General features: G+C 47.8%; 1 protein-coding gene and 1 pseudogene across 7 annotated transcripts, besides 3 other annotated features; one reads left to right on the top strand and one right to left on the bottom strand.

Moving 5' to 3' along the window:
• STARD8 (StAR related lipid transfer domain containing 8) lies at positions 39,626-117,796 on the bottom strand. 7 transcript variants are annotated; one of them, XM_005262314.5, is made up of 15 exons: positions 117,535-117,796; positions 99,930-99,963; positions 52,477-52,548; positions 50,087-50,168; positions 49,031-49,094; positions 46,833-48,262; positions 46,064-46,237; positions 45,039-45,198; positions 44,340-44,538; positions 43,716-43,926; positions 43,301-43,415; positions 42,816-43,040; positions 41,619-41,836; positions 41,341-41,517; positions 39,626-41,157 (listed from the first exon to the last, which is right to left on the bottom strand). In XM_005262314.5, the coding sequence occupies exons 1-15, from the start codon at positions 117,577-117,579 to the stop codon at positions 41,040-41,042; spliced, it is 3,324 nt and encodes a 1,107-aa protein (XP_005262371.1). In that variant the 5' UTR covers positions 117,580-117,796; the 3' UTR covers positions 39,626-41,039. The 7 variants fall into 7 exon arrangements, with proteins under 7 accessions (XP_005262371.1, NP_001135975.1, NP_055540.2 ...); NM_001142503.3 differs by having other exon boundaries at positions 46,833-48,250; NM_014725.5 differs by lacking the exon at positions 50,087-50,168 and having other exon boundaries at positions 46,833-48,250.
• Positions 71,710-71,899: a silencer, noted in NCBI's record as "silent region_20886". NCBI's record gives its function as "represses an Ori minimal core promoter by ATAC-STARR-seq in GM12878 lymphoblastoid cells {active_cell/tissue: GM12878}" and the evidence as "EXISTENCE:reporter gene assay evidence [ECO:0000049][PMID:35858748]".
• Positions 84,629-85,129: an enhancer, noted in NCBI's record as "H3K4me1 hESC enhancer chrX:67900175-67900675 (GRCh37/hg19 assembly coordinates)". NCBI's record gives its function as "activates a minimal SCP1, AML or CMV promoter by ChIP-STARR-seq in naive H9 embryonic stem cells {active_cell/tissue: H9 hESC(naive)}" and the evidence as "EXISTENCE:reporter gene assay evidence [ECO:0000049][PMID:30033119]".
• Positions 85,372-85,548: a silencer, noted in NCBI's record as "fragment chrX:67899756-67899932 (GRCh37/hg19 assembly coordinates)". NCBI's record gives its function as "represses an EF-1alpha promoter that drives an FKBP-Casp9 reporter gene in an ReSE screen in HepG2 liver carcinoma cells {active_cell/tissue: HepG2}" and the evidence as "EXISTENCE:reporter gene assay evidence [ECO:0000049][PMID:32094911]".
• Positions 119,935-120,136, top strand: COX6CP12 (cytochrome c oxidase subunit 6C pseudogene 12; annotated as a pseudogene).

Here is a 143,078-nt window from a genome sequence, read left to right as displayed (position 1 = left end):
ACTCTTATAATTCAACAACAAAAAGTCAAACCAATTCAAAACTAGGCAAAGGACTTCAATAGACATTTCTCTAAAGAAGCTATACAAATTCCCAATAAGCACATGAAAAGATGTTCAACATAATAGATCATTAAGGAAATGCAATTCAAAGCCACAATGAGAGATACAACTCCACACCCACTAGGATGGCTATAATAATAAAAAAGGAAAATAACAAGTGTTGACAAGGATGTGGAGAAACAGGAACGCTTGTACGTGGCTTGTGGGAATGTAAAATGGTACAGCCACTGTGGAAAACACTTCGGTGGGTCCTCAAAAAGTTAAACAAGGCCAGGTGAGGTGGCTCAGACCTGTAAACTCACCACGTTGGGAGGCCAAGGCAGGCAGATCACCTGAGGTCAGGAGTTTGAGACCAGCCTGGCCAACATGGTGAAACTCCATCTCTATTAAAAATACAAAAATTATCCAGGCGTGGTGGCGGGTGCCTGTAATCCCAGCTACTTGGGAGGCTGAGGCAGGAGAATTGCTTGAACCTGGGAGGCAGAGGTTGCGGTGAGCCGAGATCGTGCCAATGCACTCCAGCTTGGGTGACAGAGCGAGACTCTGTCTCAAAAAAAAAAAAAAAAAGTTAAACATAGAATTACCATATGAGCCAGCAATTTTATTCCTAGGTATATGCACTAAAGAATTAAAACAGGTACTCAAACAAGTACTCGTTCACAAATCTTCATAGCAGCACCATTCACAATAACCAAAAGGTAGAAACAACTCAAATGTCTATCAATGGATGAATGAATAAACTAGTTGTGGTATAACCATACAATGAAATATTATTGAATCATAAAATGGGCATGAAGGACTGATACACACTAGAACCTGGATGAACCTCAGAAACATTAAGTGAAAGTAACCAAACACAAAGAGCCATATATTATATGATTCCGTTTATATAAAATATTCAGAAAAGGCAAATCCTAGGGACAGAAAACAGATTAGTGGTTTCCAGGGAACTGGGGGAGAAGGGAATGGGGAATGACTGCTTAATGGACATAGGGTGTTCTTCTGGGGTGATGGAAAAATTTTGAAACTGGAGAAAGATGGTAGTTGTACAACATTGTGAATGCACTAAATGCCACTCAATTATACATTTGAAAATGGTTAATTGTATGTTATGTGAATTTCACCTTTAAAAAAATCATGAGAGATCACAGCTGCCCATCTCTACACGAGACATGCCACCTGAGTAGCCAACTGCTAGATCTAGTATCATGTGACCTCTGCTGCATGAGAACACATTTTCTATACGTTCAGAGCTTAGCTTGATAACCAATAGCAGCACAAAGTGCAAATAGTGTCCTTTAGTTAATCAACTGGCTTATATTCAATTCACAGTAGGAAAACTAGGGAATCCCTCACTTCATGACTTTCACTTTCCTATTGGAGCCCCAATTTTGTTGAGGTACCCACCCTCCTCTGTGTGGTCATGTGTTTCAAAGGTAGGTTCTGATTGTTCTAAGCCTACTGCAGAGGAGTAGGCTTAGAACAACCCCTGGCCTGTGATTGGCTTCAGATTGGGCATGCGACACATTTTAGGCTAATGAGCCAACAAAATGCTGATCTTTCTGCAGTAACAGCAGCCAGTCTTGAGTGGTGACAATATTATTCTGCTTTGGGACTTGAACAGAAACCTCAGCTCTTCTCGAGTCTCGAGTCTACTGGCTTTTAGACTGGAGCTTACACCATGGGCTCTTCTATTTCTCAGGCCTTTGTACTTGGACTAGAACTACATATTAGCTCTCCTGGGCCTCCAGCTTGCCAACTGCAGATCTTGAGACTTCTCAGCCTCCATAATCATATGAACCAATTCCTTATAATAAATCTCTTTCTTTCCGTACGTACATCCTGTTGGTTCAGTTTTCTGAAGAATCCTGACTAATACACTTGGAGGACACTTATTTCCTCCAAGACATAGAGTTCCTTTCACCTTGGCAGTCTCAGAATTTAGAATCAGGAGACTTGGATTCAGATCCTGGCTCTGCCACCCTTGTGAGGTCTGGGCAAGTCATTTACCGTACATCACTAGCTTCAGTAGTTTGGTCCGTCCGTAAAGAAAGAAATAACAATACCTGCCCTGAAATCTTGCTGGGTTGTCAATGCAGCCAGTCATAAGATAACGGTAGAGTCATAATAAAGGAAAGTTTCCACCTCTCTATACCCACCTTTCAATCAAGGGAAAAATTGTTTTTTCCTAGTAGAACAAAAAAAGCCTTGAAGCCTTGAAGCCAGATGCTGGAATCTGGCTCTTCCTCTATTACTATCTCAGTGGGTGGCCTTGGGCTGGGACATTCCCCACTCAGGGGTTGTCTTGTGGATATAGTTAAGAAGGTGGTCAAGAAGAATTGGACCATTCTAGGAACCTAAGAGACACTGAATCACAGAAAGGGCAGAGCCATTTCCACAGTAGATTCCAAGATTCCTTTCATAGAACCATCTCCCAGGGACTTGGACCCAGAACTCTTTAAGCTTCAGCTGCCAGAAGATTGTTTAGCTTTGGGTTTGGCAAGCAAGCAGCTCTGATCCTATTTTCCAAATCTCTCTCTCTCTCTCTCTCTCTTCAGAGAGCACATTTGCTCAGCCCTGCTGTTCAGAATGAGCCAGGCAGTCCAGTCTTTTGACTTGCAAACCTGTGAATGCAGAATATTTCAGGCAGCCTATTTGTTAATAGTCCTTTGTGCAAGGTTGTTCTTAGCTTCTAATTGCCAAGATTTCTTATCTGGCTATTTCTTATTAAAGAGACAGGTTGTTTGACACCCAGCAAGATCTGGCTCCCATGAGCCTTGAAGGTATTTCTAACACTCTGTTCTTCTCCTTCTCTTCCCTTCTATCTCTCTCCCTTTTTCTCTTCTTTCCTGGATCCTCTCTTCTATCCCTTGTAAAAGATGTCCTTGGCATCCTTAAAACAAGAAAGTCAAGCTGCCCCAGAGTAGCAAGTGGAAGGAGACTCCCCACATGAAGAGAAGTGGCCACATCTTCTTTGCTGAGACTCACTTTCTCCTTGGGGACCTCTCACTAATTTCTGCTGCCTCTACTCTCCCCAGACTCCATATCACATTGGCACTACCCATTTAATGCTTTGGACTATCGGGGGGACCTAGGGCCTTTTGCTTAATTTCCTGCCCTTCATTTGGAATGTATAACTAAGATGTTCTTATGCGCACATGAATAAATAAAAGGGAAACAAACACAGAATAACATGAAATTACATCTTCTGGCTTACAAAAGAAAACATCCTCAAGGTCCATGTCAGTCCTATCCCAGCTTCTAGCCTACCTCCACTGTGCAGTTGCCACCCAGAAACCCATGTCTACATATCTGGCCTTTGCCAAGTCTAGACCCCAAGAGCCCAGGGCTCCAACAGAGATAAAGAGGTTATTTCCTACCAAAGGGCAACCTCTCTCAGTTTATGTTTCTGTGTGAGGTCCTGCCTCTTCCCTAGGGAAGGGCACACCCACACACAGAGTGCCTGAATGCAACTTAATAATCCCACCACTCATACGCACAGTGTATGTATTCAGTAGCAGAGAGAGATGTCCTTGTATTTCTTTCCTTTCTTTCTCTCCTCTGTCCCTCTCTTCCCTGCCACCTCTTTCCCCAATCTTCATCCTTCTTTCCTTTCACAACACAAGATCTTTTCTGCTTCTGGTTTCTGATGGCCTTCCCAATGCCAGGGTGCCAAAGTCTTCCCTAATGTTCTCTTCTGCCCTCAGTGGATGGCCCAGGTGGGATGGTTGCGTGCACCCCTTTTTCCAGGGCCACATTTCTGCCCTGCTTAGCTGATATTTCCAGTCATTCATTCAACAAGCATGGGCTGAACCCCTCTCAGGCCAGGCCCTGGCTAAATACTGGAGACTCTGGGAGAAAGAAGTTGTGGTTCCTACCTCCCAAAGATACATAGTTAGTTGAGAAGACAGCCACAAAAATCAGTGATGAAAATGCAGTGGTGTCAGTGCTACGTGAAGAAAGCACAGGGGCACCGACCACAGACTGAGATTGGGGAAGAAGACCAAGGAAAGTTTCCTGGAGGAATTGAGGTCTGACTTGAGATCTGAAGGAGGATAAGAGCTAACCAACCAAAAAGGAAAGGGAAAGACATTCCAGGCAGAGGGACCTGCACATTCAGAGTCTAGGAAGACAATGACATCATGGCACATTCCAGGAACTGCAAGAAGTCAAATCTGGCTGGAACAAATGATGTAAGGGAGTGTAGTGATAGACAATGCAGCACAGGGGCAGGGGCAGGTGAATGTGAGATTTTATTCCTAAGGCCTGAGGCAGACTTTGAAGGGCCAACTTTGACCTTGGTCCCAAGACAGAGAGAGGAAATGGCCTTTGAGAGTTGCACAGCCATCTCACATGGCAGCATGACCTAGAGATTAAATATTGGGGCTCTGAGGCCAGACTGCCTGCACCTGAAACCCTGTTCTGCCAGTTCGTACATGAGTGATCTTGGACAAATTCTTGAACCTCTCTAGGCCTCAGCTCCTTTGTCTATAAAATAGGGATAAGTATAGTACCAACCTCAGAGGGCAGTTATATTAAATGAAATAATATATGCAAAGCACCAGGTGCCTAGTAAATACTTGATATAAAATAGCTATTCTTTTTTATTTATTAAACACAGAAAGTGGGCCAGGTGCAGTGGCTCACGCCTATAATCCCAGCACTTTGGGACGCCAAGGCAAGGAGGATCACTTGAGGTCAGAGGTTCAAGACCAACCTGGGCCAGAGAGCAAGACCTTGTCTCTACAAAAAAGTTTTTTTAAAAACTTAGCCAAGCATAGTGGCCTACTTGTAGTCCTAGCTACTTGGGAGGCTGAGGTAGAAGGATGGCTTGAGCCCACAAGCTCAAGGCTACAGGGAACTATGATGGCACCACTGCACTCCAGCCTGGTCAATAGAGCTTAGACCCAGCCTGAAAAAAAAAAAGAACACAATAAAACCAACACACACATAACACACACACAGAGAGAGAGAGAGAGAGAGAGAGAGAGAGAGAGTGAAAGCTCTCACTATGTGCCAGGCAGTGTTCTAGTTGTTAACTAAATATTAACTCATTTAATCCTCACAATTTCCCTATGATATGGATATTATTATTGCCATCCCCATTTTACAGATGAGGAAATTGAGGCATGAGAGGTTAGGTAATTTGCCCCAAATCATGCACTAAGTGACAGAGACAGGATTCAAACCTAAAGAGCTGGCCTCTAGAGGCCGAACCCATATCTACTAGAGGATACAACCTGGTGTCATTATAATCATTATTATTTTTTTCCCTTGCTGCATCTTACTTTAAAGCCATTCTCAGTGCCATCGAGGGAGCTCCATAGAGATATTCACTTTTAGTTCTGTGTTTACCTAGCAGCCTGAAATACCATCTCCCTTCAGGAAGCAGAGCCTCCCAAGAAGAGCTAGACTTAGTTCGCACTGGAGTATGGGTGAAGGCAGATCCAGTGCTGAGCAATACTTCAAAATGTTCAATTGATAACATGAACAATCTGCGTAAGACATCACGAAGAACTTCTTGACAGAGTTGTGAAAGACAAATGACAGAAGCTCATCTGCCTGGAGACAGAAGGAGGTTTGGGGTTTTTTTGAGCCCAACCATTGGAGGAGACACTAAATGGACCCCAGAGGTAGCTTACTGGTCATTGGCAGTCGGGGGGCAGAATCTGGGAGCCTTCCTCTCTGACCTTAGAGTCTGTGCTCTCCTGCAACCTCTCAGGGCTGCGTCTCTCCCACCCCAGCAGCAGCACTGGGGAGATCCTCTTGACTGCTCTGCCCAGAGCCTCAGAAAGGTCCCTTGGGTCTCAGGCAGCGTGACAGTTCTGAGAGTACCTGGACCCTGCAGAAGGTCCTGGGAAGTGGCAGATGTCTGGGTAGAAAAAGCCACCAAAGCCTCTGAGAAAAGAAGACTGAGAAGCACAGTGGTTAGCCTCCCTCAGCAGAGTTCCCACAGGCATGGGAGGCCGGGGGTAGTGACACACTCCCTTGAGAATAGGAGAAGGTTCTGGTTGAATCAGTGGTGTGTGTGTGTGTGTGTGTGTGTGTGTGTGTGTGTTGGGGGAAATGGAGTGTAAATGAGAGACAGTGCCCTGTGCCAGGCCAATCCCCTCCAGCTGCAGAGCCAGCCTGGCTTGTGGGAGCCAATGACCCAGGAAAAACGAGAGGAGCTGTGGAAGGGTCTTGTGCGAAGACTTTTGAGCTCTGGCAAGAAGTCCCCTCTACACATAAACTGGCAGGGCCTGGTCTGAATGAGGGGGGAATGTGCACCCCTAGCCCCGTCCCCTTTCAAAGGGGTCAGTTAAGAAGGCCCAGCCTGGGGAGCTGTCTGGGCCAACACCTCATTTCAGCCTGGAAACCACTGCCCTCCCATCTCCTTCTCCTCTACAGCTGTCAGCAGATGGCATCTTCAGGGTAGGCTGACCACAGAACTGAGCTGGAAGACCAGGCTCCATCCCTTCCCCTCCCAGTCAGGCTGCCTTCTTCCCTTACATGGCAAGTTCCTGAGGACAAAGACACTCCCAGGGCCATGCAGAGGGCACAGAGAGCAGTGCCAGCCTACCATCTAACCCCACATATGCCCGGTTGCCCCTGCCTGTGGGGCTGACTGCCACATGTGACTCAGCCCTGGGTGGTCAGTGGCTGGGCGCAGGCCCAGGTCTTTCCTGCCCAACTCTAGGAACCTCCTGCATGATCAGCACTCCCAACTCCCAGACAAGCAGTTCATCCCATCTCTTGATTTTGTTTGTTTTTTGTTTTTGAGATAGGGTCTCACACTGTCACCCAGGCTGGAATGCAGTGGCATGATCATGGCTCACTGCAGCCTCGACCTCCTGGTCTCAAGTTGTCTTCTGGGCTTAAGTGATCCTCCCACCTTAGCCTCCCAAGTAGCTGGGATCACATGTGTGTGCCACTGTGCCCAGCTAATTTTTATTTATTTACCTTTTTGTAGAGACAAGGTCTTGCTATGCTGCCTAGGCTGGTCTTGAACTCCTGGACTCAAGCGATCCTCCCACTTCAGCCTCCCAAAGTGTTGGGATTGCAGGATTGAATCTACGCACCCAACCTCATCCTGAATTTTGCAGGGCTGTAAATGCCTGCAGGCCTTTGCCCTTGCTCTGTGACTGGTGGGCCTCCTACATCGCCAGATTCCAGCAGAGGCTGGGTCACCAGGATACCCCAACAGCCAAGGTTACACAGCCACTAAATGAGACAGGGAAGGGATGTATGCTAGAGACTCCTGCATGGCTGTACATGTGCACCTGTGTGTCTTTGTGCCATGGTCTGGATACATGCCTTTGTGCCCCGGGTCTCTATGCACAACAGTGAGAACATTTTCAGGACCATTCTGCTGGAGCCACTGCACAAACTATGCCCAGATGGCTGTGCTCCAATGTAAAATCATCGTGTTCTTATTATCAGATGATAGGCTCCTATGACAGCCCTGAACAGCCCCCCTCACTCCTAAACTCCTCCATCAATCTCCATCACATCCAGGGTCACCAATAGAGTGAGGTTAAGTGGGGGAAGTGAAGCTGTCCTTTTCAAATAGCTCTAGATAGTAATACTCATTTTTTTCAAAGCTGAAAGTTTAATGGTTTAATTTTAGGCCTATAAAAATCTCTTTGTGTCAAAACCACCCCATTAAAGCAATCAGAACAAAATGTTCCTGGTGTCCAAATGGATGCATCAAAGTTGCCAGGTCAAAATGTCATGTACTCGTGTGTGTTAGCACGCCTCTAATTGAATATACAAGGGCCACTAGCTACATGTTCCCTTTTATGAGCATTTTGGCCAGCCCAGGTCTCTGTAGGCCTGCGGCCTTTGTTCAGTCTACATTGTATGTGCCTATGTGAGAAAAGGTGCCCACCAGCATTGCCCACAGAAATGGCTTGGCAGGGGGGTTGCACCTGTGACCTTGACCCCACACTTTACCCGGGTGAGGAAATGAGGCTGATCCATGGGAGAAGAGCTGCTATTTGCACCTTCCTCTAGCCCAGACTTCTCCCTATTCCATTTCACTGCTTCCATCAGTCTAGCTAGCCTTTCCAATGAAGTCTCTCTAGTGAGAAATCATAAAATGCTTCATAAAAGAAGAGGAAGCCTGGGGGCAGGCCTGCCCAGGCTGCACATCCATTAGGGAGAAATGAATTGAGGACTGTGGGCTTCATGGAACCCTAGCCTTTCCAGATTTCAGGGTGGAGAGAGGGCAGGAACCCAGACTCCTCAAGTGCCAGTACTGGCATCACGGTCAGGTTGGAGAAGCGGGGACTGGGAGGCTGGAACAGATCTGGCCTGGGAGAGTGCAGGGACCAACCTAGGGTGAAACTGGCCTGATCAAGGGGCTCAGTTCTTGAATATGGGCAGGCTTCAGGGTGCATTGACTGAGCCCAATTCAAAGACGAGACAGGCTCCAATGCCATGGCCACCCATGCTGCACCCTTGCTATGTGCAGGACTCTCATTTCTCCTGCCTGGACAATGGCAGTAATCTATTTCCCCATCTCCCTGCTGCTTCTCTCTCCCTCTCCAGTCCACAACCCACACAGCATCCAGAGGGAGCCTTCCGAAACATAGGCCCAATTGCATCAGTCCCTGCCTAAATCCTTCTGCTGGGTCCCTAGCGTTTATAGCAACATTTCTCAAACTATGTGGCCTGGGATGATCACTGGGATCCGGTGATAAAGAGTTCCCAGGGCAAATAAGTTAGGTTAATGCTGGGCTCAACAAAGTAAAACAGGTGTCTTGATTGCAGGACATATTAGCATCTTTACTATGCTAATGTGCACTGGGGTTCGCCAAGAAGAAGGTCAATCATAAGCCTGTTGCCCCACTTATTTGACACCAGACCCTCCTGCATCCTGTCTTTCTCCTAGAACATTAGCCTTCATCAAGACCCTGTTTGGGAAACACTGGCTTGATATGCCATATGCGACTCTTTAGGACCTGTTACCTCCATATAGCTCCAGTTCTTCATCATCCCTCATGCTGTCCCTTCAACAGGAATGCCTGCCTTGCTTCTCCCCATTGCCTGGCTCATTACTACTGACCTTTCAATACTTTTTTTAAAACTTACTTTTCTTTTTTGAGACATAGTCTAACTCTGTTGCCCAGGCTGGAGTGCTGTGGTACGATCATAGCTCACTGCAGCCTTGAACTCCAGGCTCAATTGATCCTTCCACCTCAGTGTCCCTAGTAGCGGGGACCACAGGCATATGCCACCATGCCTGGCTGATTTTTGTATTTTTTGGTAGAGACAGGGTATTGCTCTGTTGCCCACGCTGGTCTCAAAGTCTTGGGCTCAAGCAATCCTCCTCCCTCAGTCTCCCAAACTGCTGGGATTACAGACATGAGCAACTACCCCCAGCCCCTTTCAGGACTTTTAGACTGTGCCTCCTCCAGGAAGCCTACCCTGGCTTCCCCCACTCACTATCAATCCCTTACTTTCCAGGGTGGACTCAGGTGTGTGTTGCTCTCACACTCTGTGCCTATCTCTGACTTGTTAGTTAACACCGTGTATTGAAACTATTTCAATATTTGTCTTCTACGTGAGATTTTGGGCTCCTTACAAGAAAAGTCTGGATTTTATTCAGCTCTGGGCCCAGAGCCCAGGACTGGGCCTGTCAGTTCTTAGTGAATGCTAGATGGAGAGATGGAAAAGAAAGGAGTAGGAAAGAAAGAAGGAGAAAAAGAGCTTAAGAAATAGAGGGATATAGAAAGAAGAAATGAAAGAGAAAAGCAAGTATATGGAGGCTTTTGTCAGGTATCTCTTAGAATGGCCTAGGTTCTAGGTGTCAAGCTATGGACTTGAAATTGAACAGCTGTATATTATGCAAGATACTCTATATAGCTTCAGTAGGAATGGCTGAGCTCTTGGATTATTGGCATACAGGCTGTAGCCCACACACAACAGCGAGGCAGGCACACTGGGCCAGGCCAGCCTCCAATTCAGAAGTGCTCCTTAATTTGATAGAAACAATGTGCTAAAAAGCTCAGATGGCCCAACCTCTAAGCCAGGTGGCCCTCCTGTAGCCCTCATGCAGCATGTGAAGTGTCAGGGTTCTATTATACTCCACTGGGTCCTGCCCCTGGGGTCAAACTGGGAGGTAAAGGCCTGGGGACTCACCCATGTTCACAAGAGGGTGCTGGGGTGTCCTAGCCCTGGTCGGCCTCCACCTGGATGATGCACCTCTTGTTTCCCTTAGTCTGTTTTCTTCTTCCCTCTGATGCTCAGAGTTGGGAAATCGAGAAAAGAAAGAAGCTAGAGAGAAAGGCCAGGGTTAAGGTTTGGATGGGCTTCCTTGAGGGCAAAATCCTGGCACTCAGCATTGAACCTGGCATATAATAAGTGCTCAATAAATATTTGTTGAATAAAGGAACTTGGGGTAGGGAGGGTGAGCTTGGGGGCTGGAGTGTGACTCAAGTGGTCCCTAAAGCCCTACTTGTTCCTAAAGAGTAGCTCTCGGAGCCTGCTGCACGCCCTGAATTTTTATCAACACAGTTTCATCCTTGGGGTTGAAGCACTGCATCTTCAGGGCACTCCTTTGAAATGTAAACATCAGACCACTAAGGAGAAACCAGTATTTGGTCACCTTATATGTGTCCACCACCTCGCCCTAGTGTCTGTTCATTGAACAAACACTGACACCTATGAATTGCCAGACCCTGCCTCAGTTGGGGACAGCCCTTGCCCTGTTGGACTCGTGGCCTATGTTGGAGATTCTCCCACCTCAGCACCAGCCGAACTGAAGAGGGGGTAGAGTTTCCCAGAATGATTGGAAGGATTTCCCCGCTGACTCATTCAACGTTTATTCACTGAGTGTATACTAGGTATCACCCACTGTGTTTTAGATGCTGGAGATACAGCAGAGACCAAACTTGTCATGAATCCCTACCCTCGTGGGGCTTCTACTCTAATGCAGGAGATGCAGATAATGATCATAAATACGTACATTACATAGTAGGTCAGAGGGTGATAAAGTAGGAAGATGACATAGGGAATGCAGGGCTAGGGATGGGGGTATATGCTGCCATTCTAAATAGGTGGTCAGGGAAAAAGCCTCACTGACTTTTGAGTAAGAACCTTAAAGAGGTTAGGGAGCAAGCTGTGCAACTACATGAGGAGACGAGCAGTGCAAAGACCCTGAGGCAGGAGTATGCCTGGCATATCCCAAAAACAGCTAGTGTGGCCAAAGCAGACAGTATGAGGGAGGAGAGTGGTAGGAGATGTAGTCAAAGAGGTGGCAAGGGGCGAAGTTGGGTAGGGCCTTGGAGACAGTCATAAGAACTTAAGTGAAATCAGAAGCTATTGGAAAGTTTTGAGCTGGGCATTTTTCTGCCTCCTATTTTCAGCGTGGATTGTGAGTGGCCAGAATTGGAAGCAGGGAGGTCAGTCAAGAGGCCGCTGCAATCATCCAGGTGAGAGATGATATTAGCAAGGACTAAGATAGGAGCAGTGGAAGTGGAAGGAGTGGTAAGGTTCTGGGTGTATTTTGAAGGGTGAACAGAACCTGGGCAGGATGCGTGGTATGAGGGAAAAATAGAAGTCAAGGATGGCTCCAAGGCTCTTGGCTTGTGCAACTGGAAGGATGGAGTTGCCACTTACTGTTAGACACCACAGATGATCAGACCCAAGCTTCACAGCAAGGAAAAAGCTGACCAAGTTCCTCCAAAGTTAATTAACTGCCCCCCTCCTCCTTGCAGGCCCCCAGTGCAGGTCCCACTTAACTTGGAGAAGCCCCATGTGTTTTGCTGGAAAGAAGGAAATGAGGTCTCTGGCTGACCCAGGTAGAAAGTCTGGAACTTGGGAGAGTCAGTGGGGCCTAGGACAGCTTTGGGAGACCTGGTTCTATCCTTGGGTCCTGGGCTTCTCTGGGGCCAGAGAGTATGGGACACTATGAGGTGCCTCAGCACCCTTCTGTGTTCATAGCTTCCTTTAGACAATTCAATCCACTCCATCACTTCCAAGGCTTTAGAGGGCTTGTGGGAACTGAGAAAGCCGTGAGGGCTAGGTTTTCTGGAAGGAGCCTGGGGCTGGTGGTTGGGGCGTAGGGATGAGGCTGAGGGTTTGGAGGATAGATAAACTTGGAACTGCTCAGCTTTTTGGCTGGGGAGTGGGACAGATGGGGGCCATTTACTAAACCAATAGCCATTGACAGAATGGGCACCCAGCCCAGAAGGAACTAGAGTTTGAGGTGACCTTGGTATTTTCTTTGGAACCCATGCCTGTTGGCCACTGGGTATAAGCTCTGGTTGGGGGTTGTTCAGCTCCCAGTTGTAAAGGACCCTATATCCAAGATTACCCTTGTGTCCAGTCCCTGAGATCACTGGTCAGGCCTGGAGTGACGTCTATCACCTCTCTCTACCCCAGATACTACCAAGTCCTCCCTTAACAAAGATGACGAAGGCATTAGTCCCCACTCTTGCTCTAAGGACCATGACTGTGAGTTGTGTCTCCAGCAAGAGAATATGCTGCCAGAACTATCTCCACCCTCTCACCTGCTGGCCTGGCAATCCTGGGCACCAGTGAGTTGGCTGGCCCCTTTGGGGGAGTTGTTCTTGTGAGAAGGCAATAGGACACTGTAGAGGCTATAGCAACTCCATCTAGGAGTCTCATCCACCATGTTGACTTCTCATTAACCCCAGTTCCAGGAATGCCTCCAACATTTCTATTTTATCTTCTGTTCCTGATGTAAGAGAATGTACTTACCAAATCTTCGCTTAAGTCAAAACAACCCTGATGTTATTGTACTTACCATAAATCCTGCCCTGAAGCAATTGTCCTACATATACATTTGAAGCACGCTTACCATTTTCCTATAGTATATGAGCCCTGAGGCTGAGGGGGTAACAGTAACAACACGGAATGTGTGTGGGCGGTGCATCTAGCATCTCAACTCACTGCTGTCTGAGACATGGCTTCTGTTCCTAAGTCCCTATTAAATATTTATTTCTGAAAAACTGAATTTGTCAGCCTCTTTCTTCTGCCTCTTAGCTTCCTTGGCCTTTGAGCTTAGGTTTGCATAGACCTGCTCACCAAGCAGCAGACACTTTAAGGCAAAGGGAACTTTTACAAAAACAAATGTTTCACAGAAGGACTCACCAGAGAATGAGGTCTGCGTGTTTCATGACTAACTGGGAATTTACCGTGTGTTTCTCTCTTAAGTTAAATTCACTCTTCAGAGGTTGCTTTTCCACTCAAGCCAGCCCTCCTGGAGTCTCCAGAACACCCACTGCCCGGGTAAACCCCAGGCCCAGCCCTGTCCATGCCCCTAACTCTGCTCTGTCCTTTTGGGCCTTTCTGCTCCCACAGCTTCCACAACTCCATCTGCTCACTGACTCCACAGCTTTTTCAAGACCTTTCCTGCATGGAGCGGCTGTGAGTGGCTTCTTTCCCTCTGGGGATGCAGTGGAGACGAAGGGGAGTCAAGAAAGGGACTCTGAGCATCTTAGTCCATTTGTGTTGCCATAACAAAATACTACAGCCTGGGAAATGTATAAATAATAAAAATTTATTTCTCACAGTTTTGGAGGCTGAGCAATACAAGATCAAGTGCCAGCAAGACTGGTGTCTGGTGAGGGCTGCTCTCTGCTTCCAAGATGGCGCCTCGTTGCTGCATCCTCCCAAGGGGAGGAACTAGCCCACGTCCTCATATGGTAGAAAGGGTGGAAGGGCAAGGGGGTGCTCTTTTCAACCTGAAGCCCTTGTATGAGGTGCTAATCCAGAGCCTGGATCTTGTGCACACTCTCTCTCTCTTGCTGTAAGTAAACACTGTGCCACTAGAGCCTGATGTACATGTTGTCTGTTCTCACGACCTTGACTCATGCACTGGTCTCTTCTGTGGGGGGTACTTATACAACTTTTAACCTTGGTCATACAGCCTGAGTACTCAATGAATGGTAAAACAATAAGACCAGTTCACACAGCAGTTGCTGGGAGTCAACCTTTGTGTTTGGATAAATGAGAATAATGCAAGCTTGAAGGTCTGGCAAGGCCCAGGTAAAGAGACTTTACCTTGGATGTTCACAAACTTTTTGGCCCCATTGTCAGGGCAACTCTGTGACACCTTCCTGAAGGCTGTTCAGGATGAGAGCAACAGTCTGGGGAAAAGCAGATTGGAGACCATACCTCTGGTCACTCCCCATCGCAGAGCTACGGCTCTTGCCTGGGTAGTTCCCACCTGCTGTTCCCTCTTTGCTGAGTAGTCTTCTCACAGGGTGCTGGACAACAATAATCTCATCCAGCTGCTGCTGAACCCCTTTCTGGGGCTGAATTCCTTGTACTTTCTGTGAGTTCTTGAACCTGTCCTCTCTTCTCTTCTCCTCACATTTGCTCCAGCCAGGGAGCAAAGGATCTGAGCTCTGTGTCTGTCTCTGTATGTGCTCCTCTGTCCACACATGAGCATGCATATATGGTGCACATGTCTGTGGGTATGTGTGTGTATGCATAGGCCTACTTGCACACAGGACAGGGACAGAGGTTTCTTCCAGACAACAGGGGCCAAGAACTCCCCAAGTCCACCCCCTGGGACTGATGTGGGATGTGGACAACTGGCCCTAGTTCCACTCCCTAGACCATGTCTCCACTTCCACTGGATGGACTTTGGGGAAGAGCAGGGTAGGGGATTTTGCTCTCAGTTCATAAGCAACAGAGTTGAGACAGGATCCCAAGGCTCCTGATTCTCAGATAAGTATTTTTCCTAGTGCCCTAAAGAATAGAGAAGAACCTTCATCCTGCCTCTCATGGAGCATTCGGGAAGCCCATGTAAGCCAATAAACGGAGCAATGCTTGGTTGGGTGTAAAGGGCCATGCGGCAATGAGGAATGATTCTTCAATATTTTGTCTCCTTGGCATGGCTGGCATGATGTTGAGCCCCTGGAAGGAGCTCAGTCCTATCTGCTTGCTTGCCACCCTCTGAGTACCTGCTGAACAATTCTCTCAGCCACATGCCTGCCTTGTCTGTCTGTATCCAGATGCCCAAGCTGAACTGGCCATGAAGGCCTCTCCTTCAGAGCTCTGGGAATATGGCTGTAGTGTACACAGTTCCTCATATTCCTTGTTTCTTCTTCCTTTGCCTTCTCACCCTTGATCCCTGGCTTGAGGAAACTTGGTCCTATTGGTCTTGGCCAGTTAACTTCAACTGCAGCTGGAAGGATATGAGTTAGACCAGGGTTTTTCAACCTGGACACCTGTACCCATGGACTGATCCCTAGAAGAGGAGCTCAGCACTGCTGTTTGCCAGGGAATTTGAGTCCTTGCATGTTCTCCCCAAATTCTGGTGCTACCTCCTGGCCTTATGGGAGTTATTTTAGATAGCCCTTTGCCTCCAAGCAAGATGCTGCCAGATAAGTTTGTGCTTTAGTGATCCATAGAATAAGGAAGTTCTTCCTAATGTTTACGTCAATTTCTCCAGCTGCTCCCTAAACCTACCTTTTCTCTTTCCTCCAAGGACATGGAAAACCACTTCTCAACAGCCTCTGGGTGAAGACTAAGTTCAGTCTTTTGTTGCTATGTCTCTGACTATGCTGAATTTTCAGTTCCTCTAACTCTGTTGAGTTTATCCCACTGGTTCGAATGCCCAGCATCCTGCCCAATCCCAATCTTTCTTTGGTGTTTGGAGTCTGCCAGACCAAGCTTCAAATGCAGCCTCCCTCATTTACTAGCTCTGTGAAGGTAGGTCCCCTCATCTCTATGGGTTTCAGTTTTTCTCATCCATAAAATGGAACTACAATCATGTATCACTTAACCACAGGGATACGTTCTGAGAAATGTGTCATTAGGCGATTTTGTCATCGTGTGAACAACAGAGAGTATACTTACACAAACCTAGATAGCTTACTATATACCTAGGCCCTATGGTATAGCCTATTGCTCCTAGGCTACAAACCTATGCAGCATGTATACTGAATACTACAGGCAACTGTAACACAGTGGTAAGTATTTGTGTATCTAAACATCTAAACATAGAAAAGGTACAGTATAAATATGGTATCATAATCTTATGGGGCCACCATCACATATGAGGTCCATCATTGACTGAAATGTTGTTATGTGGTACATGACTATGTTAATAATGGGGTCGTTGCAAAAGGAAACAAGCTGATGAATAAAAGGCACTCAATCTATGCCTGGCATAATAAGTGCACAATAAATGTTAGAGCACTGGTCCCCAACCTTTTTGGCACCAGGGACAAGTGTCGTGGAAGATCATTTTTCCACAGATGAGGCCTGGAGGTGGGAGAAAGAGGGGTGGTTTGGGGATGAAACTGATCCACTTCAGAAGATCATCAGGCATTAGATTCACATAATAAACGTGCAACCTAGATCCCTCGCATGCGTAGTTCACAACAGGGTTCGTGCTCCTATGGGAATCTAATGCCACCACTGATCTGACAAGAGGCAGAGCTTAGTCGGTAATGCTCACTCGCTGCTCACCTCCTGCTGTGTGGCCCGGTTCCTAACAGGCCATGGGCCCCTACCGATCTGTGGCCTGGGGGTTGGGGACCCCTGCATTAAAGGAGGAAAGGCATGTAAAGTTGGTAAGCAGTGATTGGTATATTGTAGGCACTAAATAAATGTTAGCTACTATGCTGATACGCACCCCAGGGTCATTTGGACACAAATCAAGTGCACTTTTTTGGAGGCAGTGCAGAGACTGACCTGGCTCCCAAGATGGGTGAAATCATGAGAAAAGGCACTCTCATCTCACTCGCCTCTGACCTCGCCACCATCACCTCACTGACTGGTCTTTTCCCACCCACCCAATACTTTCAAGTCACCCAGACCTAATTTGTTTAAATCTAGCTTCATCACTAACTAGCTGAGTATAACGTTAGGCAATTTCCTTCCTTCATCTCTTGGAGCCTGTTTCTGCACCTCTAAATGGGGAATTCACAATTCTACCCACCTGCAAGGTTTTGTGAGTATCTAATGAGAAAACAGGTGGGCGAACTGTATCAACCACTTTGGAGAGTTTTTATTTCTGTGATTCCTCCTCTTTTTCCTGGGCCCAGCGCCCCGCCTCCCTTCTTAGCACCTTGACCTCTTACCCCCTATCTCATTCCCCATCTCTACGTCCTCTGCTTCCCCTCGTCATAAAGTTGTCACAAGCCAGGACATGGTAATTTCCTGCGCCTACACAAGCAGTGGTTATTTATTCTGGTGTTTTTCCGTGACCTGGACAATGTGTTCCACTCTATGGACAAGCTGGAGCCACAGATTCAGCTGCCTATCTCTCCAACCCCACCCCAGGGGTGCTGATTGAAAGGAGGCCAGCCTCAGGCTGGGCCCAACTCTTCTTCTTCCCCTGAGAAGAAAGGAGGCTGGGAGCCCTGGGGATCTCTCTCCCTAGAGCCGCCTCAGGCCTTGCTCCATCCTTTCGCAGTCAGTAGCCCTTTGCCATAAATGGCTCTCATTTGACAGTGATAAGCTTGCCCAAGGTCATAAGAGCCAGTTAGAGGGCCTAGCAGGAACCTGCTTGCCTCTCTGGACTAGAATATGGCTGCGGTGGAGTTGAGAAATGAGGAGTCTCTACACTCACTCCATCAAGGGAGGCAGCAAGTGTTGCTGTGGTCACAAGTGTGAGCTGCACTGAGTGTACGGACAGACTTCCAGCTGCCCAGGCCTTAGTGCCTCTCTCCCCTGGGCAGGAATGTTTTCACTCTTTTGCAGTCTCTGTGCTGGCCTCTGCCAGGGCTGATTTATCATCATTAGGCATAGTAGGCCCAACACCTAGGGCTCACAGAAATGTTTTAATTTTAATTTATTTTAATATTGGAAGAAGAAATAATGAATATATTAATAATATATGATGATTGATACAGCCTGGACAATATTTGTCATTAAATCAATGCAGTCATATAATACAATTTTAATATTGTTTATGGAGGAAGGGGCCCACTAAAGCAAAAGCACTTAGGGCTTATGAAAATTCATATGCAGCCCTGATTTCTGCTCAATCCCAGGCTCATCACCATCGACCTGTTTTACAGGTGCTGCAGCAGCCCAGGGCTACCCTAGTGCAATTCCTGACCATGGCCAGAATCCCAGAGGCAGGGCAGAGAAGGCTGACTCCCAGCAGGCCATCAGAGTGGGCTGAAGTGGATGAAAGCAGCCTCTATGGACTGCTGTGAATCCTAGCAGCCCTGCCCCACTTCCTCCCTCCAGCTCTCACTTCTCTTCAGCCAGCTTTCCTCCAGCGCCCTTATTCAAAAGCATTTCCTCGTTTGTTCAACAGCTCTCACACCTACCACTCCTGCTTCCCTCTCGACTCTCTCCCCTACTCCTGAAACCACCAGCAGGAGGTAAAAGTCGCCTCTCCCTTTGCACTGGGCTGCCATGGAAAGAAGACAGGCTTGGGAGTCTGGGTTGAAGTCCCAGTCCTTTGCCTCTCGGGCTCTCAGATCTCCATCCAGGAAAAAGGGGTGCTAACACCTTATGGGGGATTTTTGAGGTTCAAATGACATCTTGTCTGGGAAAGTACATGGCATGGTGCCTGGTGTACAATGTACACTCAGTATCTATATGCACTCCCTTCATCCCCAGGGAAGGGAAGGGTTTTTGATGTCATCCTCACCCACTCTTCCCCAGTTTCCTTGGAGTTCCAGTGTCCCCTTCCATCTCCACAACCCCTGCCTCGTGTCCTCTCATGTCTCCCTGTTCCTACACACAAATATTTAACTGCATCCAGTGCACACTCCTTGACCTCCTTAAGCAGTGGCTCTTCTAGACCAGACCCTGTGATGTACACTGGGGCCAAAGAGATGACTCTCACCTGGCCCTGTCCTTAATGTCACAGCTTAGGCCAAGAGACTGGCTTATATATTTGAGGTTAGTTTGATGTGACAAAAATCCAGTTGAAAAAGTGCTTCACAAGGCCAGGCACAGTGGCTCAAACATGTAATTTCATTGCTTTGGGAGGCCAAGGTGGGAGGATAGCTTGAGCCCAAGAGTTCAAGACAAATCTGGGCAACATAGTAAGACCCTGTCTCTACACACAGTTGTTGTTTTTTTTAACTAGCCGAGCATGGGTGGTACACACCTATAGTCCTAGCCACTCAGGAGAAACTCTTGAGCTCAGGAGCTTGAGGCTGCAGTGAAATATGATCATGCCACTGCACTCCAGCCTGGGCGACAGAGGGAAACTCTGTCTCTTAAAAAATGCTTCAGGAGCTCGGGCAGGGGTGGGGGTGGGGGTTAGTTAGGGAAGGGCGGTTGAGGCTTGAAAGGTGTGAATTAACTCAAAGAAGGGAAAGAAGGGCTTGCCAAGTGGGGCCCTAGAGAAAATGAGCCAACATGATGAACAGTGATTAAACACTCACGTTATGCCTGTGACTTTACTGGGCACTGTGATAAGTGCATACCACATATTTTACAGGATCTTCTCAACACTCTAGCAAGGTAGGCACCTGTATTAGTCTGTTCTCATGCTGCTAACAAAGACATACCTGAGACTGGGTAATTTATAAAGGAAAAGGGTTTAATTGACTCACAGTTCAGCGTGGCTGGGGAGGCCTCAGGAAACTTACAATTATGGCAGAAGGGGAAGCAAACACGTCCTTCTTCACATGGCAGCAGGGAGAAGAAGAATGAGAACTGAACGAAGGGGGAAGCCCGTTATAAAACCGTCAGTTCTCATGAGAACTTATTGACTATCATGAGAATAGCATGGGGTAAACCACCCCCGTAATTTAATTACCTCCCACCAGGTTCCTCTCATGACACATGGGGATTATGGAAACTACAATTCAAGATGACATTTGTGTGGGGACACAGCCAAACCATGTCACCAACCCTGCACCCATTTCACAGATGAAAACACTGAGGCTCCAAGATTGAAGTGGCTTGCTCAAGATCATACTGCTAAGAAGTGGCAGAGCCAGGATTTGAACCCACCTCTGTGTGACTCCAGATGCTTTTCATTAGGCCTCCCTACCTCCCTGAGCTGGGCACTAAGAAGGGCTCAGAGATGAGCCCTGTGAGGATCGTGACCCTAGATGCTCACAGAGTAATGGAAATGCTGGTAATGTGATTGTTATCCAAAGGACTCTAAGATGAGGCATAAACAAAATGGAGGCCTTGAAAGAGATGCCAAACACAATGACAACTCAGAGAGACAAATGATATCTTGATGGAAGCTTTCAGGATGAGTGATTTCATGATGGAGGCTTATTAGACTTGAGTGTTGTCAGACCAGTGGGGGGTTAAAATATAGTAAGCCCTGGGTAAGGTGATAGCACTTTGCAATAAATAATCTACATTGCTAAGTAATCCATACATCTCTCTGAGCCTCATTTTATGTATGGGGAAACTGAGGCCCTGAAAGGTTAAATAATTTGCCCACAGCCCCATAGACAAGAACTGGCAGAGCTGGGACATGGAACCTGGGTTCTCGGAGCCCAAGAGCAGTCCTACCTCCACTCCTGGCAGAGGGACCTAAAAGAGCATATTCAGGACATGGCTGGAGAATGAATATGAAGGAGAAGAGAAACTTGCTGGATAGGCCAAGGCCACATAGTGAGGTCCTGAATACCACAACTTAGTAGTCAGTTGGGGGAGGTGGGGGCATTGATGGGCTTTAAGCAGAAAGACATACAATGATACTTATCGTTAGAGAGATTCACCTGGCACCAGTATAGCTGGAAATGAGCAGGAAAAGATAGAAAGGAGGTGAGGGCCTCTCCCTGACATCCAAGTGGAAAGGAATGAAATGGGAACTAGAGTGCTGGAGACACTGGGGCAGAGGCTGGGTACAGGAGATGCTGCAGAGATGGAGTAGACAGGACTTGAACAGTTCCTTATTGGGGCCTACATGATCTGGTCCTACCTACCTCTTCCACCCCATCTCCTAATGCTCTTCACTTGTTCCCTGCACTTCAAGCACACTGACTGCTCACCCTTGAAAATACTAATCATGTTCCCACCCCAGTGCCATTGCACGTGCTCACTATTTAGATCTTTGCATAGCCGATATCTTCTTCTCATTCAGGCCTTAGCTCAAATGTTACTTCCTCAGAGAAGGCCTCCCTGACCACCCGATTGAATAACCACTCAGTCACTATTACTTCATCTGGCTTTGTTGCCTTCATAGCACTGGGAATGGTGGAAGGTAGCTTGTATGTGTGTTTATTTATCATATACCTCCCTCAACTCATCCATCTACTAGAGGGGGCTTGAAAAGAAGGTAGGAGCCTTGTCTGTCTTGTTCACCTCTGTATTCTCAGCACCTCAACAGAGTCCGGCATATACTAAACATTCAATAATTACTTGTGGAATGGAAAAATGGATGGAAACATGCATGCATAGGTTGTAGGGGAAGGCAAGAGGGACTGAGGAGTTATGGTTGATTTGGGGATCTGAGCTGAGCAGCTGGGGAGATAAGGGCACCACCAACAGAGACAGAGCAGGGGAGCAAATTGTGTGTGGGATGAGCTTGGCTTGGGTCTGTTGAGCTTGATATGCATGTGGGGCCTCCAGATGGAACTGCCCACTCATGTAGTGGGAAATACTGGTCTGAGCTCAAAGAGATGGAGACTCTGGGTAATGATGTAGGAGGCATCAGCACAGAGGCGTAAAACTGAAACAATGACTATCAACAAAGTCCTTAATGAGCAAGGTGAAGCAGGGAGAACAATAAAGAAGAACTTTGAGGAATTCCTGAGGTTGGGGCAAGGCTGAAAGAGAAGTGACAGGTAGCAAGGAAAGAAGGCCAAGGAGCTGTGATCAAAGAATTGAGACAAGGTCTTGGAGCGTGGAGGAAGGAAGGGTTCAAGAAAGAAGATATGACCATGGGGCTAAATTCTCAAGGAGGAAGTAAAGTGAAAAACAATTCATTAGTTAGGGTGCAAAGAGGCCACTGGGATGTTTCAGGGCTGGGGAAGAGGTAGGTGTGTCCAGTATGGTGGAGGCTGAGGCTGTGGGGGTCTGGGGGACGAGAGGGTAGATAGAGCCTTGGATGCCAAGCATAAAATGATATACATAGTTACACACCCAAAGTGGGAGTGCACACCCTAAGCCCTGCTTTTCTTCGAACACCCACTCTTCTTTTTTTAAAAAATATTTTTTATTTCAATAGCTTTTGAAGTACACATTTTTTTTTTGTTACATGGATGAATTGTATAGTGGTGAAGTCCAAGATTTTAGTGCACTCATCACCCAAGTGGTGTACGTTGTACCCAATAGGTGGTTTTTCATTGCTCACCCATCCCTCTCTCCCTATCTCTGAGTCTCCAATGTCTATTTTACCAATCTGTATGCCTTTGCATACCCATAGCTTAGCTCCCACTTATAAGTGAGAACATGTGGCATTTGGTTTTCCATTCCTGAGTTACTTCACTTAGAATAATGACCTCCAGTTCTATCCAAGTTGCCACAAAAGAATTTATTTCATTCATTTTTATGGTTGCATAGTATTCCATTGTGTATATATATATAATGAATTCCATATATATATATGGATTCCATATATATATATATTCCATATGTATAATGAATTCCATTATATATATATATATACATATGTATACTTTTTCTTTTTCTTTTATCTATTCATTGGTTGGTAGGCATTTAGGTTGGTTCCATATCTTTGCAATTGTGAATTGTGCTGTGATATACATACATGTGCAGGTGTCTTTTTGATATAATGACTTCTTTTCCTTTGGGTGGATACCCAGTAGTGGAATTGCTGGATTGAATGGTAGACCTACTATTAGCTCTTTGAGAAATCTCCATACAGTTTTCCACAGAGGTTGTACTAATGTACCTTCCCACCAGCAGTGTATAAATGCTCCTTTTTCACCACATCCACTCCAACATCTATTTTTTTTGTCTTTTTAATAATGGCCATTCTTGCAGGAGTAAGGTGGTATCTCATTGTGGTTTGAACTTGCATTCCCCTGATTATTAGTAACATAGAACTTTTAAAATATGTTTGTTGGTCATTTGTATATCTTTTTTTGAGAAATCTTTATTTATGTCCTTTGCCCACATTTTATTTTATTTATTTATTTTTTATTATTATTATACTTTAAGTTTTAGGGTACATGTGCACAATGTGCAGGTTAGTTACATATGTATACATGTGCCATGCTGGTGCGCTGCACCCATTAACTCATCATTTAGCGTTAGGTATATCTCCTAAAGCTATCCCTCCCCCCCCACCCCACAACAGTCCCCAGAGTGTGATGTTCCCCTTCCTGCGTCCATGTGTTCTCATTGTTCAATTCCCACCTATGAGTGAGAATATGCGGTGTTTGGTTCTTTGTTCTTGCGATAGCTGACTGAGAATGATGATTTCCAATTTCATCCATGTCCCTACAAAGGACATGAACTCATCCTTTTTTATGGCTGCATAGTATTCCATGGTGTATATGTGCCACATTTTCTTAATCCAATCTATCATTGTTGGACATTTGGGTTGGTTCCAAGCCTTTGCTACTGTGAATAGTGCCACAATAAACATATGTGTGCATGTGTCTTTATAGCAGCATGATTCATAATCCTTTGGATATATACCCAGTAATGGGATGGCTGGGTCAAATGGTATTTCTAGTTCTAGATCCCTGAGGAATCGCCACACTGACTTCCACAAGGGTTGAACTAGTTTACAGTCCCACCAACAGTGTAAAAGTGTTCCTGTTTCTCCACATCCTCTCCAGCACCTGTTGTTTCCTGACTTTTTAATGATCGCCATTCTAACTGGTGTGAGATGGTATGTCATTGTGGTTTTGATTTGCATTTCTCTGATGGCCAGTGATGATGAGCATTTTTTCATGTGTTTTTTGGCTGCATAAATGTCTTCTTTTGAGAAGTGTCTGTTCATGTCCTTCGCCCACTTTTTGATGGAGTTGTTTGTTTTTTTCTTGTAAATTTGTTTGAGTTCATTGTAGATTCTGGATATTAGCCCTTTGTCAGATGAGTAGGTTGCAAACATTTTCTCCCATTTTGTAGGTTGCCTGTTCACGCTGATGGTAGTTTCTTTTGCTGTGCAGAAGCTCTTTAGTTTAATTAGATCCCATTTGTCAATTTTGGCTTTTGTTGCCATTGCTTTTGGTGTTTTAGACATGAAGTCCTTGCCCATACCTATGTCCTGAATGGTAATGCCTAGGTTTTCCTCTAGGGTTTTTATGCTTTCAGGTCTAACGTTTAAGTCTTTAATCCATCTTGAATTAATTTTTGTAAAAGGTGTAAGGAAGGGATCCAGTTTCAGCTTTCTACATATGGCTAGCCAGTTTTCCCAGCACCATTTATTAAATAGGGAATCCTTTCCCCATTGCTTGTTTTTGTCAGGTTTGTCAAAGATCAGATTGTTGTAGATATGCGGTGTTATTTCTGAGGGCTCTGTTCTGTTCCATTGATCTATATCTCTGTTTTGGTACCAGTACCATGCTGTTTTGGTTACTGTAGCCTTGTAGTATAGTTTGAAGTCAGGTAGCGTGATGCCTCCAGCTTTGTTCTTTTGGCTCAGGATTGACTTGGCGATGTGGGCTCTTTTTTGGTTCCATATGAACTTTAAAGTAGTTTTTTCCAAATCTGTGAAGAAAGTCATTGGTAGCTTGATGGGGATGGCATTGAATCTGTAAATTACCTTGTGCAGTATGGCCATTTTCACGATATTGATTCTTCCTACCCATGAGCATGGAATGTTCTTCCATTTGTTTGTGTCCTCTTTGATTTCCTTGAGCAGTGGTTTGTAGTTCTCCTTGAAGAGGTCCTTCACATCCCTTGTAAGTTGGATTCCTAGGTATTTTATTCTCTTTGAAGCAATTGTGAATGGGAGTTCACTCATGATTTGGCTCTCTGTTTGTCTGTTATTGGTGTATAAGAATGCTTGTGATTTTTGTACATGGATTTTGTATCCTGAGACTTTGCTGAAGTTGCTTATCAGCTTAAGGAGATTTTGGGCTGAGACCATGGGGTTTTCTAGATATACAATCATGTCATCTGCAAACAGGGACAATTTGACTTCCTCTTTTCCTAATTGAATGCCCTTTATTTCCTTCTCCTGCCTGATTGCTCTGGCCAGAACTTCCAACACTATGTTGAATAGGAGTGGTGAGAGAGGGCATCCCTGTCTTGTGCCAGTTTTCAAAGGGAATGCTTCCAGTTTTTGCCCATTCAGTATGATATTGGCTGTGGGTTTGTCATAGATAGCTCTTATTATTTTGAGATAGTTCCCATCAATACCTAATTTATTGAGAGTTTTTAGCATGAAGCATTGTTGAATTTTGTCAAAGGTCTTTTCTGCATCTATTGAGATAATCACGTGGTTTTTGTCGTTGATTCTGTTTATATGCTGGATTACCTTTATTGATTTGCGTATATTGAACCAGCCTTGCATCCCAGGGATGAAGCCCACTTGATCATGGTGGATAAGCTTTTTGATGTGCTGCTGGATTCGGTTTGCCAGTATTTTATTGAGGATTTTTGCATCAATGTTCATCAAGGATATTGGTCTAAAATTCTCTTTTTTGGTTGTGTCTCTGCCTGGCTTTGGTATCAGGATGATGCTGGCTTCATAAAATGAGTTAGGGAAGATTCCCTCTTTTTCTATTGATTGGAATAGTTTCAGAAGGAATGGCACCAGTTCCTCCTTGTACCTCTGGTAGAATTCGGCTGTGAATCCATCTGGTCCTGGACTCTTTTGGGTTGGTAAGCTATTGATTATTGCCACAATTTCAGCGCCTGTTATTGGTCTATTCAGAGATTCAACTTCTTCCTGGTTTAATCTTGGGAGCGTGTATGTGTCGAGGAATTTATCCATTTCTTCTAGATTTTCTAGTTTATTTGCGTAGAGGTGTTTGTAGTATTCTCTGATGGTAGTTTGTATTTCTGTGGGATCAGTGGTGATATCCCCTTTATCATTTTTTATTGCGTCTATTTGATTCTTCTCTCTTTTCTTCTTTATTAGTCTTGCTAGCAGTCTATCAATTTTGTTGATCCTTTCAAAAAACCGGCTCTTGGATTCATTAATTTTTTGAAGGGTTTTTTGTGTCTCTATTTCCTTCAGTTCTGCTCTGATTTTAGTTATTTCTTGCCTTCTGCTAGCTTTTGAATGTGTTTGCTCTTGCTTTTCTAGTTCTTTTAATTGTGATGTTAGGGTTTCAATTTTGGATCTTTCCTGCTTTCTCTTGTGGGCATTTAGTGCTATAAATTTCCCTCTACACACTGCTTTGAATGTGTCCCAGAGATTCTGGTATGTTGTGTCTTTTTTCTCCTTGGTTTCGAAGAACATCTTTATTTCTGCCTTCATTTCGTTATGTACCCAGTAGTCATTCAGGAGCAGGTTGTTCAGTTTCCACATAGTTGAGCAGTTTTGAGTGAGTTTCTTAATCCTGAGTTCTAATTTGATTGCACTGTGGTCTGAGAGACAGTTTGTTATAATTTCTGTTCTTTTACATTTGCTGAGGAGAGCTTTACTTCCAACTATGTGGTCAATTTTGGAATAGGTGTGGTGTGGTGCTGAAAAAAATGTATATTCTGTTGATTTGGGGTGGAGAGTTCTGTAGATGTCTATTAGGTCCACTTGGTGCAGACCTGAGTTGAATTCCTGGGTATCCTTGTTAACTTTCTGTCTCGTTGATCTGTCTAATGTCGACAGTGGGGTGTTAAAGTCTCCCATTATTATTGTGTGGGAGTCTAAGTCTCTTTGTAGGTCAGTAAGGACTTGCTTTATGAATCTGGGTGCTCCTGTATTGGGTGCATATATATTTAGGATAGTTATCTCTTCTTGTTGAATTGATCCCTTTATCATTATGTAATGGCCTTCTTTGTCTCTTTTGATCTTTGTTGGTTTAAAGTCTGTTTTATCAGAGTCTAGGATTGCAACCCCTGCCTTTTTTTGTTTTCCATTTGCTTGGTAGATCTTCCTCCATCCTTTTATTTTGAGCCTATGTGTGTCTCTGCATATGAGATGGGCTTCCTGAATACAGCACACTGATGGGTCTTGACTCTTTATCCAATTTGCCAGTCTGTGTCTTTTAATTGGAGCATTTAGTCCATTTACATTTAAAGTTAATACAGTTATGTGTGAATTTGATCCTGTCATTATGATGTTAGCTGGTTATTTTGCTCATTAGTTGATGCAGTTTCTTCCTAGCCTCGATGGTCTTTACAATTTGGCATGATTTTGCAGTGGCTGGTACCGGTTGTTCCTTTCCATGTTTAGTGCTTCCTTCAGGAGTTCTTTTAGGGGAGGCCTGGTGGTGACAAAATCTCTCAGCATTTGCTTGTCTGTAAAGTATTTTATTTTTCCTTCACTTATGAAGCTTAGTTTGGCTGGATATGAAATTCTGGGTTGAGAATTCTTTTCTTTAAGAATGTTGAATATTGGCCCCCACTCTCTTCTGGCTTGTAGAGTTTCTGCCGAGAGATCCGCTGTTAGTCTGATGGGCTTCCCTTTGTGGGTAACCCGACCTTTCTCTCTGGCTGCCCTTAACATTTTTTCCTTCATTTCAACTTTGGTGAATCTGACAATTATGTGTCTTGGAGTTGCTCTTCTCAAGGAGTGTCTTTGTGGCGTTCTCTGTATTTCCTGAATCTGAATGTTGGCCTGCCTTGCTAGATTGGGGAAGTTCTCCTGGATAATATCCTGCAGAGTGTTTTCTAACTTGGTTGCATTCTCCCCGTCACTTTCAGGTACACCAATCAGACATAGATTTTTTCTTTTCACATAGTCCCATATTTCTTGGAGGCTTTGTTCATTTCTTTTTAATCTTTTTTCTCTAAACTTCCCTTCTCGCTTCATTTCATTCATTTCATCTTCCATCACTGATACCCTTTCTTCCAGTTGATCGCATCGGCTCCTGAGGCTTCTGCATTCTTCACGTAGTTCTCAAGCCTTGGCTTTCAGCTCCATCAGCTCCTTTAAGCACTTCTCTGTGTTGGTTATTCTAGTTATATATTCGTCTAAATTTTTTTCAAAGTTTTCAACTTCTTTGCCTTTGGTTTGAATTTCCTCCTGTAGCTCAGAGTAGTTTGATCGTCTGAAGCCTTCTTCTCTCAACTCGTCAAAGTCGTTCTCTGTCCAGCTTTGTTCCGTTGCTGGTGAGGAGCTGCATTCCTTTGGAGGAGGAGAGGCACTCTGCTTGTTAGAGTTTCCAGTTTTTCTGTTCTGTTTTTTCCCCATCTTTGTGGTTTTATCTACATTTGGTCTTTGATGATGGTGATATACTGATGGGCTTTTGGTGTGGATGTCCTTTCTGTTTGTTAGTTTTCCTTCTACCAGTCAGGACCCTCAGCTGCAGGTCTGTTGGAGTTTGCTAGAGGTCCACTCCAGACCCTGTTTGCCTGGGTACCAGCAGCGGTGGCTGCAGAACAGCGGATTTTCGTGAACCGCGAATGCTTCTGCCTGATCGTTCCTCTGGAAGTTTTGTCTCAGAGGAGTACCTGGCCATGTGAGGTGTCAGTCTGCCCCTACTGGGGGGTGCCTCCCAGTTAGGCTGCTCAGGGGTCAGGGGTCAGGGACCCACTTGAGGAGGCAGTCTGCCCGTTCTCAGATCTCCAGCTGCGTGCTGGGAGAACTGCTACTCTCTTCAAAGCTGTCAGGCTGGGACATTTAAGTCTGCAGAGGTTACTGCTGTCTTTTTGTTTGTCTGTGCCCTGCCCCCAGAGGTGGAGCCTACAGAGGCAGGCAGGCCTCCTTGAGCTGTGGTGGGCTCCACCCAGTTCGAGCTTCCCGGCTGCTTTGTTTACCTAAGCAAGCCTGGGCAATGGCGGGCGCCCCTACCCCAGCCTTGCTGCCGCCTTGCAGTTTGATCTCAGACTGCTGTGCTAGCAATCAGCGAAACTCCGTGGGCATAGGACCCTCCGAGCCATGTGTGGAATATAATCTCCTGGTGCGCCGTTTTTTAAGTCCATCGGATAAGCGCAGTATTGGGGTGGGAGTGACCCGATTTTCCAGGTGCCGTCTGCCACCCCTTTCTTTGACTAGGAAAAGGAACTCCCTGGCCCCTTGCGCTTCCTGAGTGAGGCAATGCCTCGCCCTGCTTCAGTTCACGCATGGTGCACTGACCCCACTGTCCTGTGCCCACTGTCTGGCACTCCCTAGTGAGATGAACCCGGTACCTCAGATGGAAATGCAGAAATCACCCGTCTTCTGCATCGCTCACACTGGGAGCTGTAGACTGGAGCTGTTCCTATTGGGCCATCTTGGCTTACCCACCTTTGCCCACATTTTAACGGGATTTTTTTTCTTGCTGATTTGGTTGAGTTTCTTGTAGATTCGGGATACTAGTCCTTTGTCAGATACACAGTTTGCAAATATTTTCTCTCATTCTGTGGGTTGTCTGTTTACTCTGATGATTATTTCTTTTGCTGTGCAGAAACTTTGTAGTTCAATAGATCCCATTTATTTATTTTTGTTTTTGTTACATTCGCATTTGGGGTCTTCATCACAAATTCTTTGCCTAAGCCAATGTCAAGAAGAGTTTTTCCTAGGTTTTCTTCTAGAATATTTATGGTTTCAGGTCAGATTTAAATCCTTGATCCATCTCGAGTTGATTTTTGTATAAGATGGGAGATAAGGATCCAGCTTCATTCTTCTACGTGTGGCTTGCCAGGTTTCCCAGCAACATTTATTGAATATGGTGTCCTTTCCCCAATTTATGTTTTTGTATGATTTGTCAAAGATCAATTGGTTATAAGTACTTGGCTTTTTTTCTTCTTTCTCTGTTCTATTCCACCGATCTATGTAACTACTATTATGCCAGTACAATGCTGTTTTTGTTACTATGGCCTTGTAGCATAATTTGAAGTCTAGTAGTCTGATACCTCCAGATTTATTATGTTTGTTTAGCATTGCTTTGGCTATTTGGACTCTTTTCTGATCCCATATGAATTTTAGGATCGTTTTTTCTAATTCTGTGAAAAATTAATTATGTTGGTATTATATTTTGATAGGAATTACAATCTGTAGATTGCTTTGGGCAGTATAGTCATTTTCACTATATTGATTCTTCCAATCCATGAGCATAGGATGTATTTCCATTTGTTTTTGTCATCTATGATTTCTTTCAGCTGTGTTTTGTAGTTCTTATAGAGATCTTTCACTTCATTAGTTAATATATTTCTAAGTATTTTTTGTAGCTTTAGTTCTTAATTTGACTCTCAGCTTGGTCATTGTTGGTGTATAGCAGTGCTACTGGTTTGTATACATTGATTTTGTAACCTGAGAGTTTACTGAATTCATTTATCAAATCTAGGAGTCTTTTGGAAGAGTCTTTAGTGTTTTCTAGGTATAAGATCATATTATCAGCAAACAGAGATAGTTTGACTTCCTCTTTTCCAATTTGGATGCTCTTTATTTCTTTCTCTTGCCTGATTGCTCTGGCTATGACTTCTACATCCACTCTTCTGCCCCCTAACCTGCCTTCCCTATTTCCATCCCACCCATGGGACCTTATCACACTTCCCAGAAGACCAGGAGCTGGATTAAACATTATAGCAAACTTTGGAGTCAGATAAGCCATCCATCTGCAGCTCTATTCACATGCCTCACACTGAGTGTGTTGGAAGGACATGAAGGTTTCATCCATGTCGTGCACCTGTGTAAATTGCTTCAGTTTTTTTATTAAAAATAGAAACAGGCTGGCCAGGCACAGTGGCTCATGCCTGTAATCCTAGCACTTTGGGAGGCTAAGGAGGGGGAATCACCTAAGGTCAGGAGTTCTAGACTAGCCTGGCCAACATGGCAAAACCCCGTCTCTACTAAAAATACAAAAATTAGCCGGGCATGGTGGCTCATGCCTGTAATCCCAGCTACTCAGGAGGCTGAGGCAGGAGAATCGTTTGAAGCCGGGGAGCTGAGGTCGTAGCGAGCCAAGATTGTGCCACTGCACGCCTGGGTGACAGAGCGAGACTCTGTCTCAAAAAAAATAAAATAAATAAAATAAAATAAAATAGAAACAGACTGGGGTGTAGTGGGACAGTTATAGCTCACTGCATCGTCGAACTCCTGGATTCAAACAATCTTCTCACCTCAGCCTCCCAAGTAGCTAGGACTATGGGTGTGTGCACCACATGTAGCTAATTAAAAAAAAAATTTTTTTTTAAGAGACGGGGTCTCACTATGTTGCCCAGGCTGGTATCAAACTCCTGGACTCCGGTGATCTTCCTGCTCCATTCTCCCAAATCGTTGTGATTACAGGCATGAACCACCACCCTTGGCCTATGCTAGTTTTATTGAGGCTGACTTCTTCCTGGCAGTTGAGCACTGCCTCCCAGTTTCTGTTCACTAGGATGGTCTTCTTTATATCTGGCCCTCCAAGACCTGACACACTCTGTCTTCACACAGCTCATGTCTTCACCTACTTCACCTCTGTCAAATGTCACTTTCTCTATAATCTCCCTATTAAAATGACAGAGAGCACTCCCAATCCCCCTTCCCTGCTTAATTTTTTTCTAAAGCACTTGTCACCTTGAAACACATATGTCATTGAATTATGTTTGCTCCTCCCTCCAGAATGCTAGCTCAATGAGGGTAAGGATTCTTACTTATTTTGTTCACTGCTCTATCCCTGGTATCTATAACAGTGCCTAGCACATAATAAACACTCAGTAAATATTTGTTGAACCAATAACTGGCCCATTAGAAAGGATACCCTTGGATCCCAACAGACCTGGGTTCCATCCCAGAACTGCCTCTTCCCTCCTAGTGACCTTGGGCACGTCTCACTGATGGTCTATGTCTTTTTTCTTTTCTTTCTTTCTTTTTTGTCTTTTTTTTTTTTTTTTTTTTTTTTTTTTTTGAGACAGGGTCTCACTCTGTCACCCAGGCCGGAATACAGTGGTGCAATCATAGCTCACTGCAGCCTTAACCTCAGTAGCTAGGACTACGGGTGCCCACCACCATGCCTGTCTAATTTATTTTATGTTTTGTAGAGATGGGGTCTCGCTTTGTTGCCCAAGCTGGTCTCAAACTCCTAGGCTCAAGTGAGCCTCTTGCCTCCCAAAGAGTTGGGATTACAGGAGTGAGCCACTGTGCCTGGCCACACCCTGTCTTCATTTGTTCAATCAGGAGATGAACTAGATAGTGAATCTCAACTTGGAGAGAAATTCTCCCACCCCAAGGGACCAGTGGGAGGAGGAAAGGAGACAGAATTTTTAGGGCTCTGTAATGGAGAATGGCAAGATCTGAGGGGTGGGGAAGCTGAGGGAACAGGGAAAGGAACAAGATCTGGAAGACCCTGTGAAGGAAAAGGGGCAGAAACTGGGGAACACTGAGAAGACTTGGAGGCGGGGGCAGATGCTGGGGTTGAGTCCCAGTAGCTTCCTGTTGCCTGTGGCCCATCTTCCCACACAGAGCAACAGTGCCCCCTTGTGGGCCCTGCCAGGGCCTGGCTGTTTTGGGGTTGACGCTTCCCCTCCACGCTCTAGCGCCAATTCTCACAAGGGCTTTCTTTATCCCAACAATTTCTTCTAGTGCTTCCAAAAGTGTGCACAATGGCAAGCCCAACATAGACAGCATCTCTTCCTTTGAGAACCTGCTGCTTCACATCTGTGTCTGGGTTATCGCCTGTGCCACTGATATAGTTAGGCTTTGTGTCCCCACCCAAATTTCATCCTGAATTGCAATCTCCAGGTATTTAGGGAGAGACCTGGTGGGAGGTGATTGGATCATGGAGGCAGTTTCCCCCATGCTGTTCTTGTGATAGTGAGTGAATTCTCATGAGATACGATGGTTTTATAAGACAGTTTTCCCTGCTCTTGCTCGTTCTCTCTCACCTGCCATGTAAGACATGTGTCTTCCCCTTCTGCCGTGATTGTAGATGTGTTTTCCCCTTCTGCCATGATTGTAAGTTTCCTGCGGCCTCTCCAGCCATGAGGAACTGTTAGTCTTTATAAATTACCCAGTCTCAGGTATATTGTTACAGCAGTGTGAAAGCAGACTAATACAGCTACCTACCTGGGAACCTTACTCAGGTGTGCATGCACACCTGCTTAGTGTCCGAGCACAGCCCACATGCCATGGTCTTCAGTGCCTATTCTGTGATGACAGGGCAGCACTGGGGTGGGGAGGGGCTGGCATATGCAGGAACTGAGCCCAAAAGTGATGGGATCCCTGGCCATAACCCTGGAGGGAAAGTCACATTTTGTAAACATTGTTCTAGAGTAGAGGGTGCAAACCAGTGGGCTATTCATGTGTGCATGTTGAGCCTGTTGCATGTTATGTTAAAATCTTTTCACCAACATTTTTTTTAATCTTTATTTTTTTCAGAGACAGGATCTCTCTCTCTTGTCCAGGCTGGAGTGCAGTACTGTGATCCTACTCCCAGGCTCAAGCGATCCTCACCTCAGCTTCCTGAGTAGCTGGGACTACAGACACATGCCACCATACCCAGCTAATTTTTTTTTTATTTTTTGTGGAGATGGAGTCTCACTGTGTTGCCCAGTCTGGTCTTGAACTCCTGGTCTCAAGCAACCCTCCCATTTCAGCCTCCCAAAATGCTGATATTACAGGCGTAAGCCACCACACCTGGCCACCAATATTTTAAAAGGGTAGATTTCACATAAAAATCTGGATTTGGGCAAACATGGTCGTTCATGCCTATAGTCCCAGCACTTTGAGAGGCCAAGGTGAGAAGATTGCTTGAGCTTAGGAATTCGAGGCTAGCCTGGGAAACATGGTGAAATCCCATTTCTACAGAAAATACAAAAATTAGCTGGGTGTGGTGGTGTAAGCCTGTAGTCCTAGCTACAGGAGGCTGAGATGGTAGGATCACCTGAGCCTAGGAGGCAAAGGTTGCAGTGAATTGAGATCATACCACTGCACTCCAGCCTGGGTGACAGGGCCAGACCCTTTCTCAAAAACAAAAACAAAAAACAAACAAACAAATCTGGATTTCTGGATTCCCTGGAAAAATCAGAAGATGTAGCTATCCATATCTGGACCCACATTCCCGCCTGTCCATAATAGATGAGAAGGGAATAGCTGCTGCCCTCTTTAGATGGGGTACGAACTCTGCAATCATTATGATCTTTACCCAGTATGCTTTGCTTATCTGTGCTAACTGCCTGGTTCCTGTAGGAATTTCAGTTTGAGATTCCTGTAGTTTTCAGGAAGAGAATTGACAGCATTGTTAAAATGAAACACAAGCCATCAGGGTCTGAGCAGTGGAAGATCTTGAAAGGAGAGTCTCAGAGGGGAAGAGCCTTAAAGTCAGAGACCAAGTAGTGATATAGCTTGGAGCCAGAGGAGGGTATGGCAGAACAGGCAACCTTTCTGTCCTCTTCCACAGACCTCCTTCCCGAGCTCATCTCTGCCTAAACCTAGCAGTGGGCTCTGTACTGCGTAACAAAAGAAGATGTGCAGTATTACTAACAAGACGAATAGCAGGTGATTTGCCACTTTGAAACTACCCACCAAATGCTAGAAACAATCAAGTTGACTACTCATAACCTCCTTATAAGGTAGTATCATTCCCATTTTAAAGATAAGAAAACTGAAGTTCAGGGAGTATAAGTAAGCCATGCAGCTATAATAGAAAGTGGTAATGCCTTTGAGCCCTGAGTCCCTGGTCTGCAGGGACTGAGGGGGAGTTCAAACATCTTCTGCTTTGAATTCAGTTGAATGAAATTTATGTCATCATAATCAACCTCCTCACTCTATAGATCACTGGTTTTCAAAGTGTGATGCCTGAACCAGCAGCATCACCATCACCTGACATCTTGTCAGAAATGCAAATTCTCAGGCTTCTCCCCAGACCGGTTGAATCAGAAACTCTGGGTGTGGGGCCTAGCAGCCCATGTTTTGACAGTCCACTAGGGTGATGCTGATGCTCACTGAAGTTTGAGGCCCACTGGAGGAGTTAGGAGCACACACTCTGGTACGAGGCAGACTGAGTAACTAGCTATATGGCCACCGGGTTACTAGCTACATGACTCCTTGAGAAGATGACAGAGTTACAGAGATAGTAAGTGATGGTGCTGAATTTGAATCCAGGCAGTCTGGCTCCAGAGCCCATCCTATACTCTCCTGATGTGATGGATCCTAACTTGGGCTTCCTGATTCCTGAGATGTGGCAAATGTAGTGGTCTGCAAGCTATTTTTTTTTTTTAAACTTTCAAATGCCTAAGGGAAAGCAGGTTTTTATGTCCGGTGCCTTCAACTGCCCCAGATAACAAATTCTGGTTGTTTCATGTAATGAATCCCCAAGGGCCCCTTTGAATTTTGCTCTCTCCCCACCAAGCCCAGGTTTTAAGTGATCCCATCAATAAAACAAACAAAAACATTCTTTAAAATTTTTTTAAAACTTCTGTAGGTACATAGTAGGTATATATATTTACAAGGTAATTGAGATGTTTTGATACAGGCATGCAATGCATAGTAATTGCATGAGGATAAATGGGGTATCCATCACCTCAAACTTTGATCCTTTGTGTTACAAACAATCCAATTATACTCTTTTAGCTATTTTTAAATGTACAATTTAGTTGTTACTGACTATAGTCACCATGTTGTGTTACCAAATAGAGGTCTTATTCACTCTTTCTATTTTTTTTTTTTTTTGGTACCCATTAGCCATCTCTACCTCCCCCCACCCACCCCCTTACTACCCTTCCCAACCTCTGGTAACAGTAACCATCTTTCTACTCCCTCTATCCATGAGTTCAATTGTTTTGATTTTTAGATCCCACAAATAAGTGAGAACATGTGATGTTTGTCTTTCTGTGCCTTGCTTATTTCACTTAACATAATGATCTCCAGTCCCATCCACGTTGTTGCAGGTGACCGGATCTCATTCTTTTTTTATGGCTGAAAAGTACTCCATTGTGTATAGGTACTACATTTTCTTTATCTATTCATCTGTTGATGGACACTTAGGTTGCTTCCAAATCTTAGCTGTTGTAAACAGTGTTGCAGCAAATATGGGAGTCCATATATCTCTTCAATATACTGATTTCCTTTCTTTTGGGTATATACCTAGCAGGAGGATTGTGGGATCATATGGTAGCTCTATTTTTAGGTTTTTGAGGAAACTCTAAACTGCTCTCCATAGTGGTTGTACTTAATTAAATTTCCACCAACAGGGTACGAGGGTTCTCTTTTCTTCTCATCATCACCAGAATTTGTTATTGCCTTTTATATATAAGCCATTTTAATTGGGGTGAGATGATATCTCATTGTATTTTTGATTTGCATTTCTCTGATGATCAGTGATGTTGAGCACATTTTCATATGCCTGTTTGCCATTTGTATGTCTTCTTTTGAGAAATGCGTATTCAAATCTTTTGCCCATTTTGATTAGTTTTTTTTCCTATAGATTTGTTTGGGCTCCTTATATACTCTGTTTATTAATCCCTTGTCAGAATGGTAGTTTGCAAATATTTTCTCCCATTCTTTCGGTTGTGTTTTCACTTTGTTGATTGTTTCCTTTGCTGTGCAGAAGCTTTTTAACTTGATGTGATCCCATTTGTCCATTTTTGCTTTGGTTATTTGCTTTGGTTACCTGGGCTTCTGGGGTATTACTGAAGAAATCTTTGTCCAGACCAATGTCCTGGAGAATTTCCCCAATGTTTTCTTGTAGTAGTTTCACAGTTTGAGACCTTAGATTTCAGTCTTTAATCCATTTTGATTTGACTTTTGTATATGGAGAGAGATAGGGGTCTCATTTCATTATGCATATGGAGATCCAGTTTTCCCAGCAGCATTTATTGAAGAAACTGTCTCTTCCCCAGTGTATGTGCTTGGCACCTTTGTCAAAAATGAGTTCACTGTAGGTGTGTGGATTTGTTTCTGCATTCTCTATTCTGTTCCATTGGTGCTGTGGCCCCTTGGGCAACTGCCATGGCAACAATGGCATCTGCTTTCCTCTCCAGCTTGATGCACGTGCAAGTTCAGCTGCCCGGGGCTATTCCACTCTACCAGTTTCTTGAGTGAAGATGGGGACATAATGGGCAGGGGCCAAGCTGCCAGCTTCCTGACCAGTTTATCTGGCCCTTGATGAAGTGGAAAGTGTTGCTCTGATTCCCTCCTTGGCACCTGGTGGGTAGCTAATATTCAGACCCTGCTACCAACTGGCTCACGAGTGATTTTCTCCCCAGAAAGCATTGCATTGGTTGCCAGCCCCAAGCCACTTTCTCAGACATTTTTCCCTATTGACTGCAGCTTCATGCAATGGAGTCCCCGTGCCCGTCTCTGAGTTCTACTGTTTGCCTGCCCTGTTGATGGCCCTGATTGCTGACTCCTCTCCATCACTGGGTGAGGGCCATAAGCTATTGAAGTTCCCTGGATCTCCATAGCCCCAGCCCTATCCCCTGTGTTATCTCCATGCCAGACTGCCCTGGGCTTTTTTTCATCACTGCCCCCCACCCCCCCAGGCCTTGAGCAAGGAACTCGGAAGCTTTGTTACGAATAGATGTAAAGCTCCTGGCTGTCATTGCCATCATCTTTGCCTATACCAGTATGTTCTGCTCCATCCACACCACTGGGGCCCACTTGCATGGTGCCATCCCCCCATGAAGTCTCCATTGCAACATGCTTCTTCATTGTCTTCACTGACAATGGGCAGATGCTGGCTGCTCATCTTTGTCCTGATGGGAGAAGAACCCACCCACTCCTCACTATCTTGGAGCTGGAGATCCCAGATGAGAGGACCAAGTTCTCCCTATGGAGTCTCACTGGCAGGAAAGACATGGGGCAGGCGGGGGGCTGCCATATTTTGATGTCTGCTATGTGCAAGGCACTGTGCAACCTGCAACCACGTTCACAACTATTGGCTCATTTAACCTTGACAACAACCTTACAAGATATAAATGATTCTTACCCTTATTTTCTGAGAGGGAAATCAGAAATGTTAAATGTGCCACTTAAGGTCACACAGCCAGGAAATGATATAGCTAGATTTGAGCCTGGGTCTGACCACCATCTACCCTCAGCCACTCTGGCAACAGGGCACTGGAGACTAGGAAACAATAATCAAAGCTCACAGGCAGATTGTTAGATTTCTATGCAGGATTCCCCTGCAGCCTGGCTTCTTTGAGGCAGTGGGTGAGGGAAAGCACAAGAGTAGACTATGGGCAGCAGGGCTGGGAATTTGAAGGCATGTTCTCTGGCACCAGGGAAATGAAGCCTACTTGGGGTGAGCAGAGGTACAAGACTCAGGGCTAGAAATGGCCAGGGGTGGTGCTTGCTTTGTGGGTGGGAATGAGAGGCCTGGGCAACCTCATCATGAAACTCATTCCTACATCTAGAGGCACAGTAGAGTAGGCAGAGATGAGGGATGGGAGCTCTGCTTCACACAGGATGATGTTAAGGCCCAACAGAAGCTCTCCTACTTGGAGCTACCTCTTCCATAATGCCAGACACTGGGCTACTGGGTCAGGGTAGCAGAGTCCAGAGCTGCAAGGTTGGGGGAACTCTCTGGCCCTTCCAAGAGCCTCCCTCCTCTTTATCCATCTCCTAGCAACCATCATCTGAGTGCTGAGTCCCATCCTCTGTACCCTACCACCAACCTCCTTCCAAAAGAAGGTGGGCAGTGCTTGGGCCAGAAAGCCCCAATGCCTTCCTTAAGAACTACTGGCCAGAAAATCACACTGGTGTCCCTTAAGCCCAGCACCACCAGAGTGATCTCCCAGCCCATACTCACACACAAGGCACCTCCATTTAGTTTTCCCAAAGGCAAGGGGCTGACTGGGTCCTCTGCTCTACCTCACTCACTTCCAGGGCTAGCCAAGACCCCTAGGTGACAGCAGTGAAGAAAGGCCAAGGCATGTAGGGACAACTGAACCCAAGAGAGAATGGAAGGAGGTGATAGAGCAGCGGGACTGGACAGGCACCTCACTGTTCAGGCCGGGTCGGAGTGCAGACTTGGGTGGTGCAACCTGAACACTTACTGAGACAGGCTTGTGGAGAGGTATGACTGGCCTCGTTTGACCCATGAGGAGGTTGAGGTACCCAGAGAGCAGGGCTTCCCTGCCCAGGCTACTGACAGCACTTCAGGGATGCAAACGTCCAAAGCCTGGACTTTCTCTCTAGCTGCTCTTCGGAGCCTGGGAATTTTATGGCCATATAACATGATAGAGGAAAGCCCCTTCCTTCGGGGAAGTCAAGATGAGAGGGTCTCTCTAGCCCCCTGGGCTTTGCTGGTCACTGGAGCCAGACCAGAGGCTGCCTTAAGGCACTCCGACCTCTTAGGTTGGCTTACAGGTGGCACAGGGCCCCCTAAGCCTCCTGGGGCTGGGACTTCACTCTTCATTCAAGCTGTTTAGAAGGGGAAGGAATGGCCGCTTAGCCAGGCTCACCTCTCCCTAGGATGCCTGAGGTCATGCTTGTGGCCAGGTCATGAGATGGGGTTTGCAGCTTCTGCCCAAGTTCCGGCTAACTTTCCACCCCTTCTCTGCCCCACCCCCCCACCACCATGTCTGGCTGCAAATCCCTCTCCAAAGAGAAGAGCTGAGGCCCTCCCCATTCCTCTTGTGGACTCACCCAAGTCCTGCTGCCGGTAAGCTAGGACTCAGCAGAGGGTGGGGTGAATGCTTAATGCTCTGAGCCCTAACACTGAAGCCTCAGTCACAACCCCAGTCCCCAGTCCCTAGCCCATTGTCAGCAAAGACAGCCACACAGTTAAAGTGCATCTCTGGTAATGCTTTATTGATTTGAGGGATCCTGCTGCACCTGGCTCCCTACCTCTCCATTCTCATCTGAAGTGCCCCTCAGGCCTTCCAGACACTTGCCCCCACCAGAGATTATAATACACTCATGAGAATTGATATATGTGTGTGTCTGTGCAAATGCGTGTGTGTATATATATGTATGTGTATATATATACACACATATATATGTGTGTGTATCTCTATAAACACATATACACACACACACACACACACATATATATATATATATATATATATTAGCTGTACAGTATTTACAGGTACAAATAAAATAGGCTTGAAAATTACAGTGGTGGTTGGGACCCATCTCATTTCAGTTTACTCAGCAGATAGAAAAATAAAGCACCAGTGGCCTTTGAATGGCATTTGAATTTCCATGTGAGCAAAGATGGCTGGCCAGTGGGACAGAACAGGTTTGGCTTAAGCTCCAGCTGGCTAAGATAGGCCCTTCCATCTGGCTGGCCCAGGGGCCAGGTCTCTGCTTGAGAAAGGGGCTGTTATGTTAGCCCACTACCATAAGCAAAAGGGATGATGACATAGACCCTTGTCTCTTAACCACACTCTGCTTTTGCTTGGCCTGGGCAGTGTCAGTGCGTGGCCAAAGGCTACACAGGACCCCATGGGGTGGTCGATAAAGTGTGAAACCCAAGTCAGGGAATACTGGTTTCACTGGCATCTCGAGACTTGAGAAAGGAAGGTACTCCACTCTCACATCCCTATCTATGCCAAATCGTCATGTCACATATTAGGGGCCCGTCAGTGCCCACTCTTAACTCAGCCTCATAAAATTCAGCATCGTATTTACACAAATGAAACAGCTCGTGGTGACTGGGGCTGCCCTGCGCTCCACCCCTGTGCCCATTCACTCCAGTCCAATTCCTCTGAAAAAGACACTTCAGAGCCAGCGTTGGCCCCAAAGGCAGGACCAGAACCTCCTGTCCAACCTCAAAAGCATCCTTGCAGCAAACAAGACGGCTTGCCCTCTCAGTCTGGCAGAGAGCTGGGATCACACATTGCTGTCGACCTCTTTGCCCCTGCAGGCGGGGAGCTGTGGAGGCTTCATGCCAAGTGGCGGCCTCACAAGCAGGTGGCTGGTGGCAGCAGTCTTGCTACTCATGCGATTCTCTTCTCTTTTCGGGAGAGTAGAATACAGGGTTGGGGGTGAAGGGGGAGTGGAGTTGCCTAAATTCTCTTTTTCTCCCCTCTATGTGCAGAGGAGCTTTAGGAAAGGGGACAGGACAGGCAGCTGGAGCCACCTGGGCCTGGCTCTGCTCCTGACAGCGGCACCCAGGGGGCTGCCCTGCTCTTATTCCCCCTCGCTCCCTTGGTGCCCAGGGGGCCTGGGTGGTGCCACCCTGGGACCAGCCCAAGGCTCACAGCTTTGTCTCAGGGCCCGCTGCCTGCAGGGTGGGGAAGGAGTCCCGGATCTTTGCCACTTCCATGGCACACAGGTGTCCAAAGACTTTGTTGTACCAGTCAGGAGAACGGCCCCTAGGGAAGCAGAAGAAACCAGGCATGAGCAATGGATTTTTCCCCAGAGCCCTCACCAGGGAGAAGGAAGAAAGGACTTGTCCCCAGCCCCAGGGATCAATAGCATGGGGCAGAAAGTAGGGGCAGAGGCAGGGGAGGGGGTCAAGGCCAAGGGGGTCGAGCAGGCTGTCCCAGGCCTGATACCTGAGGTCAGCCCGGCAGATGTGTGTGAGCCGAGAGCGGCCCAAGCCGCAAGGCTCCATGAGGTACTGGGATGTGAGCATGAGGGCTCGCACACCCGACTCTGGCACAGGTTGTTCCGGATCCAGGGACTGGGAGACAAGCAGGCAACCCCCACGAGGCAGGTCAGAGCGCCACATCCTATTGGAGAAGGGACACGTAGGCTCAGATTCCTAGTGCTGGTTTCCACCCCACTTCTCCGGCCCCCCAAGCACAGAAGGGTAGCAGCTGCAGCCCCTCACCGAAGCACCACAAAGTCGCGGCAGGGATGGGGTGCCATGCTGTCGGTGACATAGTGGTACAGCTCCACACCCGGCATCAGGGCTTCCAGCACCTGGGCCCGCAGCAGATCCTCATCCCAGAGGGCCCGCTCCCGGAGAACACGATGCAGCACCACAGCTGGGGGGGCTGCCACCTCTGTGGATGCCTTCCATAGCCGCAGGGGGTGCCCATCCGGTGCCTGTGAGCCACAGGAGTGGGGATGGGGGCAGCTGTCAGGGCTGGAGAACTCTGACTCCAGCCCTAAGTCCAGGCCTCAAACTGCAGGGCCTGAGGCTTAATAGGGTAGGCTGCAGAGCTCCTCTGCTAGCGCTGGCCAGACTGAGACAGTGCTCCCATGCTCCCTGCCCTCTCTCTCTCTTTTCTGGATGTCTGCTTTTCAGTCTGTTAGACAGCATAAAGAGATGACGGGGCACACATTCTCAGAGGCCTCTCAGGCCCTACCATGATGGGCACAGTGCTTGGAGGTGCAGGAAGATGGTGATTGTCAAGGAGCTTGCCATCTAGCACAGGCAGTAAAACACATGCACAACAAAAGCTGCCACTTACAGAACCTTTAGTATGTACCAGGCATTCACACTCACCCTGATCCTACATGGAAGGTTTTGTTATGACCATTTTTTTACACAGGACACTTCAGGCTTGCAATCTTACTCAGAATCCACGTCCAAGAAAGAGCATGACCAGTGCCCAGAGGGGAACAGAGAGAAATCCCCTCCATCCTGGGGCATGACAGAAGGTTCTGAATGGAGGAGGAACACATTCCGTTGTCGCTAAAGGTGACTCGGGAGACGTAATGCTTGGGGTCAGGGCAGTCCAGGCAGCAGGACCGCACAAAGGTGCAAATGCAAGGATTCAGCTGGACTGCGGGGCAGGGAGAGATGGGAGTTGAGGCTATCAAAGCAGCATCGTATCTGGAACGGGGCTTTTGGAAGGTCATTCTGGCAGGTGGTTCCTGAGAGAGTTCCCTTGGTCTCATTTGGTTCTTGATTCCTTAAGGTACTTTCTTGACTCTCTGACATTCTCCAAGGACCAGGCCGAGGCACAGCGAGACTCAGGCGGCAGCTCCTCCCCGGCTCCTTCCTTTGGGTTCTCTGACTACCCTTGCCTGCACCATGCTCTCCCAGCCCCATAGCAGCCACCCGTGGTGTGGCACTCACCTTCCTGCAAGCCAGCTCCGTGTGCTGGGGCCCTGGCACGCTCATCCAGCCCTTGAAGCGCTCAGCAGCATCACGCAGCAGGTCCTGGATATTCTCTTCCATGTAGAGGCTCAGGCTTACCCCTGCAGCTTGGGCCTGACGCAGCTCAGCCAGGGCTGGGCCGGGAGGGCTGAGCTCAGCTGCGCTGTAGGAGCTGCACAGCTGCAGCACCATGTCCTGGGGCACCTGAGAGGGCACACACACAATGGGCTGCAGCTCCAGAGAGCAGGAGACCCCATGGGGTCTGTCAGGTTCACGTTAAGGGCAGTGGAGAGGTGCAGCTACCACAGCAAGGTAGATGAGAAACATTGTGGGGGAAGAGTTGGGGGTATAAGCTTGAGGGGTATGTGTCAAATTGGGTCCTATCCCTGACTTGGGGCACCGAGGTCAGGCCTGATGGTTCCCCCAGGTCTGGTAAGTAGGTGTCATGGCCTGGGGTTACTCACCTGGAAAAGTTTCTTGCAGTCACTGATCATGTGCGACAGGCCCTGGGTGGCTGCCATGTTGTCACTCAGGTCCCTAGGGCCTGGCCTGCCAATGAGGCTGCGTTTGCTCTTGATCCTAGATGGAGCAGGAGGTGGTGAGAGGAGAGATGGCACAAGAGCACAAGACAAGATGGCAGACAGGCTGCCTTCTAGCTGCCAGGAAGCCACTTTGCCAAACCTGGCCACAAAACAACCTGCTGCCTTTTGGAAGGCCCTGCTCCACAGCATCCCACCAGCCCAGGGCCCCTGAGGAGTCAGGCTCACTCCTTGTGGTGAGGCTGAGACACAGCAGTGCCAGCCATCAAAAGCCAAAAGTCCAGTGGGGCCCAAATTGTCTGGACCCAGCCCGGCCCTGACATGCCGTGCACCATTTCACCTGGGAGAGGGGCTATCCTTCTTAGAGACATTGAGGTGGAAGATGGAGGGCGCCAGGCACACTGCCAGGTTGCCTGCTGTCATCTGGTTTTCCTCGGCAGAGGCAATGTCACTTAAGAAGTAGAGCAGGGTCTGTAGCACCTCTCGGTTCTCATCGGGGAGCAGCAAGGTGGCGGCTTGTGCTGCTGCCAACCACTGATCCTTGGGGAGGACTGTGAGGAAGCAATGGAAGAAGAGCCTTCCTTACTTCCCCAGAGGCCTTAGCAGCCAGCCTCCTGTTTCCAAGGGGGCAAAAGGCACAGCAGTCCCAAGGGGAGCGGTGAGAGGGAAGGGAAAATGTCAGTTCTGTGAGGTCTCTGGGTGCTTGATCTAGCTTTATTACTAACATACAGTGTAACCTTATGTAGTTCTTCCCTCAGGGCCTCAGTCTACCTTTCCATATAATGGGTTTGGGGAAGCAGAATGGTCTCTCTGCAAGGGCCATTCCAACTCCAGATAGTAACTGTTCCAATCAGCTCACAGGTCCAGCTACATTTGCCTGCACCAGGTTTATCTTCCACAAGTTCTGGGATTCAGGGAGGTTGAGAATGGGACAGGTTGTTGGGGATAGGAGTGGGCGACTCACGCTGGTAGATCTGGAGGAAAGTGGTGGTGAGCTTGCTGGTGAAGATGGGCTCAGGCAGGTCCCGGAAATACTGCTTTAGCAGGTCAGCCACGTCGTAGGCTGACTGGCCCTCGTAGCAGACATTGTCAGGCGAGGTCTCATTCATTTGACGCAGGTTCTGGATCCTGGACTTGACCCCAGACTTGCGGAAGATGCCTACCTACTCCATGCAGGGGAGGGAGGGAGTGAGGAAAACATGCATGAGTAGGAGGCAGACTGTGAGGCCAGCCCTAGACTGGGTGTCAGGAGCCTAGGCCACCCCAGAGACTTCAAAGCTTATCAGGCCTCCTGAGGGGCAGGGTAGGAGACAAATGGGAAAACCAAAGAGAAGGATTTTTACAGCTTCAGGACAAAAGAAAAAAGATGCTTTTGTGGAGATGAGTAGAAAAAGGTGGATCTAGGCAAATTCAGGCTCCCAGAAGATAAGGACTACAGAGCCTGGGCCAGAAAGAAGGTAGCACAGAGCTGGGCATAAGGAGTAGAAAGGAGTTTCATCCTTGCTGGTCCTTGCTGAGAACAGCAAAGGCCTCTGGTGGACCAGCCCAAGTGAGGGGGAAGGCCAGAGCAGTTCCTCTCCCCAGCTCCTCAGCCTTCAGCCCAATGCCCACCACCACCCCACCCCTGCACCATCTCCCGGCAGGCTGCCCCACGAGGGCTCACTTGGTCCAGGCACTGGCTGCGCAAGTAGCGCATGGCTTGCTGAATGCTCTGTGGCAGTGGCTGGCCCGTGCGCTGCACGTGGATGAGGGGTGGCACCCCAAATACGTGCTGTCCCCGGTAATCTGGGGTCTTGTTCCTCCTCATGAACTTGGGCATTGACCTGTTTGGGAGAATGACAAGTGATCAGATAGGGGGAACACAGTTTGGAGACTCTGCCTGCAGTCTCAGAGGATCAGGTGGGGTGAGGGGGGTAAGGCACACACCACTGCCCCAGAGTCAACACTCATTGAGCACCTGTTTTGGGCCCAGCCCCAGGGAGTCACAGAGGAACACAGAGAGCTCTCAGTCTGGCCAAGGAGATAACTGTGTCAATAGGCAGTAACAACTCATGTGGCCAGTAGGAGGCCAAGAACTTAGGGGAAGACCCATTGAGGGAGGGGAACTGTACCTAGTGAGTTAGGGAAGGCTTCGGAGAGGACGTGGTAACTCAGCAGGCTCTTGAGGGATAGGAAGGCATTGTCCCAGAGGAGAAATGGGGAAAATGCATTCCAGGCAGAGAGCACAGCACAAACAAAGGCAAAGAGGCAGGAAAAAGATCATAGCACGTTCACGGAAGGATGACTGGTCCCACTGGTCTGTAAGGTGGGGTTGCTTAGGAGCGGTAGGCTAAAGAGCCAGAAGGATGGAGCGGGACCAGAACAGGAAGGAGTCATGGTGGGAGGGAATCTGGACAATGGGGAGCCAGAGAAAAGTGTTTATCTGGAGAGTGACAACCACAGCTGCATTTTAGGACAATCTCACTAGTTGCAGCACAGAGATTGGGATGGAGAAGATACAGCTGGAGGACCTCAGGTCCTCTGCCCCATACCCAGCCTCACCAAGCCCCTCCAGCCTCCTGGCATATCTCACCGCTCCCCTGGCCTGTGGGCCCTGCCTGCCTGCACCCACCTCCTGGGCTGACCCTGCCTGGGGACGTGGACCTGAGTCAGCAGTTCCCCACCCTCCATGGCCCAGGAGCCACTCACCAGACCCAGCCCTGCTTGTGGGGCACAGTGTACTTCTCCATGAACGCGGTAAGCCGCAGCAGTGAGCCCTTGTGCAGGAGGTTGATCTGGCCTGCAAACTGCCGGTTGATCTCCAGCGACTCTGAGTTGAGGCTGGGACGATGGGAGTTCTGGAAGCTATGCCAACGGAGCTTCCTGGTGGGGGGCGGTGAGAGGGGTGGAGAAGCCCAGAGGAGCAGGTTTGGCTAAACCTTAGAAAAGGTGTTATTGTGGTCCCCTTTTTTCTCCCCAAAGAAAAAATGCAGGGAGCTGGGAACACTTTCTAGTGCTGCTGCTGAGGCCCCAGGGTGGAAAAAGCTTGGACTCAGCTTCTTAGGGGCCAAGAAGTTCTTGGGGAGGGTGGCACAGAGCTCAGGCCCATCTAGTGCCAATAAGCAGTGAAGACCCCTGCCCATCCCAAGACTACTGTGGAGGGGCTGCTCCAAGAAACCCTGAATGGGCAAAGCTGGGGACCAGAGACCATCTCCTCTAGCATCCTCCCTCACTTTACAGATGAGGAAACTGAGGCCCAGAGAGGAGAGCATCATTTCCTCAAGGCCACAGCACAGGCAGGTTCTGGACCTAACTTTCTGGATTCCCAAGTCCTGTACTCTCTCTCCTGAGCTGGCTGTGAGGGGATAACGCAGCCGCCAAGCACTTAGCCCTGGGCCTCATGACTGAGAAATCAGCTTCAGAGACAGAGAGAGAACAGGAGACCCTGCGTCCGCCCCATCCCAACCCAAACTCTCACCTGCAGGGTCTGGTAAGTGAGGCCCCAACACCTGAATCGCGCCGTTCACGGGGCATTGATGCCTGGAGTCCAGCCAGGGGCCCCGCAGCCTCAGCCTCATTCATGGAGTTCCCACTACTGTCAAGTTCGCTGGAGGAGGCCACAGTGTCAGAAATGGAGTGTCCTTCTTCCACAGACAGGCTAGAGGCAAAGGTGGGTTCCCCGCCTGAATGTGCCTCCTGCTCACTGTCCTGGGCTGGGGCCGGGGCCGGGGCTGGGGCCGGGGCCTCAGCCTCTTCCTGTGCCACTGGTTCAGCCTCAGCTGGAGCCTGAGCCGGAGCCAGGACTGCTGGCTGGACTTCAGCCTGGGCCCAGGCTGGGGACTCTCCATGGGCCGGAACCTCCATCTGGCTGAGAGCCTCAGCTTGGCATTTGACCTCAACTGTGGCTATTTCTACTGATGAAGTGGCCTCCTCCTCTTCCTCATCTCCAGGCCCCAGGTCTGGGTACATGGCCCGAGACCACAGCTCTACTCGTTGCTGTAGCCCCCACACGTGCTGGAGGATGTCGTCTAGGTGAGCATAGCTGCCCCCACTCTCCTCATCATCTTCATCTTCAGCCTCAGCCCCAACCATTACAGGCTCAGCTGGGTACAGCTCAGGCAAGTTGTCATACGTGCTGGCATGGCTGCCCGTTGAGCCACAGGAGCCCCGGCGCCCCTCACAGCCCCACCGCCTACCTGGCTGCCAGTCTGCCAGGCGGTGTCCATCCTCAGGACACAGGCTCTCAATGGACAGGGAGCGAGGGAATGTGCCTGGTTTGTGGTCCCCAGGAACGTGCACCAGGCAATCACCCCGGTGTGTCCACTGAGGATGCCGGAACGAGGCCACAGGCCAGGCCTCCCAGGCCTTCCGAGTATTGGCACCACTGCCACCGGCTGAGGTGGCGGCCCAGTTCTTGGCCCTGTAAAATCCAGCTGAGAGGAAGCCACGACAACTGCGGAAAGATGAGGCTTTGGAGACCTTCTCTGAGGTGGCTGGACTATGCTTGGGCTCTGCTTGCTGGCTGCCACTCTTTTCCTTCCGCCTCAGAGATTCAAGGTGCTTGAGGAAGCTACGGTTACGATGGCGCTTCTTGGCTTTGTCCTGGGGACCCTCCTGGCCCTGGGTGGGGCTGAGGAGGGGCCGGTCACTCGAGCTGGGGGCACGGCCTGGCAAGGGCAAGTCTGCTGGCTCGGGTGGTAGGCTCACGGTGATGACTGGCAGAGAGGTGGCACTAAGCTCGGTGAGGACGCTCTCACAGCTTGAGGTCGCTGGCAGGCCAGGGCTCGGTGGGGCCAACAGATCAGAGGACCCCATAGGAGACCAGCACTTACTTTCCTGCTGGAAGGCCCAGTGGCTACTGATGGTACACTGCTCTTCCTCTTCTGAGTCTTCATTCTGGGAAAGGCACTGCAGGATCAGGTCAGAGAAGCCCAGGCCACAAGTCCTTGCTTGTACTCCACTCTCTGCTTCCAAACTCTTGGGGGACTCTGAGGTGAAGGGCCCTGCTTTCTGGCTGAGAACATGGCCTAGGTGGGGAGAGCTAGCTCTGGGAGTGCCAGAGGAAGCCAGCAGTCACAGACAGAGCCCAGATGTATGGTAATGGTAATGGTCAACTAATTAATCTAACCCCCCTTCCAATTTTACAGATAGGAAAACAAACCTACAAACCAGAAGCCACTTGCCCAAGGTCAATGATATACATTAAGTCAGTGACAGACCTTCCCAAGCTCTAGGCTGTAGTCTTAGATTAGAATCACAACAGAGCTGGACGGAATTGGAGATTTTCTAGTTCATCTCCTTCTTTGCAAAATGGGGAAACTGAGGCCCAGAAGGGAAGAGGTTTCCCTGAGGTCCCTCAGTAATCAGTGGTAGAGCTGAGACCAGGCCCCATGGGCCTCCTGTCTCACAGCCCAGGGCTTTGGTCACTTGGCTGCCCCACCTGACTACAGGCCTCTGGTATAGAAAGCCCCAGAAAAAAAAAAGCAAGAAAGCAAGTTCCCAGGAAAGAATGGGGTCCTAGATCTCCTCCATCTCTACCCCTAGCTGGGGAAAGGCACTGCTCTGGACATCTCAGACTCCTGGGATACTGGAGCTAGTTTTACAAATGGTTTACGTATGCCCTGGGTTTCCTTATGGCACCACAAGACCACAGACCCACGCTTTGCCATGACTCACCTGCTTGCTTTGAAAATGAACCTCCAGTTTCATCGAGGCACAATTATTCAAGGTCATCAGCCTCCTGTAACAAAATGGAAGTGTCCAACCAAGGGTCCCCATCCCCAAAGCCTGGCAGAGCCTACCAAGATGCACCTGCCACTTCACATGCCCAAGCCATCAAAACTTCTCGCAAGCTCCAATATTCGTGAAGGTTTAAGAACCAGACACAATGCTGGGAAGATTATGGCCTCTGCCCTCCAGGAGCTTACAAAGAGAGTGGAAATAAACCCTACAGAAATGGGGCGTGTTCAAAGACAGAGCAGACAGAAGGCACAGCAGACAAACACAGGGAGAGACAAGCAACTTCCATGAAGGAGGGATGCAGTCAGAGAAGGCTTCCTGGAGGATGCAAATGGGATTTTGAAGGTGAGAGAAACAGGGACTCTTACCCAAGCTTACACAGGACACTGTAGGTATACAGTCAGCAAACAGACCAGTGTGGGCATGAGACCAATGGGGCTAAGGCTAATGAGCCAGCTCGCAAAGGGCTTTGGGTGGTATGCTAAAAAGTCTTTGCATTTTTATCCTTAGGCAGTGACACATTTTAAGCAGAAAGAACAACCATTTGGAGCTGTTACAATGCGACGCTGGTGGATCTAGATCGATCTGGGAGTAGGGTGAGGGAAGAGGGAGAGGGGAGGGGAGAGATGGGCTATCAAGACTAAAGCCAGTTAGGCTGAAGCCTTGTGATCGATCCAAGGAGAAGCCATGGTTTGGCCTCAAACAAGGGCCAAGCTGGTGTAAGTAGAGAGGGACTGAAGCAGAGGAATATTTGGGGGCTATAACTTTAGGAGAAAAGAAACAAGGCCAGATCTTGGCTTTCTAGCTAGAGTGACTGGGTGGTTGAGGGTATCACAAACACAAAGAACAGAATGAGCAATGTGACCACAGAAGATGAGCTTTGTTAGTAAGCTGGGCTCCTCCTCTGTTAGAGGGTACAAGGGATGTTTTTTTCCACGAGGAAGCTTCAAGCCAGGCCTTTGGCTTCCCAGGCCTGGCCCTCAGCCCACCTACCTACACAGGGCCCCCAAAGAGTCCTCGTCCAGAAAACCGTGGTTTTTCTTCACAGAGCCAATATCCAGGGGAAACGAACCTTCTGTATGGCAGAGAGAAGCAAAGATGAGTGCAGTGGTATATCACAAACTCAGCCTCAGCAGCCCTTGGGCTGGAAGGGAACGGCCAGGAAGGAGGGGGAGCAGGAAGACAAGAGGCAAAGCAGAAGGAAAAAAAGTCAGGAATAAAGGAGGGTGCCCAGGGAGTTCAGGGAAAGGTCTGGGAGAGGCCTAGAGGGCTGAGCTGGACCCAAAGAACTCTGTCAGTCAGTAAGGCAGGTCCATGGGAGATAGCAGGCCCAAGACCCCGGGTGGCTGCCAAGAGCCCAACACGGGCTCCCCCATTCCCCTTTGAATCCTGGGCTGCTCAGGCAGGGAAACTTCTCCTTGGCCCAAGGTGAACTTGGGGGAGTAGGGTGGGAGCAAGGACAGAAGGGACAGGACAGCACAGTAGCCAAACAATACCTTGCATCCCCCTGTGGCCCAGAGCACACTCCCTGGGACTTAGGGAGGGGAGAGGGGAAAGAAAGGAGTTGGGGGAATGGAAGAGAGAATCTGAGAAGTCTCACAGCTCTCTACCTTACTGGTGAAGCAAGCCCATTTGTTCCTTTACTCATTCAACTAATGAGTATCCAATTGAGCATTTACTTTGTGCCAGACACTTGAGCAAACCATACAGCATACAACAGTGAACACAACAAAAACGGTTCCTGCCTTCTTGGAGTTTACACTCTTAAAGGAAAAAGATAAGCAACAGTACTTAAAACCAAGATGGTGCAGTCATGGAAGACATCAGCCAGCATGATAGTGTAAAGGGAGGCTGGTAGGGGTGGAGGCTGCTTGTAGAGAGGTGGTCAGCAGAGAGCTTTCTGAAAGCAGTGACATCCGAGCTGAGTCCTGAAAGATGAGAAGCAGCCAGCTGTGCAAGGAAACTGCAGAGAGAGTTCCAGGCAGGAGGAACATCAGCATCAAGGCTCTGAAGAGGGAAAGAGCTTGGTGTGAGCAAGTGTAGAGAGGAGCCCTGTGAACAAAGGTAAGAGTAATCAATGGAAGTTGGAGAATGCAGTCTGACAGGCCAGAGCAGAGTGTCTGTGTGTATTACATTCTGAGTGTGCTGGGAGGCCATCGGAGGGTTTGGAGCAGGAGTGACAGTCAGACCTATGGCCAAAAAGAGCCCTCCAGCTGCAGTGTAGAGATGAGAGTGCAAGAGCACAGGAAGCTGCTGCACTAGCCCAGGTGAGCTGTGACACTGGGTCACACCAGGCTGTGGCAGTGGAGGTAGTAAGCAGTGGATTGATTCAAGATACGTTCTGGAGGGAAAAAGGTCTTGCTGAAGGGTTAGAGATAGGAGATGGGAACAAGGAGGAATTAAATTAAGGATGACTCCTGGGTATGGGGCTTGAGCAAGTGGGTAAATGGTGGTACCATCATGAGTTGGTTTCAGACCTGTTTAATCCGAGACACCAATCAGACATCTGAGTAGAGAGATTGAATTGGCAGCTGTGAATATATGAATCTGGAGCTTGGGGATGAGGTCTGGACATTTGGAAGTCATCAGAATATGGATAGTACTTAGACAAAGATCTCATGAGAAAGAAATGTTGAGAGAGAAGAGGGCCCCGGACAGAGCCCTGGGATATCCTAAACTTTAGATATCAGTTAGAGGAAGCAGAGTCAGCTAAGGAGACAGAACCCAGCCAGAGAGGCAGCCAGGAAAGGGGGGCATTCCAGAAGCCGAAGGAAGGAGTGGCCAGTGGCACCGAATGCTGCTGAGAGATGGAGCAAGATGAGGACTGGGAAGTGACCACTGAGTGTGACCACATGGAGGTCACTGGTGAATTGACCAGGCAAGTTGACCAGGCGAGGTGGAGGTGAAGCCAGGGTGCAGTAGGGGTGTGGGGAGAAAAGGGGAAGGGAAACAGCAAGTGCGAAGAACTCTAGAAAAACCCGAAAGAGAAATGAAGGAAAACAGAGAAATGAGGCCATCACTGTGGGGCAAGTGAGGCCAAGCCTGGGCCACCAGGGTGTACAACTCCAGGCGGCATTCTTCACACCGTGTGTACCTACATGGCATCCTCAGGATTGGTACCACGTGATGACCCTGGTCAAGACAAGGTACTTTAAAGGCATGGGCAACAGCAGAGCTTGTGGCAGTTGTGAGAGCAATCCCTTAGAGATGATGCAGGAGAGAAAGGTGCAACTGCAGGAGCAAAGTCCCTGAAAAAAATCGGAGCAGGGCCAGGAGACACTGCTTGTGTGTAGTTGGAAAGAGAATCTGACTTGCCCCATCTAACAGATGAAAAACTGAGGGCTAGGGGAAGTATGGGAGGGTAAACAGTTGAGTGGCCTTACCTTCAAAAAGCTGCACATACTGAGGGAATCCTGTTGCTTGAAGCCACTCACATGCTCTTTTGGCCTCGGCTTCTAAAACAGAACAAGGGAAAGAAACAGGCAAAGAAATGGGGTTAGGAGGGTGCTGACACCAGGGCCCTAGGTGCATGCTGCCCAACCCCAGCAGGCAGACATGTCTCATTCTGGTGATCTAGCAATGGCAAGAGAAGGCCAGAGGTCCTAGCACATTTGCTCCAAGTCATAGCCAGCCAGGAGGCCCTCTGCTCCCCAAGCCCTACTGTCTGGGCATCCTGGCCCTGGCTTTCTTGAGTCTCATTCCCTGCCTGTTCCAAACCCCTCCCACTCTCCCACCCCCTGCCCAGGAACCAGGATCATCTGGGGTCAAGGAGGCCTGCTGGGATAAGAAGCCACAGCTGTGTCCACCCCCGAGCCTTTCTGAGGGACTCACCCCCTTCCAAGGCCCTGGGTAGACCACCTTAGCCCAGGCAGGAAGTAGAAATGTTCAACCATTCCTATCATTCTCTTTCTCATCATCGCATCTAACATTCTTCAGCACTTTGACAGCCAACTCTCATTTCACACACACAATAACTGGTGATGGCTTTGCTATCCCCATTTTACAGACAAACAAACAGGCTCAGCCTATGGTCTCACAGTGGACAAAGCAGCAGTGCCAGGGTTGGAATCCCAGCTGAGTCTGACAGCAGCACCCCCATGCTCATTATAGTCCTCCCTCCTCAGGGAGCTTCCCAGTACTGCCCCAGCCCTCTTGGCCTATTTGTGTCATAGTGCAGTGCTGAGTGTCATGAAGACACAGTACTGGCCTGTCGGGGTCTTGGGGGGCCATGGCTAGGTCAGCCTGTCGCCTCTGCTCTGGGAGTTCTGGCACAGAGCTGAGCACCCCTGCCAGCACCAGCAGAGATGTGCAGCTGGACTAAAGCCACAGAGGAGGCGCTCCTAGTCAGGGTAGGCCAAATACCAGCAGCAAAGCCCTGCACCTGCCTGGGCGGTTATTTGCTTCCCACCCAGGTGATGCCAAGATGAATGGGGCTGGGACCATGGGACCTGGCATCACCGGGTTGGTTGGGGAAGTCAGCTGGCTTCAGCAGAGCTGATCCTGCCATGGAGTCCTGCCCCCAACACATCCTCCATTTCCTCAGCACCTGTGGCCACAGTCTCGCCTGGCCCCCCTGACCAGAGGACTCTAAGGAGGCTGGTGAGGTTTTTCCAAGACAGGAAGAGCTCTCTCTTCCCAGTGCTCACTCACAAGGAAACCCAGGATGAAATCCTAGTGGCTGGGACAGATAAGATGAAGGACAAAACAGTATTTCAGAGATGCTAGGTGAGTAGACAGTGGAGGGAAGAGTGGGGGAAGTCAGAAGTCAGTCAGAAAAAGTAATGGGCTCCTCAAGGGTCACACACTGATGAGGATTTGAGGGAAAGAAGAGAGGGCTCTGCAGCCCCTGGAGCCCCTGCAGGTTTTGGGGGCAAATGGGGGTAAGGGCAAGGATGAACATCTCTGCATTTCTGTGAGTGAATGCAACAGGTCAGTGCCCACCACAGCATCTGTCTCTACATGTAGCTGTAGCCAAATCTGCTCATGTCCATGACTCATGAGGATCACTGTGGGACCATGCACCTGTATATACCCACAGGCACCTCAGTCTGTGCATGCATCTGCCTCTCTTTCTCTCTCTGTCTCTCTGTCTCTCTCTCTCTCTCGTCTCTTTCTCTCCGTGTGTGTGTGTGTGTGTGTGTGTGTGCATGCATACATGTATGTTTTATGTTACTGCAACTTCCTAACCTAAGATAGAGATCTAGGAATCGCCAGGACCTCTGAGGGGTCCCTGGAAAGTGTCTGACAGAGCCCTGCTAGCAGTACCTCCACCTGTCTGGCAGGGGGCAATGCAAGCCTGAAAAAGGATCCTGTGCTCCAGGCCAGTGGTAGTCTAGGTGATGTAAGACCAGTCCAAAGGGAGCTGCCCAGGGAGCCTGTGAGGAACATGGTTCTGCTGCTAGGACAGCTGAGCTGGCTGCCACAGCCACTTCCCTGTCCCTGTTCCTGTCATGCCCCTGGGATGAGACCCTTTCCCCATCTTAGCACGCATCCTGGCAGCCAGCTCTGCTTTCCTGTTATTAGGACAAAAGGGAGGTGCCAGAAAATGGACCAGGTTAGGACTTCCAGAGAGGCAGGCGCAGGAGCAGACAGTGGCCCCTAAAGGGTCACAAGTATGGCCACCCCAGGAAAGGGAGCAAATCTCTAGGGTAGGCCTGCATGCCAGGAACACACCCTTAAAATCCCACTGCAGCCCTCAGTTACTCATGGCTAATGGAGAGGGTAGGAGAGGCACCTCCCTCCCCTGATGCTAGGCATTGGCCCTAGCTGGGGGTTGGCAGAAGGGGACCATCTCACTCAGGTCAATGCCAAGTTCTTTCATGACTACCTAGAGCCCTGTAGCCCCTTGCTACTCAAAGTGTAGTCCCAGACTAGCAGCATCAACATCACCTGGGAGCTTGTTAGAAATGCAGAATCCCAAGCCCCACACCCAGAACCACTATATTTAAGAAGACCCTTGGGCAAACACATTAAAGTTTGAAAAGTCTTGGTCTAAATCACATTGCTCAGTGATTCTCACCCCTGGATGCACATAAGAATCAGCTAGGAAGTGTTATTTTAAAAAATACCAGTGCCCAGGGCCCCTTCCCCAGAAGGCTGGCTTAATTGATCTGCGGTAGGACTCTCCACATTGGTATTTTTTAAAAGTTACAGTATAAGGCCTACTGAGGCCCAAGAGACTTTTCCAAGGTCATACAGGGTAAAGTGTCACAGCTGAGACTATAACCCTGATCTTTTCACTCCATGTTCAGTGCTCTTTGCCATTGCATTATGCCACCTGCCCTCATGCCAGCCAAGCAAGGAGCTCAGACTCAAAGGAACCAACCCCAGCCCCCCAGGCTGTTTTCCTGCTCCTTCTGGTCTAGTGGAGTCACAACCCAGGGTTCAAATCCTGATGCTGTCAGTCACTAGCTCTTTGACTTTGGGCGAGTTGTATAACCTCTCCAGGTTTCTGTTTCCTTCTTGGTAAAATAGGAGCCATGGCATCCACATCTTTTTTCTATTTTTATTTTATTTTTCATGTTTATGGGTTTTTTTTTTCTTTTTGAGACAGGGTTTCACTCTGTCAACCAAGCTGGAGTGCAGTGGCGCTATCACAGCTCACTGCAGGCTCAAACTCCTGGGTTTGTGTGATCCTCCCATCTCAGCCTCCTGAGTAGCTAGGACTACAATAGCATCCACCACACCACACCTGGTTAATTTTCTTTTTATTTTTTGTAGAGACAGGGTCTTACTATATTGCCCAGGCTGATATCCATCTCCTGGCCTCCAGTGATCCTCCTGTCTCCCTGTCTCAGCCTCCCAAAGTGCTAGGATTACAGGTGTGAGCCACCACACCCAGCCAGCATCCACATCTTATAGCTACTGAGAGCATTAAATAAAATACTACAGAAAGTAAAAGCCCCTGGCACATAATACCAAGCACTCAACAAATGTGTTCCACCCCAACTCTGACTCTGAAGGGTCCCAAAGAAAAAGAGGAAATTAGAGAAAGAAGCCCAGCTGCTGCGTTCCCCTGTGGGTCCGGACAATGGCTTTGCCCAGACCACTGTCAGAATTGCAGCCAAATGGCTGGGGGAAGTGAGGTAAGGAGCCTTCAAAGAGGCTGCAATTGCTCCAAAGACAAAGGAGCAAAGGAGTTTGGAGTAGGGCTACAGACTGAATTCCCCACCAGCCCTCCTTAACAGGAATCTAGAGAATGTAATGGGTTATTACCAAACAGGATGTCAGGGACATTGGCTCCCCACAATACACCATCTCATGGAGGGCTGGGAGGCCCCGAGGCTCCCTCCCAGATGGATCAGTCAGAGACATATGTCTTGGTGATTAAAGGCTGAACTGAGGTGCTCTGCCTTGTCCCTCCCACTCGTCTCAGCCTACCCAGGCTGAGGCCAGGAGCGACCCCACCCCCACCCCCAGTAGACTCGATTCACCTGGGGCTGAAGCCCAGGTGGCCCGGACTGAGGATGGGCTTATGTATCTGGTGGGGAGAGTGACAACGGGCAGGCTGAGGTGAGTGAGGTAGGAATGTCTGTGGCCCCTTGCCCTACCTCTGTATCCAGATATGCAGATTCCAAGGCATGGCTGCCAGCAGTTTTAAAGGCTATATTCTGCAGGCAGTGCATGCTCTGGCCAAAGCTTAGGTGATGTGCCAGGATAGGTCAGTAACAGCAGTCAGCTGGCACAAACTGGATTCCACTGAGACTTAAGCCCCTGGGGGAGGGGCCCAGATGACCCAGGCTGGGAGAGTCAGGGGAGAGGGCATACTAGAAAGCTCCAGAGTCCAATCAGGCCTCAGAGCCAAACCCACAGGTCTCCTGGAGGGAGCATCAAAGAAGGAAAGGCTGAGCAGCAGCACATGCTTTCTGAGGTCAATGACAGTATCTGCACCTACATTTACACAGGCCACGTCCCAGAGACAGCACAGAGCAGTTTTCTATGCTGAGAAGGATGCAACCAGGAAAAAAGCAGGCCTTCTGGTCTTGAGAAACACTCAAGCATAGGGCTTATGCACCCAGGAAAGAGGCAGCAACATTTCTCACTGGGAGATGCAATAATGCCCAAAGATGATCACTAAGTTGGAAAAAAAGCTTTTTTCTAATCAAGCCAGCTTCCATGCTTGCCACTAAGTCATCTGAGACAACTCGTGTCATTCTCTAAGCTTTGGTTTCCAAATTTATACAGTGGAGACTAACGACTTTCCTGTCTACCACTGTGGTTACCTTATAGATTTGATCGGGCTTTTGCTGGTTTTGAAAGTGGCTATATAAAAGTTATCATTAATGAAGGCTATTTTTGTTAAGATGAGCTGAATTTTGTACCCATCTAGTCTTTAAGACACAGTTCAGATTGTGTACCAGTTGAAAAGAGGTGAGAGAAGAGAGCCAGGAGGAAGAGAGAAGGCAACAGGCATCTAATCTAGACTACAGGAAGTAAGGCCTCAGCCAGCCAGTATCACCAACCCCACTCTTGGGCTGGGTACCCCCTCTTCACACCACTACTAGGCAACCCTAGTCCTTGTACCTTCTGGTCACTCAGTGGGTTATAAGAGAGCTGCCCGGTCCTGGGTTCAGCCTGCTCATGCCTACCCATAAAGACAGTATCAGGCATGGGGACCAGGCGGGAAGATACAGGACTCAAGACAAGCAATGGATGGATGTCACAGGGACATAGATGAAAGCATCCTTTATTACTGCTGGAGCTCTTGGGTGTCCCGTCCCATTCCTCCCTCACCTCTCAAATCTGGCTGCACATTAAAATCTCCTGGGGAGCTTTTACTAATGGGCCCCACCCATGACTAGTTAAATTAAACTCTCTGGGGATAGGGTTCATTTTTGTTTGTTTGTTTTTGAGAGCTCTCCCGGTTCTTCTAAAGTACAGCCTGAGATAAAGACCACCGCCCTAAACAGAAAAGGCCTGCTAGAAAGCCACAGATATAGGTCCCTGGAAAATTCTACCCAGAGACCAGTCACAGGCCTGTTCTATTCATAGGCCCACGTTCTCTCTAGACCTGAGTGCAGGAGCAGGGAGAGTGACCAGCATCAGTGTGAATGTCTATGATGGCTGAGGGAAGGCAGGCAGTCGGTGTTTGTGAAGGTCATTGAGTTAGCTGACCTGCTCCTTAAGGTGACTTTAAACACGTGGTGGCCTCCTTTACCTGACTTAGCTTCCTATTTGGAAAAGCATCTCCTCCGTGGCCCTCGCCAGAGGATGGGGGCCTCCAAAACAGGGTCTGGTCTCCATGTTTGTCTCTCCCACCTTCAGTGAGTGCAGGAGGAAAAGCCAGTGTCCTGAGCGGCGGAGAAAGACCTGTGATGCCACTATCTATGTGACAACCCCAGTTCCCAAGGCAGGCTCTGTGAGGCTGGTCCCTCAAGGCAGGGCTAGGAGGCAGGCAAGGAGTCGCCTACCACTGCAGGCCCTGCTACTGCTGCTCAGAAATGCTAGGCCCTGGCAAACTGCTTCTCAGATCATTTCTTTTGGTTGCTACAAGGCCCATTTCCTTTGCCCGCTCTCCAACCCTAGAGAGGGACCCCTCTTAAGGAGAAGGTGCTGGCCTTTTGGCAGAGGGCTTGTATCTCAGAAGCTACCATCCTCAGCATGTGGCCCCAACTGCTCTGAGCAGCTTCTTTTACCCTCCCCTAAGGAAACACTAAGGGACCCAGGCCAAAATAAGCTTGCCCACCAAGGCTTGAGCCCTGGCACAGGGCTGCATCCCTCAGGGGCACTGTTTCATTTGAATTTGCACAAAGCTACCCTCTAGGTTGGCAGTGCCCCTAGAAGAAGTGCTGTAATGGGTGGCTGACTGGCTATGCCACCTCTCTCCCTGGGGGACAGTGGGAAAGGGACCTTCATGAGGACCTGTACTAAGAGCTGTCAGGGATTACAGGGCCACCAAGACTTTCCCTCCTGACCTTGAAGCAGACATGCAAGGGGGTCTGCAGTGCCCTATCTATGGGGCGGTCCAGTTCACTGGTGCCTCTCTCTGCTCCTGCTGCTCTTCACTGGAATCACAACTCTAACTTGATTCTTACAGAGGGAGGCACAGGGAGGAAAGGAGACAGGACCAAAATAGCTCTCATCCTACATTCCAAACCTCACAGGAGGGGCACCGCAGGAAGGGCCTCTGTATTTCACCCAGCCTAGGTTGGCAGTGCTGGACCCTGGCTGGCCTCTGGCTTGTTAGGTCACCGGGCAGAACTCAGGGCCCTGCTGCACCTGTTCAGATGCCAGCCTCGGTCTTGGCCGGGGCTACAGCTGGATGCCAAGTTCCAGGCCCATGCGAGCAACACTTCTGGAGCCTCCCTGTCACAAATGAGGCACCACCAAAGCAAACAGCCCAGGAGGGGCCCCTAGGACAGGGTGGCAGGAAAAACAAGCCACTGAATCTTTTAGCTGGCCAGTGGTAGGTTCAGGTGTGTGGTTCTACCTTCTGTATAACATCCCTCTCTCAACACTGCACACCCCAGAAAAAACTTCTAGTCTCTACCACAGGGATTCTCAACCAGGGACAATTTTTCCCCCAGGGGACATTTGGCAATGTCTGGAGACGTTTTTGGTCATCTCAATTGGTGGGGGTCAAGGAGTAAATGCTGCTAGCATCTACTCAGTAGAGGCCAGGGATGTTGCTAAACATCATACACCACACCAGACAGCCCCAGACAAAGGAAGGTTGACTCCAGATCTGAAGCACGAGATCCTGAGGGTTGGCCTCTGCCTTATCTGGGGCCTCCGGCCCCTCTGGGCAGCCCACCCTCCCCCCAGGATGTCCTGGGGGCTGAAGTGAAGAATGGGTGCAACATTCAGTGGTGGTCCCTAGCCTTTGCACACCGTGGACACCTTGCAGGATCGGCCAGGAAGAGGTGGCAATTCTGGTTTGGCATTTTATTTAAAAATGGAAGTTACACAAGAAACCCCCAACTGTGGTTCCCCGCTCCTCTCCGTGAAGCAGTGGCCTGAGCTCCTGTGTGCAGCTGTAAATGAGGGAGAGTCACGAGCACCCTGAGGTTAAACCAGACCTCAGGCCCACTGAGGCTGCTGGAGAATTTGGGTCCAGAGGCAGCCCAGCCTGTGGGCTCCTGGGCTTGAGCTTGGTATGGCAGGACCAAAGTAGACAGCTAACATTCCTGCCTGGCACTGGGTTTCCCTATGACAAGGAAGGTCAAAGCTGCCACCTGCTCTGCTGCAGTTGCTCCATTAGTTTTCTTGCCCCCAAGGGGCTCCTGCCCCCAACCCAGTCCCAGGTGCTCTGACAAGGTCATGGTGCCTAGGAAAGAGAGAGTTGTTTTAATGAGCCATGTGCTACTCCACCATCTCCAGTCCCTGGCCTAGAGATAAATGATGCCAGCCAAACCAGTCTGGGGCAGATATTAGGCCAGCGGTGACTGCTCTCCACTGTGGTTTGAGTGGAAAGTATTGGACTAACGGTCAGGTGAACTACCTTCTGGCCTTAGCTCCATGAGCAACTTGCATAACCTCAGGCAAGCCATTACCTCTGTCTGAACCTCAGTTTCCACATCTCCTAATGGCCGTTCCCCAAAATCTAGAGCTGCAGCAGAGGTGTGTGTGATGCGTAGTGGCTGTCTCAGTGCGGGGAGCTTCCTTCCTTCACATTCTCTTCTGAGGACCCAAGCGAGGAACCTCAGTGGCAACGCAAACCAAACCCATCTTTCCCCACAAACCAGCTCTCTATATGTTCCTGCCTCCCAATACGCCCACTGCCTAGGCTTAAACCTCAAGTCATCCTTGCTCTCTTCTGGCCACATGTATTTAGGCACCAAATTCTACCAACTTTTCCATCAAATGGTTGGGTTTTTTCCTGCCCAACTGTGCTCTAGGTTCTCCTGCCTGGATTACTTCAGCCCTCCAAGTTCCCAGCCTCCAGCCTCTCCTTTCAAGGGGCCATCCTGCCAGCTGCTTCTTCCAAGAGCCCAGCTCTAACCTGGCCGCTCCCCTACTCTACAACCTAAAGAGCTCCCACAGCCTGGGGCAGATAGTCTTGACTGCTCCCTGGCATTCAAGGCTCTGCACAATCTAGACATGGCCTGATTTGAAGCTTCAAACTGCTATTTCTTCATCAAGCTGGAGGTCAAACACCCACTCCCGCGAAGCCTCCCCTGACCTCTCACCAACCCCCTAACACCCAGTGGCTCAGTTCAATGAAGCAGTCCCCTAACACATTTCCATGATCATCTCAGCAGCATGTGAGTCTATCCCCCATTCAACTGGGGGCTTCTCTGCACTGGGTACTTTTGGTCTTTGTGTTGCCGCTGCAGTGTGTTAAGGGCTACCGAATGTTCTGGCAACACACAGACAGGAAGCCCTACTTCCCACTACACAGTATAGAGGCCTCTGACTCTGCTCCCTTGTCTGGTATCACCACAGCACTAGAAATGGAATTGAGCACATGTCTTCACCTCAAAGCCTTGCCCTAGGACAGAAACCACATAGCCAGGAACCAAGGCTCAGAGATGTGCGAACAGAAAATGAACTCTGCTTGATGGTGGAGGCATTATGACCTGAAGGAGCACTTCACTCTGCCAAGCTCAGGGGAGGGCACCCACGTTCACTTGAGAGAAGGGGCATGCCTACCTCCTGCCTCCCTCTCTTGGTCTGGAAAGTCTTGGCACTTGTCTGTTTTGACCCTGTGCCACCACGTCTGCATCCCACCCCCTTGCCTACTTCCCTTTCCTTTTGCTCAGGCCAAATATAAACTCCTGGGCAGGAAATGCCTTGAAGGAGCCTGGCCCCACCCTGAGATCCAGAGAAAATTATCTCTGATAGAAAGGAAATGGGCCTGAGAGAAGTGGCCTCCCCGGGAAGGGAGCAGACACGACCCCTCCCCCAGCCCCAAGGAGAGCCAGAGGGAGGGCTGTGATGCTGAGCACATAGCAAGGGGCGGAGCCTAGGGCTCTGGGGGCAAGGGTGATGACGTGCATGCTCAGGCCATGGTAGGGCCAAGGGAAGGAGAACCCCAAATGGTGGTCTTACAGCTCTGTAGGGCCTATGGGCGTAGAAGTTACAGGGTACAGTGGGAAGAGTTAACAGGCTAGCCACCTGAAGACGTAGCCTATTTGTCACCTCTCTGTACCTCTTCCTTTTCTTTTTTTAAAATGAGGCCTCACTCTGTCACCAGGGCTGGAGTGTAGTAGCACAATCACAGCTCACTGCAGCCTCGACCTCCCGGGCTCAAGCAATCCTCCCACCTCAGCCTCCAGAGTAGCTGGGACTACAGGCGTGCACCACCATGTCCAGCTAATTTTTGTATTTTTTATATTTTGTAGAGATAGGTGTCTCCCTATATTGCCCAGGCTGGTCTCAAACTCCTTGGCTCAGGCAATCCTTCTGCCTCAGCCTTCCAAATTGCTGGTGTGAGCCACCACCGCCCCTGGTCCTGGCTCTATACTTCTTACTCATTAATGACAGCAATATTTAAGATACTGAATGTAATTATTAATAAAATATAGCAGACACTAATAGTTATACAGTACTTACTATGTGCCCTGAGCCATGGACTTTGTACTGAGCCATTATTATATCCCAGACATTTCTTTAAGTTTTTTTTTTTAATGTGTATTATGTCATTGAATCTTCACAACAAACCTGTGAGCTAAGTGCTCCAATAATATCTCTATTTTACAGAGGAGGAAACTGAGGCCCAGAGATATGGAGTAACTTGCCCAAGGTCAGCAGCTAAGAAGAGGTGAGCCAAGATGCAAATCCAGGCAGTTTGGCTCTAGAGTCAGAGCTACCAAGTTAGAATCTTCCTCATTAAAGAAAAGAAATTGTCTAGGCTGGGGCCTGGCACACAGCAGACACAAAATCATCTACCAGGGTTTTTGTAGTAAGAGTGGTTAGCCTGAATTTAACTTCCTATCAGCCAGGAAAGCACTTGATCATCCTGTATGTCACTTGGTCCCCACAAGAACTCCTCCAAAGCAGGTAATGCCTATGGTACAAATGGGAAAACTGAGGCTGCAATAGGTCATGTAGCTTCTGTTGGACTACAGATTGGGCCAGAAGCCTACCTAAATAACCACAGCCCTCCTGTTGACCTGTTCCCATTTCAGCCTCCCTCGGCTCTCCCTTTAGAATCCACTCCCCATGGACTGTGAATTTATTCAACTAATAATACCCAAGCACCTACTTGGTGCCAAGCCCTATGCTGGGTACTAAGGTCTGAAAACAGAACAAAAACTGAATTCTCCTGCAGCACTCGGCCAGAGCTGCTGCCAGGCCCATCCTTCTCAGGGAGACAGGCTACCATGGACTGGCCTTCGTAGCACTCCCTGGAGCTTGCTTCGGAGGCAAGATAAAGGGGAATAAGCCCTGAAGCAATGGAGCTGGCAGCTAGTACAGCCTGAGGGAAGGAAGCTTGCAGCCCCCAAGACCCTGAGATGGAAGCACTTCGGGGAGGGCTACAGCTTCTGGACAACCTCCTCCCACCCAATTCTAGCATGGGACACGCCAGCTAGTGATCATAAGAGCTAATCCAGCCAGCCTCCTGCCAGCCCCTAACCACCCATGCCTTCTAAATAATGCAACCTGGTTGTCAAGAGAGCATATTCAAATGTCTCTTCCTCCCTGATGCCACCCAGCACCCTGTTCTCCACCCCCAGTACTAGAAGGTGCTAATCAGGCAGGCCTGGTGCTGATGTCAGAACCACACTGCCACCCCCACTGCCCACACTGCCACCCCCACTGCCCAACTCCCTCCTGCACTCCCTCCCCACCCCAATGCAGCTCTGTTTTAGAGCATGAATACCCACTCCTCCATGTCTTCCCTCTATCCATCTGTCCACCTTGGTGATGGAGGGTGAGAAGAAGTGCACAGAGCAGACAGGCAAGGACCTGGGGACTGCCTGTCCAGAAGTGACTGATCACTGGTGCGTGTGATGAGCACTCAGGTGGGGAAGGAGACCCGAACCTCAGCTCTTGCCTCCTGGCCAGGCATCTGGAGAGAGGCATGGCCCAGTCATTAAAGATGTCAGGAGGTGGAGTCAGACCACCTGGGTCCTGATCCCAGCTCCATCACTCCCCGGATATGTGACCTTGGGCAAGTTTATTAAATAAAAGAGAGACAAAGATAGCAGTACCTACCTTATGGAATTGCCATGAATGCTAAAGAAGTTAAAATTTGCCAAGAATTTAGAAGAGTTCACTATTATTATTGGTGTCACCATCACTACTATAGCCTGTTGAGTGTCGCGAATGCCACTAAAGAAGGCCAGAGGAAGGGAGCCCTGTGGGTGGGCATGGCCAAAGGGAGCTTTTCTGGGTAAGGTGGACTCTGAAATGACTGCAAAGTCCAGACCGAATGCCCACGAGGTGGCAGGTTTGAGAACTGCCCACCCCCAGGTCAGTGAAAAACAACCAAATGACAGGACTGCAGAAGGTACTACCAAGCAACAATAATGGCAATAATTTTATTTATATTGTTGGATTTAATATTCAACAACTCCATGAGGTGGGTACATATCTCCATTTTAGAGCTGACAAAATGAAGGCTCAGAGAAGTTAAGTAATTTGCCCAAAGTCTCCCAGCACTGTGAACATGAGAGCTTGTGTACAGCTCAGGACGTATTTTACTTCTGCTCCACTCTGACCCCTTTTCCACATTCCCCTCTCTGTTTTTCCCATTTAGAAGGCCCTGCTGGTGTGGGCACTGCTCAGGACAGATGTTTGGGGACAAGCTCTTCCCACAAGCTCACTGCCTCTGCCACAGCCTGACTTGACCTCAGCCTGGAGCAGAAAGGCTGGCTGCAGGTGCCTATCTCACACCTCAGACAGGCCAGCCTTTGGCCAGCCCAGATAAAGGACAGGAAATCCTAGGCCACGTCCCTTGGAGCTCACTCTCTCACAGGAACAGAGTTGCAGCCAGGGCAGGGGTTCCTCTGTGGTGGGGAAGCTGCCGAGTCAGCCCCGGCTGCCATGGCTGCTGGGTGTGGTTTGGGGAAAACAGGGAGGGCTGAGGGTCAGGAGACCTGGGCTCCAAATCCTCCCTCACTGGAGACTGTTCTTCCCTTCCCTGGGCCTCAGGTGGAGACCACCACAGATCATTCTGGGGAAATCATACCATCTACTTTACAGGGCTGCTCTAAGAACACAATGGAATCATGGAAGTGAAAGTGCCTTGGCAACTGAAGAAATGGGAGGACTCATAGTCATCATCATCAACTGCCAGGGGAAGGAATGGCTACGTTGGTATTTCTCACTGTCTGATTCACTCTTCTAGGCCCCACTGTGGGCATGGCTCATACTCATTTCCGGCTTCAGTACTCCCTAAAATATCCCCTTCCCTCCACCCACCCCTGACCAACTCCAAAGATAAAACCGAGTGGCAGGAAAGCAGGGTACGCTGGAAGCCCCCCACATATTACATTGTATTTAACTCAACAAGGGGAACACCTACTAACACCAGGCTTGTCCTCCACTATGGGGGCACCAATAAGAAGGCCCTACCTTCCAAGGGCTCTCCAATCGTGAGAGCTGGCTGGACCTGAACCATAAACAAATCAGTGTTGTCTAAGGTATTTGCACCCAAGATTCTGGGGGTTAGGAGTCTACCTGTTGTGGTAACCAGAAAAGGATTATGGAAAAGTCATCTGAACAAGTTCAGACTATAAATAAACTAAGGGGAGTGAGGGGTTTCCAGTGCCCCATTTCCTGCCCCCACATGTTAAGGGGGCCATAAACAGTAGCATGTAGGGAGGACAGAGGACAGTGATGAGGCTGGGAAGGGGGCTGCTCCAGGTCTGAGAAGGAGCGCAGACGCTTGAAGGTTGTTTGGCCTAGAGAAGACACAGGTGCACTTGGGTTCCATCCTCAGATCCCTGAAGGTCAGAGAGAGCAGACAGGGTCCAGGTGGTCCCAGAGGGCACACTCGGAACCCAGGGTTAGAAGCCTCAGGGAGGCACAGTTAAGTTCAACATAAGAGAAAACTTTCACACATTCCAAAGACGAAAGCAACTTGCTTGAAACATATCACATTCCCAGGTATTGAACATGAGTGAGCAGGAACTGCACAAGTACCTGTCGGGAAGCCCCAAGCTTCAGAAGGAAAGTTGGACCTAGTGCCCTCTAAAGGTCCTTCTGCCCTGAGCTCTGCCTGCATACCTACCTCTAGAGGGGTTGTGGGAGAGAGCATAAAGGTGACTGGAGCTGGCTAGGCCCTTGGCTGCTTCCCACAGGGACCTAGGATCCCAGGAGCACCTTGGGCTGGTACGACCCAGGGGGAGCAGTTCACTCATTAACTTGTGGCTGAATGGGTCAGAGAGTGGCTGGCCACTAGGGACAGACACAGGCTTGGGGAGGGGCCAGAGAGCAAACTGCAGAAATGCCCAAGCACAAGGAGAACCCAAGCTGTGGCAATTCAGGGCTTGGCCAGCTCCAACTGACCCAGCCAGCTGAGAACATTCAGTGTCTGGGCCTGATTGAATTTGAAGCCAGCTCACCATTGCCTGGTAGATAAGAAAAGGGTCTTGAGTGGGGAGGCATACTTGCATAGCTGAAAGGAAGGCTCACAGACCACTGAGTCTGCCTGCCAACTGCCCTACCCACTTTATAGTTGTGGAAATTGAGGCCCAGAGAAAGCAAAAATCACTCACCGAGAGAAAGCTATAGAGGGGGCAGAACCAGAAGCCGTTTCCCAACTCTGTAGTAGGCCCACGGGGTGGTTCCTTCTCTTCCTACTGAAACTGCAGGAAACTGCATATGGTCTGGAGCTTTCTAAATTGGGTCTGGGTCTGGGTCTGGGTCTGGGTCTGGGTCTGGGTCTGGGTCCTGGCCCGACCCTTACCAAGTGCCACTGCTTGTCCAGATACAGGCTCCCGGAGGAAGGCATCCTCCTCCACTTACAGAGGTCCTCAGCCTCTCAGCAGCAATCATGTGGTTGGCTGTCCCCATTTCCACTGCAGCCTGGTGTGGAGGGACCCACAGCTGTACTGAAAACAGACACACATTCACACAGCCTCACCCCATACCCAGCATCGGCAGACCCTTTGGGTGGGCATTTCTTGCTCTTTTAGACTTTCAAATTGAGATGAGGCGATCAACTACTCCTAGAAACACCCCCCTACCCCTTTTTAACTCTGATGCTGGACCCCACTGCCCATCCAAATCCCCATCAATTCACTCCGCTCCCCTTCTCAATACCATCCAAGCTGAACCCATGTCCTTCAAATGGTGTGAATAACTGCTTCCGTTTGCCAAGTAAAGGATGGAGGGGCAGACTTTTCACTGGCCCCAGAAGTTCCCGTGAGTGAATGTTTGTCAATGTTCCCTTGGGGGAAGGTGAGGGTTCAGGATATGGTCTCTTTAAGGCCTGAGGTGGACAGGGAGTTAGTTAATGACCATCCCCTAGAGATGACTTTCCAAGGTGGTTATTATGTGGCTCAATGATTAACCAAGCAGTGGCAGGACCCCAGGCTTGTTGGAAGGAGGCTGCTCTTTTCCCAAAGACAGCCCAAGAGCAGGAGCCTGCAGTCAGGGAGAACATTCCTGGGGTCTTTCTCTCCCTCTCTGACAGGCTGTGGTGAGGTGGGTGGGGGCAGAGGCCTGCACTGAGGGAATCTCTCCCTCAGCCCCACATGGGGGTAGAGGGCTGGCCCGGATATGGAGGAAGTCAGCACACCCTTACTGGGGCGGAAGGGAAAAGAGAGACAGTGAGGGTTTTTATCATGAATGAGAGAGGAAGCTCCAAGCTGGGCCTTGGTGATTAGATGACAAGCTGGGAAAGACGTTCATCCTGAATGCATCCTGTTTTGCTCTGAACTGGCCTCAGGGGCCAGGCGCAGGGGAGGGGCCTAGGTGGAGAGCAGCCTCCCAGAATTCTCCCAGACCTGCGTACCCCAAACTCCTGGGTGCCCTGGACTGGGGAAGCAAGTGTGAGAGTGAGAACTGTCATTTACTGCTAGAGAAACAAAGGCAGGAAGTCTCCGCAAGAAGCCTCCATGGGTCAGCCTCCAGATCTGGAGCCCTAGAGGCGGCTAACATCTGGGCTGGGACCTTTCCTGGGCCTCTCTTCCAAGGTTCAGCTCAAATGCCACTGCCTCTGTCCGTCACCTTCCCCTCAGTCAAAAGCAATCACTCCCTGGAATGGATTTCCCAGGGCAGAATGGACGTCCAGGGCAAATAAGTCCTTCTCAACAATTGGAAATATGAACACTTACCGGTTATTTGATAATATTAAGAAACTATTTTAGGTGTGATAATGGTTGTTTTTATGAATCCTTATCTTTTAGAAATACGTATTGAAATATGTATAGATGAACTGATAAGGTTTCTGGGATTTGTTTCAAAATAACAAGGGCATGATGTAGATAAGAGTATGGACAGGGCAGGATTGGCCATGGGCAAATGGCTGTTGAAACTGGGTGATGGGTACATGGGGTCTTAGTACACTAATTATCTCTATTTTTATATATGTTTGAAATTATTCACAATAATTTTTTTGAAGTCCTCACCAAGGTATTATTATTTAATACATAAATAATTAGTGGCATGTATTATTTATGCCACTAACCCCCAAACTAGATGGTACATTCCCTGGAACTGGGGGTTTTTACTCTGTGTCCTCCACAAGACCTAGCACCAAGCCTAAACTTAATGACTAATAATTTATACAGCACATGGTAGTTTACAAAGCACTTAGCTATGGATCCCCTAGTTTAATCCAGTGAAGTGGAAAAAATGAGGAGAAACCCAGAGTCGGAGAATTTGAGGGGGGCGGCAGAGCCTGGAGTTAAAGCTCCCCATGTTCAACTCCCAATCCCCTGTTCTTTGCTCCACACCACCCTGAACTCCTAGGGAACTTAACATTCAGTTCTAAAATTCCTGTGTGTGGTCGAGGTAAACAGGAACAGCAACTGTTTAGCATGCAAGTTACCAACCTGCAGGGCTGGGGAAAAGGAAACTCCACCCACAAACACAGCACTTCAGACTTGTGACAAGGGCCCAGGCTGTGGCCTCCAGTCCACTGATTCCTATCTACCAGGACCCTTCCCGAATGCATGCCCATGCACACGTGCGCACACACAAACCAAGACCCCTTAATAAACACCTGACACCAGCAACTGTGTGCCCAACCCAGTGCCCAACTACCCTGTTGTGGGGTGGGGAAGAATGTAAAACTCACCTAGATCTCCGGGAGCTCACACTTCCCACCCTAAAGCCCTTGTATCTTTGAAATCTGCTGTCCCTATTTTATCTGCTGAACAGCTTTCCCAAGGCCCAGGGCCATGACACCTGATCCTAACCAAACTGGGAGCCTAAGGCAAAAGGTCCTTCTCTTCTTTTCAAGGCAGAGGCAACCCTTTCTTCTAGCCAGAAAAGAGGTGAGGGCACAGCCTGCACGTGATAAACCTGCCATCTGTTGAACCTGAACTTTCCATGGCTCAAATAAGGAGCTCCAGGAGTCTCCTAGCAGCAAAGCAGCTGCAGCTGTGACAGCTTCCCAATTGGAGACTCCATCCCCTCCTTCCTTTGGGACCTTCTTGCCTTTGTGTCCCTGTTGCTATCCTCTAAACCTAGACACAGGGGTCTTCTGCTCCCTCTCCAATCTGTAGTCCCAATAATGGAATTTTAAAACTTTAAGAGGACAGAGAGGGACAACATTCGAGTCTTCTTGGTGCCACTTTCTTTGCTTCTCTGCTGGAACTCAGGAGGTATTGTGTTTGAATAAGGAAGGCTCTGCCATCCTCCCCACATGACTCACTGCAAGCCCTGTCTCAAGCAAGCACACAGCGCACACAGCCCCTTTGCTTTGCACACCTTCAGTTCAGCCCTTCTTGCTCTAAACACCTCCAGATATCATCTGTAGGCAGCTTCTCCTCTCTAGGTGGGGGAGGGGAGCTGTAGATGCACAGAGAGGTTTAGCATAATTCTCCAAAAACAGGAGAGGCAGTGTCCAGTGTGGTGTTTCCTAGCACTAAATATAGAGGTCTAGGGAGCAGAAATCCAAAATCCAAAGTCCAACACATTAACAAAAGGCCACGTCCCTAAAATGAAAACCAGCCCAGAATGTCCAGCTAGATGGCAGCTGTACCTTTAGAGTGAAAGAGTTTCACTACCGACCCCTATGCCCTTACAGCAAAACACCACCCTTCCCATCACACTCTTCCCACTGCGAAAGCCACCCAGAAATCACCTGCAGCCTTCTTCTCCATGCCTTTGGGCTGCCCACCTTCCCATCGCATCCGCAGACAAGATTTGTCCCCCTTTCATTCCAGGAGGATGAAAATGAGAGGAAAACTCAGAGGGCAATAATACAGGTGTGGGGGGCGGGGGGGCGGCAAACCCTAGAGTGGGGAGGGAGCAGGTCGCACAGGAGGAGTCAGGGTTTGAAAATAGCCCTGGGTGTGATTCATTAACCCCTCCTCCCCGCTTAGGCTCTGACTGGGAGAGAAGCCAGGCCCTGGGACTTGGGGGTAAGCATAGGCTCCAAGCCAGCCCAATCTCTGAGGCCCCCAACCTCTGGGGCCCCAGGCTCTGGAAGAAAACTCCCACCTCTCCCTACCTTGGTCTGGCTGCTGTCGCCCACCCCTCCACGCACACTCTAGTTTTCCAGCTGGCTTAGCTGCATAATCACCACAAAGCTCTCCGTGTGCATAGCTGCTGCCACCCCGAGCGTCTCAGAGACAACCTTTTACCTGCCAGTTAGGAGCCTGACCCCAGGTACCAAGTAAACAAATGTCAGGGTGAAAGAGACCGGGCCCTTTAGATACTGAAATCAAGCTGCCACCTGAGGTGTGGCTGAAAACACTATGGCCCACACAGTAGTATGACTCGCCTAAGGTCACATGGACTGGCTGAACCCCAGTTTCCTGAGTCGTAATTCAGCGCGCAACTTTCACAAGTGTCAGGAGGAACGTGGAGAGAACCCCACACTACCTAATTTGGAAATTCCAAAAACTTCCACTAAAAGCCTTTCCTCTAATCCAAACCCATTTTGGACTTTATGGGAAAATGAGGCCTATGAAGATGAGACGTGTCCAAACGTTTTCGCTTGGTCCCCGCAGCTATCTTAATACCAAGAAGTCCTGGGCATTTCTCAGGAGAGAAAGCAATGAGGCAGTGGCCGACGGGAAAACCCATACAGCCGGACGGGGGCTTCCTGGAAATGCCCTCGAAAGCAGAGAAAGGAGAGGGCAGGAGATCTGGCGCGACCCGGCAACAGAGCCTGAAGCTCTGCCGCCCCCGGCCAGCTGCAACGCCCCTCCAAAGCCCCAGAGCGACGGCTGCGAGACCCACGGGCCCGGCGGTAACAGGCGGACAGCTGCCTTCCACCGCCCCACTCGCGAGGCTTCGCTGGAAGACGCGCGGCTGGCGCGCTCGGGGGTCCCCCAATTTCGGCGATTCTGACCCCCCAATCCCAGGGGCGGGGGTGGCTCGGCTCGCTTCCTCCCTGTCTCTTGCGTACGCCGCCCGGCGGAACCGCTAGGAGAAGGGCCGAGCCGGAGCGCGCCAGAGAGGCAAAGCGGGGAGAGGGAGCCCCAGGCGCCCCCGTTTGTCTGGATCTCCCCCTGCCGTCGCCCAGACTCCTACCTGGAGGCCGCGTCCACCCCTTTGGGTTCGGGCGCTGACACAGAGCGAGCGGGCAGGAGGCGAGCCCAGGAGGGACTGCTCCGTCCGGGACACACGCGGGGCCTGGGGTCGGGCAGGGGTGACGGTGCCAGCCAGAAGAGCAGCTGCCGCGGCTGCTTAGCCGTTGTCAACCCGAGTCCACTCAGCTCAAGTGGGGAGGGAGCGTCGGCGAGTAGGGCTGTAGGGACGCCCCGCCCACCTCCCCTCGGCCAATGGGGGCGCAGTCTGGCCCACCGGACTCGCCAGAAAGTCACCCAAATCTGGGTGGGCGGGGCACTGCCTGCAGGTCCTCCAAGGCCCTCGCCGCTGCCTTTCCCTCCGGTCACACCGCTGCCAGGGAGGAGGTGCAAGCCCAAAGACTGAGGCTCAAGCAGTGACTTGGCCAGGCACACAGGCTAATATTTATTGAGTTCTGAATGAGTCCGGCACTGTTTGGGGGATTTAAACACATATGCTATGTGCCCGGGAGGGTTCAGTGACTTGCTCGGATAATTTATGGGATGTCCAGAAGACACAACTTCAGTGAAATCTCCAATTGGTAGGGGAAAACCAGATAATTAGGAATTTGAGCAGGAAGCTGCCATCCCTACGTTGCTCAGGCCCCAGTGGCTCTGCAACTTCCCCAATACCCCAGGCTTCTGTCCCCTACCCCAAGTCTGAACTCTACCTCCGCAGAGAAATGCATGGAAAATTTGGGGCACGAACATTAATCGTGGCAGGGGAGGGCTTCCAGGAGTTCTGATAGTAAGCACCACCAGAAAGTCCATTCAAATTCAGTAAGAAACAAGAGCCTTCGGCTTTGATTTCTCTCTGGCCTTTCATCACAAGGGTCCAACACAAGTTCACAACCTTGATTTCATTGTTGAATTGAGGACTCCTATTAGTCAGGTCTGAGAGTATCCAGGACCTCATGCAGTTCAACTGCTATCCCTCACATTTACAAAGACAGAAACTGAGCAGACTTTAAGCATGACTCACTTAAAGCTACCCAGCCTGGAACTCCTGTGGTCAAGAAAATCTCCTGCCTCAACTTCCTGAGTAGCTAGGATAACAGGTGTGTGCCACCATGCTCAGCTAATTTTTACATTTTTTGTAGAGCTGAAGTCTTGCTATGTTGCCCAGGCTGGTCTCACACTCCTGGCCTCAAATGATTTACTCAGCAAATCCATGGCAGGGTCAATACCTGTACACTGGTTATTTTCTCCACACCATTCCTAGAAGGCAGGAACTGCATCCATCTAACTTGCTTGTTAGAGTATCTGATACAGATGAGAGCAAAAATATCTGTCTCTGAGGGCAGCAACTTTATCAAGGTCACCCAGGGAAAGACAGAGCCAGACCTAACCCAGCCCCAAGTGCCCCTCTCCTGTCTAGCTTTCAGTTCACTAGGCCAAACTGAAATTCTCCCACATTCCTTCCCTGCTGGCCCTGATGAGAGTCAGAGGAGCAATGATAAAGTGACACTACCACCACTGTGTGTCCCATGTATCCCTCTTTTCCTCTTGATGGCAGGACTGCCCCTCGTATCCTCTAGCAATTTGTTCAAGGTGCGCCAAGTCCCTGTGGGTCTATGGATGAGGCCTGCACACCAGAAGTTACTCCCAGAAGCAAAATCCTTCTGGTGGGTGGGAAGGGATATGACCTCCTTCCTGAGGCTGGGCTTTAACAATTGTAAGCATCCTTAAGGCTCTGAGTTGAAGCCAAAGGCATCTTGCCTGTGCACAGTGCTAAAAAGGACAAAAAGTGGGGTCCTGCAATGATTTTATCATTTCCCTAAGGGCAAGAAACCTTGTCAAAGCCAATTCCATCCACTCCAGGAAACCAAGCACAGTGCTTACAGTACTTTCCTCACTATTGTTTGTTAATGAATGAACAAATGTTGAAAGATATTCAAAGCACAACCAAAAATAAATGACAATCATATGACTAATGAGCAAAGTCAACTTATCTTTTAGTAGATACATTTAACTGAATCAGATATCATGGGTTCTGAGACACCAGCTGTATTTTTTTAAAAGCCATCAAACCAGGAAACAAAAAAGGAGGAGGGTATAGTATGAAAACTACCAAAAAATGGGGCACTGCTATAAATACTTAGAAGGAGAACTTCGCAGTGCCTGGCATAGAGTAGATGTTCAATAAAAATGCTTGTCGAATGACAGTGAACACAATTGTCAGGGTAAGCTACAATCATGATATTTGCCATGCACATTGTGACATTTTGAAATGGCCCAAGCGATATCAGGGCTATTTCTTTTGGTCTTTTTTGATCTCCCTCTTTTATTCTGGCCAGGAGAGCTCAGCCTGTTCAGCAGGGCAAAGATAGCTCATCCCCTTCAATACCCCTGCCAACCCCTGCTCCCTGCCCCTGAGTCTTGCATGGATTAATAGTGCCTGGAATGGATGAGAAAGAGTATCTTTTCACAGGCCCATTTCTAGGTTGCAGCCTGAGTGGCTGTGGAGGTAACTGGAGGCTTTAGGTTCTTGACTTCCCCTTTTCCTCAAGCCCTCACTCTTGCCTGTGTGTCCTATAGTACCATTGCTGTTGCTACCTTGGATGCCAGCTCAGTCATCAGGCAGGGGAATGTAGAGTGCTTGAAGCAGGCCAAGGCCTGGCAAAAGAAAAAGTCTCTGTGTGTATGTTTGTGCGTGTGTGTGTGTGCGTGTGTGTGTGTGTTTCTGTGCCCGAGGCATGGGGCTTTCCTCATTCTACCATGCCCACAGACCACGTAAGCCCCACAAGAGGGAGTATAATGAACACTGGAGCAAGATGGCCTGGGTACAAATGGCCTCTGCTACTTACTAGCTGTGTGACTCTGCCTCAGTTTCCTCATCTGGAAAGTGTAGATGATCATCACAACCCTGACCTTCAATGGCTGCAGAGCAGATCCACTAGGCTAAGTAAACACTTAAGAGTGATGGCTGGCACATAGTAAGTGCTTATAAGCGTCAGATATGGTGAGAAGCACTGAGCAATAGTAGAATGAGCCCTGGATTAGGAATTAGTAGAGCTAAATGCTGGCCCCAGTTCTACCACTTTCTTGTTATGCCACCCAGGACAAGTCATTGTGCCACCCCAGCCATCAGTTTTTTCACCTATAAATAACAAGACTAGAGTATAATACCCACTGGGTAGAGTAGAGACAATAAATGTGAAAGTATACTGTAAAGGACTGTGGCAGGTGGCAGGATGACACTGAAGGTGCTATAGAGCTAACCTTTGGGGGACCTATCAGCCCTTTTCTCCTACGCTGTGGCAAAGAGCAGTTCCATATACCATTCCCCTGAGCCTCACTCTGAGACCCTTGGGTCCCAATAAGGGCCTACCTGAGGACTCCCAACAGTCCCCCCGCCCTGCCTGCCTGGGAATGGGAGTTGCTCGAGCTGCTGCTGGCAGACCCATGCCCCCACTCTGGAATGGCTAGGTTAATATCCAAAAGGAACCAGATAGACTCTTCTACTACTCTTTTCCATAGGAGCTAAAGAAACCGCAGCAAATCACTTCAGGGAATTCAGCTGGGAAGTTTTTAGAAAAGGGGTAGGAGCAGTGAGGGGAAAATGAATTACACTCAGACCAGCCCCACCAAGTACATGAGTACCGGTGGCCTCACACACAGGCTCTGACACTTGTACGCACATTCCCGCATGCCTCAACGAAGCCTGCTCCCTGGTGGCTTGGGGCCCCCGCCCAGCCTCATGAAAGGGGGCTATTGATCAGGTCCCAAAACAGAGGATAGTCATGGTTCATTAAAACAAACAAACAAACAAAACAAAACAAAACAAAACAAAACAAAACTTCCTGAGGAGCCATGGCCATAGGAGGGAGATTTGCACTAAGAAGACAGCCCAAGCAGAGGCAGATGTGGACAGAGGGAATACAGTGGTGGGGAGGGGTTTGAAAAGGTGAGGGCCACACAAACACCTCACTGTCTATACATTGCCAAGTGTGGACAGAGGACAGAAAGCTACATCCTGGAAGGAGCACCCCCTCTCAGCCCACAGCCTAGGGGACTATCACGGTTGCCTCCAGCCTCACCCCAGAGCACCCTGGAAGGAGGAGCTCTGTGCTGAGCTCAGAGCCCTGGGCTGGCAGTGAGGGACTCTGGAGCACAGGCCCAGCCAGGCCCAGGCCAGGGGAGATTCAGGGGTCACCTAACCTCTCTGCCCTTGCCCTCCCTAAGCTCAGACATACAGGTGTGGGGCGGCTCATGACTGCCTCCAGGCACTTGGACTGGGCAGGTGGAGCTGGATAACCCAGCCCTGGCTCTTTCCCAGATACGCGGGGACCTGTCATCTCTCCTCAACCAACACCAGTCAATGTGCCAGCCTGATGGAAGGCTGGGCCCCAGCATCCACTCAGTAGACCCCCCGGGCCATGACAGTGCCACAGGTACCATTTGACACCCAGGATGGGTCTCCGGACTGACCTTACTGGCCCATCTCAAAGGGTCCCCAGAGGTTTTCTGCTGCAGGCAGATGGAGCACCCCACTAACGCCTCGGGGAGGTCTGCCTGCCCAGCCCTAACAAATAGATGGGGTCACCGTGGACAGAGCACTTGGTGACCGTAGTGGCACAGACGCCCAGAGCAGGATGTCCACCCCGGTGCCCCACCCCATTCCTGCCCTCCAGATTCCAAAGGTCACAACATGCAGAGAGGAGATGAGCAAAGGCAAGCCTGCCTCTGACACAGCCCCACACCCCACACACAACAGGCGAGGACAGGAGTGCTCCCCTCTGCCCAGCTTAGTCTCAGTCCTCAGCCCTGGAGCTTGCTTCTCCCTGGCTAGGCCCACTTTCCTCATCTGGAAAAAATGGGGTGGGCCCTGGTTCTAGGGTCCCTTCCTTCCAGAACGCTCTGCTTCTGTGAGCTGCTCTGTGTGTTCCCATGGGGGTGGGGCATCTGCAAGTCCAGCATGCACAGGGCTTCTGCAGAGCACGGGGGTGGGGGTGGCATGATGGTCCTCTGAGGATGGGGGGTACCTGGGGCCAGGGGAGGAAAGTGAGAAAAAGGAAGGGTGGGGAGCCTGGGGGAAAGGCAGGGAAGGGGAGGGCTGAGGCTAAGCTGCCCCACTCCTGGAGCCCTGGTCTTTGCCCCCAGCGTTGCTCCCAGCTCACCTTGGGGCTATGGGTATCCAGAGTCCTTGAACAGCCCTCAGGATCCTACCTCCTTGTCTGGGATCCTTTCCAGTGTCCCTCCAGGGCTGCAGCTCCCAAAGAAAAAACCTGGGAAGGCGAGGAGGAGCCGGGGAAGCAGAAAGAGAGGCTCTTCCTTCCCATTCACAGGTTCCATCGTCAGCTGCCACGGCCTGACCCCACACTGCCACCAGACGTGGCGCCCTGGAAGCTGGAGGGCTGCTTGTGGAGTGGTGTGTGGCTTTTATACGCCCTGCCCCCAGCCTGGCCCAGCCCAGCCCTGTGAAGAGGGGTCTCTAGGGCTTGACAATGTCAATTCAGGCTGGCTGAGCCTGTCCCTGGCCAACCACCCCCCTGTCTCCTGACCTTGAAGGGCAGCCCTCAGAGGCCCCAGGATGACATCGGAGAGGGCATGGGATGTGTTTGGTTGGTTGAGGGCCACTCAGCAAAGGGCTCTGGGCTCAACTTGGCCTTGGAGCTCGTCTACCCTCTCAACAGGCCTTTCCTCAAGCACAGCTCCCCCCTTTCCCCTCCATACATACACACTTACTAAGCAGGAGTTCTGATTTGCCCTCAGCCAGGGCTGGAACTTCCCCACACACATGCATCAGCCATTCCCATAACATGGTTACCCAGACCTTGTCTGTGCCGGGCACTGGGCAAGGGACAGGGTCAGAGAGTGGGGCGGGCAGGCCCACAGCCTGGGTACCTGCCTTCCTGGAGCTCCCATGTCAGTGGGGGAGGCAATGGCAGCCCCTGACAGAGAACGCCCATCCCAGGCAGGTGGGTAGCCAGGTCAGTTCCCAGAGGACAGGGAGGGAGGGGCAGCCAGGCTTCCGGGGTGGATGGGACCTGATGACTCTATATGGACAGGCCCCCAAGGAAATGATCCTGGCCCCCAACACCCAAGGCTCCTGGGTCAGGGCCAGGCAACTGTCACTCTGGCTTCTACTTTGTTTCTACCACGGAGGAACTGTGTGACCTGGCTGAGAGTCTTGCCCTCTCTGGCTCTCAGTGTCCCCATAAGTACAATCAGAGAGTCTGTTCTCAGAATCTCCAAGGATCCTGTGTTTCAGCGTGTTCAATTCCATGTTAAATCTATGGTGAGAAACCCAACCCAGTTTGCTATTTCCTCCCTGCCCTTTAAGTGGAATCAAGAGCGAATTAGAGCTGGGTGCAATAATCCCAGCTACTTTGGAGACTGAGGAGGGAGGGTTGTTTGAGCTCAGAAGTTCGAGTCTCGAGAGAGAGTGAGTGAGTATAACAATTACTCAGAAGTAGTAGCCTGGAAATATAAGTACCCCAAAACTTTTTTTTCAATTTTTAAAAAGACAAAATGCCAGAGACTTTGGGAGATCCCTCAGAGACCCATTCCTTGGTTTGGAGCTCCCAGGCAATGCGAGTTGATTATAAAGGTGCTACCAGGGTTGCTGGGCTGTGTCCTGCACCTGGGGTACAGAGTGGGAAGGTAAGAGGCCCTTGGAGTGATAGGGGGATGTAGGGAGCTACTGTGTAGGTGATAACACTTAACGATCTGGAGACCAAAAAATAAATAAATAAATAAAAATAAAAGGATGAAAGGACAGACGGACAACTCAATGACAAGGAAAAAATACAGGTTGAGGTTTAGACATATAGTGGGACAGGAAGACAGGAGGGTGAACAAGCAGACACCAAAGGCAGAGACGAAGAAGGTGCTGGAGGAATGGGTGTAAAGGGACATACTGTTTACTGAACGCCTACCACGTGTTAGTAACCAAAGTGGTGTTCTTTTTGAGCGGAGGATGTAGACAGAGGTGGGTGGGGACGAAGCCGGATAGACTGCTGGGATAAGAGGATGGGGCACCCATAGGGCGGGGCAAGAGCTGCCTAAGAATTAGAAGAAAGAAGGCGTGCGGGGTGGAAAGCCTCAAAAGGGGGCACTGCCGGCCAGGGGTGAGGTTTTAGACAAATGGACATAGGACTCAACGATGAAAACCGGGCTGGAACCAAACAAGGAGGCAGAGGGAGCAGGGAGCTTCGAAGAGCCGGTGCGGGAAGCTCTCCGCGAAGCGCAGCTCAGCCCTGACCTCCCCGCCTGGGGCTGCCTGGCTCTCAGTTCACCTGGATCCCAGCGCGGCGCGTACCACCGGGTGCCCTCCACACCCCACGGAGTCCACGTCCGTGGCTTCGGGAACCGCAACGCCGGACCCCAGCCCCGCGCCTGGGCCATGTGTCCGCGGGCGCCGCGCGGTGCCAGGCGGCTAAGCAGCCCAAGAGCGAGCTGGCGAGCCGGAGTGCTGGCGCCTCGGGTAGTTTTGCCCCGGGACTGAGCGAATCCGCGGGGAGCCCGGGGAGGGAGGGGCTGAGCGGATGATGGCTGTGTTTCCCCGCCCCCTCAGTCGCAATTAGAAAGTTCCACGCCCCCACCTTGAGCAGGAACTCCCCCTTCTCTAGCCTCCAGTCATCTACTCAACTATTCCGCCTCCCCATCACCATAGGAAGCCTTCTTCCAGGTTGGAGTCACCTTCTTTCCAGACTTTTCCAACTTGGCCCCCATCTGCGAGTTTTCCCTCCACTGATTCCTCTCCTTTCTGTTCTCATACCTCGGTGCAAGATAGTGGGGGTGTCTTCCTAGTTATGGGGTCAGCCCCTCCACCTCCTGTCTGCCCCCAAATCTCACCAACCATGTGACATGGAGGAAGGCCTTGTGCAACAGCCAGATGGAGAAGGAAACAATGGCTCTGGCCATCTTGACAGACTGACTCACTCCTCGGCCTCCCTTTACCGCCCCCTGCTTTTCACTCCTCCCTGCAACCACATTCTCTGACTGGCTGGCCTGAGCAACCGACCAGCTGGGTTCCACCAACGACACTTTGAAATCTTTCTAGTACCAGAATATCCTGAAGTGGAATCAGTCCTTATAGACTCCCTTATGTTACAGATGGAAAACTGAGGCCCAAGAATGCAAATGACTTGGCCATCATCTAGGCCGGGGCAGTTATCTCTATGTTGCAGGACTGTTGTAAGGATCTGAAGGACTGATCATGGTGCCTGGCACGGAGTATAGACTTCATTAAGAAAGATTAGCTTTTATTTTCAAAGAGTTTAGCCCCTGGCGTGTACCACAAAAAAAGCCTGGACTAGGACTCTAAGGTACATAACCGTTTTTTCTAATACGCAATCCCCACCACCGCAAGCAAACTTGCATTACCTGACTTGGGGATGGTGGGGGGTCCTGGTTAAATTTGTTTTCAATGGAGATAAGGCCAAAAGTTACCAACAGCTCTCAGACCAGGTCATTTCCATTCTACTTCTGTTGGTGGCCAGTAAAGGGACCAACATCCTAATAGGGCCTCTGCTCTAACTGTGGCATAACCTGGGTGATTTCTCCTCTCTGAGACTCAGTTTCCTCATCTGTAAAATGAGGGTAATATTCCTATGACACGATGGGAATAATGAATGTGCTTTGTGAACGATAAAGGGGTACATGGGTGAAGGTCACAGCCCCTCCCCCCTACTGTCTCCATACCTTGTTCCTGGAATCTAGAGCTAAGCTACTCCATTTGTGAGGGATAAGCTAGAAAAAGGAAGTGCAGTTTCCAGTTGATATGTGCTTATTTGCATGATATTTGCACCCACTTTTCATGAACTCAGTGTCAGAGCTAGAAGGAAATTAGAGGTTAACATGTTGATCTTCATGCCATGCATCCCTTTTCCCCAGGGCAATGGTGGCACATAGCAGGTGTTCACAAAATATTTACTAACTGAATGAATGCATTCTTCATGTGGGGAAGAGGACTTGTCCAAGGTCACACAGTGAGTTTGTTTCAGAACCAAGGCAGATCTGACTCTGCTCCTCCTTCCACTAGGCCATTTCTACTTCATGGAATTATTTTCCTTTTCCCTTCAAATGACCATAAATCAATGGGAAGCCCGTCTCTCCCAGCACCCTCTGGCCTATCAGCAGTCCCCATTCTGGACTAGCCCAGGCAGGACAAACAGCCACTGGGATGCCCCTCTCTGGGCCCAGCTTTCTGCTGCCACCCCGTTGACTCCTGAGTTTCGAGTAGTCCCTGCACTGCGCCTCTCACAGGGGCAGCCCCCTCCCCCACGCCGCCCGCGGAAAAGGAGGCCTCAGTCAGCTTCCTCCAAGCAGAGGAGTTTCCCTTTTGCTCTCCGGTTGGGCGGGAGTGTGGGACATAGCCCCCGGCAGTGGCAGCGGCCTAGAAGGAAGGGCGGCAGCAGTCACTTCCCACCCTGCTAAGGCATCTCCCGCCCTGTCCAGTCCCACCCCTATTTCCTGAGTTCTGCTGCTTCAGCTCCAGCCAGAACAGTGATATGAAAGAGCTCCGAAGATTCACTTGAGTCACAGAGCCCTGTTGCTGGGAAGGACCTTCGAGGTTATTTATTCCCACCACCTCCCCACTCCAGGCAGGAATGCCTGCTGTTAGCAAAGAGGAGGAGAGGGGGCACCTTACTGAACCTCCACAGCTTCAAGTTTCTCCTCCAGATAATGGACATAATATGACACATAGCTGACAATGGTGCTGTGAGAGGAGATGCAAGAATGGATCTAATAAAAGCTGATGTGGATTGAGCACAAGCTATACCAGACATTGTTCTAAGTGCTTATTTAATTCTTACCACAATGCTCTGAAGTATATATATCATCATCATTACCCCAGTTTACAGTTGGAGAAACTCAGAAGCAGCAAAGGTAATCCAAATTGCTCATAAGTGGCAGTGGCAGGATTGGGACCTCGAGCCTCCATCTTCACCCATATATAACGGTGGTAATCATCCTTACCCCCAGAGAATGATTGGACCCCCTTGAGAGTTACTTGAATTCACAAGTGTTTGTTTTACTGTAACTTTTGTATTCAAGTACCCCTAAGGGCTGAGAGGGAAGAATGTGATGAAACCTTGGGGGGCTGATGATGTAAACCTGAAGTGTTGGCTCCAAGTGGGAATGTCTTTGAAGTCCAGCTTTTATCTTAAACATCCACTTGAATTTTCAGTTAACTCTAGTATGCATCCTTGTTTTCTTATTAAAATTCATCTTTTCCTTCCTTAAGCCTTTGAGGAAAATGTACACTCCAGGAAGAGGAGACATACCGGTCTAATACCTTCATATGCCTCCAGGCCATGGCCTTGTACCCCAGGGGTAGCAGGCACCTGGTTCAGTAAAAGATAGGCCCTTAGTCACTGAGAATAGCTAAGGTTTATGGAGTGTTTGTCATGTGAGCCAGCATTCTAAGCACTTTCTATATATGATTTAATCATCATATATAACTCTATGATAAGCTGAATTATTATTGCTACCATTTTCAATGGGAAAACTGTAGCATAGAGAGGTTAAATAATTTGCCCAAGGTCATACAGTTTGGACTGTCAGCTTTAGCTAGTAACCACTGTACATACTGCCTCTCAGGCCACATGGAGTTTCTCTTACCTACCTACCTCCACCACTTCCCACCAGGATGATTGATTTGATTATTGGCAGAAGCAGGCCTTATTCCAATTAGAAGATCAGCTCCTTGAGGGCAGTGACAAGGGGGCTCCCTGCTGCCCCTTTCCCTATATCGATGCTAATCCTGGGGCTGAGCCATGCACAGGGCTGGTCCAGCGTTCAGATTTGGCAACTGACTGTTTCCTGGCTGGTGGCAGTCTCTTGGGCCTAGCACCTGTTGAGCTGGTGGATACAGCACTAGCATTTCACACAGGAGTCCTCTGCCACACTCTGTGGCAAAGATCTAGCTTTAGAAATGGTTGCCCATCACCTACAGGGACAAGTCCACACTTCTAAGACTGGCATTCAAAGCACCCACAAGACTGCCCAGTTAACGCAGGTGGCATTCCCAGAACACACCTCCTTAACCCACCAAATGTGTTACATGTGCACTTCTCTCTCACAAGAATGCTCATCCTTATTTCCTTTACTTATTTCACAAACATTTATATGGTGCTTTCAATGTGCCTGACTCTATCCTCAGCTCTTTGCACATTTTAACTCATAAAGTCCTTACAGAAACCCTGTAGGTACTATTATCCCATTTTACAGATAAGGAAATGAAGACATGAAGAGGTTAAATTATTTGCCCTATCTCCTATACTTGGTAAAGTCCAACATACCAGTTTAGTACAGTATCTCCTATGAATAGCATAAGGTGTTCCCTTTCTGGGTGACTCCACAGCTCAGTTACATCAGCAATCATTCTATATCGAGTTTAATTATCCATGTCTTCCTGCCCAATAAGGGTTTGAATTCTCTCAGCCAGGGGCTGTATTTTATTATTAATGGCATATCCATTGCTCAGGAAGGGATTTGGCGCAGCATTAGCACTTGAGAGGATATTCATTAAAAGATTGAATGCACTGGGCGCAGTGCTTCACGCCTGTAATCCCAGCACTTTGGGAGGCCAAGGTGGGCGGATCACTTGAGGTCAGGAGTTTGAGACCAGCCTGGCCAACATGGTGAAACCCCATCTCTATTAAAAATACAAAAATTAGCCAGGCGTGGTGGTGTGCGCCTGTAGTCCCAGCTACTCGGGAGTCTGAGGCAGGAGAATCACTTGAAACCGGGAGGCGGAGGTTGCAGTGAGCTGAGATCATGCCACTGCACTCCAGCCTGGGTGACAGAGCGAGACTCTGTCTGAAAAAAAAAAAAAAAATTGAAGAGTAAGTGAGTAGGTGGGTGGGTGAGTGGAAAGCCCAGGAGCAACCTTGACCAAACCAAATGGTGGCTGAGAGATTTGAGGTTTTCTTTCCCCCATGTTACTGAGGAAAAGAGCATAAAAATGACTCAATGACCAAGCATGAAATGCAACCACAGGTGGTGAGAGGGGAAGAGAGAGAAGACCTTCCCCCAGTCCCACCATTGGTGTGGCTGGACCAACCCTGGCACCCTGACCACAAAGCCATTGGGCCGATGAGGCATCTAGTTAGCCATGAAAGCCAGCAGCTCTTGGAGTCTGCTGTGGAGAACTGAGCTCATTGGCTTCTCTGTTTCCCCTTCAAAGGCTGCAAGCCTGCCTCTGCAATTCAGAGGTTCATATGGAAAAAAGAGAAGGGCTTAGATATCTCCCCAGGGAGTTGGGGTTTGTTGCTTTTGGTCTCAAACATTATGTTTCAGTGAACTTACTCTGTCCTTCCGTTGCTGGCCACATGCACTTGGCAGAAAAGTAAAGGGGAGTTTGGACACAACTCTGGTCTCAAGTCCTGACTCTGCCATTCAGTAGCTGTGTAACCTTTGGCAAGTAACTGATGCTCAGTTTCTTCACCTAGAAAATGGAAGATTTTTTTTTCTGCCCTGTAAACCTCAAGATAATGGATTTGAGAGCACTTCGTAAGTGGAAAATGACCAGACACAGGTGGAACCACAGTGGGAGTGCTACTTCTAGCAGCGTACGGCAGCTTTCCATCAGAAGGCCCCCCAGTCTCAGCCTTTTGCCTGTCTCTACCTTGCTATGGATGACTAAGGCCCAATCATTCACCTTTTCTGGGCTTTAGTAAAATGGGAAGGATAATTCCTAGCCCTTTGCGGCCAAGTCTTAGAAGGGTTGCTGGATGGCAGAAACAGTGTATATGTGTGCACATTTTACCAGCTCTAGAGAAGGGGCCCCTAAGAACTGCAACTCTCAAAACAGCCTTAGATGTGAACATCAGCTTCAACACTTACTAGATGACATGTCATAGAACTCCTCTGAGCCTCAGTTTCCTCACTTGTTAAATGGAGACAGTAACACCTACCTCCCTGAACTATTAGGTGGAAAGAAGTGTTTGTCAACAGAAAAGTCACCACTTACCCCTTCACCCTGCCTCGCTGCTTTCTTCTTGCCCTTGTATCACGTAGGCCACTCAGGTCTGATGCTCACTAATTCCTTCTGCCTTTATCTGGGAAGTAGTCACAGTGCCCACCTACAGCGGCCCCCACCCCCACTTCCTGGCCTTAGTACACACACCTTCCCCTCAGTCAGAGCTTGCATAAGCCCCTTTTCCTCTTCCTGTCACCTGGCAGGGCACAGCACCAACACACAGTAACACATGCCTTGCAGTCTGGCTCAGGATTCCAGGGCTCTGTCCATTCATGCAAACTGGCCTTGCCAGAAAGAAAAGCTGCTTTGGTGTCAGAGGAGCGTTTTGCAGTTTGGAGGTCAGTACTCTGCCTCCTGTGTCCTCATCCTTGCCCTCTTGTGACTAGCCAGGGGCCCTGTTTGTTTCCATCACTTGGTGTGTCCCCCTCGGATTCTAGGCCAGTGCCTGAGAGAGCACCGAGTGGTCAGGGCTTCCACACAAGCCCAGCCTGGAGCTGGTGGGTCCTCAGAGAGCATCTGATCCATGCCTGCCCCACGTGGGACAGATGGAGATCCTGAAGCCCATCCAAACAGAGGCAAGGAACTCAGGGCCTTGCACTTGAGCTTTGTCTTCCAGCATTTGCCCCTCCCCTGCTCGGCCCTGCAGATTGTCTTCCAAGGCTTGCACGGAGCCTGAGTAGCTCACGAGATCAGGTCAGAAGGGATTCCAGGGAAGTCCTGAGTTCTCGAAGAAGTTCTCTGGAAAAATTTATCCTATAATTTCTCCTCAGGGCGGTGTCCCCAGGTAACCCATGCCAAAGTCCTAGAGACAAAAGTTGGCGACGCACAGTTTCTTAGATAAACAGTGTTGGCAGTGGCATGCCTTGAACAGATAGGGGTGCACATACATGGAAGCTGTGAAAAGGGCGGAGCGTCAAGTCTACCCCTCTTACCTCCCCCACCCCAACAACAATGGGTTGGAAGTCAAGCTGCCATCCCAGAACCCTGGAGGAGAAGGGGAGTTGTGGTAATGCCAGCTCAGGCCAGGAGCCCAATCGGAAGGCCTAGATGGTGGGATTTGGCCCCAGTCAGCTGCATCCCACAGAACAGACACCTAAGAGAGAGGAGGCTACATCCCTTGTCACAACAGAACCCCAAACCCTGTGCAATGAGAGGCCCCATGTGGATAGGGCTTTGTCTCATCTTGACGTCTGCATGGCCCCAGCAGCATATGAATAGTCAGTGGGGCTGCTCACATCGGGGATCCCCCTTCCCTCCTGCTCACTCTCCTTTCCTAGCTCTTCTTTGCCCAAGCTTGGGATGTTCTGTGTTCTAGTTTAACCAAGGGGGCTGTTCTCTTTGACCAAGTGATTGTCCCTTCATGCCTGGTACCCCACTCTGCCTTTGACTTGTTGTTTAACCTTGGGCATGTTATTTGCTCTCTCAGAGTTACAATGTCTTTATCTGAGCATAAAAAGTTTAGATGGACTAGATCAGTGGGTGGGGAAGAGCCTCAAAGCCTATCATAGGGAGGCTGGGGGAGGGGAGAACAGGGAACACTGAGCCAGGAGTCTCCAAGTCCCACCCCTACCCCACCTTGCTTCAATCAGAGCCATGCTGTTTTTATTTGTTTTGTTTTATATATTGGGGTGTCACATAGGATTCAATTTTGGGGGGTAGAAGTCTGCATCTAACGAAGTTTTAAAAGCCAATGAACCAGATATATTCTTCTTGCACTTGAGCCTCAGTTACCTTGTGAGTGATGATTGCATGACATAATACAGATAAAACACTTAAAACAGCATCTGGCACATACTAATGACAATGGCAAGAATAGTCGCCATTTATTGAGCACCGACTATGTGCCAGGCATTGTTCAAAGGTTGTATACTTGGATCAACTCATTTGATCCTTCCAAACCTGCACAGAGAAATTTGGCAACCTGTCCAAGATCACACAACTAATGAGGGGCAAAATGGGGATCTGAATACAGGCCGTTTGTCTCCAGCACTCTCATTCTTAATCAGTACGTGTATTGTTTCCCAGTATATACTTAGGTTTATTCTTATTGTTGTTGTTTTCATTTGAAAATTATTGCACCTCTCATCTGTAAAATGGGCTGAGTTCAACTCATAGTATGACTGTGTGACTAAAATCAGATCATGACTGTGGAGTGGGGGATCTAGAGCCTGCTCTGGCAGCCAGGCCAGGCTGCACAGTGCCCTTGTGTTGGTGTGCCAACTCTACTGAAGTAAAAAGCCTACAGTCTGGAACTGCCTCTCCAAACAGTGGACAGTGGAAAAGGGCTGAGTTTGCTAAGAAAGTAAGGACTGGCTCATGTGCTCAGAGCCTAGAAGAAGAAACCAGGCAGCAGAGCTAGTGGTAACTTATAAGGTAGCTGGATGCCCCACATGGGACAGGACTCTACTGATTTGCTGTGTTTAAGCACTCACTGACCCTATCACTCTCAAACTCCTCCATTCGTCTGGTTTGGCCTTCCTCCTTCCCTTTTTACTCCTCTTTGGGCCCCCTCTACTTTTCTCTTCCTCTCTCTTCCCTCTCTTTGCCCAGCAAGGCTCATAATAACTTGCTAAACCACAACCCTCATATTTCTTCTATTTCCACTTTCCAGGGGAATTTTGCAGCTGGTCCTGACTGTTTCTCCTGATTGATCCTCCCTTCTCTGGCCACACTCATCTCTTCTTTGACCCCACCCACCTTCCCCAGGCTAGTTTCCTTGACTTTAACCCTTTCAGCGGTGCATTGGTAAATTGCAGAGTCTCGCCCCTTCCCACCTTTACTTGGAGGTCAGAGCCGCAAATTCCCTGCATAAGTCCCTTCCCTTTTCTGGGTCTCAGTTTCCCTTCTGTCAAAGGTTGAAGGGGAGTGATGCAGGTTGGACTAAATGCTATCTGCAGAGCTTTCTAGCTGTAATTTCCAACAGTTTTACATCTGATCCATTCAGAAAATTGAATTTTCTTGGCCACATCTTTCTACTTCCTCTCTCTCTATATATATGTATCATACATTGGGGGGGTGGGTGGGGGGCATGGGGAACTTTGAAATCATTACTTGGAGCCAGAATCTGAGGAACTAGGAGCTGAAGGAGGTAGAGGGGGTGAAACAAGAGTTGCAGAATTTTCAAAGTAATGAAAGCACACTGGGGCAGTGAGGCTGGGCCAGTGCCCACTTGGTGGAGGAGCAGCATTTTGCAAGCCAAGTAACTTTAGAAAAATGGTCCTCTCAGCTGGGTTTGGCTTCAAAGGAAGGTCAAGTAGCTGTGTACCCAGAACCAGGGCAGGAGCAGAGCATCAGCATCTCCAGGTGTAGCACGACTCTGGGGATTCAGTTCCATACCCCCGGCATCACCACCTTCCCATTCTGGACAAACTGGAACAAGAGGCAATGGGGACACAGCCCTCGAGGGGCCAAGTTTCTGTTTCAAAGATGCTTACAGTCAAGTTGCAGTGACAAGCATGGAGATAAATAGGGCCCCCCTTACAGTTTCCAAGGTGCTTTCAATCTCTTTTCTTATTTGGCCCTTACACCAACCCTGTGAGACAGGAGAAGAGGACATGTCTATCCCATTTACAGAGCAGACAACTGAGGGTCAAAGGGGTGATAGAATTTGCTGAAGCTGATCTGACCAACAAGCAGAGAGCTGAGACTTAAATCTAAGTGCTTAGACTCCAGAGCCAACGCTCTGTTCAAAACTTTTTTTTTTAATTTTTTTGAGACAGGGTCTCACTCTGTCACCCAGGCTGGAGTGCAGTGCCACGATCACGGCCCACTGCAGCCTCAACCTCCCAGGCTCAAGCCATCCTCCCACCTCAGCTTCCTGAGTACCTGGGACTACAGGCATGTACCACCACACCTGGCTAATTTTTTTTTTTTTGGTAGGGGCGGGGTCTCCCTATGTTGCCCAGGCTGGTCTCAAACTCCTGGACACAAATGATCCTCCCACCTTGGCCTCCCAAATTGCTGGGATTACAGGCATAAGTCACCAAGCCCAACCTCACATTTTCAATAGCTTTGGCAATAGAAGATTTCTGGAAAGGAAAAACAAATAAAACAAACAAACAAACAAACAAAAAACAACAACCTTTTCAGAGCGGCTAACTCTGGAAAGTGAGAGTGAAAGATTATAGGTTGGAATTTTCACTCAGAACATGTATTTTATTTTTAATCCATAGGTGAAAGGAAATAGCTCAAAACACAAGGCATGATTCATGCTATAAGACAGATATACAGTATGATGGGGATTTGAAAGTGGGAGGGAACAGTATTTGAGCTGAGCTTCAGAGAATGGCAGAGGGCTAAACAGGTTGAGACGGGGTTTGGGGGGAGCCTAAGAATCTCAGAGATTGCACAAGTTAGCCATTCCAACCCAGCAGCTGTTGCTGACTTCTGAGACAACGGGCTTGCCTAGAAGGAATTCTTCCTAAACAATTAGTTGCATATAGTGGGTAGGATTTCCTGTTTTCTTTCCTTTCCTCATTTTATCTTGTGAGGTACCTGAGCCGGATCCCAGGGCTTGGGAAACACCTGCTGTATCCACAAGCCATCTACCTGGGCTACAACCTTGGCTTGCTCTGAGATTTTCAGGCGAGCCGGGCCAGTTTGGCCAGACACAGACACGTACAGAAGGAGCCACAGGAACCAGCAGACTTAAAAACAGAAGAGGGCCCCAGCCAGGCCCGTCTCCTGCCCCACAATTGCTTTGAACTTTTTCACCCATCCATGATTCAGTGTCCAACTATCAGATGATCAGACCAATTATATTTTTGGCAAATCACATTGTTCACATTTTTAGAAAATCAAGGCCCAAAAAAGTCTTAAATACAGCGTGTAGGAGCTCAAAGGACCTGAGGGACAACCCGATCCAATCCTTTCATTTTAATGATAGGGAAATTGGGGCCCAGAGAGGAAAAAGGACTTACCCAAGGAGGCAGAGTCTGTTAGCAGCCAAGTCAACACACTATGCCTGGTTGTATTTCAGCCCCAGTGATGAATGACCCTTGCTGCAAACCGGGCCTCAAAGGGGCTTATTGGCAGACGTGAGAAGGAAAGCACATCTGGTCTTTGGAGACCTGAAGTGTATGAGGCACATCTGATCCTTCCATCACTCCACCCCAAGTTCCCCTCTGGCCTGCGTACTGCCTTCCTGGAGTGGAGGTGGAGCTGGAGCTAGGATTCAACATCTGCCCTCTCCATCCCAGAGGCCCGGGGGCTCATTCCTGAGGTCTCAGCTCCTGCTTTCTTATTCTCAAATCAGACTTCTGGCTGGAGAAAACATCTTCCCCTCCCCCCACCCCACTACTGTCTGGGCTAGTCATGGTGGTAATTTGATAGTCATGAAATAACTATAATTTCTGTATTGTCTGGGATCTTATAGAGCACTCCCACTCCCATTATCACACTTAAGGTCCCACATCAACTCAGGAGTTGGGTATTTGGATTCTTATTTTAAAACTGAGAAAACTAGGGCAAGGCATGGTGGCTCATCCCTGCAATCCAAGCACTTTGGGAAGCTGAGACGGGTGGATCACCTGAGGTCAGGAGTTCGAGACCAGCCTGGCCAACATGGCAAAACGCTGTCTCTACTAAAAATACAAAAATTAGGCTGGGAGCAGTGCCTCACGCCTGTAATCCCAGCGCTTTGGGAGGCCGAGGCAGGCGGATCACCTGAGGTCAAGAGTTCGAGATCAGCCTGGCCAACATGGTGAAACCCCGTCTCAACTAAAAATACAAAAATTAGCCAGGCATGGTGGTGCATGTGTGTAATCCTAGCTACTCGGGGAGGCTGAGGCAGGAGAATCGCTTGAACCCGGGAGGCGGAGGTTGCAGTGAGCCGAGATCTCATCATTGCACTCCAGCCTGGGCAACAAGAGCGAAACTCCATCTCAAAAAAAAAAAAAAAATACAAAAATTAGCCGGGCATGGTGGTGCGTGCCTGTAATCCCAGCTACTTGGGAGGCTAAGGTGGGAGAATCAACTAAACCCAGGAGGTGGAGGTTGCAGGGAGCCAAGATTGCACCACTGCACTCCAGCCTGGGCAACAGAGCAAGACTCCATCTCAAAACAACAACAACAACAACAAAAAAAAAAACCTGAGAAAACTGAGGCTTAGAGACGTGATGAAAACTGAGGCTAATAAGTGACAGAGTCAGAATTCAGACCCAGAGGTTTATGAATTTTCCAGAAACTGTATTCTTTCCACCACTCTAAGGCTACCTTTTTTGCTTGTTTCTTGGTAAGGATGGATAGATAGATGAATGGATGGATGGATGGATGCATGAATGGAGCAAATAGTTCCCAAGCACTCTGTGGCTGGCTCTGTTTCAGATGTGAGGATACAGAGAAAAATGAGACGTTTCTACCCTCAAGGAGCCTACTGTTTTACTTTGTGGCTCTCAGACTTTTGCATCCCCAAAGTACCTCCAATGAACAGAAAGAATTTATTCCCCACAGAGGCCCGAGGAGCTGGAGGAGAATCTCACACAGCCAACCACAAGTGAGAATTTTTTTTCAAGTCTCCACTTTTATCTTATGAATTCATGTGAATTTTTTTTTTTTTTTTTTTTTGAGACGGAGTTTTGCTCTTGTCGCCCAGGCTGCAGGGCAATGGTGCGATCTCGGCTCACTGCAACCTCCGCCTCTGTGTTCAAGCGATTCTCCCGCCTCAGCCTCCCGAGTAGCTGGGATTACAGGCACCCACCACCACACTTAGCTAATTTTTGTATTTTTAGTAGAGACGGGGTTTCACCATGTTGGTCAGGCTGGTCTCGAACTCCTGACTTCAGGTGATCCACCCGCCTTGGCCTCCCAAAGTGCTGGGATTACAGGTGTGAGCCATCATGCCCAGGTAATTCATGTGAATTTTTTATGCTATTCCACAACAATTATATGCTTGTTTTAATATGAAAATTTTGCCTCCAGATCTTTTTGGAAAAAAACAAGCCATTCTAGGCAGATGCTCTTGGAAGCATCTTCTAGGAAGAGGTTCTGCTTACCCATAACCTCAGGGGAGACAATGGTATGTTTTTGTATGGTGAAGGCCTTGTTATTCCATGAAACTAAAATTTTGGTAAATAGACTATGTGTGTGTTTGCACACTACACATGTGACACATGTACATGTGTACCTGTAGAAGCTCCAGATTGTAGGCAGAGCTGGTTTCCTTCCAGGGCTATATGTTTCTTTGGCACCCCAAAATGATCCACACTTTTACCCTGGCAACTATCTGTGAACTAACCATGTTCCTCAGCCCAGAAACTAGAACTGAAAAGAACAGTAGGGGTTCTGGAAGGTTGTTTTGTTGTTGTTGTTGTTGTTTTTGGTAAAAGACCTGTTGCATTGCCCTTCTAGCAACAGTAGTAGGGAAACAAGATGGCATCTGCCTCCCAGTGACTGACAGCTGAGGGAGGAAAAAGCCAGGCAAACTTATGGCAGCGTATCTGGGACGATGAAATAGTTATCCTGGGAGATATTTGGGGACTGACAAAGCACTTCCCTGCTTTTGCTGGGCTTCTTAAAACAAAAAGCATGTACTTGGCAAGGCCTGAATGTTGTTCTGCTGTTTGTGCATTGTGTAATTAATTACTGTCTGTTTTTTCTTGGTTTTAATTGAAGATTCTGAGTGCCAGCCTACTTCGGTCATCCTCAGGGAAACAAGAAAGGAGACTTGGACTCTTTCTTGGGCCATAGGTTAAAGGGAGCAGGACATCTCTGGGCAACAGATGTGCTGATAATGGTAGTGAGATCAAAGTATGACAGCTCCAAGTGGCCAAGGGGGTGAAGGGCTGGAGATTATAAAACAATTGCCCCTCCCCTCCTTAAAAGTCTCCTTTTGGCCTTTTTCTTTTTCCAAACCTTGAAGGGTTTTGTGTTTTGTTTTTAATAAGGGAGGCTGTTCCCTTCCCCTGTGGAATGTATTCCCTGAAATATCCTGCTCCAGGGACAAATGAACACAGAGTTGGAAGCCTCTGTTCTCAGGAGCCCTACTTCCTATGTTTTCATTTTTCTTCCCAAAAAGCAAACCAAACTAACTCTTCCTGTTTCTGGGCTTGGGATGTGGAAGGTCACACAGCAGGAACCCTTTAGCAAACAGGTCAGAAGGGGCCTCTGAAAGCTGCCCCTTGGCTGCCCTGCCATGGGGGGTGGGGCGCTGTTTGAATGGAATTTAGTTTTATGGAAAGAAGAGAAGGATGAGGAGAATGACTTTCAGGCTGTGGTGAGGGAACGGCTCTGCTTCTGACACCAGTTTGTTCTGCTTTGTCTCTGCCTTCTCCCCAGGCAGACCAAGGCTTGGGAGCCATGGAGCTTTCACAAGCTCAGCTGCTGATCTTCAGCCATTGGTCACTGTCAGTCAGGAGTACGTGTAGTGAAGAGTGATCAGGACTGTGAGAAACGATTTTAGGAGCTAGGAAAGGACAGATTCTGGGGAGCGCATTATAGATGAGTAGAGACTTGGGTTCTAGTCTCAGTTTTGCTGCCAACTAGCTCTATGCTGTTGTGCAGATCACTTAGTTTCTCTGGGCTTCATTCCCCAGCTGCAACGAGAACATTGGACTGTATGAGCTATAAGATCTCTCCTACCTTAGACTTTGGGAGATTCTAAATGACAGCAGATTGGCCTTAAGGAAGAAGGAACACACTACTTCCAAGGGGTGAAAATAGGACCACTGGGTGGAAGTTGTTGTAAGGCAGATTCTGGCTCAATATAAAGAACTTTTAACAGTATAGAATGAAAAAGGATGCTTCACCATACCTGAGGAGTTTGGTCAAAGCTCAAGTTGGGCATGTAGCAGGAAAGGTAAAAAAGGGAAAATTGAACACCAGATTCGAGCTATGATCGCCAACATTTAATGCAGCCAACTACAGTCTCCAAATGAAACTTTAATGCCGCCAACTCCAGTCTCCAAATGAAATGTTCATGGAAACTTCAAAAAGTCAAATAGGTTTAGTTGAATGAAGCAGGAATGAGATATCCCATAACTCTGTCTTCCTTTCATGTCCCCTAAGACACTAGGGGACACTAGGGCTCCTCAGTACTCAGTTTCAAAAGCATGGGTTAATATAGTCCTTAAGTGCCCTTCCTGCCTTGAGATGTGGGCGACCTCCAAATTTCAAGAGTTTGGTGAAAATGTGTTTTACACGGATCTGCACCATTGGCTGGAACCACTGGATCCTTAAGGCCCTGTCTCAAGAGGTTTTGTCATCTGGAGCCAGTGGGGCTCTATGTTGATCTGTAATAGCTAGTTCAGAGCTGAAATGATAGGGAAGAAAGTCTGCTGAAAGGAAGAAGTCACCAGTCTGATTACCAGAAGTTCTTTTGCTATGCCATCAAAAATAAAAGCCAGTTCTTGGCAGACTCATTGTTTATGTGAGACCTTATGCTTAGTTCTGGGAATCCAGGGGTCAGTCAGATATAGCCATTGTACACCAAGAGCTCATGGTCTATGGGAGAGACAGGAAAGAAAAGAGGCCAATGCAGAACAGTGTGATGTTTTATAATGTAATAGCTATGGACAAGATGGAAAGGGAGGCCAGAGTGTGGCTTGACAGGCCAAGAAGGGGGCTGGCAACAACACACTCAGTGGAGAGTCCAATATGAGAATTCACTGTCTGTCTAGGAAATAGCAAGTTGTCCCATGGGGCTCAGAAATATAGGAACGAGGTGGGAAAGGAAGCAAGAAAGATAGGCTGTCTAAGCTTGAGAGACCTTGAATGCCAGAGCAAAGAAGTTGGACTTTGACCAAAGGTAGGAAATGACCAAAGATTTTTGAGGATGCCTAAGTTTTTCTTTTAAAGAGAGAACTTTGGCAGCAGCATGGAGGGTGAACTGGAAGGGCGAGCATGGTGGCAGGAAGACCAGTTAGGTAGCGGTTGCAACCATCAAGGCCAGAGCTGCTAGGGCCCAGATGGAGGGCTATGCTAGTGTGAGTGACAAGAAAAGGCGGTAGATTTAGGAAGCCTTATGAAGAGGTCCCATGCACACAACTAAATGGCAGCAAATTAGAAAAATGGAGTCCAGGTAACGCCCGTGACTCTTGCTGGAGTGGCTGGGTGCATGGGGCTGCTTTAACCAAGAAAGCGGATTCTGGAGAAAGAGGAGGTTTCCAGAGAAATGATAAAGAATTATGATCTTTAGTGTTGAGTTTGAAGGATCCACAGGACCTTCTGGTGGAAGTGTCCAGTAGCACTTCCCAGGTCCTTTTCAGACCTGTCTTTCCACCTGAAGTTCCCATGCCCTCTCCAGCTCCTGATTTGGAGTGGCCTACACTGTGAAAATGGTCATCTAGGCTATACCTAGGGAGATGTACCTGACCTGACTCTCTAAACCTAGACCTAATTCTGTCTTGCACTCTTGAAAACAGCAACTGAGAACCTGGGCTTCCCAGCCCCTTAGGCCACAAAAGAAGCCCTTACACTCCTCCACAGGCCTGGAAATCCTTCCCCCCATCCCAAAGAACACCTTGAAATTGCCCTTTCCACTGACCCTACCCCCACCTCCCCTTCCTTTCAGCCTGACTTCTGGAGGAGAGGGGGTCAGAGTGCAAAATCAAAATCTTGAGACCCTCTAGTTCAACATTCTCATTTTGCAGACAAGGAAACTGAGGCCCATGGGGCAGAGGTGACTAACTCAAGGTCGCAGAAGGAGTTAATGATGGAGACGAGACTAGATCCTAGGTCTCTCAAGTCACATCCCAGCATTTTTACCTTGGCTGAATTCACTGTGGATCATGGTTAAAAGATTTCCTGTCTCAAATGATAATAAATTCCAGATGCTCCCTAACTAAGTAGATCTTTATACTATTCCAAGTTGCTGGGTAAAATATCTGTCAAATGTTAGATAAGCCATGCCCTGCAAATGTTCTTTGTAAAATAACAAATGTTAAATGACCAGATCTGTCAAGACTCCGTTATAAAAATGATTTGGTCATTTTCAAAAGAAAGGATGTGGATTGAATTATTATTATTCTGATGACTTTCATATGCTTAGTATTTTTGTCTACTGCCCTTGTGAGCCTTGGAGGTGACAGACACCCAATAGCATGTTAAATAAATGTATTTGTTTCCATTTTCTACTGTTCAAATCTGTCTCCCCGCCCCCTCAGAGCTTGGGGGAGGGGTCTGGGGCAGCTGATGGATGAGTCTGATGCTGAGGCCAAGCCTGCAGCCAGACTGGAGCCAGTTGGGTTGCGAGCAGGGGCTCTTGTTACAGGCAAACTATTACCCCACCAGGCCACCTCAGCCACTTCAGCAGGAGCCTGGAGTGAAGCCCCGAATGGCTCCAGGCAACAAAAGGAGCTTTGTGCACTGGGAGCAGGGGGCCTTGGGGAAGATTTGGTGCAAAGGCGGTGGGAGGGAAGGTCAGCAGCCTCCTCACCTCTGTGGGCTGCTGGTAAGCGAGCTAATGAGCTCCGCGGAGTGTGGGGTTTGTAAGTCAAGGAGTCATTGAATTTCAGAACAGCAAGATACCTTAGAGGTCATTTAAAGCAAGCTATTCATTTTATAGTTAGAGACACTAAGGCCCAGAGAGGGAAAGCGAGAGGCCCAAGGACACACAGCTGGCAAAGGTCACAGCCAAAACTGGAACCTGGAGCTTCCGGCCCCAATCAAGTATTCTCACTTCAGCACTTAAGAGGCAGTTTTGAATTGTGGGTTTTATTTGGAGGAAGCGGGTTCCTTTTAGGCTCCAGGACCTTTCCATCTTAGGAGCAATTTGTGCTCAAGCAACAGGGTGTGTGGGTCTGGAAGAAATATGAAGTGATGCTGGGAGCCTGAGAGCATGTAGCATGTCTTGGAGTGAGTCCCTAAGGCCTGAACCTCCTCCTGAGCTGCTGGTTTTACTACCGCTAGCTCTGTGTTTCTCAGTGTTTGATATATATGTTGGCATAGGATGATTTGGGGTGGTACATTGGCATCTGCATCATGATATATATTTAATTTACTACATATTAGGAAAAATGTAACTAGTGCCTCAAAACCTAATTTCATAGATATTATGGCTTAGGGTGAGGTTATTATTTAAAATCAGGTTGATTTAAAGAAAAATATTAAGTACTTAATGGCATGGATGATGTGATGGCAAAAATTCTGAAGTTGGTTCACAAATAAGTGACATTTGGGAAACACTGTGCTAGTGGCTTCTTGGACTGTGATAGCAGGGACTTCAAAGGTAATTCAGGTCATTCTTTTGGGCCTGGGCAGCACCACATGTGTTGAAGCCAGTTGGACATTCCTAATGCTCTCCTATAAGGTGGTACCAAGTGATCCTGTGACAGCCCTTACAAGGTTTCCTCTGTCAGTGGGACCACTAGAACAAAAGCAATGATGTGTCAGATAAATCTTTGCTTGATTCATCCTAATAGAAGGAAGATGAGCTGGGCGTGGCGATGCACCCCTGTAGTCCCAGCTATTGAGGAAGGAGGCTGAAGTGAGAGGATCCCTTAAGCCCAGAAGATTAAGGCCGCAGTGAGCTATGCTGCACCACTGCGCTTCAGCCTGAGTGACAGAGACCGTGTCTCATAGAAAAAAAAAGGAAGGAAGGAAGGAAGGAAAGAAAAAAAGAAGAAAGAAAGAAAGAAAGAAAGAAAGAGAAAGAAAGAAAGAAAGAAAGAAAGAAAGAAAGAAAGAGGAGAAAAAAGAGAAAGAAGAAGGAGGAGGGAAGGAAGGAAGGAAGGGTAGGTAGGAAGGAAGGAGAAAGAGAAGGAGAAAGAAGAAAGAAAGAAAAGAAAGAGAAAGAAAGAAAGAAAGACAGAAAGAAAGAAAGAAAGAAAGAAAGAAAGAAAGAAAGAAAGAAAGAAAGAAAGAAAAGAAAGAGAGAGAAAGAGGGAAATTATTATATACAACTGTCAGCCCAGAGTCAGTATTTTGGCTTTTTTGTCACTAAAAAGTCCCTGGCTGGTCCTCTCCTCTACCACTTCTGTTCTGCTCTGGTCACACTTGGGAGAAATGGCTTAGGAGAATGGGGCAGGCTCAATGTACAGATGAGAACATTGAGGTTCGGAGAGGGGAAGCCTCTTACTTGTTATCATTCCACCACGAGTGGCACAGTCAAGACTGGGTCCCAAAAGAATGCTGATTCTACCACCCCATATTTCCTGCCCCGAGATTCCTGCTCCATGACCCTTTCTGCAGCTCCCCTCAGCCCCACCCCCAGGCCAGTCAGGCAGTGCCAGCCCCCATCGCAGTCCCATCTAGCACAGCTCACTTGATTCAGACCTTCTAAACTCATCGAGGGCCAAGAAGCTGCTAACACTGATCACCTCTAAGAGGACTGCTGGGTGGTTGGGGACTTGGGGTGAGAAGAGACTTTGTATTTTTGTACCTCTTGAATTTTGAAACCTGTGAAGGTATTACCTATTTCTCAAATAATACGTAATAAAACAGATGAAGCGTTCTGCTCACCCCCTGACCTAAATTTCAGAAACAATCACATTTGTTCAGTACTTTGACATTTTTAATGCGCTGTCTATTGTGATCCATACAAGAGTCCCATGCAATAAGCTCCATTTTGTAGATGTAGATGCCAGCCCAGACAGAGGAAGCTACTTTCCTGGGCTCACACAGTGAATCTATAATGAAATTTGGGCTAAAATCCAGGTGCTTTGATTCCCAGTGCCTTGCTGCTACCATTTCCACATCCACATAAACTCATAATTTATGTCAGATTGTTTTTGAATCAGCCTGAAACAATGTGTTCCCATTTGCCTTTAAATAGACATTTTCAAACTTTAACCTAAGAAATAGCAGAAAGACCAGTCCCATCTCAGCTTTGTAGGTGGCAACCTCCTCTGCCTGACCCTACCCAGTAAAAGATAGTCCTGGCTCCTCTGGAAGCCACCCTCCCAGAGCTCAGTGCTGGCACCTCTGCCTGGCACAGATATTCTAAAGAAGTAACTTGGCAGCTGTGGGTGCATTCATCTAAGGGGGTCACTATTTCAGGGCCTGAGGGGTTTCTTTTAGCCTTTGAAGCTGGTGTCTCTGAAATGGAGAAGTGTGTCCTTCCCCTAGTATGGGCAGTGCACAGACCTTGTGCCCTCAGAAGTCTCTGTTGCAAAGCAGAAACTGCGCAGCAAGACGCCTTGGAATGATGATGACGGGGAAAGGCAGGGTGGGGAAGTGGAGAAGCAGATGTATGCTGTATGCTGATCAAAGCAGTGTTCCTGTTTCAAAATAAATCCTCTCTTCTCTGCTGTCATGGCAATGCAAATAAACCCCTCACCTATCAGTTCTTGTTTTGTAGCAGCCACCACCCAAAAACTCAGAGCCGTAAGATGGAAACGTCCTTGGGAAGTCACTAGAATCCTCTCTCTGCATCCTGGCGTGATTCGCCCAAACCAGCTCCAACTACTTTGGAAGGTTCTTATTAGTAAGGGTTCTGGTTGTCTCTTCCAACGTCTTCCCAAGATGCCTTGCACAGGCCCTTAGCATGCCACTTGTTAATAGATGCCTTTCTGTTTTGGCAACCCCAATCCTAACTGTCTCCTAGAAGCTATGCTCATTCAAGTCATGAGCTCATCCTGATGAAAAATTGGAGCCAATGGGAATGGCTGAAGTCAGGCTAGAGCCAGGACGATGGCCTCGATGACCTTAGCAAAGCCCAGCTGATACCAGGAGTTCAGGCTCCAGCACCAAACTCTTCCCTGGCCAGTAGCCTTCTTTCTCTTCCTCCACAAAGCTGTTATCCCTCTCTAGACAACTGTATCCTTCTCAATGGAAGGTAGTTGCTCCCAGTATGCCATCCACTTATCCACACCCAAGTAGGACACCAGAGGCACCAGGAAGATGGGAAGTTGGGCTCACAGAAACTTGTGAGAGAGCAAAAGGAAAAGGCTATATATATCACCTCAGTCTAATGAACTCCAAAGCCTACCTCCTGTTGGAAGCCTTCTAGATAAAGCAAGTGCTGGGAATATAACAGACACTGAACCCCAAATTCCAAGTCTCCTTCCTTTACCCTCCACTTACCTGTTTTCTCTCCTGAGGCATCTCTCACCCCTAATACACTTCCCAGTGGAAAGAAGGCATTTGAGAACAAGGGAAGTATATGGGTGGCTGCCACTTGCTGAAAGCTCTGGAGGGAAGTCCTCCCCTGGCTCTCTGACAAGAGCAAAACCTCCGGCTGAGAAATAAAGAGGCTCTGCACGTGAGCCAAAAAGCAGGGCCCGAGGAGGACAGCAAATGCCCAGTGGAGGGAGACAGAGAGGATGTCTCCGGCTTTTGCATCTCGGCCGTTGGCTCTGCTGCCCAGGGACCTGATCGGTTGCCCCATGAGGACTACTGAGAAGCTCAGTCTCTTTGTATGCCACTTGCAATGCCCACCTCGTGTACTTACCAGCGTTCTTCTTCACCTGCAGCAATGGGAAGCACTGCAAAAGAAACAGAGAAGAAGTCAAGGCATTGCAGAGATGCAATATCTGAACTGAAAGCGATCTTAAAGTTAGCAAGTTCGATCTACCCATTACCCATTTTACAGAAAGACACATGGAGGTCCAAAGAAAAGGAAAATGAAGTAAGGAGCAAAGTGGAGCCCAGACCCAGACTCCTGGCTGCCCACTCCATACAACTGTACTTTCTGCTACCCCATGGCTGATCCTGCTGGTTCACTTCACTCTCCCTGAATGGAGAAGGCCCCCAGGTCAGGGGATTGGAGACACTCTGCCACAGCTCACAGTACTGTTCCGAGGCCTGATAAGAAAGATTATTAAAGAATAAGTCAACATTTGCTTGGCACATACCATCCTTGGTATAGCATCAACAAGGCTAGAAACAGGATGTGTTGGTGGCAAGGGCAGTATTCAGAATTGGAGAACCCAAGTTCAGGGTCACCTTCCCCTGCTTACTGATTATGTGACATTGAACATCACTCATAACCTCTTTAGCCTCAGCATCTGCATTCATAAGACTAGGAAAGCAATAATCCCGACTTCACAGGCTTTGTGACAAATTAACGTACATAAAGGCACTTTTTAAAATGATTAAGCACTCTATAAATTCATGCATTCAACAAATATTTATACAATACCAGTGCCCTTCAGAGCACTATGCTAGATGCTAAGGATATAGCAGTGATCTAGACAGATGAGATCCTTACGCAGCTGAACTCTTAGTAGGAAGAGACAAACAATAAATAAGTAAACAAAGAAATAAGGAAATTTCAGTCATCACTAAGAACCAAGAAGGAGAAACTTTTAAAGACAGGATGAGGTAGAGAGTGATTGAGTGGGGGGATAGAGAGGTGGCCTGAGGGGTCTCTCTAAAGAGCTGAACTTTGAGCAGAGACCCAGATGGCAAGAAGTTGTCAGCAATGTGAAGAGCTAGGTGAAGAGCATTTCAGGCGGATGGTGAAGAGAGAAACGAAGGCCAAATTATGAGAGGCTAAGGCCAGGGTAAGGATTTGGACTTTGATTCAAATTACAGTAGGCAGCCATTGGTGGATATAGAGCAGGAGAATGACAAGATCTGATTTCTACCTTCAAAAGGTCACTCTGGCTGCTGGGTAGGAAGTGGATTGTAGAGCCAGGGTGGAAGTGGGGAGATCTGTTAGGAGGCTTTTGCAGTAGTTCAGGCAAACAATGTCAGTGGCTTGGGCTAAAATGGTAGTTGTAGAGACATTCATTCAATAGTTAAGGAGGAGAGAAAAGAAAGAAGGAAGGAAAGAAGGGTACCTCTTAGAGGTAGAAGGGTCTTCTTGCCTGTTCTCCTTTCACACAGCCAGCCTCTAAACCAACCAAGTGGTTATCAGGAAAATAGTTGCCATAGTATGTGTCTATCTCTTACCCTCTGCACAATGACTGCCATACCAGGTGCAGACACTTGACCACAATGCTTCCTAATCCTAAAAGATTTGTCTCAGCCTTAGATTACCCTAAAATGACTAAAGGTCTGATCCACCCTCGTAGCCCACAATTGGCCACAGGAGAGAGGAGGGATGGGGGATGTCCTCCCGAGTGTTCACTGGCAGGACCCTTGAGGGATGTTAGTGTGAAGGAGATAAAAAGTTCTAGAATGAGATCGGCGTGACCAGAGGAGAAAGACCAATAGCGACAGATATGAAAGTTTGCTACAAAGCTACAAAGTGGAACTATGATTAAGCAAGTCAATATAATTCTCAGTGTAGACAAAGGGGGAGGAAAGAAGAATGAGAAAGGATGAGAGAGTAGAAGAGAAGGACAAAGCAGGCCCCTGTGAGGTCTTAAATGTGACAGTTCTTGGAAATTAAGAGATGAACTGATGGGTGGGACAGACTGTACTCTATGCTCTAGTCCTATTAAATCTCCTACTCCCCCACTCCACCAGCCTAACCCATCATAGTTTTAACAGAATTACAGATAGTTCAGGAGATAAGTAGGCCTTAAATTTAGGGATTTATAGGTTGCAAATGAGTGACCTTCTTTGGCCATTACAACCATCTTGCATGGTAGATTTTATTATCTTCATGTGACACATAAGGCAAATGGGGCACAGAAGTGAAATGATTTGCTCAAGGTCAAGGTAAATGTCAGAACCAAGTCTGTGCTTGAGATCAATAGGGCTCCCAATTTTATGGCACTCTATTTTTTTCTCTCTGAGGTCCAGAATAACCTGGATTGGATCAGGCCCATGAGTCCCACTCTGCTTTTGACCTTAATCTTGATGCTATTTTGGTAGCTGAAAGACTTACAGGGGAAGATAGCATATGAACTTTTGCATCAAAGATTTCTGCTACAAAGTGAAGGCCCTTTTTGTTTCCTTGTTGTAGAACATATCCCTCTGATTTGGAGGTTCTGAACCCAGAGGCCAAGAATCCAAAAGTTATAAAGACAGCCACTCTAGAAGAAGACCAGGATTAGTGGTGACAATCTTCTCATCCAGTGGGTCATTCATTCATATATTCCTTTATTTATTCACTCATTCATTAGGTACCTCCTCAGAGCTAAGTCCTGTGCTAGGTACTCAGGGATTCATATAGATCAGACATATTCCCTGCCCTTGATGAACTCTCAGCTCAGAGGGGGAGTCGATTACATGCACAAATCATCACAATTCAATGTGAGTGCTATTGGAAAGTATAAAGCCTTGTGGAACTGAGCAGAGGGAGTAATTTGTTGCTGGGAGTGGGGGCACATTGTCATAAGGACCCTCATGAAGGAAGTAGTGTTTAGAACAGGTCTTGAAAGCTAAGCAGTTGTTCATCAAGAAGACAAGGGGGCAAAGAGCCTGGCAGGTAGAAGGGAGAGAATAGAAAAGGATGAGGATGTATCAAAGCCTGTGGTTTGTCCCACCCGTCTGTTCATCTCATTTCCCAGAACTGTCACATTTAGGACCTTGGTCTAGCTGGAGAGCAGAGTGCCAGACAGAGAGTGGGAAATGAATCTGAAGCAGCAGGTTAGGGGCCAGATCACGAAGGGCCTTATAGGTCATCTTAAGAACTTGAGACTTTATCTAGAGCCCAATGGAGAGCCATTGAGGGGGCCTAAACAGAGAGGTAACGTAGTCAGATTTATGTTTCGGAATGTTACTCTAACTGTTGAGTGAAGGATGGATTGGGAATGGGGGGCCTAGGCAAAACTAGAGAAGGGGAGACCAGAGGCCCGGCACAGTGGCCTCCCAGCACTTTGGGAGTCCAAGGCGGGTGGATCCCCTGAGGTCGGGAGTTCGAGACCAGCCTGACCAACATAGAAAAACCCTGTCTCTACTAAAAATACAAAAAATTAGCTGGGCGTGGTGGCACATGCCTACAATCCCAGCTACTCAGGAGGCTGAGGCAGGAGAATCACTTGAACCTGGGAGGCGGAGGTTGCAGTGAGCTGAGATCACGCCATGGCACTCCAGCCTGGGCAACAAGAGCGAAACTCCAAAAAGAAAGAAAGAAAGAAAGAAAGAAAGAAAGAAAGAAAGAAAGAAAGAAAGAAAGAGAGAGAGAGAGAGAGAGAGAGAGAGGAAGGAGGGAGGGAGGGAAGGAAGGAAGGAAGGAAGGAAGGAAGGAAGGAAGGAAGGAAGGAAGGAAAAGAAAGAAAGAAGGAAAAACAAAGGGAGACCAGAGTTAGTGGTAAGGTTCTGGGTTGGGCAGTGGTCCTTAGGGTAGGAAGAAGGGGACCAATATATAGACAATTTACATGGTAGAACCAAAGTAAATGATAGGATGTGGGAAGATAAGCGAGGAGTCAAGGATGACCCCAATGTTTCTGGCCTGGCAACTGGGTGGATGGTGGTGCTATTAACTGAAGTCAGGAACAGAGGAAAAAGTTATTTGGGGGTATACGGGGGGAAATCTTCCTGTTGTAATGAATTTCCCCTTAGACCTGTTGAATTCAAAAAAGTCTGTGGAGCATCTGCTCTGAGCAGTCCACTAGGCACTGGGGTAGACCTGCAGATGCAAACATGAACAAAAGCAGATGTGATTCCTGCCCTGGAGGAGCTCTCAGTCTAGTGGGAGATACAGTTGCCAGGCAAAAATAAAAGGCAGATCATGAGTTTTTTCAGAGAAAAGGGAAACACGTTGAAAGAGTGCAAATGCGAAAGCCAGAGCCAAAAGGAGGATAAAAACAGAACGATGGTTGCTGGGTGAGAAGTAGGGAGGTCTGAGAGGTGTAGTTTGGAGACAAGCTGCAAAGGCTATGGACAAGCTTTGTCCAGAACCGGGCCATCCTCAGCCACAAGTGGCTGGGATGGAGCTCACTCTCCCCAGCATCCTCTTCGCTCAGCCTCCAGGCTCTAGGACCAGCCCTTGCCCTGGTATCTGAGGAGATGTCTGGAGAGACTTTTTTTCCTTGCCTTGCCTGGTTTCTCTGCCCCACCTCTCCCTTCCTTCTCTAACCACCTCCAACATCCCCACCCCTCACTCCTAGCCAGTCCTGTGCCATAGACCCAGGCCTAGGACCACAGTCATGAGAGCACGTTCTTCACATTCCAGCCTCCCCCAGCCTTCTCAGCCGGGCCACACAGAGCCCTATTCACAGCTTGGCCCTCCCTTCTTCCAGAGTGGGCTCTCACCGCCCCCAGGCCTATCCTGAGTTTTGCCAGCACAGACCATGGCCACTGTGGAAAGCAGGCTCTCATGAGCCCTCTGGAGCTGACTCCTCTGTCTTGGGGTCTCTCAGCTGGAAGGTGGGTGCAGTGGCTTTGGCCACTTGTACGTACATGGGAGTCCATGTGTGTTCTATGCACTTGGCAAACTTTCTCTAGGCTAGGCCTAGAATAGGGGCTGTTTTGAGCCAGGTTGTCGCAGGACACAGGGGTCAATTAGACACAGGCTGGTTTCTTAGAGCAGCTCACAGTTCAGAGACAGCTGAGTAGAGATGGAGGATGGTATGTGGGCTGAAGCTCAATTGAGCCTGCCACCAGGTCCTAAGTTGGAGCACTGGTGTCACGGTGCCACTTTTAAACCCCATGTCAATGACCTGGAGACATATGCTCATGTTCGGGATGTGATGTCTGCTGGGGATGGGGTGCTACAGCCCTGGAGGATGCCAATCTTGTCCCTGAAAAGGGCAGAGGAGAGCTGGTTTCAAGAAGGACTGACTGACACATTCTGCGCTTGACCCTGTACCTTTGACCAATTCTTTGCTGGGCTTCAGACTTGTTACCAAATGAGAGGTAGGTGCCTGACAATTCTTAGTCTTCTATCACAAAGGAGAGGATGAGGAACAATCCCAGCTGGGAAAGAGCAATGGAAGCAATAAATTCTAGAAGGCTTTTATAGAACTCAGAATCTGGGACAGCCTCCTGAGGAACCCCCAGAACACCTACCTCCCCTCTGTCTCCCCCCAAGGGTGCAAGCTGTCCCACACTGGCTTGGAGTATGTGGGCCTCACAGAAGGCCTCTCAGAAAGCCTGACTTTCCATCTCTATCCACCAGGATGACTGTGATCTAATACCTACTCATCCACCCCCGAAAAGGGCCCCCAACCTATAGCCTAAGGAATGCTGATGGTTTTATAAGTCTCCCCTTGGCAAAAATTCCTACTCCCTCGGACGCTTTTCCCCTTAATTCCTTCCTGCCAGTGCTGCCAGGACATCCTTTCCTCCTGCCCCATCCTGACTCCTCACCTGGCCTGCAGGGCTGCTCCAGGCCTGACTCTTTGCCTTTGAGCCTTTCCCCCAATCTTTCTCCTGCCTTGGGCCCTACAGTCCTCATGTCCACAGCAGGCCAAGAGTAGGGCCAGGGAGGAGAGTCAGCAGCAGCTGCAACCCCCAGGGGTTCTCTGGATAATCTCAGGAATGTAATATCCCAAAGACTTGACTTTCTCACCAGTCAACAGGGACCCTCCTTCCTGCCCAGAACTGCAGAGTCTTTCCGGGAGAGGCGCCCTATAAGGGTGAGTGTAGGAAGGGGCTGGAGGAGAGAGACACGGGGATTCCAGTGTGGGATGGAGCTTCTTTTCCAGACTCTAAACTAGTCTGACCAGGGGTGGGAGCAGGGGCGGGAATAGAAGGAATGAGGAAATTGCTTAAACAACCCACTTCCTGACCCTGAGGGTAGTCGCATCTGTGTTTTCTACTGTCCTTTCACTTCCACAGGATGTCCCCAATTCTAGGCTCTCCTCAGCCAGGGAATGAAGGGAATGGCAGGTAAAAATGTTTCCTCATTTTATAGATGAAAAAACAGAGTCCAAGCTATGGGCCCAGGGTCACCTAGAGCAATCAATCAACTATCTTTACATTCAACTCATATTTACTGAGCACCCATTGTGTGGCAGGCCTTTTCACATAGGTCATCATCACAATCAATTATGAAGTGGGGAATATTCTCCTCATGTTGTAGGTAAGGAAACTGAGGCTTAGAGAAGAGAAGAGGAGGCAGAACCAGGGCTGTTAGATCAGTGTCCTATTTCCATCTATGACATTATATCTTCATACTACATTCTTCTCTCCAGCTCCCAGAAGGCAACCAACCCAAGGTAGAGGAAAGGGCCAGGGAAAGTCAGCCTGCATCCATTTCCAGGGCCTCAACTCCCATTCCCCAAGTGCAGGACTTCCTTTCCCCTGCCCCTTGGCAGCCTCAGCCTTGGAACTGCTGATTGACCTGGACTCTAAGGGCCCTGACAGCAGCAGCAGCAACAGCTCAAGGGCTGCCCAGAGGGATGGAGTTGAGGAGGTCTGTTCCTCCACCCACTGTGAAACCTCTGACCCCAAATCCCAGCAGAGGCTGCCTGAGCTGCTGCTCCTTGTTATTGTTACAAGTGACTTGGAAATGCAGGCCGGGCCCTGGCTCCCAGAGCTTCCCAGGTCCCCAGCTGTTCTCAGGCCCTAGAGGCTGCTGGGAAGACCAAGCTCCAGTGTCGGCTCTTTTCCCTGAGCCTGGGCTCCCCACTCTCCTCCCGAGGGACTTTAGTGGAAATCACTGACATTTGGGAGCAGCATTTTTTTTTCATTTGGCCTGGAAGTTCATAGAAGTATATGTGAAATATAATGAGACTGTCAGAGCTGGAAAGACTCAGAGATAAACCAATCCAGCCTCCTCATTTTATAGGTGGAGAAATGCAGCACAGATTACATGAACATAGTGGACTTTGAAACTAGATTACCTGGGTTAAAAATCCCCAATTCACCACTTAATAGCTGTGTAATCTTGGATAAATTTCTAAACCTTTCTGTGTTTCAGTAAAATGAGGATGATGACAATGATAGCTTGCCTTGCAGGATTATTGTGATGGTGAAATGAGTTAATATATGTGGAGGGTTTCGAACAGTGTACACCACATAGTATGTGCTCTACAAATATTAGCTAGTATCACTTCCTGACCTCTTGGCTAAGATCAAGTGCAAATATTAGCTAGTATTAGTTCTAACTTTCTCTAGTCTTTAGGGGTAAAAGAGAAGTCTGGTATTGCCAATCTGCAGCCTCTTCCAACTCATTTTTGCCTCCCCCAACCTCCACCATAGCCATAGGAAGTATATCCTCCACCCCGCCGGGACCTCCCACTTGTACACCTTTTGGCATCAAAGAAGCTAAAAGCAAAGTAAGAATCTGTATCTGAAGAGACTTAAGTCAGAGTTGAAGCCTTGCTTCCTACTCCCCATCTCACCTTCCCAATGCTCGTCCCCATCTCTTCCACCCCCGAGAACAAATATTATCCAATCTCACATGACTCGAGTAAATCACACCAGTTGTGCTGATGGGGCAAGGGTTAGGAGCTTCGGATCAGGCAAATTTGGCAGAGGGGTCCCCATCCCCATTTCCAGGCTGAGCCTAAGATTGTTCCAGACTTTGCTGTTGCAGGAATTACTCACACTTCAGCATGGCTATCCCTTTGCCTTAAGGACTAGGTGGGATGGCCAATCACAGGTTCTAGATTAACTAAAACTGTTAACGCATTGAACAGTTTCATATACTGAAATTTTCTGGACTAAATCAATCGTGCCCACCAATAGGGCACTTGGGGGTTGAGTGTGAAAAACTCATTTTGTATCCACTAGACAGTAAGCTGCATGAGATGAGGACCTACAGCAGTTTTGCTCACCATTACCTATCTCCTCAAGACCTAACACAGTGTCTGGCACATAGTAGGCCCTGAATAAATATTGCTTGGTTGAACTAGTGAAAGAATGAATTACTTAAGGCTATTCTCAGCCTAAGGAAACTCCCCCACACACACACATTTTGTCCAAGATAACAACAAATAAACATCTCAACAGGCTTTGGGATCATTCTCATTTGATCCTTACTACAGCCCTATAAGGTAGGAGTTATCATTCTCCCCAGTGTACAAATAATAAAGATGAGCAATGCTTACTATGTGCCCCTTTTCTAAGAGCTTTATACATATTAACTCATTTGAGCTTCATAATAACCATGTAAGTTGGGTACTATTATCTACATTTTTTGGAGCAAGAAACTAAGGCTCAGAAAGGCGAAGTAACTTTTTTTCTTTTTTAATTATACTTTTAAGTTCTAGGGTACATGTGCACAATGTGCAGGTTTGTTACATATGTATACATGTGCCATGTTGGTGTGCTGCACCCATTAACTCATCATTTACATTAGGTATATCTCCTAATGCTATCCCTCCCCCCTCCTCCACCCCACAACAGGCCCCGGTCTGTGATGTTCCCCTTCCTGTGTCCAGGTGTTCTCATTGTTCAATTCCCACCCATGAGTGAGAACATGCGGTGTTTGGTTTTTTGTCCTTGAGATAGTTTGCTGAGAATGATGGTTTCCATCTTCATCCATGTCCCTACAAAGGACACGAACTCATCCTTTTTTATGGCTGCATAGTATTCCATGGTGTGTATAGGTGCCACATTGTCTTAATCCAGTCTATCATTGATGGACATTTGGGTTGGTTCCAAGTCTTTGCTATTGTGAATAGTGCCACAATAAACATATGCGTGCATGTGTCTTTATTAGCAGCATGATTTATAATCTTTTGGGTATATACCCAGTAATGGGATGGCTGGGTCAAATGGTATTTCTACTTCTAGATCCTTGAGGAATCGCCACACTGTCTTCCACAATGGCTGAACTAGTTTACAGTCCCACCAACAGTGTAAAAGTGATCCTATTTCTCCACACCCTCTCCTGATGTTGTTTCCTGACTTTTTAATGATCGCCATTCTAACTGGTGTGAGATGGTATCTCACTGTGGTTTTGATTTGCATTTCTCTGATGGCCAGTGATGATGAGCATTTTTTCATGTGTCTTTTGGCGGCATAAATGTCTTCTTTTGAGAAAGGCGAAGTAACTTTCTCATGGTCAACACAGCTAGCAAGTTGTGGCTCAGATAGGTGAAGGGCTTGACTCCATGTAGATGTTTTGGTCTTTTCACTGCATCAAGAACATGAAGTTCAAACTCCCACAGACAAATTTCAAAGTCTCTTGTTCTTCCTCCTCTTCCCATTTCCATTCATTCCCAACACCTCCACTCAGGACAAGTCCCTTGGATCTATGACTCTTCCCTCACATGTCTCCAACCTCACTCTGCCTTGAAAACACTCCTTGCCCTTTTCTTCCAAAGATCATCCCTTCAGATTCAGATTCAATGGAGCATCTACCTTGTAACAGGCTTTTACAGACATCATCTCGCTGGCAACTCCATTAAGTCTTATCCACTGAGGAGAGGTGACAGGCCCAGGAGCACTCAGCCTAGATGTGGCAGAGGTGGACGTAATATCCAGGTCAGTCTCACTCTGTGTCCAGTGCTCCTTTGGCAACACTAAGCTGCCTTCTACTCTGGTCCCAAAAACTGGTCCCAGAAAGCTTCCTAGATCACCCAGAAGCCACCTCACAACTCTCTTGAGCTCCATCTATGCCAATAACCTTACCACAACTTATTATTTTGCTCTAGCCCATGGGCCTGTGCCTCAAAGTTACACAGCATATGTCCAGCATCTAGGCATCTTACAATTAACCATGTCAGGGACAATCCACGGTCTGAATTTTTCACACATATAGGGGGCCAATACCTATCACCCAGCTGACAGGTTATTTGAGTGGGCTGTGGAACTCTGCAGAAAGGGCCCTGCGAGTGAACCTTCCTTCTATGGAGTATAGGCCCTTGCCTTTCCCCCTCTACGTGGTTTTACCATGACCTGAGAGTCTTATGTCATAATTTATTTCTTTGGAACAAGTAATTAAGACGTGGCTGGCTGTATATACTGTCTCATATGTGCACATGTACATTAGTACTTCCACTCACAGACAGACAGACACACACACACACACATCAGACTGACGAAGGGATCTGCAATAGTGTCCTGAGGAAGCGGTGAGCTCCACATCACTGGAGGTGTGCAAGTGTCTGGCCATTCTTTTGGTAAGATGTGATAGAGGCAACTCTGTAGTGATGGCATCGAGGAGTCTCTGAGGTCCCTTTCCAGCCCCAGGAGTTTGTATACATTCATGTGAACCCCTGAATTCTCTATACTCCCCCTGCCCCTTCCACAACAAATACACACTGCATGTGGCAAATTGGACTTACTTGGGATGACAAGGGCAAAGGAATGAAAAAGGAGAGACATCCTGGAGGCTGGGAGTGAAATTGCTGAATCACCCTATCATCGTCACACGTTCACCCCATATCCTGCCAGGCTGCTCCTAGGCAGATTGGGAAGCTGAGAGCTGGCCTGGGGGCAGAGAGGGGCTGGGGTATGGGCAAGCACACATAAGGAGGATGCATGCTCACCTCACTTGCGAGTGTGTGTGTGTGTGTGCATGAATGTGAGCCTGCACAGGGGGTGTGAAACCTCACACCCATATGAACAGGTGCCTGGGAAGCCATGTATAAGAGCAGCCACATGGAAGTCTCATGCATACTTGGATGAGAGCATTCACAGGAGATGGTGCTTGAGAATGTGTGCCTGGGCGAGCTCAGGAAAGCCCTTGTGCACATACACACTCATGTGCATGACCTAAGTATGTGAGTATGGTGCCTAGTGAAAAGCATGGGATCCCATGTTGGCCCACGACTGGGAGGTTCACCTCTATGAGCCTTCCCAGTCCACACGACTGTCTGTCCATGATTTGCTTTAACTCCCATAGAAGCCTTGTGGGTAGGTACGGCAGGGTTGTTAACACATACGTGCATGTATGCATGTGTGTGTGTGGCATGTGTAGAGACATTCCCCCAGTACTGCTTTTAGATTTTACCAGAGACAAGTTGTGTTTGGATTTTGCCACAGAACGAGTAGGGAGATTATGGTGTATTACACAGACCACATTGGAATCCGCTGTGTCCTGATGCCCTCTGAGACCTTGGCCACATCTCTCCCCTCTCTGGGCCTCAGTTTCCTCACTGGTAGTTTGGAGAGAGGAACAGAGAAAGAGGAATAGATGACCTCCAAGGGCCTTTTCATCTCTGATATTGCATGATTATCTACCTATAAGAGGAGGGAACTGAGGGACAGGAGAGAGAATTGACCCTCTCAAGGTCATCCAGAGGTCATGGTTGAGATGGCGCTCCAGGCAGATTTCCCACCTCCCAAGCCAGTGCCCTCTAGGACCTGATATGCCCACCTGAAGCGGAGTAACATGAGGGAGGATTTGTGTTCCGGGCACCCCTTATGTGCATAACACCATGCTAAGTGCTGGAAGGGGGCAAAAGAATACATCAAAGAAATGGTTCTGTATGTATGTGGTGTGTGTGTGTGTATGTGGTGTGTGTGTTTGTGGTATGTGTGATGTGTGGGGTGTGTGTGTGTGTGGCGTGTGGTGTGTGTGTGTGGTGTGGTGTGTGTGGTGTATGTGTGGTGTGGTGTGTGTGTGGTGTGGTGTGTTGGGGGGTGTATGTGGCGTGTATGGTGTGTGTGTGGTGTGTGGGGTGTGTGTGTGTGTGGTGGGGTGTGTGTGCTTGTGTGGTGTGGTGTGTGTGTGGTGTGTGTGTGGTGTATGTGTGCTGTGGTGTGTGTGTGCTGTGGTGTGTGTGGTGTGTGTGGTGTGTATGGTGTGTGTGAGGGGTGTGGGGTGTGTGTGTGGGGTGTGGGGTGTGTGTGTGTGGTGTGAGGTGTATGTGTGGTGTGTGGTGTGTGTGGTGTGGTGTGTGTGGTGTGTGTGGGGTGTGTGTGTGTGGTGTGGTGTGCGTTTGGGGGTGTGTGTGGGGTGTGTGTGGTGTGTGGGGTGTGTGTGTGTGGTGTGTGGTGTGGTGTGTGTGTGGTGTGTGGTGTGTGTGTGGTGTGGTGTGTGGTGTGTGTGGTGTATGTGTGGTGTGTGTGTGTGGTGTGGTGTGTATGTTGTGTGGTGTGGTGTGTGTGTGATGTGTGTGTGCTGTGTTGTGTGTGTGTGGTGTGTGTGTTTGGTGTGGTGTGTGTGGTGTGTGGTGTGTGTGTGGTGTGTGGTGTGTGTGTGTGGTGTGTGTGGTGTGTGGTGTGGTGTGTGTGTGGTGTGTGGTGTGTGTGGTGTGTGATGTGTGTGTGTGGTGTGTGGGGTGTGTGTGTGTGGTGGTGTGTGTGTGGTGTGTGGTGTGTGTGTGGTGTGTGGTGTGTGGTGTGTGTGTGTGGTGTGGTGTGTGTGTGTGGTGTGTGTGATGTGTGTGTGTGGTGTGGTGTGTGTGGTGTGGTGTGTGTGTGTGGGGTGTGGGTGTGTGTGTGTGTGGTGTGGTGTGTGGGGGTGTGTGTGGGGTGTGGGGTGTGTGGGGTGTGTGTGTGGTGTGTGGTGTGTGTGTGTGTGGTGTGTGGGGTGTGTGTGTGGGGGAGTGTGGTGTATGTGTGTGGTGTGTGGTGTGTGTATGGTGTGATGTGTTTGTGGTGTGTGTGTGGTGTGTGTTTCATGTGTGTGGAGTGTGGGGTGTGTGGCTGTGTGTTGCGGGGGAGCGGGTGAGAAACTGACTCATGCATGCTTCGTTGTACCAAGGGGCCATGGATGCCTTCCGGGCCCTGACTGGCCTCCAGGGGAAGACACAGCAAACACGTATTGGACTATTTATACTGGGTTCATCTCACACTTAAACGTCTTGTCCCTTGGCTGCCCCTAACACAAGAGCAGCTCAAAGCAATCCTGAGCCCTGGCCTGGCCTTTTGCCACCTTCCCACCATCCCTGGCTTCTGGGGTGTCAGCCTTCATCTCCCAAATGGATCACTTCTATTCCTAGACCCAGGCATAGTCAAAGTAGAGGGCTGAGGAGTTGTGGCAAAGGAGCAGACTGGACCTGAGACCCTAACCCTGGAATTTTCAAATATAGAATAACCCTCATTCTTTGCTGTGGTGCCTCTAGTACACAGTTTCGGAAGCTGCTTCCAACAAATCATGTGTATTGACCACCTACTCCATGTCAGGCACTTTAAAGACACAGCCTTGCCGAGCGTGGTGACTTACGCCTGTAATTCCCGCACTTTGGGAAGCCAAGGCGGGCTGATCACTTAGGGTTAGGAGCTCGAGACCAGCCTGGCCAACACGGTGAAACCCTGTCTCTACTAAAAATACAAAAAAAAAAAAAAATTAGCTGGGCGTGGTGGCGGGCGCCTGTAATTCCAGCTACTCGGGAGGCTGAGGCAGGAGAATCGCTTGAACCCGGGAGGTGGAGGTTGCAATGAGCAGACACTGCACTCCAGCCTGGGCAACAGAGCGAGACTCGGTCAAAAAAAAAAAAAAAAGACTTAACCCACCCACCAAATGTTCGTGGCATTTCTGTGAGGCGGGCACTGATTAGTGTCATTCTGCAAACAAGGAAATTGAGGCTCGGAGAAGACTTGCTCGAAGGCACACAGCTAGTATGTGTGCCTGTGGGTGTGGGGTGGAATTGAAACCCAAGTTTGTGTGCTTCACCCCTCCTCATACCTCTTCAGCTGATGAAGGGCTCCATATGGTGGGGGAGGGAAGGGGCTCGGTTTCCCTATCAGGACCATGAGAAGTTTGAATAAGATGATCTGAGAGGGCCCTTTCAGCTCTGACAGGATCTGTCCCGGCCATTCCCCACCCCTCAAACCCCTCAGTCTCCCGCACTCAGGGGGCCTGGCTCAGAGAGGGAGGGTGGCTCACAGCAGCCCGTGCCCTTGACTGAGCTCCCGAGCCCAGAGAGCCTGCCTTTCTGACTGGGGCCTCAAAGCAGCAGCATTGGAAAAGGGAGCACGCAGTCCAAGTGTGTGGATCCGGCAGGCTGCCTCTTAGCCCTGAGATCCAGCCATGTGTTGATTCACATCTGCCAAGGACATGAGCAACCACAGACCTGTGCATATGCATGTGCATGCACGTGGACCTTCACGCCGTGTGCATGCTTTTGTATGTCTACAGGCTTTTTGGAGATGTGCCTGGCTGTGTCTCTGTGTGTCCCTCATGCTTGTGCATAGGAGGGTATGTATCTGATGTGCCTGTGTGCTTACCTCTGTATATGCATGCATGCATATGTGTGTGAGTCTACATCATGCTAGGAATGTGCACTGTCTGTGTGTACATGTGCATTTGCCTGTTTGTGCCAGGGTATATGTGTGTTCGTCTCTATGTATGTGTGTATGCACACTTGAATGGTGTGCCTGTGCATATGTGTGTGGGGTTGAATATGCACAAATGCACGTGTATGTCCTCTGTGGACACACTCATAAGTGAATGCGTGCAAACGTCTGGGACCCATGATAGAGATCCTCAACCTTCTCTTGGGGCTGTCCTAGCCCACCAGTTTTGTTTTGTTTTGTTTTGTTTTGTTTTGTTTTGTTTTGTTTTGTTTTGTTTTGTTTGAGACATAGCCTTAGTCTGATGGCCAGGTTGGAGTGCAGTGGTGCGATCATGACTCACTGCAGCCATCCTCCTGCCTCAGCCCCACAAGTAGCTGAGAAAACAGGCATGCATCACCATGCCTGACTAATTTTAAATTTTTTTTTCTAGAGACACAGTCTTACTATGCTGCCCAGGCTGGTCTTGATTTCCTGGACTCAAGTGATCCACCTGCCTCGGCATCCCAAAGTGCTGGGATTACAGGCGTGACACCATACCTATAATTACTATTCCTCCTCCTCCTCCTCCTCCTCCTCCTCCTCCCCTCCTCCTCCTCCCCTCCTCCTCTTCCTCCTCCTCCTCCTCCTCCTTCTTCTTCTTCTATAGGATCTTGCTCTGTAGTCCAGGCTGGAGTGTAGTGGTGCAATCATAGCACACTGCAGCCTTGAACTCCTGGGCTCAAGCAATCCTCCCAATTCAGTCTCCTAAGTAACTGGGACTATAGGTGTCCATTATGCATCACCGTGCCCAGCAAATTTTTTTTATTTTTCATAAAGGGTCTCATTATTGCCCAGGCTGGTCTGGAACTCCTGGCCTCAATCAATCCTCTCGCATTGGCCTCCCAAAATGCTAGAATTATAGGCATGAGCCACTGCTCTTAACCTAGCCCAACAGTTTCCAAGAGGCTGACAGGGGTTAGGACATGTTTTCTGGGCATCTGAGAAGTTGGGGTAATGAGTGCAAAGAGATTTAAATCCATGCCAAGCACCTAGAACAGTTAACTGGGGTAGGGGACAGAGGTGCCTCTCGGGCGTCAAACCTCAAAGGCACTTTAATTTTCCCTTCCCTCGTCATTATCATTCCATCCAGCTCTCTATCATTTCTTCCTCTCCCATCCTTATTTCCACTGCAGCTGCCTCCTTCCTGGCCTCTGCATCTCCACTTGGGCCCTTCCACACCATCCCTGCCCACTACTGCTGGAGTGCTTTTTCTAAAACCGTCCACTTAATTATATCCCTATTATGCTGAAATCAGCCCCTTATTCCCCAAAACAGTAGTCACCAGACTTTCAGATTTCATGGATGAGGAAAGTGTTCTTAAATAAATAAATAGGGAAACAATCAGCATGTCGCAAACTTTGTAATTTTGCTGAGGGCAGACATTTAAAAAATTTCTCACTCATATTTTGTAGGAGAAAGATCATTTGAATCCCCACCCCCACAGGAAGGACACAACAGTCTCCAAATAAAGAATAGTCCTTTGAGTTGAATTAATTTAGTTTTATGAACACTGCACGACATTATCCCTACTTTTCTCTCATTCCACCACAGATGGTTGAAAAATCTCATTCAGGACCCCTACTAGATGAGGACCATGAATCCACAGATTAATTCCAAACCCTTTGGGAAGTAGTCTCTGCTTCCCTTTCTCAAGCTCCTATCCTCTCTAACCCTACATTTGAGCCACATCACGAAAGAAGCCTTTCCCCCAGCCCACTACCATTTGACTGCCTCCAAACTCTAGCTCACGAAGTTCCCTCTGCCAGGCATGCCTGGAATGCCCTTCCCCCACTTTTGGACTGACAAACTCTTCTCTTCCTTTAAGCCTCAGGCTCAGCCCAAATGTGACCTCCTGTGAAACCTCTCCAAGTCCCTCCCGGTGGAATGGATCTTTCCTTCCCAAAGGTCCCAGCATTCTTTCATCCTGTCTTACAGTCAGGCTAGTCGTTTGAAAGTCTTCCTACTGGGTTGGACTGTGGGAAACCACACAGCGTCAAGAAAGGCATGGACTTAGGAGCTCAGATCCCAGCTCTGCCAGTCATATCTGAGCAACCTTGTAAATATTTCTTAACTATTCACAGTGTCTTTTCCCTATCTATAAAAGCAGGAAAACAATGGGTTGTGCTGAGGATCACTGCCACATGAATGAATTAAAAGTGCCTAGGTCTGGTACATAGTGGATACTAAATAAATATTAGTTTCTTGGTTCTTGAGAGTGGAATCATGCTTTACACACACTTGTGGGTTCGGCTGTGCTCATGTATCCCCCATGGCCAGGATATAGTAGACACTCAACAAATATTTACTGACAAACTGACTATTTAGCACAATGTCTGGCATATAGTAGGTGCCTGGTAAATATTTGTCACTTTTCTTATATTCTCTTTGAGGACAAAAGCCATGTCCTTCTTTGTCTTCTTTTAAAAAATGGAGATGGGGGTCTCCTTATGTTGCCTAAGCTGGTCTTGAACCCCTGGCCTCAAGTGATCCTCCCACCTCGGCCTCCCAGAATGCTGGGATTACAGACGTGAGCCACTGTGTCCAGCCCTTTTTTGTCTTTGTGTAGCTCCAGTGGTGCCTAGCACAGAGTATGTGCTTTTATATATATGGATAGAAATTAATAATAATAATAATAATAGATACCATTGTTTGTGTGGATGCTCCACACCAGGCATCCTGCTAGGAAGCTTACACACATTATCTCCTGGATTTGCATACATTTGCTATGTAAACAATAACACCAACCTCATCACCCCGTAAGGTTGGTGTTACTATGGTCCTCATTCTAAAGCTGAGAGGAAACTGAGGTTCAGAGAGGTTAAGTATCTTGCCTTTGTGGCAAGATCCAGGAAGCAACAGAGGCGAGTTTTATTAAAAAGAGCCAACTAGCAGACTTGTTTGTATGGGAATGCAACAGAAGGTCACAGAACTGGTTAAGTGACAAAGGTGAGACTTGAACCCAAGCCTTTCTAACTCCGAGAGCCTCAGGTAGTCTCAGAAGCCCGTCTGGTCCGTTTTCCCAGCTGGTGCGCAGTGGTCCACATCTGCCTCCTTCCCCCCTGAGCAGCGGGATGGGCTGGGGCTGGCCAGTCACTTACCTTCACCTTCCTGAAGCAAGACCAGAAAACGTCCAGCAGAGGCATGGTGGCGCGTGGGGAGCTTCTAGGGCCGGCGGGGCTGTGCCGGGCACCGGCTCCTCCCTCTCTGGGGACGAGGCTAAAAGAGGCCCGGGGCTCGGCGAGAGCCAGCCCGGTCCCTGCGCTCCATGAGCCGGCCCCGCGAGGGGAGAGGCGGAGAGCAGCGGTTGCCGGGGCTCAGCTGCCTCGACAGCGGGCGCCTCCCGCCTCCTGGAAGGCCACCGAGGGAGGGAAAAAAGGAGGGAGGGAGAGAGGCCGGCTAAGGAGGAGGGACCAGGAGGCGGGTCACTGATTCAAACTCGGCACCGTTAGCCAGTTGGCTGGAACGGGACAGCAATGCCAATTGAAATTCCCTGAACATTACAGTTCCCCGGCTCCGGGTGTCCGGCCCTCCTGCCGGCTCCCCTGCCAGCCCCGCCACCTGCATGCTGGCATTGCCTGCCTGCTTGCTTCTTGGCTGACTGACACGCCAGCTCTCCTTGGGGACCTCTCGGTAGAGCCCAGACCACACAGGGCCTGTGGAAAGAGTGCCAAGGAAAAGGGGCAAGGAAGGAGAGCCCCGGCCCCAGCAGGACCGAACAAGGTGTGAATGCAGTCCACGGAAGGGGAAAAGCTTGCAGCCTTAGAAGCCCCTCTCAGACAGGTGCCCTGGCCCTGCCTCAGTAGATTATTCTCCAGCCCTCTGAAGTGAGGACTCTTGACTCACTGTGGCATCTCGGAGAGGCCCCTTCCTCCTGGGTCTCAGTTTTCCCAGCTGTACAATGAGATGCCGGGTTAGAGGTCTCTAAGTATCAAATCTGTTTGGGGTTAGGTACAGGGCAAGTCTCAAAGAAACTCCACTCTGGACAATCACAGTTCCTCTCAGAACTCCCCTGCTGCTCCTGGGAGTCCATAGGAAGTCAGGTCTTGCCCCAAAGAGAATCTGAGCCCTCAAATGCCATTTCATCCATCCCCCTGCCCCAGGGCATAACAGCAGCTCTCTCCCAGCTCAGATAGACTGGGTGTATGCCCTTTTCTGAACATCTTCTGAAGAGATGATGGCTTCCCTCCTTTATCCAGTCCCATGCTCAGGACCCTCTAAGCCCAGAAGTTTAGCCTGAAATCTAAACTTGAACCCTCTGGATGCCCTGAAAGGAAAGAAAGTCAGCAGCAGGCAGTTCTAGAGGCTTTCTGGGCAGAAAGCCATTAAGAAGCAGTGACCCTCCCCCTCTCTCAGCCCCTCCCCAGACATCAGAAGGCAGGGTGCCATGGCTGGTAGCCAGAAGGCTCCCAGGGACCCCATGGCAAAAGGCCAGGCTTGGGTCTCTGGAGGCACATGTCATCATGAGGCCCAGAATAACTAACTCTCCCTGGCCTCACTTCTGTTTCAGAGACCCAAGCTAGTCAGGCAAACAGCCAGGTCCTGGGACCCTGGAAGGTCCTAGGTTGCTTTAAGCAAGCCTCTACCTGCCTTCGGGGACTTTCTTCATCAGTGGCTTTGTCCGGAGGTTTGTCCAGAGGCTCTGTGAGGGTCCCCCCAGCTCTGTTTACAACTTACTCTGTGACCCTCAGTTTCCTCGTTTGTACCAAGGAGGCTGCAATCACTGACCTCACCCTCTCTCTAGCTCCGACCTCAGGGGTGTCTCAGATGTGAGTTCTGTTGGGCTGTGTCGGGAAGATGGTCAGCAAGAGCCAAGGTAAGTGGCTTCCAACCCACGTCCAGCTGAGCACAGGCTTATAAGGGGAAGCCCTCTGCATGTGGGGGAGGAATAACACGAGGAGTCAGAGCCCAGAGAGAGTTTTCTCCTTTGAGCATATGCCCTCCTGCCCTGCAGCCAGAGACCTGAGGATGGAGAACTGGGAAGCAACTATTACAGGAAAAGCTGCCTGCCCTCCTAGGATGGCCTCATAGTCTTTCACTCTCTGGAGTTCACCTCCTTCTTTCCATTCCAGCCCCTGGGAGGAGATGTGTCAGCCGTGCCTTTGGGCATTCATTCAGGAGGCATTAGTGCGCAGCACACCACATTAAGCTAAGAAACCAGGAGACTTCAGTTTCAATTCTGGGTCTCTCACACCAGTTTTGTCTTGAGGTGGTTTTAAGCCATGAACTCGGAAGTTGACTGCCTGGATTCAATACTAGTTCTGTTACTCTTTAACTGGTGACCTTGGGCCTGTTACTGCCTTAGTGTGCCCATCCGTAAAATGGGGAATAATAATAGTACCTACTTCCTTTGGGAGGTTTAAACAGAATGAATTAAAGCATGTAGTATAGTGTCTGGCATAAAGTACGTTCTCAATATATGTTATTTGTGGCTCATTCTCCATCAGCCAGGAAGGATATTGGTGTTGAGGTTGACATACCTATCAAGGATAATAACTACCATGGCTTCCAGTGCTTTGATGAAACCTCAGACACATGGGTTTCATATTATTGGAGCATTTGTTGCTTCCCTGAGGGTTGCAGCTCTCTATGTTTGCTCTGACCAAACCAAGGAAGAAGGCATGTGCAGATTTTTACAGAAATTATGATTCCATAAAAGATTTTGAGGAGATGAGGAAGGTTGGTACATTTCAGAGTACAAAGTGATTTTGGAATATAAAGAATTTCTTTGGGTTGAATTACATAGAAGTTGGTCACAGACCTGTGTTCCTGAACTATGAAATATGAATATGTGGGTTAAGAAATGGTGTCTCATCATAAATAAACAATTAACAAATAAAAATAAATCTCATTTGGTATTATTGAAGAAGCAGAGGCTTTGGAGCCAGACAGACTTAGATTTGAATCCTGGTTCTGCTACCTCCTAACAGTGTACCCTTACAAAAGCCACTTCCCTTCCCTAAGCCTGTTTCCTCATCTGTAAACTGAGAGTCACTGCTTACATAAGGGGACTGCTGTTAGGAGTTAATGAGATAACATATGCTTGGCACATAGTAAATGTTCAATAAATGTTAGCTCCCTTCCTCTCTCGTCTTGTCCTGAACGCTCCTGGCTCTCCCTGCTTCTGGTAAAGCAGAAGGAGCATTGATTTGACATTATTAGATATGACTTTAGATCCAAGCCCAGCTACTTTTTTGGTTGCATAACCACCTTAGACAAGTCACATTACCTCTGGGACCTTTGGTTTCCATGGCTATAATAGGAGAATAAGGATAAAGATCTCTACTCACCTCCCAGGTTTGTCATTAAGAAAGAAGGAACAGGCCCGGCGCGGTGGCTCACGCCTATAATCCCAGCACTTTGGGAGGCCGAGATGGGCAGATCACCTGAGGTCAGGAGTTCGAGACCAGCCTGATTAATATGGTGAAACCCTGTCTCTACTAAAAATACAAAAAATTAGCTGGGCATGGTGGTGGATGCCTGTAATCCCAGCTACTCAGGAGGCTGAGGCAGGAGAATCGCTTGAACCCAGGAGGCGGAGGTTGCAGTGAGCCGAGATCACGCCATTGCACTACAGCCTGGACGACAAGAGCGAAACTCCGTCTCAAATGTCTAAAAAAAAAAAGAAAAAAGAAACAAAAAAAAAAAAAAGGAAGAAGGAACATGCAGGACCTGATGTGAAGTGGGTTCTCTCAGTTAACACAAGTCCTCCCTCCTCATATCCCTCTTCCCCATATACCCCATGGGGGATCTGAATCAGGCAGGTTCTCCCTTGCCTCACACTCAAGGCCTGACACAACTGGCATAGCAGTAATGAAATCTGCTTTCTTTGGGTGGCGGATATGGAGAGTGTATCATTCAGCGTAGCTGGAACCCAGAGGGGCTGGGCAACTGTGCACAGGCAAGCAGGGAGGCTAGCACATCAAGCCTCGCCTGATCAGCTGCTTGATTTCTCCACCTGGGAACTGGCACTGCCCACAAGAGGGTGTCTTGTTTAAGGCCCAAGTCACTGGTCTTTGCCAAGGAACCCAGGTGAAGGAGAAGACAGGCCCATTATGGCTGAGGCCCATGAGGAAGGAAGAATGGCCTCCCTCCCAGAGACACTGTGTCCATTCCTGTGCCAGATATTGAGCAGAGCACATCTGTGACCATTGGGGGACCAGAGAGAAAACTATATGGAATGAGAAAGGAAGTCAGACCTACTAAACGGGACCGCGGTACACCATTAAAAGTTATGAATGATTTGATGGAGTTTTTATTTACGTGGGTTACATCTATCCATGTTAACTATATTAGAAATTAAGATGGAAACATTTAAGGAATATTGCTTGATTGATTCGTTCGTTGTCAAAGTCATGCTTAAAGATTAAACATGTTAATATAAATAATATATTCTAGAATATATTTTTAATATTTTATGAAGTATAACAATATTTTACAAAACAAAAATAAATTTACCGAGAAGAGTGGGGAGATTTTACATTTGTTGTTATTCTCTTTGATGTTTGGCTGGATTCAGAAGCTAGCTGCTTCTGTTGTGTATTGAAGTATGTAAAGAAAATTCTGCCTCCTGCAGATATGTTAGTTTGAAAAGACCTCCTTGACCTTGACCTTTGGAAAGATTCTCAGGGACCTTCAGGGATTCTTTTCTTTCTTTCTTTCTTTTTTTCTTTTGAGACAGGGTCTCAATCTGTCACCCAAGCTGGAGTGCAGTGGCACGATCATAGCTTATTGTAGCCTCGAACTCTTTTGCCTCAGCCTGTTAAGTAACTGGGACTACAGGTGCACGCCACTACACTTGACTAATATATATATATATATATATATATATATATATATATATATATATATAATATATACTGTATGTAATTTAATAATTTAATATATATTCTATATACTATATACAATAAAATATATTCTATATACTATATACAATAAAATATATTCTATATACTATATACAATAAAATATATTCTATATACTATATACAATAAAATATATTCTATATACTATATATAATAAAATATATTCTATATACTATATATAATAGAATATATTCTATATACTATATAGTATATAGAATATATTCTATTATATATAAATATATTTAGAGATGGGGGTCTCACTATGTTGCCCAGGCATTCCAGGGATTCTTGGACCACAATTTGAGAACCACTGCATTAGAAGATCTTAATTAGACCTCATTAGAGAGTCCTGGAACATCTGAGCTGGAAGAGTCTTGCAGAGCATCCTGTTTGAAACCCCCCTCATTGTGCAAAAAAAGGAAACTGAGGCCCAAATAAGGAAGGAGAATACCCAAATTCACACAGCAAGGCAGTGGCAGAGCTCAGAGTTGGATCCAGGTTTCCTGCTTCCTAGGAAAGTTATTTTCCCACCGCCTTTGAATAAAATACAGCTATATATTCTAAGGGCGGCAGCTGTGATACACTGGAGAGTACCTGAGTCTGGATGATAGAGAGGCTTGCGTCCTAGCACTAGACCTGTAATTGATGCAGCAGTCAGATATTTTTAGAGCATCCAAGAATCATAGCATGGATGCCAATGAGGTAGTGAGTTTCCTGTCACTAGATGCATACTAGAAAAAGATTGGCTTAGCTAACCACTTGGGTTCCTAATAGCTTCAAGAGTCTAAGAGAGGTGACTATAAATGGTATTTACTTACACCACAGTTCAGGCAGGGTTCCCATGGCAGGGCCAAATCAGTCACTTTTCCACATTGAGACAGGGACATGGTAGGCAGGAAAATATTAGAAGAATTCTTCCTCATTTATTTTGTTAAAAATGATTTATTTATCTATTTACATTCTACTTTTCATTCAATGATATCCATTCATCCATTCGACAAATATTTATTTGACATCTACTCTCTGCCAGGCAATTTGCTGGGTGCCTTGTTCCAATAAAAATCATAAGTGATTTCAGATGAGAATAATACATCTCATTGCACTAGAAAAGTACCTCTCTCATCTCCTTTTATTTCAATCTCTACCTGTTTATTTTATGCTCATTTAAGCTCTCTCTCTCTCTCTCTCCATATATATATATATATATATATATATATATATATATATATATGAAGGGATTTATCAGGAGAATTGGCTCATGAAATTATGGAGGCTGAGAAGTCCCACAACAGGCTGTCTGCAAGGTCTGCAAGCTGGAGACCCTAGAATGCTGGTAACGTGCATGGCTCAGTCCAAATCTGAAGGCCTTAGAACAAGGGAAGCTGAGGTGTAACTCTCAGTCTGAGGTTGAAGGGCCTGAGAACCCTGGTGTTGTGGAGGAAGCACTGGTGTAAGTCTAGAGTTCAAAGGCTGGAGAACCTGGAATTCTGATGTCCAAGGACAGAAGAGGAAGACTGTATGCTAGCTCCAGCGGGTAAATCAACACATTTGCCTTTTCTGTTTTTGCTCTCTGCAGGCCTCCAGCAGACTGGCTGGTGCCCGCTCATATTGAGAGTGGATCTTCCCCACCTAGTCCACTCAGACTCATACCCTGATCTCCTCCAGAAACATCCAAAAATAATGCTTTACTAGGTTTCTAGGTGTTCCATAATCCAGTCAAGTTGACACCTAAAATTAACCATTACAGGAGTAATAGTGAAGAATCAGAAAAGTAAACTTGGACAGAACTTGGTGTTTGTATTTCATCATTTTTTTCCTGGTTTCTGAGCATATGCCAATCTTTCAATTAATGCATTCCACTATAACAGAGGGAAAGAGCTAAGCTTGGTGGAAAGAAAATAAAGTTTCTAGCATTCCACAGGAAGGCAGGGACTTGTGAAAGGCACAAGTCTTGATTTCCATTTCCAATCATTACCTTAGAGAATAAAAGCATAGAAGTGCTCCTACGAGACAAACATTTGTGTAACAATCTCCAAACAACAGCTTATTCTCTTAGAGAGAAATGTGGTATTTTACACAGCTCCTCAAGGGCAGAAACTTTCTTCTGAGGGAACATGATTTTCCAAGGCATGTGTATTTTCAGTGCAGAGCTATACACATTAGCATCTAGCGCCTTCTGCTAATAGGTCACAGGATCTTATATCCAGGCCTTTTACTTTCACCTATGTGTTCATTCAGTAGACCTTACTGATTACCACTCTGTGCTTGGCGCTGAGGATACAGAGATGATGATGATGATGATGATGATGATGATGATGATGATGATTTATAACAATTGCTAAGATTTATTGGGCATTTTTTGTTTCCTCTTTCCATTCTAAGCACTCTCATTTAGTTTTCACAGTAACATTATGAAGAAATTATTCTTATAATTTTCATTTCATGGATGAGAAAACTGAGTCCCAGAGAGGTAAGAAATCTTGCTCAAGGTCACACAGCTGGTAGGTGAGAGAGCTGGGGTTCAAACAAAAGCCATCCAACTCCAGAACCCATTCTTTTACACTTTGCCATCTGTTCAGATATGACCCCCACCCTGGCAAAGGGCTGACTCATGCTCTACAGGAGAGTTAAGCCAACCAGACAAAGAGCCTTGATCCAAAATACAGCATGAGGGGGTGGAAGCAGAGAGTCAGAGAAAGTGTTATTGGAGGCTAGATGAAGGTCAACTCAAGGAATAAGAAAGCTTGAGGGAAGAGGTGGCATTCGTGTTGATGAGCAGGTTTTGGGGAAGTGATGGGATGAGTATTCTCGACAGAAGAAACAGCATAAGCAAAGGTCTAAAAGTAGGAATTCAGAAATTACATATGAAGAAGTTCATTCAAGATGTCTCTAGTATAGGGTTCATAGAATCGCAATACTGAGCAAATAACAGTACAAGGTGCCCAGTTAAAGTTGGACTTCAGATAAATTTTAATACAAGTGTGTCAAACTCACCTTTAACTGGTGTCCTATATTTTATACAGCAACCCCAAGAATGCATAAATGGGAAACTAGAATGAGAAAGGGCAGATTAGAATCAGATCACACAGGACCCTCAACATCAGGTTAGGTCATTGCCGGATGATCTTGCAAACTTGCCTCTCTAAGCCTCAGTTTCCCCTATCTGTAATGTGAGAGCACTGGACTAGACCAATGGTTCCTAAACCCAGTGCACAACTATATTCCAAAGTGTAGATCCCCAGGCTCTTCCCCAAATTTCCTGAATCTGAACCTTAGGGAGAAGAATCTGGTTCTCTGGTGATTCTGATGAACATCTAAGTTTGAAAACCAATGGGCTATGTGGCTCTAAGTATCCTTCTAGCTTCAGTATTCTTTGTGACTGGTTCAAGAGTGATTATACCAGAGAGGTAAGCTATACCTTTATACTATTAAGTTCCTGAGTCCCTTCCTTCCCTCAGCTTTCCTCACCAGTGAGGCCCAACCATTTCTATAAAAGACTTTGGAACTCCCCTTCCATTCCTCTCCCAGCTTCCAGAAGGCTCCATGTCAAATGCCCATACTACAGGGAGTTCTGGCAGATAGGAGGCAGCTGATCATTTTTGTGTGTGTGTAAAATGTCCCTTGCCTTGTAGGAGTTTCTTGGGATGGGATGGAGACTGGTGTTTGGTGTGTCATCAAGGCCAACGGCCTGACACTGAGGCAGGCCTAAGCATGATCTCTAGAAAAGACATGAGATACCCCTTGGAGAAGTGAAATTCCTGATGTTGGAAAGTCTGGTCTTCCACTCAGCAGGGCCTGAGGTGCGAAATATTGACTTCCCAGCTCAGGAACACAAGGCCCCTGCCTCCCGCCACAGTGGCTACTGCCCATAAGTAGGTCAACTCAGCACCTCCTAGCTCCAGTGGCTTCTACTCCAACCAGCTTGGTGTACTGAGAATTAGAGTCAGGGCAGGGGATATGAGATCCCCAAGGACCAGGCTCTGCTATGTTTCCTAGCCAGAGCTGGCAGCCTCCACCCTGGGCCAACCCACTTTACCTCTCCAAGAGGCCCACTTGCCAACAGGCCAATCCTGCTGGGCCTCACAGGAAGTGGTGGCAACTGGAGGCTGAATCCCATAAGCATCTGTCAGTAGGATTGTAGGTTATCATCAGCCCAGCAATTTATGCACAAGGTGGTGGCACCAAATGCTCTGGTATCAGGGCTGTCGTCTTGGCTCTAACAGGTCAGCCAGAACCTGGCAGGGCTGAGAGAGCAGGGTTGGGGGTGGGGGGGAAGGGAGGAGTCAAATATTGGGAGAGGGGGACCGAGAAACGGGGTGGGAGAAAGAAACAGACTGGCTTGGAGCAAGGTCTGGGTCAGTGACACTCTGGGCCTCCTCTTAGGGCCCCTGGATGGCCCAATGGCATGTCTCAAGGCCTAACAGAGCTCAGGGAGAGCCCAAGTTAGTGTCAGCTAATGCTGGAAGCCCCTGCTAGCCTTGGTGGGTAGTCAGATTTCCTATTATGGGTTATCATGGCCACAGTTTGCTGAAGCAAGCCCAGATGCCCTGAGAGATGGAAGGACCTGGGCAGGCTTTGCTATACTTGCAGTCAGGCAGGCAGAAGAGACAGAACAGACAGAACAGGCTCTCTAGAGAGCTGAGGCAATAGCCAGAAGTGGGGATGCCCAAGGGAACAGCAGAAGTCTTCAGTCTCACACAATGTCTTGGGGAGGACACAGCAACTGACGAGGAGTCCAGGGATGGGTGACGCCAAATACTCTAGGGGACAGTTGGGGTGGGCAGGGGGGTGGGGGCAGGTGGCAGCAAGACCTTGCTGGGGGAAAAGGGGCCAGATTTAAGTCTGTGAGGGGATCAGCAATAGCAAACCAGAGCTCAGCTATCACTTTACCAAGGATGGAACCCAGGGATCAGAGCTGGCGTGGGCAAGGTGGGGACTTGGTCTTTATTTCCAGTCAGAGCCCAGTGACTAGAACATGGGCATAGGGCCAGGGCCAAACCACGGCAAGAGTCTGATGTGGAGGCCAGCAGGTGGGCCCAGGGCTGACCAAGTGTCATCATGGGGGCCAGAGATGGAGCTGGGCCTGAAGGTGGGGTCAGAAGTTCTCAGCTATGGGGGAAGGAGATGAGCAGCAACTGGGCACCAGGCAAGGTTAGATAGTAGACATCCCACAGGGCAAAGGCCAGTCCAAAAGTGCCTGCCCCCCTGTATTTGACACAACACAGCTTGTACAGCTCGACTCAGACCATGCTATAGTGGCAAGAAGGCTTCCCAAGAGGCCCAGCCTCAGCAAAAGCAAGCCCTGAGCTGTGAAGTTGTGGCCTTCTTGGTGACTTGGTGAACCATAAGACCTGGAACAAGCAGCCACTGCTGGGCTGATATGCTTCCATTTCTCTATATACCATCAATCCATAGAGCTGGAGGAAGAAAAATGCATGAAATATGTGGAAGGAGAAAAAAGCAAACTAAGAGTAATAAGAGCAATGATGAGATGGTGAAAATAAAATAAATAACAACAGAACAATAAGAAGAAAGTATAATGATGAATTCTAACAAAATAACCACAACCACAGCTAACATGCATTGAGCACTTACTATGTGCCAGACACCACTCTAAACACTTTCCATGTGGATGACCTCAGTTCCCCAGACTACTGAGTGGCCTTGGGGCCAGGCCCCAAGGGGCTGAGCCAGGCCTAGGGGCTCAGCTTGTGGCCCAAACCAGAGCTTTTCTCTATCAAAGGCACAGTGGCCTTTCTCAAGACTGCAATAATTGCCATCAGCTTGTTGGCACTGGGACCTGACCACCAAGCCTCTTGCCCCTCTTCTAGTGTCCTGGCCCCCAAATCGACAGAGAGTAGTTTTAGAGCTAAGTCCTGACCCCATGCGAGCAGGGAAAGCACTGTCCTGGCAATTAGGAGGAAGAAGGACATAGGGTCCAGTCCTGTCTGAAGCAGCACCTAGCCATGGGATTTGGGACAAAGCACTTCTTTGTGGAGTTCAATTCTCGCATGTATACATTTCATTTATTCGTTAAACAAATATTTATCATTATATGCCAGACACTGTTCCACTCACTGAGGACACAATAGTAAATGAGACCAACACAGTCTCTGCCCTCCTGAAGCTTACATTCCAGTGGGGAAGACAAGCTATATTAAAAAAAAAAAAAGTAAATATGTAGAAAATCAGACCCTTATATCAGAAGGGAAGGAAGACTAGGCTGAGAGGCAGTAGGCATACCTCATAGTCCTAGCCCAGCCCCTTATAGCTTGGAAATCTTGGGCAAATCTCTGCATCACTCCAGGCTGCATCACTCCAGGTCTCCTATTCTGAAAAATCTGGATAAAAGTCTCTGTCCTGTGCACCTTCTAAGTGGTTATTTTTATGATGAAATGATAAAAAGGATGTCAGAGCAACTGAGGCTCTGTGAGTGCTATGCAAATGGAGGGGGGATTTATCATAGTCCCAGTAGCTAAGCTGGCTGTGGGAGAGGTGAACTGAGACAAGGAGAGCATTGTGCTTTTCAACCCATTTATACCTTTTTCAGAAGACTGGAACTCTATGAGAGCAGCTTGGCTTTAACATCAGCTTCTACTAAGTTAAACATTTAAATCAAATGAAACTCACACATGAGTTTTAAATATACAAACACCTGGGTACAATTCAGTACTGTTCTCGCTGGTCTTCAGCTGTTCTTAATCCTGAGGATTAAACAAGTCAAAGCCTCTAATTTTTTTTAATTGAAAAACACCATGGAAATGCATTATTTCCTCCTAGAATCCTCTAACTTGGAATTATGCACTCCGGTGGGGCCTAATTGTCTGGAAGGTCTAGTCATTTGGGCGTCAAAGGTGAGCATATATTGCCACAGTGTTGGGATGGGATGGGTTCCTTGGGTCCACCTGAGGTCCTCAGAGAAGAAGGCCAAGCTGCACTAGGTCGAGCCACTAGTGGGGAGAGGGGCTTACTGCCGTCTCACACAGAGAGAGGCCCTTGGGAGGAGAGGGACTTCATCTGGCAGCATAAAGAAAATAAGCCGTTCAGTTAAATATTGCAACAGCCTCCTAACTCTTCTCCCTGCCTCCAGCCTCCACCCTCTACCCCTCCAATCTGCTTTCCAACATTGCTTACAAATTGTGGGTAAGGCAATTGTGCTTTTAAACATTTTAAAAACATAAATACTACATGAGTAGCTTTTTGTAGCAAACAATATTAATAATAAAGAAGTCTATAGACTTCTTTAGACTGGGGTTTTTCGTCCTCAGCACTATTGACATTTGGGACTGGATAATTCTTTGTTGTGAGGGCTGTCCGGTGTCTTGTAGGATGTTTAGCAACATCCCTGGCCTCTGCCCACTAGATGCCAGCAGCACTCTCCCAGCTGTGATAACTAAGAAACATCTACAGACATGAGAAAATATCCCATGGGTGGCAAAATCTCCCCCCATTGGGAATAATTGCTAAAGAGTAAAAAGTGCACGTCCCCCTTCACCTCTGCCAAGCCCACTGCCCTCCTCAGAGATAATCATCATTTGACATTGATCATTCCAGGCCTTTTCTATATATTTTCACGCATATGTATATACCTAGCAATATGATCTTTCCAAAATGCAGATTTGATTGTATTACTCCTGTGATCCAATTTCTCTCCAATAGCCTGCATAAGAAAATGCAAAATTCTTAGCCAGGCAAACAGGGTCTTCAGGACCTGACTTCTTCAGACTTTTGTCCTGCCATCACTTCCTTGTGGTACAGCTCCCCACTATAAAGACTAAAAATGCCATAAACTCACCTTTCTAGCCTTTCTTGCATTTAGGGCATGGGAAAGGAATGTCTGATGGGGAGCTTCCGGGAAAGGTTTTCCTGCCTGCTATAAGAACACACATGGAATGAAGGGGTCCTCTCATTCTTCACTGTATGTGGTTGAGCCTGCATGCAACACAATAACCATCTTGCAATCAAAAAGAGAGATCAAAGATCATGCCACTGCATTCCAGTCTGGGTGATGGAGCAAGGCCCTATCTCTAAAAATTTTTTTTTAATTTAAAAAAGAGAGAGAGATGTCATTGACAAATCAATGATGATTGAATGGAAGGATAAGAAAGCCTCTGAATCCTTGATGACATCATCATTGAGCCACTGAACCTGCCTGGGAACCACCTACCTTTGGACTACTTATCATGTGAGATAAGCCAATGTGTTCATGTGTTCATAATACTTTTAGTTGGATATCCACTCACTTGCGGTTGAAAGCATCCAAACTAACACATACCATATTCCACCCATTTATGGTTGCCTAACACACTAGTAAATGCCTTTGTGCGTGCTGGTGCCTCTCTCTGCCTGGAATGTATTTCCACTGTATCTGCATGACAAATACTATTACATCAAGTCCCATCTTAAGTATCACCTCCTACCCTATGAAGCCTTTCTAACCATCATCCTATACCCAGAAATGGTAAACATCCCCCTCCTTCATGAATCTGTTTCATCTTGTTAATATTCTATTATAAAATGTATCATACTGAATTGCAACTTATTTGTTAGTCTGTGAGCTTCTTGAGGGATGAGGCTGTATCTGATTCATTTCTGAATGAATGTGCTCATCACAAGGCTTGAAATAGAGTATACTTAGTAACTTTTTACTGACTGGGTGTCATGTCAGACCCCTATTGATTCCAATAGGGATGGCACTGTGTCTGAGAGGCCACAGAAGAGAGCTGGATCCAGTAAACAAGACATAGGGTTTATTGGAGATTTACATACGGGGTGGTCCAGGAGGGGTGGGCTCGACAGGAAAACCAATACCATTTGTAAAAAGCATGCAGTTTATACAACATTTTTACTTAGCACTCTCCTCCTAGCAACCTCCATCTAACCCAAAACAAAGGGCCTTGGTTCCTTGCATGTCCTGTGTTCCAAGAATTGGGCCAGGGGTTCAGATGTTCCTCATAGATAAGGAATGAATCTCCGGGTTGGCCACTCCTGGATTCCTTAGCTTGGAACTCTGAGCACACATTCTTCTTAGACCATTCTCAGGTCATTCTCAGGGTATGCTTAAGTTATTACTCTCAGGTGCATCTGCCATACAGGGGGGTGGATGGTTAAATGGATTAGTGAATGAATAAGGAAATGAATGAACTGGCCAAGTCAGCTGGTAGGGAGATGGTAAACAGCCCATTTCTCTGAGTGCCTTGCTTCACTTCATGCTGGCTGGAACCCTCAAAGATCAGGAAAGGGCAGATTACCTGAGGTCAGGAGTTCGAAACCAGCCTGGCCAACATGGCAAAACCCCATCTCTACTAAAAGTACAAAAATTAGCTGGGCGTGGTGGCGGGTGCCTGTAATCCCAGCTACTCAGGAGGCTGAGGCAGGGGAATAGCTTGAACCTGGGAGGCGGAGGTTGCAGTGAGCCAAGATCGTGCCACTGCACTTCAGCATGGGCGACAAGAATGAGGCTCCATCTCAAAAAAAAAAAAAGAAAAGAAAAGAAAATCAGGAAAGGGGAAGATGCCATGGATAGGAGAGGCCCTTATAGATAGGACTTCACTCCATTCATATTGCAGCTCTGTCACCACTCCTTTGTCCTTCCCCTTTCTCCTCACTACTAAGCTCTGCCTTTGAGTTGAAGAAGAGAAACAAAGGTTAGCACTCAATTATTTGTTCCAGAAAGAAGTAATCATCTCAGGGTACATGGTCCCAATGAGGTAACCTAGCCACTTGTTCCTCAATATGCTAGGGGCTTGTTACAAGTGTGGAATCTCAGGCCCCAACCCAGACCTTTGAATCAGAACTTGCATTTTTACAGGATTCCCCGGGTTCTTCCCATGCACATGAAAGTTTAAAGAGCATGGCTGTTTAGCTCTCTATGGAAGGAGCATGGCATTTGCTCAAGTACAAACAAGTGGGGCTTCTCCCATTCGTCAAAACCTCATGGAAAACCATCCCAGAGCTTGTCTTCATCACAATTTTAGATGTCTTTTCAACTTTTTTGTTCAGAGTGTTCATATCTCACTTAAGACTGTGGTTTGCCATCCTCCAACCTAGCTCTGTTAGGGACTGCCTGACAACCACAGAGCTTGAAGGAGCACACATGCTCGGCAATTGCTCTTTACCTGTTTCTGAGCAAGCCCTTCTGGAAAGGAGGGAGGAATAGCTCAAGCTTGACTCCCAAGGTCTTGGGAAGGAGGGTCTTCCAAGTTTTTCTAAGAGGGTGGCCTTCTAGAAACCCTGGGTAATAATAATAATAATGGTAATAGTAATAATAGTACCACCGGAAAGTGGTACTTGAAATATTTCACAGCTGTGGCACAAGCTCTGACCAATCAGAATGGGCCCCTACCAGAGTGTGGCTGCTGAATATCATACTTGACCATACGGGATATTTGTAGAGCAATGAACACTTTCTTAAGCCCTTTCACTCTCACTTGAACTCTCCAACATCCCCCAAGGCATGTTTTGACCACAAGTAAAGCAAGGCTAAGAAAGGTTATGTGACTTGCTTAAAATCACAACAGCTGGGAAGTGGTGGAGCTAGATTTTTGAACCCATCTGTCTTCCTCTCCATTCTGCAGTTCCCACACTATGCCATAATTCTTCCTCCCTTTCTGGCCTGGACACACCCACACCCCATTCTTCTGGAGTTCTCCCTCAGCTTCAAGGACCAATTATTCAGCATGGTGCCTCATGTAGGGAGCTGGTAAAGGAGACAGGTGAGCCAGGAATGTCTCCTCATCTCAGGCCGCAAATGAAAGAACTGGCAGGGGCCTTCAAAGTAATGTAACCCAATGCTTCCATTTTGTAACAAGTAAACTATACTCTTGATAAAAGAGACAGGCTGAGCATCACCTACAGAACCAGAACAGACTTTTAGGATCACTTAGCCTAACATCTCCCCGTCACTCCCATTTCACAGATAAGAGAATGATGACCCAGAGGGAACTGGCCTGGCTAACAGAGCAGGTTAGTGTCAGAGCTAGAGCTCAAATTAAGGCTTCCTTATGGATTCAAGACACAGCTCATTCTATCATTCCATTCTGGTCTCTCAGACATTTCTTCTTCAAAATAAAACAGGAGAACCCCTCTATACTATAAGAAGCACCTTTAAAAGTATCCTTTCTCATTGCACAGCGTTGATTTGCAGGGAAGATTGATGGAAAGCTCTTGGTAGAAGGAGAAAAAGAAAGAGAATCACTTCATGGAGCCTTCCACTTTCTAACTTTTTGGAATTTTGAATCCATTTGAGCCTGTTTTGTTTTTATTCCTCATCTGGAACTTTTCAAAAAGGCATTTGACATTGCAGTAAATTATTTTACACTACAGGCCACCTTGTGTAACAATCAGATCATTCCATTTTGCTTACCCATGGAGGAATGCTGCCTTTTGGACTGTTTGCAGCTTTCTTCCATGATTTGTTTCCCATTCCACCTTTTCTATCCTGCTTTCATCCCCAGAGTGTAAGAGCCAGACCCAGGGCTAATCAAGGAAAAGGAGAAGAACAGAGGAGGGGTACAGTCCTGCAGCCCCAACCTGGAGCCCTCTGCCAATCTACACCACAGGATGAGGAAATCTCATACGGAGGGAGCAGAGGGGTTCACAGACAGTTCCAGCAAACCATACGCTCCCCATCTCCCTCTGGCTCTGAGCCTGGAATCAAGTTTGCGTGGCCTTGGGAGTCATAGCCCAGCTTTGCCATTCACATTCATGTCTCTAAGCTTCAGTTTCCTCAAGTACAAAATAAAGATGAAAATACACACAAGGTGCCATGTGGAGACCTGCCTATAGTGTACGTGAAAAGTATGTGGTGAATAACATAAAGGAGTCACACTTTCATGAGATGTGCCGCATGTTCTGGTATATGCCCATGCCTACTGATGTTACGGGACCAGCTGATGCATGTGTGTGGGGAAGTTCCAGCCCTGGCTGAGGGCAAATCAGAACTCCTGCTTAGTAAGTGTGTGTGTATGGAGGGGAAAGCGGGGAGCTGTGCTTGAGGAAAGGTCTGTTGAGAGGGTAGACGGGCTCCAAGGCCAAGTTGAGCCCAGAGCCCTTTGCTGAGTGGCCCTCAACCAACCGAACACATCCCATGCCCTCTCGGATGTCATCCTGGGGCCTCTGAGGGCTGCCCTTCAAGGTCAGGAGACAGGGGGGTGGTTGGCCAGGGACAGGCTCAGCCAGCCTGAATTGACATTGTCAAGCCCTAGAGACCCCTCTTCACAGGGCTGGGCTGGGCCAGGCTGGGGGCAGGGCGTATAAAAGCCACACACCACTCCACAAGCAGCCCTCCAGCTTCCAGGGCGCCAGGTCTGGTGGCAGTGTGGGGTCAGGCCGTGGCAGCTGACGGTGGAGCTGGCAGATGGGAAGGAAGAGCCTCTCTTTCTGCTTCCTCCCGCTTCTCCTCCCCCTCCCAGGTTTTTTCTTGGGAGCTGCAGCCCTGGAGGGACACTTGTAAGGATCCCAGACAAGGAGGTAGGATCCTGAGGGCTGTTCAAGGACTCTGGGTACCCATAGCCCCAAGGTGAGCCGGGAGCAACGCTGGGGGCAGAGACCAGGGCTCCAGGAGTGGGGCAGCTTAGCCTCAGCCCTCCCCTTCCCTGCCTTTCCCCCAGGCTCCCCACCCTTCCTTTTTCTCACTTTCCTCCCCTGGCCCCAGGTACCCCCCATCCTCAGAGGACCATCATGCCACCCCCACCCCCGTGCTCTGCAGAAGCCCTGTGCATGCTGGACTTGCAGATGCCCCACCCCCATGGGAACACACAGAGGAGCTCACAGAAGCAGAGCGTTCTGGAAGGAAGGGACCCTAGAACCAGGGCCCACCCCATTTTTTCCAGATGAGGAAAGTGGGCCTAGCCAGGGAGAAGCAAGCTCCAGGGCTGAGGACTGAGACTAAGCTGGGCAGAGGGGAGCACTCCTGTCCTCGCCTGTTGTGTGTGGGGTGTGGGGCTGTGTCAGAGGCAGGCTTGCCTTTGCTCATCTCCTCTCTGCATGTTGTGACCTTTGGAATCTGGAGGGCAGGAATGGGGTGGGGCACCGGGGTGGACATCCTGCTCTGGGCGTCTGTGCCACTACGGTCACCAAGTGCTCTGTCCACGGTGACCCCACCTATTTGTTAGGGCTGGGCAGGCAGACCTCCCCGAGGGGTTGGGCGGGGGGTGCTCCATCTGCCTGCAGCAGAAAACCTCTGGCCCCTTTGAGATGGGCCAGTAAGGTCAGTCCAGAGACCCATCCTGGGTGTCAAATGGGACCTGTGGCACTGTCATGGCCCGGGGGGTCTACTGAGTGGATGCTGGGGCCCAGCCTTCCATCAGGCTGGCACACTGACTGGTGTTGATTGAGGGGAGATGACAGGCCCCCGCGTGTCTGGGAAAGAGCCAGGCCTGGGTTATCCAGCTCCACCTGCCCAGTCCAAGTGCCTGGAGGCAGTCATGAGCTGCCCCAGACCTCTGTGTCTGAGCTTAGGGAGGGCGAGGACAGAGAGGTTAGGTGACCCCTGAATCTCCCCTGGCCTGGGCCTGGTTCGGCCTGTGCTCCAGAGTCCCTCACTGCCAGCCCAGGGCTCTGAGCTCAGCACAGAGCTCCTCCTTCCAGGGTGCCCTGGGGCGAAACAAAAAGTTGATTCTCTGAAGGCCGAAAATAATGGCAAACCTTTAACTGGACAGATTAGGGAGAGGGGGATGCAGAGAGAGAACACTAATAAAATCAGAAATAAAAGAGAGGATGTTACTACCAACTTTACAGAAACAAAAGGGATTATAAGGTGTATTAGTCAGGGTTCTCTAGAGGGACGGAACTAATAGGATAGATGTATATATGAAGGAGAGTTTATTAGGAGAATTGACTCACATGATCACAAGGTGAAATCACACAATAGGCTATCTGCAAGCTGAGGAGCAAGGAAGCCCGTCCGATCCCAAAACCCCAAAAGTAGGGAAGCCGACAGTGCAGCCTTCAGTCTGTGGCTGAAGGACCAAGAGCCCCTGGCAAACCACTGGTGTAAGTACGAGAGTCCAAAAGCCAAAGAACTTGGAGTCCAATGTTCGAGGGCAGGAAGCATCCAGCATGGGAGAGAGATGAAGGCTGGAAGGCTCAGCAAGTCAAGTCCTTCCACGTTATTCCGACTGCTGTATTCTAGCCATACTGGCAGCTGATTAGATGGTGCCCACCAGATTGAGGGTAGGTCTGCCTCTCCCAGTCCACTGACTCTAATGTTAATCTCCTTTGGCAACACCCTCACAGGCACACCCAGGAACAATACTTTGCACCCTTCAGTCCAATCAAGTGGACACTCAATATTAACCATACCATAATGGAATACTATGAACAACTCTATGCCCAAAATATTAGGCAACTTAGATGAACTAGACAAATATCTAAAAAGACACAAACTACCAAAAAGAACTGAAAAAAAGAGAAAACTTGAATGGATCTATAACAAGCAAAGTTATTGAATTAATAATAGAAAAATTCCTACAAAGAAAAGCTCAGGACCAAAATGGTTTCAATGGTTAATTCTACCAAATGTTTAATGAAAAATTAACAGCAATCCTTTAAAAATGTTTCCAATAAATCAAAGAAGAATTAATGCTTCCCAACTCATTCTATGAGGCCAGTATTACCCTGATACCAAAACCAGAAAAAGACATCATAGGACAAGAAGTTACAGAACAATATTCTTTATGGATATAGATGCAAAAATCCCCAACCAAATACTAACAAACTGAACCACCAACATATAAAAAGGATGATTAACAATGAATGGATGGGTGCAGTGGCTCATGCCTGTAGTCCCAGTACTTCGGGAGGCTAAGATGAGAGAATTGCTTGAGTCCAGGAGTTTGAGACCAGCCTGGACAACGTAGTGAGACCTCATCTCTAAAAACATCAAAAGGTTAGCCCAGTGTGGAAGTGTAAGCCTGTGGTCCCAGCTACGTGAGAGGCTGAGGTAAGCAGATAGCTTGAGCCCAGAAGGGCAAAGTTATAGTGAGTCATGATTGCACCACTGCACTCCAGACTGGGCAATACAGTGAGACCCCCAACTCAAAAACAAAACAACGAAAAGAATGAGTAAGTGGGATTTATCCCAGGAATGTAAGGTTGGTTCAATGTATAAAAATCAGTACATGAAATACACCATACTGATAAAATAAAGAGCGGAAACTACATGATCACCTAAAAAAATGAAGAAAAAGATTAGACAAAAATTCAGCTCCCTTTCATGAAAAACCATTAAACAAATTAGGAATATAAGGGCTGGTCACAGGGGCTCACACCTGTAATCCCAGCACTTCAGAGGCTGAAGTAGGAGGATTACTTGAGCCCAGGAGTTCGAGACCAGCCTAGGCAACATAGTAAGACCCTGTCTACCAAAAAAGAAAAAAAAAAGCCAGGTGTGTTGGTGCATGCCTGTAGTCCTAGATACTCAGGAGGCTGAGTTGGAAGGATTGCTTGAGCCCAAGAGGTGGAGGCTGCTGTGAGCCGTAATTGTGCCACTGCACTCCAGCCTGGGTGACAGAGTGAGACCCCATCTCAAAAATAAATAAATAAATAAAATAAATAAATAGAAATTAAGTACCTAATAAATGAAAAGATAGCTCATGTTTATGAACTGGAAAATTTAATAATGTTAAAAGGGCAATATTCCCTATTGAGCTAAAGATTAGATGCAATCCTTATAAAAATCCTGGCTGCCTTTATTACAGAAATTGACAAGCTGATTTGAAAATTCATGTGAAAATGGAAGAGTCAGAATAGCTAAAGTGTTCTTGAAAAAGAATAAAAAGTTACAGAAATTGGACTTCCTGATTTTGAAACTTACTACAAAGCTATAGTAATAAAGATAGTATTGGACGGTAATTTTGTATCCCTTGACCAACATTTCCCCAACCTTCCCCCACAACTGCCTCAGCCTCTTGTAACCACCATTCTACTCTCTACTTCTGCTACAAGTTAATGATGATATATTGTATTGAAAAATGCTAAGAGAGTGGATGCTAAATGTTCTCACCACAAAAATGATAACTATGTGAGGTAATACATATTATAAGTAGCTAGATTTAATAATTCTACTATGTATATATACTTCAAAATATGTTATACATGATAAATACATATAATCTTATTTCTTGATTTAAAATAAACAAATTTTGGAGAAAAAGATAATATAGGACTGGAATCAAAATAGATACATAGGCTGGGTGCTGTGGCTCACGCCTGTAATCCCAGCATTTTGGGAGGCCAGGACAGCAGATCACTTGAGCCCAGGAGTATGAGATCAGCCTGAGCAAGACAGCGAGACCCCTGTCTCTACAAAAAATAACAAACAATTAGCCGGGCATGGTGTTGTGTACCTGTAGTCCCAGCTACTCAGGAGGCTGAGGTGGAAGGATCACTTGAGCCCAAAAGGCCAAGGCTGCAGTGAGCTATGATCACACCGCTGCACTCCAGCCTGGATGACAGAGTGAGACCCTGTCTTAAAAAGAAAAAAAAAAAACAGCTACATAGACCAATGTAATATAATTGAGATACCAGGAATAAAGCCTTCTATTTATGGTCAATTGATTTTAGACAAAGGTGCCAATAATATTCAATGGAGAAAAAGTGGTCTTTTCAACAACTATTGCAGGCACAAATGGATATCCACATGCAAAAGAATTAAGTTGAATCTTTAGCTCACACCTATGCAAAAATTAAATCAAAATAATCAAAGATTTAAATGTAAGAGCAAAAACTATAAAACTCTCAGAAGAATACATAGATGTAAATCTGAGTGTCCTTGGATCAGGCAATAGTTTCTTAGATATGACACCAAAAGCACAAGGAACCAAAGGAAAACATAAATGAATTCAGTATTATCAAAATTTAAAACTTTTATGCATCAAAAGACACTATCAAGATAGTGACAACACACAGAATGGAGGATACTAGCCAATCATATTGGATAAGATCTACTATCCAGCATATATAAAGAACTCTTACAACTCAACAACAAAAATACAAATAATCTACCATAAAAATGGGCAAAGGATTTGAATAGGTGTTCCTTCAAAGAAAATATATGAATGGCCAATAAACATATAGAAAGAGGCTTAACATCATTAGTCATTAGGAAAATATAAATCAAAACCACTATGTGATATTCTTCACACCTACTAGGGTAGCTAGAATGAAAAAGACAATAGCTCCTGACCTCAAGTGATCCTCCCACCTCGGCCTTCCAAATTGCTGGGATTACAGATGTGAGCCACCGTCTAGCCAATATGGTGAAACCCCGTCTCTACTAAAAATACAAAAATTACCCGGGCGTGGTGGTGCTACTGTAATCCCAGCTACTCTGGAGGCTGAGGCAGGAGAATCACTTGAATCTGGGAAGCAGAGGTTGCAGTGAGCTGAGATCACACCTTTGCACTCCAGCCTGAGCATCGCAGTGAGACTCTGTCTCATATAAATAAATAAATAAATAAATAAAATTTTTTTAAAAAGACAATAGCAACTGTTGGCAAGGATGTGAAAAAATTGGAATCTTTGTATTGTTGGTGGGAATGTAAAATAATGCAATTGCTACATCCAGAAGAATGAAATTAGACCCTTATCTCACACCATATACAAAACTCAACTCAGATTAAAGACTTAAACCTAAGACCTGAAACTATAAAATTCCTGTAAGAAAACAGGAGAAAACCTCCATGACCTTGGTCTGGGCAATGATTTTTTGGATATGATCCCAAAAGCACAGCCAAAAAAAGCAAAAATAGACAGGATAACATCAAATAAAAAAACTGTGAAGCAAAGGAAACAATCAACAGCATGAAGAAACAACCTACAAATTGGGAGAATGTATTTGTAAACCACGTATCTGATAAAGGGTTAATATCCAAAATATATAAGAAACTCAACTCAAAAGTAAGAACACAAATAACCCTATTAAAATATGTCAAAAGGACTTGAATAGAAATTTCTCAAAAGAAGACGTACAAATGGTCAACAGGTATGTGAAAAAATGTTCAATATCACTAATCATCAGGAAAATGCAAATTAAAACCACAATGAGATACCACTTCCTACCTGTTAGAATGGCTATTATCAAAAAGATGAAAGATCATCAGACCTGTTGCAGAAGAAATGCTAAAGGTAGTACATCAATTAGAAAATGATGTTAATGAGCAATAGAAAATCATCTGAAGGTACAAAACTCACTGGTAATAGTAAGTACACAGAAAAACACAGAATATTGTAACACTGTAACTGTGGTGTGTAAACTACTCTTAAGAACAAAGACTAAACAATGAACTAATCAAAAATAATAACTACAACAACTTCTCATGAAACAGACAGTACAAAAAGATATAAATAGAAATAACAAAAAGTTAAAAATCAGGGGAAGAAGTAATTCATAAAGTCTTCATTACTTTTCTTCCTGTTTGTTTATTTGCTTATTTATAAAAACAGTGTTGTCACCAGCTTAAAATAATGTGTTATAAGATAGTATTTACAAGTCTCATGGAAACCTCAAAATCAAAAAATATACAATGTATACACAAAAAGATAAAACGCAAGAAACTAAATCATATCACCAGAGAAAAATCACCTTCACTAAAAGGAAATAAAGAAGAGAAGACTACAAAACAACCAGAAAACAAATAACAAAATGGCAGAAAGTCCTTACTTATCAATAATAACATTGAATGAAAATGGACTAACCTCTTGAATCAAAAGAAATAGAGTGGCTGAATGGATAAAAAACAAGACCTTGTGGTGACTCACACCTGTAATCCCAGCACTTTGGAAGGCCAGAATGGGCAGATCACTTGACGTTATGAGTTCGAGACCAGCCTGGCCAATGTGGTGAAACCCCGTCTCTACTAGAAATACAAAAGATAGCTGGGCATCTTGGTGCATGCCTGTAATCCCAGCTACTTGAGAGGCTGAGGCAAGAGAATCACTTAAACCTGGGAGGCAGAGGTTGCAGTGAGCCGAGATTGCGCCACTGCACTCTCCAGCCTGGGCGACAGAGGGAAACTCTGTCAAAAACAAAAAAAAAAAAACAAACAAAAAAAAACCAATGACCCGTTGCCTACAAGAAATATACTTTACCTATAAAGACACATATAAGCTGAAAACAAAGGGATAAAAATTATATTTCATGCCAAAGAAAACCAAAAAGAAAGCAGGAGTAGCTATATTTATACCAGACAAAATAGATTTCAAGACAAAAACTACAAGAAAGGACAAAGAAGGTCATTATATAATGACAAAAGTGTCAATTCTATAAGAGGATATAACAATTTTAAATATATATGCACCCATCACTGAAGCACCCAGATATATAAAGCAAATATCGTTAGAGCTAAGGAGACAGGCCTCAATACAATAATAGCTGGAGACTTCAACACCCTACTTTCAGCATTGGACAGATCTTCCAGACAAATAATCAACAAAGAAACACCAGAAAATCTGCACGATGCAACAAATGGACCTAACAGATATTTACAGAGCATTTCATCCATGGCTGCAGAATACAAATTTTTTTCTTCAACACATGAAACATTTTCAAGGATAGGCCATACGTTAGGTCACAAAACAAGTCTTAACATATTCAAAAAAATTGAAGTAACATCAAGCATCTTCTCTGACCACAATGGAATAAAACTAGACATCAATAACAAGAGGAATTTTGGAAACTATACAAATACATGGAAATTAAACAATATGCTCCTGAGTGACCAGTGGGTCAATAAAGAAATTAAGAAGAAAATTGAAAAATTTCTTGAAATGAATGACAACAGAAAGATAACATACTAAACCCTATGGGATACAGCAAAAGCCATACTAAGAGGGAAATGTATAGCTGTAAGCACCTACATCAAAAAAGAAAAACTTCTAATAAATAACCTAATAACGCGTCTTAAAGAACTAGAAAAGCAAGAGCAAGCCAAACCAAAATTAGTAGAAGAAAAGAAATAATAAAGATCAGAGCAGAAATAAATGAATTTGAAAGGAAGAAAAGAATACGAAACTCAATTAAACAGAAGGTTGGTTTTTTGAAAAGATAAACAAAATCGACAAATTTTAGCCAGACTAAGAAAAAAATAGAGAAGACCAAAATAAATAAAATCAGAGATGAAAAAGGAGACATTGAAACAGATACTGCAGAAATTCAAGGGATTATTAGTGGCTGCTATGGGTAACTACATGCCAATAAATTGGAAAATCTAAAAAAAAGATGGACAAATCCCTACACACATACAATCTACTAAGATTGAACCAAGAAGAAGTCCCAAACCTGAACAAACAAATAACAAGTAGCAAGATCAAAGCAGAAATAAAACATCTCCCAGTAAAGAAAAGCCCAGGACCTGTCGGCTTCACTGCTGAATTCTACCAAACATTTAAAGAAGGACTAATACCAATCCTACTCAAACCATTCCAAGAAATAGAGGAGGAGGGGATACTTTCAAACCCATCCTTCGAGGCCAGTATTACCCTGATACCAAAACCAAGGATACATCAAAAAAAGGATCACTACAGGCCAATATCTCTCACAAATATTGATGCAAAAATCCTCAACAAAATACTAGCACATTGAATTCAATAATACATTAAGAAGTTCATTTATCATGATCAAGTGGAATTTATCCCTGGGATTCAAGGATGGTTGAACATATGCATATCAATCAATATAATACATCATATCAACAGAATGAAGAAGAAAAACCATATGATCATTTCAATTGATACTGAAAAGCATTTGTTAAGATTTAACATTCCTTCATGACAAAAAA

Source organism: Homo sapiens, chromosome X (assembly GCF_000001405.40).
Source record: "Homo sapiens chromosome X, GRCh38.p14 Primary Assembly".
Lineage (NCBI taxonomy): Eukaryota > Metazoa > Chordata > Mammalia > Primates > Hominidae > Homo > Homo sapiens.
The sequence above is the reverse complement of the archived record's forward strand: the minus strand, read 5'-3'. Positions and strand labels throughout refer to the sequence as shown.

What these genes read in the sequence shown, in the direction of transcription:
- STARD8 (XM_011531069.4), bottom strand. Translation starts at nt 79,020, where the DNA reads ATGGCCCAGGCGCGGGGCTGGGGTCCGGCGTTGCGGTTCCCGAAGCCA. An exon ending in TTCATTTTCAAAGCAAGCAG is followed by an intron (nt 48,251 to 49,030) that starts GTGAGTCATGGC and finishes TGCCTTTCCCAG; the next exon opens with AATGAAGACTCAGAAGAGGA. An exon ending in AAGGATAGCCCCTCTCCCAG is followed by an intron (nt 43,416 to 43,715) that starts GTGAAATGGTGC and finishes TGCTCCATCTAG; the next exon opens with GATCAAGAGCAAACGCAGCC.